At 38.4% G+C, this 144,179-nt stretch overlaps 2 protein-coding genes across 2 annotated transcripts; one reads left to right on the forward strand and one right to left on the reverse strand.

Annotated features, from left to right (window-relative positions):
* Nucleotides 1-12,098: 12,098 nt before the first annotated feature.
* Itgb8 (integrin subunit beta 8) lies at nt 12,099-95,396 on the reverse strand. Its single transcript, NM_001401817.1, is given in 14 exon segments — nt 12,099-17,238; nt 17,327-17,490; nt 20,610-20,716; nt 21,909-22,134; nt 24,508-24,910; nt 27,096-27,230; nt 33,174-33,263; nt 37,012-37,107; nt 43,728-43,886; nt 44,407-44,572; nt 45,964-46,210; nt 55,500-55,674; nt 61,662-61,747; nt 94,252-95,396. Coding segments are annotated over 14 exon segments (2,304 nt in total). The 5' UTR covers nt 94,379-95,396; the 3' UTR covers nt 12,099-17,115.
* LOC148005531 (uncharacterized) lies at nt 94,538-98,564 on the forward strand. The gene is made up of 3 exons (XM_087555026.1): nt 94,538-94,660; nt 94,944-95,486; nt 98,400-98,564. Exons 1-3 carry the CDS (start codon nt 94,538-94,540, stop codon nt 98,505-98,507), a joined length of 774 nt encoding a protein of 257 aa, XP_087411152.1. The 3' UTR covers nt 98,508-98,564.
* Nucleotides 98,565-144,179: the final 45,615 nt, after the last annotated feature.

Consider the following 144,179-nt stretch of genomic DNA (forward strand, 5'->3'; position numbering starts at 1 on the left):
TCAGAGTTCTACATAACTTTCTAGATTGAATTCATGTCATTAGAGGACAAAGCAGTAACAACTTTGAGCTTGCTAACAGTCTCTTCCTAGCTTACCCAAGGGCAAATGCATAGCATTAGAGTTATTTTAAATACTTAAAGCATCAGAATTGTCTTAAAACATTAAAATGTGTAGTATAATGAAAAAGAGTATAGGAAATCATCAATTGAGAAGTAACCACTATTTGAAGAATCAGTTTGTAAATCAAGGCAGACATTTTTGTATGGGGCCTAATCTCATTAAATGGACATGTGCAAAAACATAAATTCTCATGATGTAGGAAAAATTTATTAAATTTTTGTCAACTTTTTCAGGGTTTTTTTGGGGGGAGGGGTCAGGTAATAGAGGGTTGTGAGTCATAATCCAAATTATTCCTGAGAATATTCTGGTTGCTGCTTCAAATTATATAGCAAGCTGTACAATGAGCATAGACATGTAATCAGACTTGGGATGACCACACTCAACTTTGTCCCATTTTGTTTTCCTGGGAGGAAACAGGATGCAGGCATAATAGCCTTGTATGTTATTAAGAAGTAGTCTATGGCCAAGACTTTTGGCATGAATCAGACATAGGACTTCTCTGTATCCTAAATATCAGAAATCCATTGACCCATTTCAAGTTTGAGGTTGGTGGGGATATCTCCTACTTTACCCACAGAAAGCACAGAAGTGGATTTCTAAAAATAAATAATAATGCATCTATCTTCTTTTTTCTTTATTGTTCCTCTTTCTTCTCCTTATCCTTCCTCTCTCTCTCTCTCTCTCTCTCTCTCTCTCTCTCTCTCTCTCTCTCTGTCTCTCTTACTGACCTAAGGGAGGGAGCTAAACTCTTAATGCCTTTTATTCTGGAAATTGGCACGCGACAGGTAAAAATCTTCTCAGCCTGGCATGCTGATAACTATGAGCAAAGCCCCTAGGTCACAGTGATAGGTAGATGCCAATGCCTATGTCTTGTGTCTTTATCTGTCCTACCAGTGATTCATTCAGAAACACACATTTTTGTGACAACTTTCTGGTATTCCAAACTTTTCCTGAGGCATTAAATACTAATATCCATCAAGAATACTTAATGGATATTTTTCTTGAAAGAGAAACTTAGAGAAATACTTGTTCCTTGGAAACTCATAGTTTAAACAAAACAAATTAATGAATACTATATTATTGAAAATAGCACGGGAATCCCGGCCCGCAGCAGCTCTCTGCTCCCAGACCCTGTGAGAGAGAGAGACCCAACCGCCTGGTCAGGTGGGCACTCCTGAGGCTGCAGAGCGGAAGAGACCACCAACACTGCTCACCCCTGCCCACATCCCTGGCCCAAGAGGAAACTGTATAAGGCCTCTGGGCTCCCGTGGGGGAGGGCCCAGGAGCGGCAGGACCCCTGCCTGAGACACCGCTGGAACCTGAAGGAAACAGACCAGATAAACAGTTCTCTGCACCCAAATCCCGTGGGAGGGAGAGCTAAACCTTCAGAGAGGCAGACAAGCCTGGGAAACCAGAAGAAACTGCTCTCTGCACACACATCTCGGACGCCAGAGGAAAAAGCCAAAGACCATCTGGAACCCTGGTGCACTGAAGCTCCCGGAAGGGGCAGCACAGGTCTTCCTGGTTGCTGCCGCTGCAGAGAGCCCGTAGCACCCCACGAGCGAACTTGAGCCTCGGGACCACAGGTAAGACCAACTTTTCTGCTGCAAGAAAGCTGCCTGGTGAACTCAAGACACAGGCCCACAGGAACAGCTGAAGACCTGTAGAGAGGAAAAACTACACGCCCGAAAACAGAACACTCTGTCCCCATAACTGACTGAAAGAGAGGAAAACAGGTCTACAGCACTCCTGACACACAGGCTTATAGGACAGTCTAGCCACTGTCAGAAATAGCAGAACAAAGTAACACTAGAGATAATCTGATGGCGAGAGGCAAGCGCAGGAACCCAAGCAACAGAAACCAAGACTACTTGGCATCATCGGAGCACAATTCTCCCACCAAAACAAACATGGAATATCCAAACACACCAGAAAAGCAAGATCTAGTTTCAAAATCATATTTGATCATGATGCTGGAGGACTTCAAGAAAGACGTGAAGAACTCCCTTAGGGAAACCAGGAAAACATTAATAAACAAGTAGAAGCCTACAGAGAGGAATCGCAAAAATCCCTGAAAGAATTCCAGGAAAACACAATCAAACAGTTGAAGGAATTAAAAATGGAAATAGAAGCAATCAAGAAAGAACACATGGAAACAACCCTGGATATAGAAAACCAAAAGAAGAGACAAGGAGCTGTAGATACAAGCTTCACCAACAGAATACAAGAGATGGAAGAGAGAATCTCAGGAGCAGAAGATTCCATAGAAATCATTGACTCAACTGTCAAAGATAATGTAAAGCGGAAAAAGCTACTGGTCCAAAACATACAGGAAATCCAGGACTCAATGAGAAGATCAAACTTAAGGATAATAGGTATAGAAGAGAGTGAAGACTCCCAGCTCAAAGGAACAGTAAATATCTTCAACAAAATCATAGAAGAAAACTTCCCTAATCTAAAAAAAGAGATACCCATAGGCATACAAGAAGCCTACAGAACTCCAAATAGATTGGACCAGAAAAGAAACACCTCCCGTCACATAATTGTCAAAACACCAAACGCACAAAATAAAGAAAGAATATTAAAAGCAGTAAGGGAAAAAGGTCAAGTAACATATAAAGGGAGACCTATCAGAATCACACCAGACTTCTCGCCAGAAACTATGAAGGCCAGAAGATCCTGGACTGATGTCATACAGACCCTAAGAGAACACAAATGCCAGCCCAGGTTACTGTATCCAGCAAAACTCTCAATTAACATAGATGGAGAAACCAAGATATTCCATGACAAAACCAAATTTACACAATATCTTTCTACAAATCCATCACTACAAAGGATAATAAATGGTAAAGCCCAACATAAGGAGGCAAGCTATAACCTAGAAGAAGCAAGAAACTAATCGTCTTGGCAACAAAACAAAGAGAATGAAAGCACACAAACATAACCTCACATCCAAATATGAATATAACGGGAAGCAATAATCACTATTCCTTAATATCTCTCAACATCAATGGCCTCAACTCCCCAATAAAAAGACATAGATTAACAAACTGGATACGCAACAAGGACCCTGCATTCTGCTGCCTACAGGAAACACACCTCAGAGACAAAGACAGACATTATCTCAGAGTGAAAGGCTGGAAAACAATTTTCCAAGCAAATGGTCAGAAGAAGCAAGCTGGAGTAGCCATTCTAATATCAAATAAAATCAATTTTCAATTAAAAGTCATCAAAAAAGATAAGGAAGGACACTTCATATTCATCAAAGGAAAAATCCACCAAGATGAACTCTCAATCCTAAATATCTATGCCCCAAATACAAGGGCACCTACATATGTAAAAGAAACCTTACTAAAGCTCAAAACACACATTGCACCTCACACAATAATAGTGGGAGATTTCGACACCCCACTCTCATCAATGGACAGATCATGGAAACAGAAATTGAACAGAGATGTAGACAGACTAAGAGAAGTCATGAGCCAAATGGACTTAACGGATATTTATAGAACATTCTATCCTAAAGCAAAAGGATATACCTTCTTCTCAGCTCCTCATGGTACTTTCTCCAAAATTGACCATATAATTGGTCAAAAAACGGGCCTCAACAGGTACAGAAAGATAGAAATAATCCCATGTGTGCTATCGGACCACCACGGCCTAAAACTGGTCTTCGATAACAATCAAGGAAGAATGCCCACATATACTTGGAAATTGAACAATGCTCTACTCAATGATAACCTGGTCAAGGAAGAAATAAATAAAGAAATTAAAAACTTTTTAGAATTTAATGAAAATGAAGGTACAACATACCCAAACTTATGGGACACAATGAAAGCTGTGCTAAGAGGAAAACTCATAGCGCTGAGTGCCTGCAGAAAGAAACAGGAAAGAGCATATGTCAGCAGCTTGACAGCACACCTGAAAGCTCTAGAACAAAAAGAAGCAAATACACCCAGGAGGAGTAGAAGGCAGGAAATAATCAAACTCAGAGCTGAAATCAACCAAGTAGAAACAAAAAGGACCATAGAAAGAATCAACAGAACCAAAAGTTGGTTCTTTGAGAAAATCAACAAGATAGATAAACCCTTAGCCAGACTAACGAGAGGACACAGAGAGTGTGTCCAAATTAACAAAATCAGAAATGAAAAGGGAGACATAACAACAGCTTCAGAGGAAATTCAAAAAATCATCAGATCTTACTATAAAAACCTATATTCAACAAAACTTGAAAATCTTCAGGAAATGGACAATTTCCTAGACAGATACCAGGTACCGAAGTTAAATCAGGAACAGATAAACCAGTTAAACAACCCCATAACTCCTAAGGAAATAGAAGCAGTCATTAAAGGTCTCCCAACCAAAAAGAGCCCAGGTCCAGACGGGTTTAGTGCAGAATTCTACCAAACCTTCAGAGAAGACCTCATACCAATATTATCCAAACTATTCCACAAAATTGAAACAGATGGATCACTACCGAATACCTTCTACGAAGCCACAATTACTCTTATACCTAAACCACACAAAGACCCAACAAAGAAAGAGAACTTCAGACCAATTTCCCTTATGAATATCGACGCAAAAATACTCAATAAAATTCTGGCAAACCGAATTCAAGAGCACATCAAAACAATCATCCACCATGATCAAGTAGGCTTCATCCCAGGCATGCAGGGATGGTTTAATATACGGAAAACCATCAACGTGATCTATTATATAAACAAACTGAAAGAACAGAACCACATGATCATTTCATTAGATGCTGAGAAAGCATTTGACAAAATTCAACACCCCTTCATGATAAAAGTCCTGGAAAGAATAGGAATTCAAGGCCCATACCTAAACATAGTAAAAGCCATATACAGCAAACCAGTTGCTAACATTAAACTAAATGGAGAGAAACTTGAAGCAATCCCACTAAAATCAGGGACTAGACAAGGCTGCCCACTCTCTCCCTACTTATTCAATATAGTTCTTGAAGTTCTAGCCAGAGCAATCAGACAACAAAAGGAGATCAAGGAGATACAGATCGGAAAAGAAGAGGTCAAAATATCACTATTTGCAGATGATATGATAGTATATTTAAGTGATCCCAAAAGTTCCACCAGAGAACTACTAAAGCTGATAAACAACTTCAGCAAAGTGGCTGGGTATAAAATTAACTCAAATAAATCAGTTGCCTTCCTCTATACAAAAGAGAAACAAGCCGAGAAAGAAATTAGGGAAACGACACCCTTCATAATAGACCCAAATAATATAAAGTACCTCAGTGTGACTTTAACCAAGCAAGTAAAAGATCTATACAATAAGAACTTCAAGACACTGAGGAAAGAAATTGAAGAAGACCTCAGAAGATGGAAAGATCTCCCATGCTCATGGATTGGCAGGATTAATATAGTAAAAATGGCCATTTTACCAAAAGCAATCTACAGATTCAATGCAATCCCCATCAAAATACCAATCCATTTCTTCAAAGAGTTAGACAGAACAATTTGCAAATTCATCTGGAATAACAAAAAACCCAGGATAGCTAAAGCTATCCTCAACAATAAAAGGACTTCAGGGGGAATCACTATCCCTGAACTCAAGCAGTATTACAGAGCAATAGTGATAAAAACTGCATGGTATTGGTACAGAGACAGACAGATAGACCAATGGAATAGAATTGAAGACCCAGAAATGAACCCACACACCTATGGTCACTTGATTTTTGACAAAGGAGCCAAAACCATCAAATGGAAAAAAGATAGCATTTTCAGCAGATGGTGCTGGTTCAACTGGAGGGCAACATGTAGAAGAATGCAGATCGATCCATGCTTATCACCCTGTACAAAGCTTAAGTCCAAGTGGATCAAGGACCTCCACATCAAACCAGACACACTCAAACTAATAGAAGAAAAACTAGGGAAGCATCTGGAACACATGGGCACTGGAAAAAATTTCCTGAACAAAACACCAATGGCTTATGCTCTAAGATCAAGAATCGACAAATGGGATCTCATAAAACTGCAAAGCTTCTGTAAGGCAAAGGACACTGTGGTTAGGATAAAACGGCAACCAACAGAATGGGAAAAGATCTTTACCAATCCTGCAACAGATAGAGGCCTTATATCCAAAATATAGAAAGAACTCAAGAAGTTAGACCGCAGGGAAACAAATAACCCTATTAAAAAATGGGGTTCAGAGCTAAACAAAGAATTCACAGCTGAGGAATGCCGAATGGCTAAGAAACACCTAAAGAAATGTTCAACATCTTTAATCATAAGGGAAATGCAAATCAAAACAACCCTGAGATTTCACCTCACACCAGTGAGAATGGCTAAGATCAAAAACTCGGGCAACAGCGTGTGCTGGCGAGGATGTGGAGAAAGAGGAACACTCCTCCATTGTTGGTGGGATTGCAGACTGGTACAACCATTCTGGAAATCAGTCTGGAGGTTCCTCAGAAAATTGGACATTGAACTGCCTGAGGATCCAGCTATACCTCTCTTGGGCATATACCCAAAAGATGCCTCAACATATAAAAGAGACACGTGCTCCACTATGTTCATCGCAGCCTTATTTATAATAGCCAGAAGCTGGAAAGAACCCAGATGCCCTTCAACAGAGGAATGGATACAGAAAATGTGGTACATCTACACAATGGAATATTACTCAGCTATCAAAAACAACGAGTTTATGAAATTCGTAGGCAAATGGTTGGAACTGGAAAATATCATCCTGGGTGAGCTAACCCAATCACAGAAAGACATACATGGTATGCACTCATTGATAAGTGGCTATTAGCCCAAATGCTTGAATTACCCTAGATGCCTAGAACAAACGAAACTTAAGACGGATGATCAAAATGTGAATGCTTCACTCCTTCTTTAAATGAGGAAAAAGAATACCCTTGGCAGGGAAGGGAGAGGCAAAGATTAAAACAGAGACTGAAGGAACACCCATTCAGAGCCTGCCCCACATGTGGCCCATACATATACAGCCACCCAATTTGACAAGATGGATGAAGCAAAGAAGTGCAGACCGACAGGAGCCGGATGTAGATCGCTCCTGAGAGACACAGCCAGAATACAGCAAATACAGAGGTGAATGCCAGCAGCAAACCACTGAACTGAGAATAGGTCCCCCGGTGAAGGAATCAGAGAAAGAACTGGAAGAGCTTGAAGGGGCTCGAGACCCCATATGTACAACAATGCCAAGCAACCAGAGCTTCCAGGGACTAAGCCACTACCCAAAGACTATACATGGACTGACCCTGGACTCTGACCCCATAGGTAGCAATGAATATCCTAGTAAGAGCACCAGTGGAAGGGGAAGCCCTGGGTCCTGCTAAGACTGAACCCCCAGTGAACTAGACTGGTGGAGGGAGGGCGGCAATGGGGGGAGGGTTGGGAGGGGAACACCCATAAGGAAGGGTAAGGGGGAGGGGGATGTTTGCCCGGAAACCGGGAAAGGGAATAACACTTGAAATGTATATAAGAAATACTCAAGTTAATAAAAAAAAAAAGAAAATAGCACGGGAAATCTTTATTTTACCACTTGTGTTAACCTAATTAGTTGAACCTAATAATCATTAAAAGGGGCAGAGTATCTATGATAGTTTGAATGAAAATGCCCCTATACACTCATAGGAAATAGCATTATTTAAAAGGATTAGAACCAATGGCCTTATTGGAGTAGCTATGGCCTTATTGGGAGAAGTAAACCACAGGACGGGATGGGGAGGGGGTGAGGTTTCAAGGGCCCACACTATGCCCAGTGCTTCTCTCTTTATGTTACCTGCAGGTCCAGATATAGAGCTCTCAGCTCCTTCTCCAGAACCATATCTGCCTGTGAACCAATTCCTGTCCTGACAATAATGAACTAATCCTCTGAACCTGTAAACCAGTCCCAACTAAATGTTTTTCTTTATAAGTGTTGCCAGGGTCATGGTGTCTCTTCACAGCAATAGAAGCCCTAAGGCAGTGTGAAATATAAAACAATCCGCACTATTAATTGATAGTGTATAAAATAACACTCCCAGGCTGCTGTTCACTCCCCTGAAATAATCTCTGGGATCAAGATATTTTGTAACTCCTTTTCTAGTAGCTCCACCTAGATTCCTACCTTGACAGAGAGTCCTCTCCAGGCTAGCTAATTGTTAAACACTCGTAAGATAAGTCAGTTTTTTTCTCTAAAATACTGCATATCTTTAATTATGCTTGGACCCATTTCATTTAATGATGCTAGAGAAATGGATACACAAAACACCATGACCAGAAAAGCCTAGCAAGGTAGGTGCCTAGATTTTTATCCTAGAGCTGGAGAAAAACGGAAAATTAAGTTGGGCAGACTTATTTTTTCCATTTATATTTCCAATCAGTCCACTCCTGCCCTTTTTCTTCCTCTAGTACACATGAGCAGATGTTGGTAGCATAATTCTGCTCTCACTAAAATCAGGAAAAATTGTCCATTCCTTATGGTTTTCTAGTGCCCATTCCCAGTCTTTTTGGGTGTGATTCTGATAAGTTGATGGTCCTTGAAACTGTGCAGAGAGCTCTTGAATGCACATTGTTGGACCCATTTTTAGAGTTTCTAATTTAGAAAAGTTGGGTGAGTGTGGTGGTTTAAGAAATATATGCTCATATATTTGAATGTTTGGTCATTAGGTATTGACTTTCTTTGACAGGGATTAGGAAGTCTGGCCTTGTTGGAGTAGGTATGGCTTTGTTTATGTCAATGGGTGTAGGCCATGTCTCTGTCTGTCTATCCATTTCTGTCCCTCTCTCTTCTTGCTGTCTGCCAATCCACATATAGAACACTCTGCCACCATGTCTTCCTGTTTGCCACCATGCTTGCTGACACAAGGGTAGTGGATTAAACCACTGAAACTAATCCCCGACTAAATGTTTTCCTTTATAAGAGTTGCCATGATTGCTGGGTAGTGGCAGCCCATGTCTTTAATCCCAGTACTCAGGAAACAGAGACAGGTGGATCTCTTGAGTTTGAGGCCAACCTAGTCTACAGAGTGAGTTCCAGGAAAGCCAGGGCTACACAAAGAAACCCTGTCTTAAAGCACAACAAAACAAAAATTTGTCATGGTCATGGTATCTAATAGAATACTGACCAAGAGAGCTAGATACTACAAGTTTGCATTGTCAACAGGTGATTTTTCCTTGATACTGCTGCTGGCCTAGGGTTTCCTCTGTGAACAACAGGGGCTCACAGATTACAATGTACTTAATATGGAAAAAATGGAAAACATATCAGCAAATTAAGTTTTTCTCAAGTAGGTTATTCTTATTATTTTAGGACTGATTACAGTGAGTTGGATCATACAAATGTAGCACATAGTATGAAAAGCCCAGTAAAGAGTTCTCCCATTCCCAGTCAGATTTGAGGGCTTGTCTGAATAAGACCTGAAGAGGTCTGAACAGCTCTGGCCCCAGTACAGCAACTTCACAGTGCTGTAGGGGACCCGGTGTAATACGCAGGTGCATTTGTTTTTCTCATGCAGTGCAAGGTGGCTTATAAATATGACCACAATATTTGAAACGCATACTGCTGCTCTTTCTATTAGATTTATTTTTTATGAATCGTTGAACATGTGATCATTGACGTGGTTTAAAAATTTCCTGCTTTAGTTTGGTCTGGCCAAATATTTTGATAATGTGAGAATTTAGTCTACAAGTCAAGGATTGGCAAGAATAATATGGTTTGTGAGACCAGTCTGGGAGTTTGATCCAGTTTGGACAGGTGCCAGGAGCGACTATTGGAGCTGGCATTAGAGTTCTCTTGGAGAAACTCCATTATCGCCTAGACCAACTCAGTTCCCAAGCTTCCTTGACATTCTCTTTGGTAGCCAATAGTCCTTCTCTTTGTGCTTTTGTCTGGACCTTTACTTTCTCTTGGAAAAACTCTGTGCTCTTTATATGGACTCTAGTTTGTCACAGTTTTAAATGGCAACCCCCATATCAAAATTCACCCGAACCTTCCCAGCGCAAATGTTTCTCTCTACTCTGGCTTCTTTCATTCTTGTTAAAAATGGACAAGTCTTTCCCACTAGAAGCAACTGATTTTCTTTTGCTGAATACGGAGGTTAATGATGCTTGATATTTGATATCTTACCCTGTTTATTCTTTTCTCGATGAACATGATCAGAGCACAGTTTACCTCTTATGCAGAGTTTTAGGCTAGGAGTGACCCAGCTCAGTCAATAAAGTGTTTGTCCTGCAAACAAGAGGATCTGAGTTCAACTTCTAGAGACCACATTAAGAAAAATCTAGTGTGGTTGCATGCACTCATCAGTGCCAGGAAATGGAGACAGGCATATACTTGAGGCTTGATAGTTTTGTCTAGTCAGAGTTCCAGGCCAGTGGAAGACCCTGTCTCAAAAGAAAGATTGATGGCACCAGAGGAATGACACCTGAGATACCTGGTATTGCCCTCTGGTTTTCGTGCATATGTGTATACGTGCTTTTTGGTATAAAATCTTCAGCATGACTACTTAGTCAGCAAAATTTGGCCTGTCCTTGACATCAAGTTCTTCATAACCTGGGAATGCTAGGTCATTGATTTTTATTATCCTAGTATGACTCTGTCTGCCTTGAGGTCATGCTTGGCCATTTTCTACGTCTCCCTTGATTCTTCCCTTCTTCATGTGCACTCACTTTCCCTGTGAGGCCAGAGCATTCCATGTGGGTCTTCTGTTCTCTCTTATTTGTGGCATCTTAGTATATATGGCATTTCCATTGTCCTTTACTTCCATGTAGCCTTTGTTCACACACAGCTTTTCTGCTTTAGTCACTGCCTGTCTTCTGGAGAATAGGGACAAAGGACCCTCTGACAGCCGAACTGCTTTATTATCCTCCAAATACATGTGGTCAGTCACTTGTGAAATGAAAAGTTGACCTGAGTGTGGTGGACACTGGCTTGGGCATTTATTGGCTTGATACATTTTTTTTATAAGTTCCTGAGTCTCCGAGGAACTCATTTTTCTTCTTTGAACAATTAGAGAAAATAATATTTATGTCAGTTAATCTTCTCAGTGAGACAATTGTATAATGAATCAATTAGTGGAATGCAGGTTATCTCCTATCATGCCAAATGCTATAACTACACAGTTGACCTGGATCAGTGAGGTGAGCACTCTAAGGTAAACAGGAAGCTATCTACCAGTCTCAGGACATGGTTTCTATGCCATTGCAGTTTTCCTAGGCAATGAAAAGGGCGAAAGAGAAAGTGAAACTAGATTTGCACACATCACTTCCTCCTTCCTTTCCACAGCACCTACTTTTCGCTGCAAAGGAAATTTCAGTGTACTCTATTGAACTCAGAAGGAAGAGTATGTGACTAAAACTGAGTGGGAAGAATTCTTACCCTCAAAGATTACGTGTAGTCCAAACACAACTGCAATGAATTCTCGAAAAATGAAGGCTTGAAGGATTGGCTTTCTAGTAGCTTCTCTCTGAACTTTACATACCCTCTCCAAATTGTTAGGAGCTTCTTAAGGATAAGCTCTGTCTTACTTAGTATTCGATAGACGCATCATTGTTCTGTTTTATTTGTTCCCTTGGATTAAAGGAAAGAAAGCTACAACACTTTTTAACAAATTTCGATTGCTCAATAATGACATTCTAAAATGAGTAATTGGGTATTAGTAGTGTGTGTTTGTGTCTAATGTGCTCTATATGTGACAGTAGAAATGTCTTGAAGGTAGAGGATGCCAGTTTTAAAACTGACTAAATTTTTAATACTTTGTCATTAAAATATTCTTTCTGTTTCCATTATTAGGCAGCACCTAAAAGGGCAAGGGCAGTTTAGGATGTCACAACTCTTCCTGGGTGGTCTTCATAGCCTAAAGACAGTACCTTTTAAAAATTATACAGTGTTCTTTTTTAGTGACAGCATGTGATTACTGCCACATTCTTTCTCCTGTCAGTACTGATTCCCAAGGCTTGGAAGATCACGAAGCACATGAAAAATGAAGAACAATTTTGTATATTCTTTATGTTTTTATTAGATCTTTAAAGTTTTGTTTTAAAACATAGAATTTTATATCAATTAACGCCTACATTTAAACAGACTGGTATATCAATTAAATGCCTTGTCACAACTGTGATAAGTTCTGTTAGAAAAATAAACATCTCACAACAATCTACAGTGTCAGCTTTTAATAAATACATAAACGTTAGTAGTCAACCAGTTACGCAAAGAGATTCATAGTATAGTACGTGAAATTGTCATATTTACCAATCTTCCTTATTTAAGGCAATTTCACCTTTCATATAATCAAAGCCAGAAACAACACAAAATGTGTTCATGAAGAATTTGTTTCTCTTTGAGCTATTTTATATTCAAATATCTTGATTTAAAAATACATTCTATATTAAATGTTTTTACAAAGGCAGTATTTGTTAAGTCAAAGACTGTTATTGATTTTAAAACATGTCTAATTGCTTTTGTAAAATTTACAGACCTTCATAAAGAAGCTAGTACATGTAAAATAGCTTTAAACATATGTTAACTATACACAAAATGAATTTCTATATTAATATGTGCAAATTTGTAGTTTCTTATAATTTAGAATGAAAATAATTTTACTCAATATTTCAATAAAAATCTACGTACCATACTTGTCATTGTGCAGACATGTTTTCAGAATCACATTTGTATGTGTAAAGTCAGTAAAGTCAGAAATCACTTGATTTCTATCCTTGATAATTGCAGTGTTTTTTTTTCTTCTTTTATGCCAATGAGTTACACAGTTGTACTGAAATTGGTTGTGAAGAATAGACACCCGGTTGAAAAAGGTAGCTTACAAAGATACATTTTATGCAGGAAGGTATTTCAGGTAGACAGAGTAGTGTTATTACTCTCACATAGTCCATCCAAAGCTGCCCAGAGAGTTGAACAATTGTTTCACATAAAATGCTATATTTTAACTGCAGGGTTTTTTTTTTTTTTGACAGTCATCACATGTGCTGGAGAGGAAAAGTTACTTGAGCCAAAGAAAGCATCAAACGCACATAAAGGATAAGGAGAAATGAGAAAGTTGCGAGATCTCAGGGGAAATATTTTCAAGATGGCTACTGACACCAATCTTAGGAAGTGCTGTGAAAACTAACTATGGTGTTTTCATGTAATCTTTTTTCCAGTTAACTTACTTAGAAGTGAGATGATAGTTTCAAACAATCCCTTCAAAAGGGATGGGAATGCTAAAGATCGTTAAGCGAAGGCTCAAGAAACTGCACACTTCCTCAGTAAACTTAGTTTGCCTAAATCACTGCTCTTAACAGAAGGTATAAATGGAAGCCTAAAAGAGCTTTTGTAACTGAAAGATTCAAAGGATCTGAGCCAATAGCCAGTTAGGTCTGCACTGAGTTATAGTACATGGTTCAGCTGTGTTAAAAACTGGCTTCACAAGCCATCACAAACGAATTTATAAACGTTTATATGAAAAGGACTGCATCCATGAATATTAATTAGTTTAGTGTTTATCTCAACACAACTTTAAGCGCTACACTGTAGATGACAATGTCAGGAGATGTCACAATTTTGGGGATGCTAAATTGAAAAAAAAGATATCTTCTAGAATCAGCAAGACACACAGTAGGTATGTCTAATCAATTATGCACAACTAATTTACCATGCAGGGATTATGGAAGATGAAAAGGAAAGGATTTGAAGAAATATTAGTCCTATTCCTTTGAAAATGTTTGCATTACACAAAATGATGTTTTTACAGTCATAAGGATAGCTGTAAACTAAGTATCAAGAGCAAACAAAGAGAGCACAGAATGCATACCATTGAACTGCCAAGTGAGTTGCTATCTTTACGAAAACATAAATCACAACATTGTAAAAATTTAAAATTCTTTGTTTTCAGAGGGGCTGTATTTGTCCAAATGAGTGCTGACAGTAAGAAGAGATCTTTGGAAATGAAGAACTTAGTTACATTGTTAAGCTGTTATTTTTCAAAATTAGGCTTATTGGCTTGACGCTTATGGACAATTTCTAAAGAAATGTGGATGGGATAAATGGGAGCCAGGAAGGAAGGATGAGCCATTGGGTATAAGCTAGTCTACCAAGTACCAGAAGAAATATAATTCTACTGAGAAAAACATTCATAATCTATCAAGAATCAATGATTTCAGTGTATCATAGGTATCTGCTGATATGTAAAAGTATATCCTTAATGGGGATTTAGTAAATATTAAAAGATATTTGAATTTTATTCTTTGGTGGTTTTGCATTTGAAGTATATACAGTATTAATTTGTGATTTTGAAAAATTTGCCCCCAGAGATTTTTTTGTTATTTTTATAAACTAAGTTAAATTGAACATGTGGAACATAATTAGATTTTTTTTAACAAACTTTTAAGTCTCAGAGAATATATGGTTTAATAAATAGTAGAAAATGCCTAAAAATTGGAACAAATGTTTATAAATACATGTGTACTGCAGTATAAAAATGTCTCAGAAGAAATAACTTGTATACAGTTGCTTATGTAGTGGAAATATGGGACAGTTTTGAATAATTACACACCAGGGCACAAAATGCTGACAGGCCAAAAAAAAATAAAATCACTCAAGTTATTCATTTTGCTAACAATTTAAAATTCAATTAATTGCATTTACTATCAACAACTCATAGCATTTGAAAATAGTCTAAAAGTACATAAATTATTAATCTAAGAATACCCTGTTTCCCCATACCTATTAATTAATTCTACCTAGTCAAATATTAATTCTCTTCTCACAAACTATTAAAAAGAACAATTATTCAAGTAATATATAAGCCCTACAATCTTTAAGAATTAGCTTTTTAGGTTGAAAAAAAGAAGAGAAAGAAAGGCTACAAGACATTCCACATGCAAGTACATATTATCACCCATCACTGAATTCCTGGCAAGGAAATTTGTCTTTCCTGTGGCAACAGCCTTGGTCAATCTTAAAATTAGTGCAAACTAGTGAGGGCCTAAAAATGTACAAATCCTTGCTTTTCAAGAATTCTCTTTAATTATGCTCATTTCATGTGGATATTAATCTATTATTCATAAACATTGCTCACTTTTGAGTTGTTAGCATTTAATTAATGGATATCTTCCTTGGTGGGGAGACCACCAAGAATCCATTAATTTATATATTTATAAAAGGATCCTGTTCTGAGCAGCAAAGTAGAATTTTCACATCAGCTGTAGTGAGCGTGGTTTCTTTAGACACAGTCACAGTATTTTGACTATGCCCGGTTCTCATTGAGGAAGAAGAAACACTCAGTTAAGAGCATCACTACTGCTCTGCTAAGGGACACATCATGTTTTCTGGATAGAGAATAATGGACAGGCTTTCCAGGCCCCAGAGTGATACCTAATGGAGGCTTGTCTTCAACATGCTAATATCTAGAACTTTCAAGTGCTGGAGAGCAGTAAACTGAGGAGAGACACTCTTTAGATTCCTCTGTTGTCACAGGTGAGACACTTGCTACACAAAGGACAGTTGGAATTTAGAATTCAAGTACCGAGCCTCTGGATCAAGGCTTTAAGCTGAGCCATGCCCAGCTCTAGGAGGCTTGTTCTTGTAGCCACTGTGGAGGGAAGGACTGTATCAAAGCCTTATCAGAGGGTGGGTAATGTGAAAAACTAGAAGCTGCTTACGCACAGTACCCTTTTCTACTTTGCTCTGAAATATTCTCGTGAAAAATTCAGTAAATCGTATTTTAATTTTTGCCATGGATATTTTGCAGATTCAAGAGGTAGAGTATTATTGTGCAATGCTGGCCTGTAATTAGAAGGCAGCTCTTCTCGAATACTGTCATTTCTCTGCTTCTGTGTTTTTGTAAAAGCATTTTAATTTTCTGAGCCTCCATTCCCTGGCTATCAAAAAGGGAGGATTAGCTTGTTTCCAAGACATTACCCTCACGTCTCCAATTCTATACCTTTCTGAATTCTCATGAGCAGGGTTGGGATGATTCAAGGAGTGCCCTTAGGGTGCACAGGAGGGCAAGAATAATACAACTTTTTCATTTGAAAACTGTTGACATCAACTTGGAGTAAAAATCAAGAAAACATACTCAGAAAAGAGGGTACTCAGCTTGAAGCAGCTTTGTAGACACCTGTGGACTTCAGGCTACAGGCCAGATCAATGACAGAGTGAAACAATCCATCCAGTTTGACAGGTAAGAAAATATAAACTATTTTCAGACAAAGAAGCTATGGACTTAGATGACACCTTACAGTGACCCTTATTAACATTCAGCTTTAAAAACCAAACAGTATTCTAGTAAAGTGACATTGTCATATAGGTTTCTACGGCAGTAGTAACTTAGCACTTATTTAATCCAGTCATTTGTGACATTATAAACTTATTCCAAAGGAAAAAACAGAATTTAAATGCAAAAAAGGGAAAAGATGTTTGAGTCAAAATCCATTTTTTAAAAGAGAAGAAAGCAGACTCCTACATGCACAAAACTGCACAGCTTCAAAAGCAACACCATTTAAAGTTTATCTGTTCACCTCCAACTGAAATGAAACCCTAACCCTTGCTCAGCTGCGTGTGCACATCTAGACAATACCAATTGTTGGGTGTGGTTGACTGTTTCCACTACTCCTGGATGCTTTTCATCAGCTGGTTGCACACAAGGATCACTGCTCTGCGGTGGTGACACCGTGCAACCCGCTCCATAGCCTTGTGTCTGTCTGAGCAGCGCAGGGCTGACAGGTACCTGTAAAGTGTAATCAGTGCTTTCCAGACAATCTACATTCTACGCTGATCTAAATAAGTTATATATTACAGTAAAGTGCTACAACGCTAGTCTCCAACAGTAGTAAGACACATAGTTCACTGAAAATGTCAGCAGCTGAGTGAGTCACATAGTTGTGAAGACACCTGCCAGTCTCCATGGCACACTCTTCAATAATTTGTCTCCTCCTGTGACTTTTTATATCATATTTGCTAGAATACATTGTATAAAAACATCCAGCTTCCAACAGTTTTTGCTCGTTTGCTAATCGTTCTTTAGAAGTTGCACCTGAAAGCCTCCTGGGCGTTTAGTTTGCTGATATCCATTTTTATTTCCTCAGGCTTTTCTCGTCGGTAGGTTACAGCTCTCGTGCAAACACTTTGCAGAATCAGTTTATCCTTGATGGAGAAGAAATATTGGGATTAGTGAAGGAGCTGAGCATTAGAACTGAACAATAACGTATGGCTATCCTCTGAGTTCACCAACCTTTTTGGAAGCAGACACTCTGTAATCTGATGAGGACTTTATTTTATTACTATTCCACTGTAGTATCACTTGTCTAATGATAAGAACTTTAAGCAACCCAATCAAGAATGTCACTATGAATATGATGAAAAATATTCGCAGATAGCTTGGGCCAGATAAACACTCTGCAAGAAAGGAAACAAGTTGATCGATTAAAAAAAAAGTTTTAAAAAGTTAATCAAAGTTTTCTATCAAATAAATGTAGTTTATATTCCTATAATAAAAACAGGTTTATTTATGTCTCTATTTTCAAAAGAAGAGGCTGTTATTACTGATTATTCAAAACAGTGAACTCTTTTTTGGAGAATATTCACAATTAAAATATTTCAACTTTTTGTAGTTTTCTATGTCAAAATCTCTTACCTATATGTAAGTTTGTTTAGAACACTGACAGAGGGAGGTATAGTGGCATGTACAGTTCAGTGCTATGTGGAAAACATGATTTAAAAAGGGTGTTGAGCAGCCTGAAGCATTTAGCATGTGTTTTTCCTTTTATGCTTTCTCCTCCTTTATTGCTCAGCAGTAATGGAAAATAAAGTAAACATCTGCAGAAACTAACTCAGTACTACTCTAATAGGGAAATAAATATTTCCTCCAAACCCTGGTGCAAGATTTCATTATTATTACACATCATGACTCCGAGAAGTAGGAGTGTTGCATCTTGGACAATACCCAAATCTCACATCTCACTTTTTACTAATTAACTTTACTAATCTAGTCTGTTTGCCTCCACAAATTCATTATGTGTTCCTCCACGAACGAATAATCACTGGATGAAGAAAGAAAAGCTGTGTTAGGAGAGGGAGCATGCTAGACCTTTGTTTTAGTACCAGATCTCTGGCAAACTCTCATTGGAAAAATCTGTAAGCTCTGTGCTTGTTTGAGGTCTACTCTAGCCTCTGAGGAACACGATTACACAATAGTGGGTATTCCACAGAGCTCACAAGCGCCCCAGATTCATAAAACACTTCCTGGACTGAAGCATGTGTTTCTCCACCCATTTTGCACGCTTCAGGGACCTGGTCTGAATGCTACAGTTGCCTTTGAAAGAGCATCTAGAGAGAGGATGTGCCAAGGCCATGAGCATAGTAGCAGCCAGGCATGGCTGATTCTGGCTTGAATGATCAATGCTAACCCAGCATGCCTATTAAATGAGGCACGATTTCAGCAATGGGGGAAAGGGATCTTCTCCAACTAGGTGGACTTAAGAGAGACCATTGTTGTGATTGGTGACAAAAGACTTTGAGAAGGTCAAAGATAGACCCATTTCAACTCATTGAAATGGAAACAGCAGATGCCAGTATAGTACAATGCTTCCTTGTTAAAGATATTATGGGGACAGAATACAAAATGTGTGTCCAAAGGTGGTGCTACTTGATCTTTTGCAGCTGCTTGCCATCAGGTTAGTGACCCTCATAGCTTATGTACTGACAGATTGTGATGTCCCTTGGCTGACTTAGTCTACTCCAATCAGCTAAGCCAATCCTTAGCGGGGCACGCGGCTTGATCCCTCTTCTGGCTTTTTGCCTGATGGGAGCTTAGCCAGAGAGACTAAAAGAAGACCCTGTAAGAGTGGTCGAGTGGACAAATAATTAAGGTGTCTGACAAATGCTCTTTTCCTCTCCTTGCATAATAGTTGTCAAGGGGAGCGAAGTCCTGTAGTTTCCAACACATTTCAGAAATATTATTAATGTGTTAGCCTGGGGGCCCTTTGAGGGTTCAAGTCTGTATTCATTTTTCCTCAATGTTGTTATGATTGTCCAACATTTGCCTCTGGTCATGCTTTTCTTAGCTGAGGTCAGGCTAGGCCTTTTTCTAGGCAGCTTTAAGGGAACACTGTTTGCAACAACACTTAAATCAGAGTACTGTTTACTTAACATAATTAATGATATGTAGGGGACATCTTTATTAGAAAGGCACTTGGCTTTCTGGAGAGATTGCTGCAGCCTGAGCTGGCGGCACATGAGACTCTTTTCTGAGCCAAATTCACTGTGGGCTAAGGAAATGAAGTGTGGGAAACAAAGATGTGCAGGACATTTCTACCCTGCTATTTCTCTGGGGCTGGGTTTTCTATTTCTTGAAATAGTAGAATCAATAGGAATATCTCCAAAGATCTGACTGCAAGCATAGCTTGTATTTCACAGGTGGTTTTTACAGCTTAGACCTGTGTAAAGTGTGTTTTGAGGTCTTTTGGGAGGAAGGGGCATGCTCTAGTAAACTTTTGTTTAAAAGTTTTTGATCATAGCTCTCACATCTTTCCCATTTATACATCATCTTTGACTTGAGGTACTATTCTATGTTCATAGGCACATTTAGTGTCACAAAACCTTTCAAGACACCTTTTGTCCTCTATTTTGTAATAAGGTATGGGCTCACAGAAATTTTACAGAAGGGCTTATGTTTCTTAATTTACTATATTTTAGACCAGGTCTTTAGCTTAAAAGTAACAATTCTTTCCATTGTGTCAAATTCAGGATTATTTACCTCGAAGTTATATTTTTTTCCTTTACATTTTTCTGTTTTTTTCCCCTCTTTTAATAGGCAGGATTTCACACGGCTTAGGATGGCTTTGAACTCCCTATGTATCTGAGCTTGACATTGAACTTCTGATCTCTAGGCACCACCTCCCAAGTTCTCTTATGTCACATGATGCCTAGTTTCATGTGGTGCTGGGAATTGAACACGGGCTTTAGCTATGCCAGGCAAGTGTTCTACCAACAGAGCTACACCCGAGATCACAACCTTACGTATACTACAGCATCAAGTAATCACTAAAAATCTTAGGGTTTCATCTGAAATAGGAAAATAAAGTTTTGGTAGATATGAGCAGTGTTAGCAGCAGGAGAAACAAATTTAGGTTGTATAGGAAATCCATAGCTCCTGACCTCTCGGAGAAATTATTCTACACAGGGAACTTTTATTTTTGGCTCTTGGAAGTCCTTCTTGATAATCCATTTGGTGGAGGCAGTTCGCACATAGAGCTGTGAGGGTTAGCACGGAGGTATGACCACTTAAGTATTTCGTCTTTGGGAGATTAAAAAACAGATTACCAATTCAATTCAGTACAGTAAATACATATTAGCACAGGGTATGTTTTTTAATATACATCTGAGACATAGTGACAGAGTTGTTTTTAAAAGGAATCTAATAATTTACAACAGAATCACTATGAAGTCACTATTCCTTCCTTCAGAAATAAGGTACATGGCAGATCCTTCAGCCCCAGGAGTCTCCTCAGACTTACCTGATGTTTGGGCCACAGGATGTTGTTCCATGACAGCACAGGAGGCTTTACACTGATCAAGAACAGCTTGAGACAGATTGTGAGGGTGAAGGCACTGTAGACAATTCCTGTTCGAGGAACATGAAAGAATTACTGCTTTAAAAAGTCAAGAGACCGAATATTAAAAATAAAATAACAAAACAACTAATGGAAAAATTTTGACTAGGTCCATTAGAAACTAACCCCATCAGTACAGCCTGGTGGCCCAACCCCAGTAATCCCAGATACATAAAGTGTGAGGCAGGAGGATGATATGGTCTAGAAATGTCTGGGCTACATAATAAATTCAAGGCTGGCCTGAGTAAAACACTCTCCTAAAAGTAAAATTAATAAATAATAATAATAATAATAATAATAAGTTAAAGAGGTAGAATATGTTGCTTTGTAGCCCAATATGTGTTACTCTGGGCTCAATCCTCAGGAGCAAATAAATAAATAAACCCAACCATTATATTAAATGCTATATTTCTAAATGATTTAAATAACTTACTATGTATATATCTAACATTATTACTTGCATTACTGATCTGAGCATGTTTTAAAAATTTAAGCAAGCAAGCTGGAGGCACACTGACATTTACACAGGTGCTCTGTGAGCAAGTCTCAGATTGCTACTGAAAAATACCTTTACACAAAACAATAATGCTAGTACCATCAGGTAACACATGGCTTTCCATTTATAGATCCCTTGAGTGTTTATATCACTGTAATTCTTTCTGTTAAGTATTAACATAATTAATCCAGTTATAGTGAGTCATTGACTGCCAGGCACCAGGTACAAAATTTTATTTTATTTACCTTTGCAACATCACTTAATTCTCTCACAAACTTTTATAAGGTATTGCTAGTCTTATTTTTAACCAGAAGCACAGAGAGTTTTAACAAATTATTGTATATCACATAACTAAATATTAGTAAGTATGTTAGCTGGCAACCTCTGTTTTCAGGAAATTATTTTTTCAAAAAAACCAACCAAGGTAGTCACTTTATATGGATTTGTTCTGATTATTCCAAAGTAATTTACTAGCTGAAAATGGGGATTTCAGTATCGTAATTCTTAGTTTCCCACTTAGAATTTTTTTTAAAATTTTTAAATCATCATCATCACCATCAACACTACCACCACCACCATCATCAAACTTCGTCATTTTTGTATGACAGTAACTAAGAATTCAGCAACTAAGATTATAGAAGGCAGAACAAAGAGCAAAACGAGCTGTCAGCCAGGATTGCTTCGCTCATTTGGAGACAGAATCATACCAGTTTTCACTGCAGGAGAGATGGCAGGTTGGGCAGTGCTCACAGAGGCGGCCGATGCTTCTAGGATCCGTGCACTCACACCTGCCACAAACGCAGGTGCCTCTCCCGCTGCAAACTTGGCCCTTGGAGTTGACACAGTGCTGTGCTGAGGCTGATGGACACTGACACCGATCCCCTTCCCAGCCGTTAAAGCACTGGCATCTGCCACCTTCGCACTCCCCATGTCCTGGAACAGAGAAACACCGGAATCAGGGTCACCAGACCTATGAAGTTGGTAAGGTCTCTCCCATTTGCATGAAACATGCATCAAACGTCTAGTGAGTGAAAACAGCATCAGTTTCTGCTTGTTTTGAGAAAGCAATGCCAAAATTAAGAAGTGTTTTGATCACTCTTCTATTGTAGGTAGATTTCTCCAACTAATATGTTATGCTAACATGCACGAAGAAAGCCCCTACTTTAGTGGCTGCCCAACTGCTTAAATGCCATTATGCTTTCAAGTTTTAAGTTAGAAACAGATAAATATAATGAAGCCATAAGGGCTGACTTGAAATCAGCAAAGTAAGAGCCTTTGGTCAATGGTTGCCACAGTCTTGCCTCTTTACTGTTGCTAGGGGCCCAAGAAAACTTTGCATGGTGATAGGGCAACCATTCTAGCACTTCTCTGTATTTTGGTTAAAGATAGGCCTTGTGAGAAGCAGAAACAATCCCCCTTATCCTTAGAACATCATCTATGCAGGAGGTTAGCAGGGCAGGCTTCATCTGTTCTCTGTAGGTCGAACAGAGGAAAAGACAAAGGCACGTGTGCATGTGTGCGGAGCATTTATGCAGACTAACTTGAGAAAAATCTTGGCTAACACACCATTAAATAAATGGATTTTAGACTATAAGAAGTGTCCAAAATTTAATATGGCCATGTGATGTAGAAGTCTTCAAAAGGAGGTACACTGTATGTTTCATATATTTTCAAGCTTATTTGACTACAGACTGAACACCCTTTCTTTTCTTCCTTTACTCTTTTTCACTCTCTTTATCTTCTGGTATCTTTCCCTCTCCCACCCCTACTCCCTCTCCCACTCTCCCTCTTCCTTCTCTTATTGCTATACCTAACAGGTTAATTGTCCCATAGAGCTTACTGCTGGATCAGCTCAATTTGCTAAGTGTAAAACTAATGAGGTCCAGGCAAACAAATGTCGAACACATTCCATTTCCTGATGCAGCTAGCATGCTGAATCCTAGCCAGCTGACCTGTGAACATGAGTTTTCATTACCAAGGGAAAGTAGTAGGGGAAAAAATGCATGTCAGCCTTGTAGCTTGGACTCACACAAGCAATTCAAAGTACATTCTCAGTTGCCTCTGTGTGCCTGTGAAGTGTGTGGTCACAATCATGTAGACAGGGTCAATGCATTGAGATTATGCAGCAGAACTTCAGATTCTCAGTGTATGTGTCAGACAGTTCTACTGACTGATGCCAGAAACGTCACTTTCTTCTTCCTTGTAAAATATTTATTTCCCCTATAAAATATAATAGACAACTGTGGGTTTATTCCTTCCTATTCACAATGCTAGTTATAACTGAATAAATGTCTAGAATAAAGAGCATTGTGTGTGTAAGAGAATTAAAAGATGACTTGTAATAATGCTTTTCTGTAACTTAAAACAAGCTTTCTACCTACTAATGAATAAAGAGTTAAGTTTTATAGGTTTTGATTTCCATATAGTTGTAACAATGAAATATTTTTATTTCCCAATAATTTAACACATATTTCCTTACTAACATGCACATACAAAAAAGAGAGATCTTTATGATAAATAAACTTACCCTTTTGTGGAGAAGCAATCAAGGAATTCAAATGACAGGTAGTTTAATTTATTTTAAAGTTTCACTTTGTTTTAATTTTCAAGTGCTACATAGTTTTTTCTGGACTGTAGCCAGTAGGTGGCAGTGAATTGAATTAGTCAAAAGTAATCTTGATATTTTTATCTTATCCTATTTCACTGCAAAATCTGGTCTGTGCATGGCCAGAAGGACAAAACTTCTGGATTATTTAACAATCCAGTTCTCTCTGAAGAATGCAGTCCTTTGTCCATTCTGTGACTGGTGGTTTTCCAAAAATAAATTGGTGAGGTTCGAATGACTTCGAACTTACAATTCTATCTACAATGGTGCTTTAAGAATTTCCCAGTGTGAGGAATTACATTTTTATAGCTCACTTCCCCTCATCCTGACAGAAATAAAGCCCTCCGCAATCAGGAGGCAGACCACTTGCTGGAATGAATCAGACCCTTATAGAATACCCGCCCTTCTTCTAGAAAACCTCGTCGTCGGCCATCACAAGAAACTTCCTTTTCTTGTGTAAATCTTTCCAAGATCAAGTGATACATGAGATTCATTCTAGGTTTTGATTTTTTAAAAATAGTAACTGTATTCAAGCTAAAAATATAGACATGATCTTGCCATGACCTAATTTCACAGACTATGAAACTTTGAACTTTGATTTTGGGTTAAGTGGCAGTATGTCATCATCTCAGATTTAAAGATAACACTAAACTATATGCCAATATCATGATGAATTCCAACTGCCTTGTATATCAACTCACCAGAACACACATCTCCATGGAGATAGGGACAAGAGAAGTCATCCTTCTCACAGTATTGGCCATACACTCTTCCAAGCTTGGTTTTGTGACATAAACATTTCCCACAGATACAAACACCTCGGCCACTGCAGACAGGTTGGTCCTCCTGTGGCTTGCAAGCTTCGGAAGGAAACTGGTCTTCATCAAAATGACATTTGCCGTCATCACACTGTGGACACTTGGGATCTGGAGCAGCTTCCGCACACTGTCCTTTGAGTCCTCTGTGGTCCTCACACTGGCAACTGCAGCTTCTGTGTATGTGGACTTTAGTGGTTTCATTGAAACCAATAGGTTTGATTATTGCATAGTTTTTTCCTCCTATGATATCACATGTTTTCATCACAACTGTCACATTGAAAAGAACCTAAATTTTAAAGGAGAGTGGAAATATAGTTATATCCTTTGATGCTGCAAACAGTTTATCAAGTAATAATATTTAAATGAGCAGTGAACATCTTAGAGATACTAACAATATTTTATAAATCGCATGTGCCACGCCTTCTCTTCCATGTGTAAGTACATAACTCCCATTTAATTCCATTTTTGCCTAACTGATTAATTAGAATTAAAGGGAATAACAATTACCAATGGCCTCTCAATCACTACGTGTCTATCCGTCCTCAAGTGTCTGACATCTTAGATAACTGATTTCATGGATAACTGCTGAAGCAATGTTCTATTTTCCGAACTGGGCACATGAGGTTAGTGAACAATTGGCATTAGGAACCAATAACCCTAAGTAACAGACGTCTTATCTCCTGGATCAGAACCCTGAGATATTCACATGGGCAATTTTATTTATTTGTATTTTACTTTCTAGAGGCCCAAGTTAAAGGCCCAGAGATGATCTTTAGCCCACGCAGTTTATCAGTGGAGGAAAACACAAAACCATCTCTCATGTTACTGGAGAAAGAGGCTCAGAACTTATACTTAAGCTACAAGACCTCACCAAAGACACTATGTTGCTCCAATGGGATCATCACAGAACTAAAGAATGGATTAACAAGGAATGGCTTTTCCCTTCTAGAACTACAGCTTATTTGCCTGACAATTTTCCCTTGTTCTTTATTTCCTAGTTTATCTATAATATGGTTTATTTAGTATCTATATTTTCTGACTTCATTCAGGTGCTTTGGCAAATAAGAAAGCTTACACACACAAGCAGTTATATATGTGTATACATTTTGAACTGAAGTTCACTACAATAATTAAATTCCAACATTAAAACAATGGATGCTGGACTTTTAAATCGGAAATTATGTAGCATGGAATAAAAGTTCTATATTTAGGAATCCATGTACAAGACATTTTATTTATATTTATTACATTAAATCAGTGTGGTTGGTGTCAGTTTGTGCTCAAGTTGGTTTTGCCCTTAAGACTTTTAAGGATCCACAGATGTGTAGGATAAGTGGTCACTGCTATTAAAACAAGTATAAGAAAACTTAGGGCTTCTATAATTGAAGGCTGGTCGATTCCTCTTGGGAATTAAGTTCTTTATAGCTGAAAGGAAAAAAATAATGAAGGTAAATCATTGTAATATATTTGAAAGTCTTTAAAGACTTACTGTGTTTTTTAAAAGTTAGCTTAGTGGTATCTTGCTACAAAAACTTTTCTGTAGCAGAAATTAAATGTGTATTATATAAACTAGTATATGATCTTTTTTGAACGATATCCAAGGAATAATTATAGAGGAAACTACTGAATTAGAAGCTTGGGATAATTAATTAAAGATACACAGCTTGTGGGCACAATCACACTACCCACAGCTTCTAACGTTCCCATGAGGAAAAAAAAATTTAACTGAAGAGGAAAAAGTGTTCTCTTTGAATAAATCTTAGAACTTTAGCATGTTCTATCCCTTTGAAAACTCCTTCCCAACACAGGATAGAAGTAATAAAATTAGAGAATCTTAGAATAAGAAAGAGGAAAGAATCAAAATTTTCTCACCAGGTCATTCAGGTACAGATGAAGGATACCCCACCCCCACCCTCTGCTGAGAGCATGATGTAGTCTGCTGTGACAGTTCTTGGAGACCATTTTTTTTCTGGTTTCAGAGTTCTCTTGGTATCCCAACTCTTTCTAGTTATTACAAAGATGGTGTCATCCCTCTGATTTGACTGCTTTTAACACATTTCTTTATCTCCTTTTCCAGGTCATCACAAATGGAAGATTTTAGATTTCTTAGCTTTAATATACTGCCCGAATTCTTGAAGAGATTTGAAACTATAAAGGCTTTGTTACTATTACAACTACAGATATTGCTTGCCTGGAAGGATGTGATTTATTACACCAAAACTTTCAGAAAATGTATTACTACTAAGTATTTCATAAGCACAAAGCACAATACATTTATTTTAACTTGAAAAATTGAGAGACGTCAAGTAAGTATTGAGGTAACCTTGAGAAGAGACAGGAAGGCTCCTTTAAAGTTGAAACAAGAGTCTTATAGCTACTAGCCATGTTTCTAAAGTAGTTTGAATAATTTTTTTTCATGAGAAAGCACACCAAAAATTTGTCTTAAACAAGAAAAACATACTGCCACATACTTCGTCATTGCTTGTCACGTTTCCACACCCACTTGTGCCTGGCTTTCTGGCCCCATCCGGACAGATGGCAGTGATGTTGAAATGGACACCGTGTACCTGGCTTTCCAGCTGCACTTTTACTTCTGAGATGAGTTTCTGCAGAGACATGGATTTTTAATTACACTGCAGTAGTTTCTAGCATAAGCAACAAAGCAGACTCCTATTCATTTGCCGTCCTAGGTTTAATATTTAACTTTAATCAAATTCTACCTCTGGAAAAATGAAAAAAAATGGTGGATCCTCACAATCACCCAGTCATATTTAAAACACAAGAAGTACTAAATGGTCAGCTGTGTTTAAATAGTTTGATTTTGCACATTTTAATTACACATTGTAATCTCTAGAGAAATACATCTCTTATCCAGTGTGGCAAGGATAATCTTTCAAAGTCATACTGATGATATTTAATGATTTTAAAATAATAACAAGTGAATTCTGACAATTTACAGCAGGAAACATGGTACTGGCAAAAATGACACAAATTTCAAATGCTTTTGACTATCATGAAAATTTAGTGTTTTATGATACAAAGTTGAAGCAGTTTTGTGGGGGTTGGCATTTCTAAACTGTGGCTATGCACAGGAATCACTGATGAAATACTGTAATACAGGGCTCCCTAAGAAGGGCTTAGGGTTTTTTCTTTTATCAAGTCTTCATACTTGCTGTATCTATGTTTGTTCCTAGCCTTAATTCTAAAGCAGGCTTCATATAGGGTACAGAACCATGCATGTATTTACACAGTCATTCATAGGCTCAGTCAGTAAACATCCACTGCATGATATCTAGTATTGGGCACACACTAAGGCCTCCACAACAATCTAACAGTTCTAAAGCATCAAGCTACTTTAAATATATCTTTTAGATATGTGTGCATTTGGTCACATTAATTTGAGCTTGGCACATGCAAAAAAAAATCCCGAATTTAAACTTGTAAAGAAAAATAACAGAGATGTGAAATTCACAGCCATGAATGGAAAATGGATTGTACCCTGTTGGGGTTAAAGACTTAGAAAGGCTTCTAACGTTTTAGTTAAAGTAATTTTACTCCTCCAACAATATCTTTAATTAGGAGATAGGTATTCACTGATGAATAATTGATTATGAAATTCTGATAGCATGTTCTCAAAAGAAGATGCTTTCCTCAAGTTCATGAATATTATTTCAGTAGGTGAGAACACACACACACACACACACACACACACACACACACACACACACCTCTCCCCAAGAGTTCATATAGTGAAATAACAAGTGATTCTGACAAACTAGGAGAAACTTACAATGGTGTAAAATAATTTGGCTAGGCATTGGTTTCATTGGTCAGTACACATCTCCCCAGAGCAGCACATTAGCCATGTTTGCTGTTACTCTAAGATCTCAAACCACTTGGGCCAATATCTTTGAAGTACTGTGTGAAGAAAAATTTGAATAATATTTTCTATCCTATCCTTCTGCTGAACTGTTAAACTTCATCTTTCCAACCTGAGGGGTGCTAGAACAGATGCTATTTCATGTCTAAGAATTGTTGGAAAGGCCCCATTTTTTCTGAGTATATAATACTTCAACAAATTATGAATTGTTTCTGTTGGGATTTTGAAATAAAATACAATTCTAAAAGAATTTTGAAGACATAGACACATATAAATAATAGTTATAGAATCTCAAGAAGATTAGCTTAGCCAAAATATGTTTTTGTTGAGCTCACTCTCATCCTTCCACTGCAAGGTTACATGAAACCACAGTAAGCTAATATAGTCACAAATCTGCAAAAGGCAAAGTACACAAGATCAAATAGTGCTGTTTACTTTTACTGTTTGAGACAAAATTTCACTCCTAGCTTACTGTCTCACTTTTCATAAGTCTGACACAAAGGTTTAAAAGAAGCTAGATGTGATGGTACGCACTTATAGTTCTAGGACTCAGGAGGAGGCTGAGGCAGCAGGATCAAGATTCCAAGGCTAAACTGGACTTATGAAACAAACCAAAAAACCCCACAACAGAATAGAAGCCAATTTTTACACTTCAGGTTAATAAAATGGATATACGGTAGTAATTAAAAGGACTAATTGCATAAACTCCCTTTTCCTCTGGATGACTCTTAAGACCAAACTGTGGATAGCCTGAAGTATGGGTAATTTTGCTTTTTTTAGTACAAAATTCCATGGATCTAACATTTAAAAATGTATATGAATGTTTTGCCTGCATGTATGTGTGTGTGTGTGTGTGTGATGTTGATATAGGCTAGAAAGGGGCAATGATGGATCTCTTGGAACTAACTATATGTTAGACATGGTTCTGCGCTACCATGTGGGCTGTGACCGGTACCTCCATCCTTTGAAGAACAGCAAGTACTCTTAGTTACTGAGCTATCTCTCCAGCCCTAGGACCTAACATTATTTTTATGGTAGCAAAATATTTAATTTACTATTCCAGCTTGATTCTTGAGAACATTTGTCTGGAAAATTTTTTTCCAGCCTTTTACTTTGAGATAGTGTCTGTCTTTGTCACTGAGGTGTGTTTTCTGTATGCAGCAAAAAGCTGGGTCCTGTTTACTTATCCAGCTTGATAGTCTATGTCTTTTTATTGGGGAATTGAGTCCGTTGATGCTGAGAGATATTAAGGACCAGTGATTGTTGCTTCCTGTTATTCTTGTTGTTAGAGGTGGAATTATGCTTATGTGGTTCTTTTTTTTTTTGGGTTTGTTGTGAGAAGATTAGTTTCTTGCTTTTTTCTTGCATGTACTTTCCCATCTTGTGTGGGTCAAGGACCTCCACATAAAACCAGATGTGATGAATCTAAAAGAAGATCAAGTGGGAAAGAATCTCAAACACATTGGCACAGGGGAAAATTTCCTGAGCAGAACACCAATCTTTTATGCTCTAAGATCAATAATTGACAAGTGGAATCTCATAAAATTAAAAAGCTTCTGTAAGGTGAAGGACACTGTCAATAGGACAAAAATGGCAATCCACAGATTGGGTAAAGATCTTTATCTGCTTTACATCCAATAGAGAGCTAATATTCAAAATACACAAAGAACTCAAGAATTTAGACTCCAAAGAACCAAATAACCCTACTAAAAATAGGGTACAGAGATAAACAGAATTCTCAGCTGAGGAATCTCAAATGGCTGAGAAGCACTTAAAGAAATGTTCAACAACCTCAGTCATCAAGGAAATGCAAATCAAAACAACCCTGTCAGTATGGCTAAGATCAAAAATCTTAGTTACAGCAGATGCTGGTGAGGATGTGGAGAAAGAGGAACACTCCTCCATTGTTGGTGGGATTGTAAGCTGATACAACCACTCTGGAAATCAGTCTGGTTGTTTCTCAGAAAATTGGAAATAATTCTACCTGAGGACCCAAATATACCATTCCTGGGCATATGCCCAAAAGATGCTTCAACATATATCAAGGACACATGTTCCATGTTCATAGCAGCCTTATTTATAATAGCCAGAACCTGGAAAGAACACAGATGTCCCTCAACAGAGGAATGTATATAGCAAATACACATTTACCCTATGGAGTACTACTCAAGCTATTAGAAACAATGATTTCATGAAATTCACAGGCAGGTGGATGGAAGTAGAAAATATCATCCTGACTGAGATAACTCAGACACGAAAGAACACACATGGTATGTACTCACTGATAAGTGGATATTAGCCAAAAAGAAGCTCAAAATACCCATGATACAACTCATAGACTATATGAAACACAAGAAAGAAGATCACACTGAAATGTGGATGCTACAGACCTACTCAGTAAGCAGAAGAGAATCATCTCTGGGAAGTAAAGGGATAAAGGGATGTGGGAGGGAGAGTGGAGGGGGAGGGAAAAGGGGGACCAGTTTGGATATGGGAGGAGATGGGGGAGAAGTACAGAGGTTCAGCAATTTGAAAGTAGGCATATAGCAGTAGGAGAGAGAGAACTGGGGGTAGCCACTAGACAGTCTCAGATGCCAGGGACTGAAGAGGTTCCCAGGACCCAACAAGGAGGACATTAGCCGAAATATCAAAAAACAAAGGGGAGATAGAACCTGTAGGGACCATATCCAGTGGATAGGCATGGCCCCCAGTTGAGGGATGGGGCCACCCACCCACCTCAAAAATATTAATTCAGAATTCTTCCTGTCAAAAGAAAATGCAGGGTCATAGAGTGGCACAGAAACTGAAGGAAAGGCCATCTAGATACTGCCCCACTTAGGGATTCATTCCATATGCTGACACCAAATCCAGATACTATTGCTGATGCTAAGTGCTTCCTGACAGGAACCTGGTATAGCTGTCCCCTGAGAGGCTCTGCAAGAGCCAGACCAATGCAGATTCTGAAGTGCACAGCCAAACATTGGACTGAGCGCAGGGTCCCCAATGGAGGAGTTAGAGAAAGAAATGAAGGAGCTGAAGGGGTTTGCAACCCCAAAGGAAGAACAACGATATCAACAACCAGATGTGCCAGAGCTCCCAGGCACTAAACCACCAACCAGAGTACACAGTGGGTACCCATGGCTCCATCTGAATGTATAGCATAGGATTGACTTATCTGGCATCACTGGGAGGGGAGCCCCTTGGTCCCGTGGAGGCTTGATGACCCAGGAGAGGGGAACACTAGCCCTGAGGTAGGAGTAGCTGGATGGTGGCAGAACCACCCTCATAGAGTCAGGGGGAGTGAGAAGGGGATGGGGGCTTGTGGAGGCGAAACTGGGAACAGGAATAGCATTTGAAATGTAGATAAATAAAATAACCAATAAAAAAATAAGAAAGTTTTAAGATATTTGTGTTCATTTAATTCTCTGTAGTTTTCAAACATTAAAGTCCTCTACAGAAATAAATCTAGCAAGATTGATTTTCTTTATTTAAAATTTTTAAAGATTTTTTCTTTAAAGAAGAATACATTTAACTAATTTTTTCATTTTCTGCCCTATGTCTGCTTCCCGCCTTCTTCTTTGAACCTGAGTTCTAAGCAGGTGCTGCCTGAAGACAGTTAACAAAGCTGCCTGGGGGATTCACAGCTCTGTGGCTCAGGCAACATTAATTCTAAATGTCAGGCTAGCGGGCAGGCAGAAAATCTGGAGAAGCCATGCCTTATAACTGGCCAATAAGCCCATGGAAGAATAAAGCATAGTTTTTGACACCTGTTTAAAAGAAAAAAAAAATCAAAGAACAAAAGATAAACAGGCCGTACAGCTGGAAGCAGCTGAGGCATGGAGTAGCACCTGGAATTTCATCCTGCTGCCTCTGTTTATTAGCTGTGCGGACTGTCATTAATTCACCTACTTTTCTGTTCCTAAATACACAATGGGAGTACTAATTGCCTGCCCAATGGAGCAGGTGTGCGGATTAAGTGAAGTCATGTATGGAAAGCGACTGCCATGAAAAGAAAAGTCAGCATTAGCAAGTTTTAATAAAGCCTTTGAATGGAGACACGATCCAGTTTGAGAGACCAGATGTCCCCTTAAAACATCTTGCATCTATTCTTTACAGGACTGATGACAACATACAACCAACCATCCAAGAAAACATCTGGGAAAGTGAAACTTTGGCCTGTTTTGATAGAAATGATAATTGACTGGAACACTACAAGGACTGGTCATGGATACCCTCACAAAGCCCTCTTAGTAATCTCTGTATCCCAGAGAGTCCATTTACCCCTGCAGGTTGTTCTTTAAATAACAGCACAGTACAGTGGTTTTTGTTTTGTTTTTGCTAAATTTCTGATGTAGGAAACTGTCCAAAATTTTGTGACAAGCTGGCAACTCACTGAACGATCAATCTGAAAGGAAATTTAGACGGCTGGATCAATCTTAGTTCACCTGTATGAGGGACAAGTGAGACACAAAGAACAGACCTGACTCTTTCAAGCATCAGGCATTCTTGCTAGTTTGTAGCCCATCCAATGGTAACCCAGCTCCAAATTTCCAGTCTTAACATTCTTTCTGTCACTCCTTGCAAGATGTAGCAGTGCTGCTTCGTACCTTGTCACAAAATGGTAGTAAAAGTTGACTTTTAGAAGATTTTGTAGGTTGTACATACATACCTTGTAGGCTTCTACTACTAAATTGTTGAGATTTGCAGCTTTGGATTCTATTTCACCAGCAATGGCACCAGGCAAAAGGGGCAGAAGGTCCTGTAAAACATGTAGGTCATGGGTACATAATATGATGGTAGCATGCAAACAGTGAGCAATTAAGACATTAAGCGTTTTATAGCCATCGGGAGGGCAAGCCATTATGTGAATGAAAAGAATGTGGCAAAAAACACAAGCAAGCTAAGAGGAGAAGTGTTCTTATGGTCTTGTGTGTCAGTATGTATGTCCTGAATTACATGACCTCAAATCTAATTAGAGTTAGCTAAGCATTCTGAGGGCAAATACGTCGATGAAGTTCTATATTTTTTTTCTGTATTTAGAGATCCAAAATCAACCCTTGCAAATTATTCAGACTGTGTCTACAATGTCTAAATACTTTAATATTATTTAAGCAGCATTCCCAGTTTTTTAGTTTCTAAACTTTGTTCCCATGTAACACAGGTAAGTGCTTAATATAAATCCTGTTCTGTGGAATGACATGTTGGGACATCCTGGACCAGATGGAAGGTCACGTTAAGAGGTGATGAGGAAGATTCTAGGTATCTTTGAGAGAATGTGAGAATGAGCAATGGTTTCAAGGTCTACCTCAGAGGAAGTCTGTCTCATTAGAGTGAGGAATGATGGGAACAGGATTAAGATGAGAACACAGTATGAAAGCATCAAGGTTCATGCTATAAGTAATTTTCTTACTCATTGAGCATCACCAAGTTCTGTGTGCCAGCCAGACTTAGATTTAGTGGTTTTAAAATCCATGTGTCACACTCTGACTGAACACTTGAGATGTTGAATTACTAGGCCACATAGTTTCATTCCTCTAGGAGCAATTTCACAAAGCACAATACATACGACACAATGGAGGTATGCCCAGGCACTACGAGGAGAAACAACAGCAAGCATTTCAGTCTTGGTCATGAGGAAGAATGGCTTCTAGGATTGGGGTGGATAGAGACCAAGAACCAGGACACCAAAAATAGTTACAGCCTGATGAGTGTGTATGTGCACAGAACAATTAATTAGATGCACACCTAAAAGGAAAAGTGCAAGGCAGGAAACAGTTGGGAATGAGGCCAGTGAGATGGACAGAGGCCATATGGTCTCCTATGCCATATAGGAGACTTAAATGTTGAAAAACATAATATTTTACTTTAGGAAGCATTGTGGATATCTTTGTGATTTCAGTGGATTTTCTATGTAGCCAGGTAGAGAATGAACCTGGGAGATAGCATGGAATGCTGGTTTATAAACTAGATAAACATGGTTTATAAAAAACCAACCAAATGAAACGATCCCTCTAAGAGTAGGTCACAGCAGGGGCACCTGGAACTCTAGCAGAATCCAGGCATGGAGAGCCCAGTGATTCATTTTTTTGCTCACAAGTCAGTTAATAATTATAATTCTGTGTGTTATCAGTCAATGGCAGATTTACAAAAGGAGGGAGAAATTCTGGTGCCAATAACACATGAAGAAACATTAAGCAAAAGAGAAGCAGGAGGCAAAAGACACAAAAAACTGCATAGAATTTGAAGGTCAGTTCTTAGTCTAGAGGTTAAGAGCCCAGATTTTGAGTTATTAGAAAACTAGGCAAGCTTTTAACCTCTCTAAATGTTTGCTCATCTTAAAAGAAGCATGTTCACAATTCTTCCCTTGTTATATGGAGCCAAAATTACTAGAAGAATAGATGTTTTTAAGCTCAGAATCTGAAAATAGGTACGCACCAAACAGCAGCTGCTTGTGCCATTTTTCTAGTGGCTTTTAACCATTCAGTTTGGGCCAGAACTAAGTCATATGAATATCAATTTCCTATTATGTTAAAAGATGATTGATTCCGTGGTATGTGTGCACATTTGTGGAAGCAGAGAATTACATTTTTTCATCATAGATTTTAAGGAAGTAGTGATACACTTAAAGATGCATTTTCAGTTGATAGAAATGTCATTAGGTATGAAGTAAACTAGTGAAGGAAACATCAGCTTTGTAGAAGGTAGAAATGAGTTTCAGCACTTGTTGAAATCAAAAGAAAATGTGGCTGCTCAAAGGGTTAAATACATAAATAAATGAATAAATGAAGGTGAAGCAGACAGGCCACTGTGAGAGGTTCAGAGCTGAGAGTAGAAGGAGAAGCAAAATTGTAAAGGAGACAAAGGTTGAGTGAAGAGAGGACAACTAAGGTCTCATGGTCTCATGGAAACAAGAAAGGGAAGAGACACTCAAAGACTGAAAGGACAGGAACGCCCCATGCACAGCACACTTCTCTGTTGTGAGCTACATGGCATTTCCAGATTGCTATTGCTCAACAATGTCTGCTTTGCTTGTGAGCCTCACATATACCAAAGTTTCTGACAACGTCAGAAACTACTTTCATGTACAAGCCATTGACTGACTCAGTTACTTCCATGGCTTCTGCTGGTCCTTTGCTTCGTAATCTAGACCAAAGCTACGCGTGTTGGTGCCATTGAAAAACCAACGTATCTACAATACAATTCCTAAACTCAAGGCTCAGGGAAAATCATGGATGAAGGGACAGAATGATGTAGAATCTCTTGTGTACCACATGGTTGTCTTATTTGTTAATAAAAAAGCAAAACAAACAAACAAACAAAAAACACTATGGTCTATAGGAAAAGAATAAAAGGTGGGACATCTGGCAGGTGGAAAGGATTCTGGAATAGAGGCAGGCAGGGATTGGCCTGGGAACATGGAGGAGATCAGAATGTGGGAGCTGAACAGCTACAGAACAGCCACATGGCAGAACTTAGATTAGAATAAAAGGGATATTAAATTATGTGCTAATCTAGGAACAGCCAAAGCTTATAACCTAGGTATTTGTAAAAATATCTGAGTATCAGAGTCATTATTCTGGGAGCCTGGGGCCAGGAGGAAAAAGTGTGTTTTTACAGAAATATTATAAGAAGAAAGAACCAGATAGTGTGCTGAGGTAGTGTCTTCTAGTTATGAAAGTGAAGCTGTACCCATGAAATCTCAACAATATGGCTGACTAATGATGGTACCAATTGACATACCAACATGGATAGATAGGGGACCCAGTGTTAGAGAAAAAAGCTTCAGGCAAGTCAAAGGCTATGAAGAAGGAGAATCACTTTTCTCTAGGGAAGAGTCCCTGACAGGTGTTAGTAAATTATCCAATCCCAAGTCATCCCTGAACACATGAACATAAGAGCAACACTAAAACAGCAGGACATATTATATATATATTATGCATATATTATGCATATATGTGCATGTGTTTAACAATAATAAGGAAGAGGTTATGGATTTGAGAGGGAGTTGGGGGCATGTGGGAGTTGAGGAGAGGAAGGGAGTAGGAATGATGTAATTACAGTGCTCATGTATGAAATTCCTCAAAAAAATTAAACAAATTAAAAAAAGGACAGATGCTATTTTCCAGTCTTAGCCTATTTTAACGACATGGCCATGGACCTTGGTACTAGCAGGAAAGACACAGAGTTGGAGTATAAAAACCTCCATCTGATAGCAGTCTCCCATTATTGTTGCATTCAGTAGCAGCTTGGGTGTCAAGCTGTGCCTGTATGTATTGAGTATAGTCCTCATACAGTTTTCAGTGCCCACATGTAATAGTTCTAGGTGTCATGGACAGAATACACACCTAAGTGCTAACATAAGATGCTATCAAGTTCACCTTAATTGAGACATCATTAAATTTACGTGGTGTATCACAATTCCGGAGTCTAGATCTCCACTTCTGAAAACTCCCCTCACTTTAACCAATCCAAGCATTTTAACTTTGATATTGCAGATGTGAACATACCTTGTACCAATGAAACTGCTTTCCTTGAACTGCAAAAATGACATTTATGTTGTTGTCTATTAACTTTTCGGAAAGTTGACCTAATGATGGATGTTCCTGTAATGCACAATGAAGGAAAGAAGGGAGTAAAGTTCAGCAGCTCAGTCTCATCCATCTCCAGACTTTTAGTATGGAAAAAAATTCCATGTGATTTAGAATAACAACACATTCACTTGTTTGTGACAGTCAAGGAACATTTAAACTCTCTTCAAATGCAAGACCGATATGAATGAAGTCAGGATATCTTGCAAGCAGAACTCCATAAAAGTCTACAACTTAGAAAAGTAAAGTGGGTCAAATTCACACACTAAAGGGAGGATCAGAGCTCTGTTAACATTGGATGGAAACAGATGTAACTGGAAGATAATGTAATACTCAACAGAAGAGACAGGCCATTGACAGTGCATTCTGAGGTGAAACTGGGCAAGATCTGAGGTGTAATTATATGTATGTATATGTATGTGTATGTGTATGTGTGTGTATATGTATATGCATATGTATATATACACACATATGTAGATATATACACACCCATTGTGTAAGTAAACACACATCTGTGAACACATTTGTGTGTGTGTGTGTGTGTGTGTGTTTGTGCACATATGCATCTGCTTTGACTCCTGACATAACATAAACTCTCTTTACAAGTAGGAAACCATGTGGTTTTTGTTTGGATAACAGAAACTTTCGGTTCTATCCTGCAACATGTGCAGAGATCTATTTTTACAGTCACTGGTTAATTGGAAAGATGACAATGTTACATTAAATTAGAAAGATATATTTAGTAGATACTCTCACATCACTTAGGATTTCTATTTTAACATATTCCACAGAGTACATATTAATGACATATTTATTATTATGCTTGGTTTTAGGTGTACTATGAACACACTTCACCTGGGTAAATAAAGCATGAAAAACTAAGTGTAGCTTTTCTTGTTTGTTGGTTTTGTTTTGTTTGTGTGTATGTTTTTGTGGTGGTGGTGGTGGTTATTAGAAAGCTAGGGATGAGTTAGAAAAGGAAATACACTCTAGTTCAAGGAGAAGAATGCTGTTCATGGTAGAGTTCTTGCCTAGTGTGCAAACAATCCTGGCTTCAAGTCTCAGCAACGCCCTCCCATTTCACCCTCCTGATCGACAACTCCAGAACTTGCTATTTACAGTTATATAGTTAGGCATAACACTATTATTGTTTCTTTTCAAATGTTCTTCTAAGAGTTAAAATTTCTCACACAATAGATTCATAATTAGACATCCCCCAGAGAAATGCCAGACTCCACTTCTGTGGCCTCTAGATATGCATTTGTGGCTACTTGTAGGAGCCGAGGGTTGTGTTACGAGCCTACCTAGTTTCAAGTAGGTCAAGGTCAAGTTTTCTATAGTTTCTGTACCAGGTTACACCTGCCAATGCTAATTTCTTTATCTGGAAACTATGAGCACCTAGTAATAAAAGTAAATTATTAGTCTTATGTATAGCCAATGTTCTGTGGCCCACATTTTAAATTTATACATATGGACAAAGATACAGCCTTTAAAAAATACTACTAGGGTAGCAAGTATGTTTGGTGTTAGAACATTTGCTTAGCACATATGAGACCCTGGGCTCAGCCTGAAGGAGACATCAGAGCAAATACTCTGTATTTATTTTCATTAGTTGCATTTAGATGTGATATGAAACCAATTCATGAAGAGGCCCAAAAAGTGTTAGTACATGGGCTTGCATAAGAAAAATTCTGCCTAAAGCAATTCTTAGGAATGTAACTTTAAAGTAATAGAAAAAAATACCACCTAAATATAAATTGCCCAGCCAAATTCCTATTCCTGTTCCTAATAAAGTACATGGCCTTAAAATAGATTTGTGCCAGTTTGCGTAATACCAGTTAAGCTACAGGGAATAAGTAAAAAGCAAGACCAATCTAGATACATTGGGAATATTATTTTAATAGTAATAGTTACTTTTAAAATATTTTTGCTTTGACAAAAAATAATGACAGTTTGCCAAGCACCTACTCTTCTTACTTTTAAAAACATTTCATTTAAAATAAGAAAAAAACTCATATGTTTTTAACTAGCTTATGCTTCATTCACATAAAGTCAATATTTGAATATGTGAGGAGCTTTAGGAGCCTTTTAAATTCCTTTCCCCTTCCATAAACAGGAAGTCACGTTAACTAAAATTATATAAAGTGTGAGTCTAGAATATTCATTCTAATTAGTTAGAAGCTCACTGAAAAGGTTCACCAGACTTTTAAGCTTTAAAAAAACATTGTTTTATTGCCTCTGAAGAGAAATCTGTTTTAAAAGAAAAATCCCAAGTACCTCAAGGCAGATATTTTAGATTATAAATGTCTAACACATGTTTAAATAAACCACTGTTGACAAGTGGCTATGGATTAATGGCCATTTCTGAAGCCTCCTCACCTCTCCTCAATGAAGTGTTTTATTTTTTAAGCATTTTATCTTATAGATCTTTTCTTTCTGCTAGTAGAACATACTCCCTCTCAACTGCCCTGTCCTGGTGATGTCATGACTCCTCGAATCTAGCACATACTACCCTCCCCCACCCGCCTTCCAACCCATTACATATTGCTTATCTAAACTCTGAAAATAATTAATGGAGATAAAGTGCATTTCAGAGGCAAAGGGAGAAGGGATGAAACATGCCAGGAGTATTGCTAAGTCATTAAGCTTGTGGGAAGGGACTTATAAATGTCAGAAGGGAAAAGAGGTCAACGGGGAACACTTTCAGTCAAATAGATTACTGCAGTCAAATAGATTACTGTGCTGGAAATACAGTTGAATTATAATAATGTGCATAGCCAAGGGGGCAAAGAAAGTACTAAAGATTTTCTTCATTCTAAGTAAAATGAATGCAAGAAGTAAGGTGAGTTAAGAGTTTGTAAACTCATTATAGCTTAAAAACTCTAATGAGATATTGAAAGCTTCACTTTTTTAGTGAGTTTTTATTTTAGAGCGAGGTAGGCAAACTGGAAACAGTGTGATAATGAAGGCATCTGGAGATGAAAACTTGGAACATATGTTGTCCATTTACTTCTGTCTCAGAAGCCTGGGTTTTCAGCACATGGCAGATCCTGGTAACCTCAAAGGGCAGGCTGGGCAAAAGTGGGGCTACCAACATTTGGGGATGAACAAATGTCTTTGTTTTGAGTGTGTCTGTAGAGAGGGTCCTATGCAAAACAGTTTGTACAGAGTGTCCCATGCAATAGAGAATATGAACCACAATGTCTGACTACCCAAAGAGCAGTATCCCTTCCTCTGTACTATGATAACTAAAATGTCTTTGGCATGAAAACGTCCTCTTAAAAGTTAAGTCTCCCAAAGAAAATCAAGAACAGGTGATCTGGACAGAGCAATGATGCTGGAGTTACATCTCCCAGCTCTGCAACGGCCAGTTCTGCCCTTTATTTGGATCTTAAATGTCTTTCAACAGCCCACATGGTGCAAGACACCGTGAAGCTAGTGGGTAACAGTGGAACCTTTGACTGATAGAATTTTTGAGGCCAACGGGCATGCCCTGTAGGGTCTCTTTCCATCTAGTGCTGCCTGGCTGTAAGGTAAGCAGTTTTGCTACCATAGTCATGTGATCGGGACAAATTTTCATGGACAACAATTTGCCAAACTGAGGATCAAAATAAACCCTGTCTCTTTACAAGACAAGCATCTCACGTATTATAGGGAAGGGATGGTGACTGGCAAACTATGTGACCAGGATACAGGATTAAAATATCTAAGGTCCTGTCTCTGTGTGAGTAAGACATATAGAAATACTAGTTTACACTTCTCAGAATTATGGTGGAATTAAGAATGGAAATAGGTATTTTCTGCTTAAATGTTTTAACCCAAACATTTAATTTTAGCAAGGTAGTTTATCCTATATCTTGTAAATGAAATTTAAACATCTTTTTAGACACTAGTTGAATCCCTTTCCAGAGGTTCTAAAGAAGCAGAGCCAGGTTCCTGTGGTCCTGGATTAGGTGATTTCTGCATGTAACATTTGCTTTCAATTAAGAGTAAGTTCAGTTAGGTATTGTTTGCAGAGATCATTTCCTGGCTACTTTTCTGAGAACATGTAAAGCATTCAAATGGGGTTTCATAAAATAACTGAAAAATGTTCTCAGCATGTTTTAAGTTTTAAAGCACATAGTACAGTCATCTGCTAATAAGTGTTTTGCTGGTTTTAGAACCCCACAAGATAAAAACAACATTTGCTAAAAACTGCATAAAAACTGCAGAAGATTTCAAGCTTTCTAGAAATACTGGAGCACCAAAGAATGTCTTTTTATTAATGCATCCAAGACACATGCCGAGACGTGAAAGTATACTTAACACTTTTTGATGTTGAGGAGCCCATTTCTTAATCAACAGCAGCAAAAATAATTAACTAAATTTCTTTACTAAACAAATTTCTTTATTAAAGGACTGCGAGTCTTTGCTTAAATGGAAATTGTATGATGCCATATTAGTTATAAATGCATTCGTGACCTTGAATGTTAAGGAAAAATCCATTTTTAGTAAAAAAAAAGAGCGCTGAAATAAATATAACTTTATAAAAGTTTGTTAACTCATGTAGCTAAGCTATGAATTAAAATAACCAACTGTGTTCTTAACTTTGCTTCATTCATTGGCAGTAAATAAAAGGGTAATAATGGTAACTGTTTAGAGTTGTAATCATAAATTTCACGCTGCGTGCAAAGTGTTTGCAAAGGTGCTTTCAGTCAGTGTGTAGTTATTGTGATTAGCATGGGTTACATTGGTCTTCCTGAAACGGTTATAACCCAAAAGTATAACTTTGGACCTGTGATTTAGAAACACAACAGGCATTTAATCCCTTATCTCCCTTGATATAAGACAGTCTAAAGTCTTTGGGCCAAAAGTCTAGTATAATTACTGGCAATGATTTTTGGAGATGAGGCTAAAAATCAGAGTATTTGATTTCTTCCTTAACTGATACAAAATTTAGAATTCTTTCATAGTACTTGATAGTCAGAATGGGTAGACATATGCCTAGAGTTGGGATCAAGGTAGCCTGAGACACACAGGTTTCATAGTCATTCATTGTACATTTTAAACATGGGCATAAAAACAAGGAGTCACTCCAATGCACCAGCTCTTTTTGCTTTTGTTCTTTTTGTTTTTTGTCAGTGTGGCTAGCAATGAGAAATTTCAACAGGAGGATTCTTTAGAATACAAATCTGGGATAACCCTAAATGAAGGCATTTTTTGAATTATTATCAAGTACACCCAATAAATTACAAGAGTGACAAATGCTAGAGTCATTCCTCTAAATATACAGACGTGTCTTCACAAGGTTATAAAATATAACCTAGGTCTAATATAATGACAGCACCTTATTTTTGCCCAAAGTTCCTTCCTGGACGAGCCACAACATCAACTTAAGTATACCGATGAAGGCATGATGTCAGTAACTTTGCAAGACTTTGGTAGAATAACAGGACTTGGGTATCATGCCATTGTCATGTATCCTTTAAAAAGCTTTCCTGTTTCAGAACAGAGCAGCTCCTCCTTCTTTTTCCTCTTCCATTGCTAAGAAACACATTGGATCTCTAACCTAGATTAAATGATGCCAACTAGAAAGGAAGCTAGATAAGAAATGAATAACAGAAGAGAAATATAGCTACATAGGAGAGAATTGGCAAATTCAAAGATACCCCTAGAGTTATTCTGAAGCCTGGATTTTCTAAAGATTGAATTTATTATATTTTATTTTATTGTTTGAAACAGAATCTACTCCATCCAGGTTGGTCATGAACTTGCTATATGTCTGAAGATGGTATTTAATTTCTGATCTTCTTGCCTCTACCTTCTGAATGCTAGAATTAGAGGCATGAACTCTCATGCCTAGTTTATGTGGTACTAGGCAATGGAGCTCGTGAATTGAGAAATTTGTCAGTTTTCTTCAAACGTCTGCAAGTAAAGTGCTGTCAACATCATACACAAATGATATCTTGTTGCCCTTTTTAATTTTATATCTGCAGTTAGCTAATGCTAGGGGAAATGTGGTGGTAAATGTGGCATTTAAATACATGATTCAAATCTTATACTAAGATTTGGGAAGTAATTCAGACAACTTGCATCCCTCAAGCAGCCCTACACAAAAAAATGTGTGGCAGAGGGAAAATGAGCCATGTGGGTGCACAAAGCCTGCCCTGTTTTATGCTTCTCATGATCTTTATTTAGTTTATTTAGTATTATATTCTGAAGATTATTCAGGCCATTTCCATTTCTCTCATTACTTATTATTCTATTTATAGATACCAAACTCATAGAAGTAGCTTATTTCCACAAAGCAAAGCCTTGTTTTTCTTTCTTTATAAGACCTCTGAATCACATGAAAATAAGCCCTTATTATCACTTTATTTGAAAAAAAATAAAAACTCAAAACCAAAAAAACCTCTACAGTTCTTAGTAGCTTGTCAGAGTCAGATACTAGACAGTATCAGTGACGTTCAGACATCAACTTTCTCAACCAGTAATTGTAGAGTATTCTGCTCCATAGGTGTTGGTTCCTGGTCCATCTTGGTTTTGCAACTTGCTTTTAGGTAATTTCCTGGGACAAGAGTGGCTGAATTGACAATTTTAACTTTAATTTTAGCCTAAGAGGTCATTATAGCTAGGAAAGGCTGTTGCTACATTACCATGGTTGTTGATTTGACGTAGACATTGTTTTTCAGATGGCAGTTTCCGTCATTTGGCACCACTATGCCTGCCAATTTGCTGTCAAGAGCGAGATGTGATGTCTGGTCTGTCATCACCAGCAGCAATCTTTTAGCTTCTTTTCGCCATCCAATATGACTCTTAAAATAAACATGTAATTAGACCTTGTACAATGACATGGATCTCACTGCGGTCTTTACCTCAAGTAAACGATATGTTTGAATTGACAAACATTGTCGGGCTTGAATGATGTACTGTCTCTAAAATAGCATGCCTAAGTATTTGTTTACCCTTCTCTCCTTCACTATCATCTGGCCACTCTAGTTCCTGACTATAGGGGCACATGGTCCACTGAAGGAAGAATAAAACCAAATGACATGACAGGAGTGGGACACAAGACTTTCTGACTCTGTCTTAAGGTGTGTACAAGAAAAAAGCATTCTCTTTGTTAAATCTCATCTTCTCTCTATAGTTGTTTCCCAACCTGGTTCCATTATCCCAGCATATAGCAAAATGAATCTCAATAGTGATAAGAAGTTAAATTTTTTTAAATGTATTTCTTCACACTGTTTCCACTCCACAAATCAACTAGAACATAAAACTCTTGCCCTCTCATCTACATCTGAGCACTTATGCACCCAGTATGCAAAACTAACTTACCTCACAGACGGCAGCCTGAAGCATGGCATCAAAACCTCCTTCAGGAGTGTCTATGTTTCCAGAGATCTTTTGTCTGTGGACTGCTTTTTCAAACTCAGTGATGTTTTCTGTCAGAGACAGCACATGAATGTATCCATGGGGAGGCATACAGTCTAAATTGTAGTCACTGTGTGGGAAAAGGAAGTTCAAAATCTAGTTTTCTGTGCTTCCTTAAAATTTTCAAAGCACTATTAACAGTCAGATTAGGTAGTTGCTGTAAGAAGAAATGGGTGGGGAAATTTTTATAACAGAAAGTCTGTAAGACTGGAGAATTTAATGTTGGTGAACACTTAATGTTTGTGAGTAGAATATAGAACTATAAGGTTTGATGTTCAAAACTCAAGATTCTATGTATTTCATGAACACAGGACAATGAAGTATTTTAATATGCTAATGACAGCTGAATTTTTAAGAGGAACCTAAGAATTTGTACTAATTTTCTATCACAGTTGGTCTTAGAGCTGATGAGAAATACATCCAGGGAGATAATTGGGGAATTCAGCTTAAATAGCATATTGCATTTTTATTTCTAAAAAGATATCATACTAATTTTGAAAATGAAGCTTGCTGTGGAACTATTAGTGAGCAGTAAAACTTATGAGAATGACTTTGGTAACACTCTGGCAACTCAGAAAGAGACTCATTCCTCAGGTAGGCTCTCCTTCAGGGAGATTGTTCAAGCTCCGCATAATGTTACCGAAGCCCTAGGGAGGCGGAGGTGTCAGGATTGAGAATTCTGGGTCAGTCTAAGCTACAAAGTAACACCTGATCACAGAAAACCTTATGAATGAATGAATAAAGAAATGGAGAAGGCTTCTCAATGTCCTGTAAAAGATAAGTCAATACCATTTTGTCTAATTGATAGCTATTTCTTCAAGTTTGAATGTGTAGAGTGAAAAGATTGGAGCAGTTTATAGAAATAGAAAATTCCTTTAAGAAAATGATTTATGGGACAAGAGGTTTACAGAGTCATTTCTCTGAAATTTTAACAAGTGATGTACTATGTATAAACTTGCATGCCTGGAGTTAGTTTTCTTTGCTTGGGGAAGCAGGTACTATTTAGAATCAAATTCATATTTTTTGATCTATAATCTTTGAGACAGTTGGTTACATCATTAACAATGCAAGTATACACTATCACAATATAGTAAGATGTCAGTGTAATATTGTGATGATAAATAGTATAAAATGTGCCAAACCTAAAAGCAACAAATTTGGAGCAACCACAAAGGAGGAATATACAATATCCAGAGGTATTTATATGTATGTCAGCCTCATTGGTGTAAATTCATACAAAATTACTAGTAAAAGGTAAGGTTTTCTCCTATGGCAAAAAGCAAATAAACAATATTTGAGGAAATATAACTTAAATGTTTCCAGAGAAGAAGAAAGATCCTCTTCAAATACTTTTAACTTTTATTTAAGAAGACAATATTTTGAAACACGGTAAGTCTTCATATTAGAACAAACAACGTAAGAAAGATTCTTTTACTATTATTCACAAGAAACATTAGATACCTGCACTGATTGTGGATCCTTTCCGGGTGGATACTAATGTATGGTGAGACAGTTTTATCCACATATGAGCCAAAACCAAGACGGAAGTCATGGGAAAAAAGGGCCATTTTTTTAGATAAATCGTTTCCAACGGAATTCAATTTTTCTATATTATTGTGCATTGATGCTGACACATCAACCAGATAATAAAGATCCACAGGGTACTTCTTCAGGGGACGGATTTTTAGCATAAAATTAGCTTCAGCTCCTAATTCAAAGAAAGAAAAACATCATGCAGTCTTCATTCACACATCTCAGATGTCAGTAAGACAGTGACATTTTCATTTGTATTTGGTGTGTGTGTAAGCACACTTGTCACAACATATATGCTGAGGTTAGACAACAATTTGCAGGAGTCAGAATCAGTTCTGTGCTTCTGTCCTGTGGATCCCAGGGATTGAACTAGAGTGGTCAAGTGTAACAAGTACCTGTAGTCACTGAGTCATCTTAGTGGTTTGCAGTGATATTTTATTATGTAGCACAATTATCATAAATTTACACACTATCAAGATTCTTTTCCTATTGTGCGACTGCCACTGTGTATCACTGTGTACATGACTCAATACTGGATAGAGGCAACTTAGGTTAGATTGTTTTCTCTCACAGATTAGAGAATACAGCCAGTTATCTTGGTGGAGATGGCACGGTAGTTGGAGCAGCAGGAGCTCAATGACCCACTATTTTCTTATCTTTATAGATTAGGGATCAGAGTGTTACAGAGGTAGCAGAGTTGGGTATGGCTTCCGAAAGTCTCTCCCAATGACCCACTATACCAGCCATATCCTTTCTAAACAGTGTCAGAAGCTGAGGACACAGTGTTCAAACAAAGGGCCATGAGGGATGTTTCAGATCTAAACTACAGCAGTGCATTTCTGACAATTCAGAATTGCTGTCAGAGCTGGGAAAGCACAGTGCAAAATAATAAGCAGCATTCTGTCTGAAAAAAGGTTTAGGTGGCTGTGCTCAGGGAATGATCTGAGGCAAATCAGAAAGACGCCTTAAGAAAGATGATCTTTTACTCTATGTAGATGTTAATTCATGCTTCTGCAATAGGGGACCTTTGTCAATGAGATGTGAACCCTTTGGTATTTGGCAGGACACGAAGCTCTTTGAGATAATGAGTGACACATTATGAATCAGCTGACGAGCTTCTTCCAGTAGATTATTAATTCAACATGCAGAGAGGCTTCAGTAAATGTGTGCTGAAGAAAGATCACAGAGGCCTTGAGCAAAATAACTGAACTGGAAGAGATAGTCACCCCAAAGACAGGTAGAGTTGCCCAAGGGCACCTGTCTGTTGTGCAGGTTATTTAGTTCTTGGCCACGTTATGATTTGACATAGGACATGGGTTATTCAGAGATTCTAGGTCTGTATTTAAGATATGCTAGGAACAGTCATCTACTTAAATTGTGTGAATTTCATCTTTTAAAACAATTAAGTTAAATAATCTTAAATCACTTCTGCTTGTTCACAGAGAACATTTTGACTGGGAAATATTTATAAAACCAAATTATAATCTGTAGTCCACATAGTCAGTGGGATGATATACTTAAAAGATTTCCCTAATCAATGAATTGTTCTTGTATTTTCCTTTAAATTCTTTTACGATTCCAATGTTATTTAGTCTGAACTATCTAGCTTATCAAAATAACAAGGCTTTATTGGTAGATAAAAACAAATGTAGAAAAAGAGGGATGTTCACTTGTTTTCAGTTTGCTGCCTGAGTAGCAAACCCTATGCATGTAGTGCTCTGAGCTCTGCATCCCAGAAGTTTGGAAGGAAAAGTGAGGCAGGCATAATCCTGCCTCATCCATTCTCTCAGTCCACTTTAGGAGCTGGGCTGTCTTTAGAGAGCATTTACTCTATTCACCCTTTGGTTCCACCCTAACAAGTACCAGTAGAAACACTCTGTACTTAAAGTGGGAAATTGAATACAGGAGAATATCAGAAATTAGTATACAGGGCCAGATTAAAAATAGAAACAGACATGGACCACAATTGGAGAGCATAGCTCATGCAGAAGGGCTTGAACTTAACACAGAGCTCAGCATTTAAGAAATAGAAAAATTGTGTGATTGGTTTTTTGACGGTTGATTTGGGCATATTGCTAAAGGCCTCAGGCATCAGCAATATAGCGTTTTTATATTGGTGGATCATTGTAGTTTATGGTGGTTCTGTCTCACAATGAATGACTCTCTGTTTTTAGAGATGATACTACATGTGTCAGTTTTTCAGCAGACTGTGCAGGGAGCTCAGGAAAAGTGTGCTGGTGACCTCAGTGGAAGGCAGTTTGTGCAACAGCTGCAAAGGTTTCCTTGGGGGCCTAAGCTATTGAAGGCACTCCAGGCAAATGCCAGCTACACAGGAGTCCCGTGCTGACAAGATTTGTTCACAGCCTAGCAAAATCTCCTTTCACTGGCTCAGCAAAGAAGAGGTGATGAGAAAGCCTTGGAGATCACTGTGACAGGATCCTGGATTATCTAGATGCTGGCCTCAGCATAGGTACCTGGATCAGTCCTCAACATGGGCTAAGACCCCAATAAGACAAGTTGTCATTTAAAAGTAAAACTCTCTGTACTTTGGTCTTTCAGTCATTGCCCAGGGGAACACTAGTTCCTATACTTACATTTCCAGATCCTTGAACTGCAAGTGAAGTTTTGCCAGCTCAGGGTAGATAGCCCTGTACAGGTTAACCTCAAATCTCACTTTGCTTGTTATGGTGGAATCAAATTTGTATTCCCATGCCTTCCTTGCCTGCAAACTTCAGGCATTATCCATAATGTGCTCTTGTGATGCCTTTGGATTATGCAATTATGTACGAGGAGAAAAATGGCTATGGGTTTTGTATTATAGAGAAATGTGTATAGATCTATTACTTAAGACCTGTGGCTGTCACCCTCGCAGGGTTGTTAATGCAAGTAGCAATGTCGGGGGAACTGTGGAGATGAGTTATGCAGACATAGATGTAGTGCATTCAAATACTCAACAAACGTAGACATTAGCTGATTAAACAATTCTTTAATTGAAAGTTGACCAAGTTACTCTTAAGTCCATTATTTACACTCAACCTAAATGGGATTGCATGGAAACTTCAGGGCATCTAAATTATATAATCCCAAAATGTCCTATTTAATTAAAAATTGGCCACCTAGCTTGGTGTGCTAGGGCTTGTCTTGTTTCCCAGGGTCGCTAGCAAAGGAACTATGAGAGTAACAGCAGAACTGTGCTGGTGGACCATGGAACTCTGGGCTGAAGTGGCAACACTTCATGCTCATCAAACACTTCTTGGTGCTATGCAGTGGCTTAAAACAAAAAGAGTAACAATGGTGGGGAAGGAACAGAAGTGAGAGCTCATCACTCTTGATTTTTCCTTCTACAAGAATAGCCTCCTGGACCAAAGACATAGCTCAGTGGTTAAGAGAATTAGCTGTTCTTCTACAGGACTCAGATTTGACTTCCAGAACCCACATGGTGCTCACAATCATCTATAATTCCAATCCCAAGGGATCCAATGACTTCTTCTTATCACTGAGGGCATTGTGCACAAGTGGTACCCAACCATATATACAGACAAACACACATAAACATACAAATAACTAAATTAAAGAATAACCTATTATTCATTTCTTATTAATGATATATGATTTGCAAGGCAATTTTATCTAAAGAATTATATTACTTTTTCATGACTATGGTGATTAGAAAGAAACTGGGCCCCATGGGCTTAAATCTTTGAATACTTGATGCCTGGTCATTGGAACTGACTAAGAGATGTATTCTTGCTGGAGGAGATTTGTCACTATGGGTGAGCTTTGAGGTTTCACAAGACTCTTGCCATTCCCAGTACGTTTCTCACTACCTTCTACATGTGGATCCAGGTGGAAGCTCCAGGCTGCTCTTGTTACCCTATCTTTGCTGCATCGTTATGGAATTTAACCCTCTGGACCCATAATTCCAATTAACGCTTTATTTAAAGTTGCCTTGGTCATGATGCGTCATCACATCAAGAGAAAAGGAACTAAGACAATGATTCATGTACAATCATGAATACTATTAATACTTTAAAACAAACTGGACTCTTTCAACTATCAAATATTGTCAAACAGTTATATTCAATCATATTTGATTTCTAAGTAAGGAGACAGTGACCTGAAGTTTACTTTCTAAATATTTACAGAGGCAAGATGTGATGGATAACTATTTAGATAGAAGTTTACTCGAGAGTTTTAGTCAATGTATCCTTAGCTCATGTGTCATAGTCACTCACATCACTTTACTCTGAGTGTGGTGGATAAAGGGCAATATTGATTATGTTGCTGACATCTTTTTCTTTTTCTTACCAATCTCACGAAGAGGAAATTTTGGACAATGAGAATTGAGTTCTGACAATGCTTTAGTTTTTCTTCAAGTCCTTTGCTGCCATAGAACACATGCTTCCTTTTCTTCATCAGCTTCTCTACATGGAGTACAAGTGAGTGTGAATACTATAGTGTGTGTGTGTGTGTGTGTGTGTGTTGTGATTTAAATCACATTTTCTAACTAACTTTAGATCCCATTGCCCACATTAAACCGTCAAACCACTAAACATAGTTGATAGTCAAGGCCAACTATGTGGAAAATGGTTATAATTGACTATAATCTAGGGCTGACCATAACATTTCCTCTTTGGTATTTACTTGCCTTTATGAATCTTTTCCCTGCCTTCCCATCTTGTCTCCTCTTCTTAATAGCTTTTCTTTTTATTGTGTTTCAGACAGGACCTCATTATATATCTCAGATTGGCCCCAAACTCAACTTCCTCTGACTCTCTCTTCCCTGTCTTAGCTTTGGCCTACATTTTCCCTTCTTTCTTCACTTCACTGCCCTCCTTGGTCTTGAGCTTTCTACTATTTTTTTTCTTAAACACAAAGTTGTTTGTTCCTTCTTACTTAAGGTGCTCAAGTAGCTAATATCACAGATCAAAGCACCTCCATCTTCCTCTTAAGTCTAACAAAACAAAACTGCTTTTAAGTCCCCAGAAATGCTCTGCAAACACATGCTTCCCTGCCTGCTTCATGCTCATTTTGACTGTGGTAAGCTAACCTCCCTTTTCTTCATGTAATTACTGCTTTAAGACACTGTTCAGTAAGCTACTTCTCCTTGGACCAGACTGAGCTTCCTTCTCTATTTCCCTGGCAATTGGATCATACTCTCATTTTAATGTTTTCCATATAATTATGAGGTCCCAGACATAGCATCTTTATCATCATCATCTTTCAATTTCTAAAAGCTAGTATAAGATAGCTTTACACACTATTATTAGCTCTGTATTTGGCACACAGTAAAAAACGTATATATTACTGTTTACTGCCATTATTTCTACTGGATTCTTTTAATCTCTGAAGCCTTTATAGCTGCCTATAATCTGAGAAGACCTAAAACAATATAGATCCAAAAGGTGGAAAGCTGTAATTATTGATGTATATAAATTACATGAACACATAAGCAGAAACATGCAATTTATATATACTAGAGTGCAAATATTTTCTGAAGAACAGGGCATTTGAAGGATATAGTCACATTCATTAGAGATAAATAATATATAAACCAGGATAACCTGCTGGGAATTAGCATCTAATTTTAAAAACAGGGTGATTGGCATATTAGTGTGGACAAGCAAATCATACCATCACACCAAAAATCCAAAGATAAAAATGGTTAGAAATAGTAAGCTTATAAAGATGTTCAAGCACACTAGTACTGGCATGGGGAGGGCAAGAACAGATAGCTCATGGACTATTACACTAAGAACGTTGAATACTGGGCCAGTAAAATGGCTTAATCTTTAAAGGTATCTGCTGCTCATGACACAAGTTTTATCCCTGGGACTCACATTATGGAAAGAAAGAACAGACTTATAAATTGTCTCTTGATCTCCCCTATGAGCTGTAGCATGCATGCCTGTACACACGCATGCACACAAAACACACACACACACACACACACACACATATGCAACACACATTAAATAAATGTAATACAATTTTTAATTGACAATTGAAGATATTAAATAAGAAAGGAAGCTTGGCTCACATAAACAACTCATAAGTGATTCATTTTACCTTATGAATTTTATGTGAATAAATATACATTACAAATCTAAACAAATTTTCTCACCTTAACACAGTGTAACAGTTTGAAACTTGAGTGTTTGCAAGAGCCCAGAGTGTTAAATGTCTGATCCATCCTCCAGTGCTGTTGGAGGTTATAGAGCATTTAGAAGTGAAGCGAAGCTGAATGAAATTAGTCATTGGAGACAAGCCTTTGGAAGTATATTTTGACCCCTGTCTCTTTGTCTTTGCCCTTGTCTCATCTCCCTGACATAATAAAAAGTCTCATAGGCACCAAAACAGTGAAGTCAAATGATCATGGGTGGAAATGCAGATATCATAAGACAAAACAAATCTGTAAGTTATTTCTCTGGAATATTTTGCCACAGTGACATAAAGCTAATTCACCTAGCAAATCTACTTTTAGCAACATATTCTAAGGAAATAAGTGGTTTGTTAGACAGACTGTATTTGATCTTGATTGGGATAATCTCACCATTACGGAATATCTTTAATGTAACTGTGCTTATGGAGACTTGTAATTGCCACAGTAACATCTTCTTGTTCAAGAATGTGTATTCTTTTGTTTGTAAGGACACAGTGAATCTTAGAAAATGCAGTCTAATTTGATTTGCTACAGTGAGGGCAGACTGACTCACAACAACTAAGTATCTTGTAGGCCTACTGCAAATCTGTGTAAGAGTTTACATAACATAGGTATAACATGTTCCTTGAAAGTATGACTGAATACAAAGCACTTCTTACCATGTAACTGTTTAGACCTCAAGTACCCGTAGACTATTTCTCATTTAAATTAGAAATTAAATTAAATTTTATTTTTATTTCTTAATTAGATTTGCTAATAATTTATTATTCCTATTGAGCTTATATATCTATTTACATTTTATTTTAATGCTATATTTAACTTATTTTAAATTTAAATTACTTTTTTTAATTGCTCCTTTTGCTGTCCTTGATCAGTTCATTTTTATTCATTTCTTTTTCAAAATAAAAGCAAACATTTCTATTTTTTAGAACAATTCATGTTATATCTTATCTATTTGAATGTATTTTGTCACTGTTACTCTTAGTTTATAATCAGAACTTTGATTTTATCTTTTGAGTCAATTTTAATGCACTGTGTTTAAAGATATAGATTGTGAAATGATTTTTAGTTTCTGTAACAGGGTTCTATGTGATTAATTTCTTAATATGCTTTATGGACTTTAATATTTTATATATCAATGATATAAGCTGAATAGTACTTGGAGACATGCCTTGGGAAGTTATTAGGTTTAGATGAGATTATGAGGGTGGTACGTTATAATGAGATTAATAATCTTCTGAGATACTGGAGACCTTATTTCTACATTATCCCCCTTCCTATGACTTTCCCTGTCAACTCTGCCATGTGAGGAGTCAGTAGGAACTCCTGTAAGGGTGGAGAAGAACCCTCACTGAGTCTCTCTATACCTTGTTTTTGAACTTCCCTGGCTTTAGACGTTTTAGCCTTTCTGGAACTGTGGGAAAAGGTAATTCTATCATTTGTGTCACCAAATGTAAGGTGTTGTGTGGTGGTAGCTAAACATACTAAAACATCAAATTTTTAAGCTAAGTTGTTCTGTAATTTCCTCCCTTATTTCCTCTGAAGATGGTGAAGGAAATGATTTTAAGCTCTCCTCTAATGAACAACTTGTTAAGTCAAGTGAAAGGAGGTGACACAGAGATCTGTGGGATTTGAAGAAAGTCTTTGGGGTAAAGACCATGGTAACATCATGCCTTCAAATGTAGTTGTGCTCAGGGAGTAACCCTGGACACACTTGAGCTAGAAAGCAAAATTATAATGGAATGTCATGTGTGTTACCATTCAGAGTTAACACAGAAAGAACAAACAAGCAAGCAAACAAAAAAGCCCACCCCATGAAGACTTTACAGGCAAAGGTGGAAAATTCTATCCAGATATAGAGACTGGTAAGAAACCAAGACTTTTAGAAATAATCTAGGAGAGATTAGAAAATCTGAGATCAGAAGCCTGTTGTAAAAACATGTAGAGAGAAACCTCATTAGAGGTGGCTGGACAATTATAACTTCAGAAGGCTGTGTGTGCAGGCAAAGGCATGTGTAATTACCCGAAATGTTAAGGGCATATTTATGGGTGAACATTGAGGGATTTTTGTTTTGTTGTTGTTGTTTGTTTGTTTGTTTTTATGTCAAAAATAAGTGGGAGGAAGAACCATAGCTTAACCAACTGAATTAGAATTCTTGTACTGGCTATGCATCCTTTTCTTGCTGGTGCTCAAAAACCCAGTTTCAGGTGGAAGCTGAGAACATGTTCAGGGAAAGAAACAGAGTTTAGCTGGTAACTATAGAGTCTGGAAAAATAGTTTGGAATTTAGAGTGGATGAGAAGTATTGCAAGAATTATTATCATTACTGCTATACCAAAGCCAAAATCTTTTTATTAAATTTAAATTTATTTAAAACAAAAAAGATAGGACCATCCACAGTGACCTAATAAAGAGTTGAAAACAATATTACTTTAAACCAGTCTTCTAGCTCTGTGGTTTATCTCTGTGTTCCTTGACATCTTGTATACAGTTCATATATTGGATGGAACTCATGTACCTGGGTCAATGGATGTTTTCCAGATCTACCACATATGTCAGACTGAGTGGCATACTGTGACAGAAGGGGAGATATCAGAGAAATGCATGAGGAAAAGTACATACTAACTTCAAACACCATCACAGAGCTGTCTAAGATAATTATAATAATAATAAAAGATAGTTTTGTTTAAAAGTTCATGGAGAAGGCCCTAAGTAGCTTAATTTGTTTTTCTCATTGACTAATGAATCAGTACATCATATAAGTATTTGATGAAGAATTTACTCTATTCTAGCACTCTGAGGAATGGAGAAAGAGTACAAAAAATATATCCCCTTTCTGGTCTTTGCATGTTTGACAGGCTTGGAACTACCAGGCTTGACAATGGCCATGCAATTTTCAAACATACATGGCTAAAGGAGAGAATCAACTCCTGCAACTTAGTCTCTGACCTCTAGGTCCACTGTGGCATACATGTGCCTCTTTACCCTCTACCAACTCAATAACTAAACGTAAGAAAAAGTTCCCTTTGTTCATTGGATCCAGAGAATAATTACATCACAGTGTGACTGGACCAGTTCAGAACACAGAGTTACAATAGGTCGTGATAAGGTTTGTAGTGTGTCCCAGGCAAAACAGGTTAGCTACAAACATGATAGGGACTGGAATCATAGTTCCTTGATCTGAGCTCAGTAGTTTTCTACTAAGCTGCTGTTGGTTGCATCATATTAACTGAGAGCAAATTACTAGGAGCTGTCATTGCAAATCAGGGATCATCACAGATTTCTTTGAGAATTGCCAAACCTGGATGCAGTTGGATTGAGACATCTCCCGGAGTCACTTGTGTATTGATTTCATTCTCACTTGATGTTACTACATGCACAGACAGGTATTCTATTGAGTCAACTGGACAGCCTTTGCTTATCAAATTGGAAACAGTATCACAACGTTCACTTCTTGATCCACCTGAAACAAAATCCTGTTTAAAAAAAAAAAAGAAAATCACTGATGTTTTTAGCAAATCACCTCTGTGACAACTTCAGAAACCCTACAATGTAAATATTACAAGGGAGAGGCATTTCCCATGTAGAACAAATTAGGCCATCTCATAAATTAGCTGTATGCTTCTAATAAAACTATGGGCAACTTTGTCAGGAATAAAAGTTTCACTTCTACAATTCATTAAAAATAAGAAAACAAGTTAATAAGAGGAGAGTTTAATCAAGCACTTTAATTGTTGTTGACTGAACCCTGTAAAATTACACCAGCTTCATTCTTTTTAAACATCTGACTTTGGAAAGACAGACTTAAGAAAAGAATTAGTCAAAGTAGACAATTTATTGTTTCCACATGTGTGCCTTATGTTTCAAGGAACCCAGCTGGCATGGCTAGTGTATACTGTTGTGCTTGGGAGATGAGAGCAACTCCTTCAAAATCACATGACTAACTGTGCTGACAACTCATCTAAGAAGGAATTGGAATTCTAGGTTCTTAAACTATCAATTTTTGCAGTTTCTTATATACAAAGCAGCCTGTAAATAGCTAAGATAAACCAAGGAAGATGCTTGTGAAGACATAGTACTAGATGATTCCAATTCAGGCTTTTCTGATTTTGCATCTAAACCTAAACTTTTCGTGATCATTCAGCATAAAATGGTGGCTAGCTTGGGATTAATGAAATATGAATCAAAGTTCATTTGTTCTGGCTGATATTTAAAAAAATACTTTCACTTTTCACATGACCACTCAGGTTTTGTACTGAAAAGTATGGAAATATTTTACTATGGATAATATTGATCTAAATTATTTATTTGAGATAGTTACATGTGAGCTGAATATTTGTCCAGTAATCTTCCTGGCAGAGCTATTTTGGTCCGGCATTTAAGTATTTCACCTTTCAGTAATATGATTTGGGGAATTTGATCTCTAGTTAATCATTCAGCAAAAGACTGTTGAACAGGCACTTAGTACGAGATGATTTTTCTAAGTGTTAAGGATATACAGCAAGGCAGCTAGAGTCTTCACTACTGAAGTCAACAGATCATGAATAAATTCAGTCACTAAGCAGGAAAATATAATTATTATATTTTATATGGGAATAAAGCTCAGGGGCAAGAGAATGTCATAGGGTTTATGGAGAAAGGGAAGTATAAACTTTAAATGACAGGTGAAAGGTGATGTCATTAATTATGAAGAGTGATATCCTCAGGACCAGGGAATGACTAGATAGCATCATGGTAGGCAATATAAAACATTTTTAAAATGTTCTTTTCTCAATTTAGAGCTTGGCTTAGTAAATTAAAGTAAGTGGGACAAATGCAATCATTTGTTTTCATGGTTTGTATCAAAATGCCCCATTTTTAGAAGATGGTAGAAGAATGTGCTGAAGAGACTATGTATGGCTGTAAGTGCTAATGGTTTACTGTTTGGTCTTCGCAATATTGACTGATAATTAGTGATTGGCTTTCACTGGTGATCTAAACACACTGAAAATGGAAAAGGCAATCTGCCCTACTTTCTAATCAAACTTTCCAAGTGTTTGCTAAATGGTATTGTGGAAACAGACACATTTAAATTTGTCTTACAGTTAACCTTCACCTAGATTTTAATTAGAAGCTTAAAACAGCCATAGCCTTATATCTAAATGTATTATATCAACTAGTAAAACCTACAACTACCAGTCAGATACAGTTTATCTGAGTTCCTCAGAGAAATAGGCAGTAACTGGTACAGCATGTGTCACAGTTCCTCTAGTGTGCTTCAGGTTAGGTGGAGGTCTCTATTTCTCTAGGCATGTGGACACTGAGCATATACAAGGCTCAGTAGTTGTTGCATTTTCAACACACATGCCGAGTCACCAAGGGCAACAATCATTTTCCAGATAGAAAGTCCCCAAGATCTCATATTATGCAAAGGAAATAAAATATAAACAGCTCTACTCTTCCTTTTCATCGTGCTAGAGTGTCTGATCTCCAGTGTTCAGAATAGAGAAGATGAAGAGGTGGCTAATTTCCTGTAACTATACATCAAGTTATATGCCATGTGACCTTTAAATGTCAAATAGTTTTGCTAAAATAGCAAAATCTTCTCAATTGTTTTGCAATGTTTGAATCAGAATGGTGGTTTTAGCCCACTGTAAGCACTAAGTCAGAAGAGCATTGCCAACCAACCAATTATGTTTGAAAAGGAAAGAAAAGGCTCTTGCCATTGCGGCTTACTTTCCATTTGAAAGAAAAGCAATTTGAAACCACACCCTTTTAATTTCTTGGCAGTTTACGCCATTTTAATTTCTTCTAACCCTTATGTTTTACTTTTTCTTCAAGAAAAATACTAGGGAACTCAGACTCCAAGTTTCTGTAGCTGGGATGTGAAGAGAATGAGAGGCCCAGGCTAAAGTCCCAGCAGCTTTTCAGCTTTTCAACAGTTGCCTCTTCTGTACATTAGCATATTACTCTGGGTATATAAACAAAATGCATTTCCCCACTACTGAGTGTTTTGCAGCCAGAAATCTGCTTGGAAATAGAAGGGTCTTATCCCTCCCTTTAGACAGCAAATACTCTTCACTTCCTATTTCGTGAAGACTGTGGTTTCAAGTCAGGTACATTCTCACATTGTGACTGTATGGGTCAAGATGGAGAGAGAATTGGCCAAAACAATGTGTTTCCTCTTATAGATGTTAATGAGAAACACAAATGTTAACCAGATTATATTAACCAGGTACTTTCTACCTCAAATGTTTTCTAATGGTTTTCTGGAGAATGGAAGGAAGGGAAAATAGAGATTACGAATTAACAGATTAAAATGGCATATCAGAATGCAAGCAAATTGAGTATATACTGTCTATGTTCTTTCTCTTTTCCCACGTGGAGAGGTTTAATGAGAAAAGAGGAGAGGAGAGGAGAGGAGAGGAGAGGAGAGGAGAGGAGAGGAGAGGAGAGGAGAGGAGAGGAGAGGAGAGGCCAGCCATGAGCATGTGGAGGGAAAGGGGATGGGGTGGGGGGATGGGGAGAGAAGGGACAGTGACAGAGAGCACAAGAGAGAGCAAGAGGGGTGTAAGAGCTACTATCTACATTCATAATGACTTTTGGAGACAGAATTTTTATTAAGTTTTGACAATTTCATAATGTATATATTCCTCCAGTTATCTCCCTCCACCAAAATAATGCCTCTTCCCCCCCCCCCAAATCAAGTCTATTTATTTTGTTTTGTGACCCAGGGCTGTCTTTGTGTTCATGGGTTTGGAATTATCTACTTTAGCCTGGTTGGGTTCACCATTAAGTCCACAACTAATGATAATGTCTACACTTCTCCAGGACCTCTTGGTTGCTAAATTTTGGCAGGGAGAGTAGAGCCCATCCATAACCAGTTCACAAGACCAGTCTTATGCAGGTCCAGTGCAGGTAACTACAACTGCTTTGCATTTCAGAGTGCAATGCTGAGTAGTTCTTAGTAGACAGAATTTCTTGCCCTCTCCCCTTACCTTTCAGCACCTACATCTTTTCCACCACTCCTTCTTGGGTATTTCATGAGCCTCATAGGATGTGGTATTTTGGTTAAGGCACTTTTCATTCATTATTATCATGATCAGGCATTACCTCCTTTTTCTTTCCCTCCATCTTTTCTGGCTAAGAAATCAGGGCCACGAGTGGTATCTGTGTCTGTATGATGGTTGATTTTACTTCTCAGAAGTGGATTGCTTGTGCATGCAGGTATGTGGGGAGGCCAGAAGTTGATGTTTAAATGTCTTCTTCCATTACCTCTCCACCTTAGTTTTTTGAAGTATGGTCTTTCACTGAATCTGGACTTCGCCATTTCAACTAGACTGTCTTGCCAGCGAGACCCAGGAATATGTCTGTTTACACCTCCCAGTGCTGGAGTTATAGATGTGTGCTACTACTCTGGCTTTCATGCAGGGGATAGGGGTCCTAAATGAGATCTTTCTGCTTATACAGCTAGCAATTTCCCTCACTGAGCCATCTCTCCAGCTCCTGGTTGAATTATTGGCACAGTCAGCTCAGCTCCCTAAACATAAGTAAAGTATATAGAGTAACAAGTCCTATATCTCAAGCAATGTCCTATGTCCTATGCCGCATGTTACTTCATAGCAGATTGGTTAAAGTGTGAGGTAGGCACAATCAGAATTTCCATTTTAGAGATAGAGAAAAATGTGATTTAAAGGGATGAAGCAACATAGTTTACATAGTCTTTTACATAGTTTACAGTTAAAAGCCATTTAAACTAGGGTTTAAATTGAACTTGGTATCTCTTTAGAGTCTGATCTTTCTAAACATGAATCACATTATACTGTAGTGTATAGACAAGAATAACCTTGCAAATGTTCAATGTTTTCATCGCGGTCTCTGTTTGCAGGTCCAACAGTTAACACAGGTTCCCTCTGTTCCTTAGCACACCCCCTGCACTGGCCTTCTTCCCTCTGAATTCCCATCCCTTGGCACACCTCCAAGGTTCTGCTTCGTGGGCAGACAGATGGGTATTTTCAGAGCTGCCATTTTTCTCCCCTTTTGTACCAATCACAGCTGTGAGGAGGAGTGGTCTCTCTGGAACCCAGTGTCACACTTGGCTGACAACTGTGCTTTGAAGCATATTTCCGAAAGCTCACCCCAACAGCTCACACTAAAGCACTCAGCAGCTGAAGTTGGCTTGGCACAAAGAGCAAGGCTCTCCTTAAAGTGATGAGTGGAGTATTGGCTTAGGGACAGGAAAACCAGGCCACATCCCTGACACAGAGACCCCTACAAGGCATAGAGATAAATGAGGAAAGAACGGGATACTCGGAGAATGGCATGACTGCTGACTAGTCCTTACATCATAGAACTGATGATCTTGGGCTAAGAAACTCTGGAATCTTCCTTTTAATGACATTGTCTGACTTGATGGGTGGTGACAAAGTACTTCCTTGTTAGTTAATGATGTCTGATGTATAGCTATTGTATGTGAATCCCTTATACCGTAGCCCCTGACTTGTTCACAGGTAAGCATCCCTGTTACTTCTCAGTAGTCTTTGTCTTCCTGATGCATTCACAAGGGAGAATGGGAAGGGAGGGTGACAAGGTGATGGGTGTTTGTTGTTGAGATAAATTAGAGGAAGTAAAACTAGAGATTCATATCCATGTCAGGCAGAAGTCTCTGAAAGCCCATTGGTTGCAATCAATCCCCAGGAGTTGCATAAGTAACTACAAAACTACACAGACAATCTCAAAAGAAACTCCAATGTAGCAGAAAGGCACCTCTGGCTTAAAAACTCAAAAATCTTGTAAAAACAACTTTAGACTAGGAAAAAAAAGATGACATAATTTTTACTAAGAATTTTGTTGAAATTTGTTTTTTTCACACAGAATGCAAAATATTATATTAACTTTTTAGCAATAACAATGATTTATTCTCCACTCTACAGGATTTAAAATATACACAGTACTTCATGAACAGGTTTAAGTGTAAAAATTAAGGCACCACATTTTCTATAAGAAACAAAAAATTGCTATACAATTTTAGAAAATCACTGAACTCTTAATATTTCATATAAAGGCAAACAACATGGACTGATGATAATCCTGTTTCTCTTTTATAAGCAAGTATTAAAAGAGCAATCAAACGTAGGAACATAATTTTGTGCTGCAAGTTACAGCAAGGATCTTATATCAAAGTCTACTGAACTATCAACATTATTGCATATGTTTGCCAAGTTTTTCTATAGAACAGATGGAAAGCACAAATGGTTTACACTCATGTCAAAATTACCACACTTTTTTTCTAACAAAAATATGACAATTGATTTCATATTCAGCCAGATAAACTGCTTTCGCACAGAAACCAAATCAAGTTTTCCTGATGCTCAGCAGTACCTTTCTTATTCCTGGATATTGGAGCAATGAAATCAGGCTAGAGAGGAAGTTAAGGATAGAAAAACTCAAAAGTAGCAGCAACAACAAACAAACAAAGACACACCTCTTGAACACACCATCCACATTCCGGACCCAGCTGGAGGCACCTGGCGCAGGAGACCACATTTGCAGAGTCACATCTATTATGTTCTGAAATTCAAGTTAAGATGAACCATTAGGCTTTTTTTTGTTTTTTAAAGATGGAAAGTGAACACAATTCAAATTGCAGTAGAAAAGTGAAATAGGGTCACCTTTTGTTAGGAATAGAGAGTATCGAATGATATATAGTTTCTTTGGGTACCATTAACCAGCTCATTGCCATTAACAGGCATCTGGATAGCTAGCATTTAATTTTCTAAGACTGAGAGAAAGGAGGCGGATGGAAATGTGACCTTTGTTGTATCTGGGGATTTAGTTTTACTGCAGGTTGTGCTGCACTGCAAGGGGACCCTTGAAAGTTTCAGTTCATTGAAGTCATAGTTCATAATCTCTGAACCACGCAGGTGCTTTTCCTTCTGACGGTTTTCATGTTCAAATGAGCAGCATCTCAACAGGTGAAGCACGCTGAGTCACGGTGAGGGAAATTTCTGAGAAGTAATCTTGATGGACATTTAAAGTAGTTCCAGTAGAAGTAGATTGCGTTAATATCATTTTGTGTAATACAGATCTAGACGCTGAGGCATGATTCAGTACTTTAGACACAGAGTGGTTCAATTGAGTAAGCCCTTTTTAGCTAATTCAATGTTTTTTTCAGACTGGATCACATTAAGGTCATTGACTCCTATGCTGGGCTATATGTGAATAGATAGATGTGTCTGGAAATTGCCTTTATTCCTCCATGTATGCAGTTCTTTATTATAACAAGGTTCATTTTGGTAAATGTAGACACTAATACAGAATGAGCACGCATCCGTTTTTCTTATGTTTAATGGTCCTATAGTTTATCCTTTAACCTGAGATGGCCTATAGGCACTGAAAACCATTTACCTCCACTTCACTCATAGGCACACAGTGAATGAGGTGGCCATCAAGGCTAAAGTCACTTACAGTTCAGGTGGGAGAGAATACACAGGCTATGTAACAAACACAGGAGATTTCACTAAATTGCTGTATTGGAATGTGATAAAGATAGAGCAATGGAAAGAGGTGAGATGGGGGCTCTTAAAGTATTGCTCTTTCTTGTGTCACCCAATATTCTCTTTGCTATCTTGGTTCACATATTTTAATCTGTACTTCTCCACTTAAAAGTGTGTTCAGCATTAAAGTATATAGTCTTATGAACATAATTACACACTGCACATGGTTGTAAGAATTTACAGGGATAGGGTCCATCAAGTTCACATTACAATTTTTCTTCTCTCTTTCAACTTTCCTAAACGTTTTGGGATCCAGGGTGAAACAGCTCTGACTTGCATGTGTCATAGCACAGGTGTTGAAGTGGGCAGAGTGGGGGCGGCAACTACAGTAGAGAGGCACTAACTATAGCAGAGTGTCAGGCTATGTGCACCCTCCACTGACTTCCCTAGTCAGACTTTGCATTCAACCTAGCATACTCTTCCCTAACACCTCCTGTCTTCTCTCTTCTCTCTTCTCTCTTCTCTTTTCTCTCTTCTTCTCTCTCTCTCTCTCTCTCTCTCTCTCTCTCTCTCTCTCTCTCTCTCTCTCCCTACCCCCTCTCTATATATTTTCATATATATTTTTTTCCAAGAGTTTTTCACTGATCTTCCTAGATCTAGTCTAGAATTCCAAGAACTAAAAATAACTTCTGTTTTGGGCTCCCTTCACTACCAGCTTAGCCATCTAAATATGGAGACTCCCTAGTCCAAATCATCCATCTGGCCTAGTCTGAAAAAAAAAAAAACCCTGCTTAAATAATTCTTAAAATATTCAGAAGACAGAGTGACCTTTCAGTTTTATTTCCAGAAAGAAAACCAAAATGGGTCTAGAAATCAGGCACACTGGCAATCTCTTGTGGTTCATTCTGCATCTCCAATCTAGTGGCTAAGGTGGCGCCTTTAGAGTGTGACTGTGTCTGAGGTTCCTCCATTGTGAGACTGCAGACCTTTTAAAAGAGACTTCCCTTTGGCTGCCCCTTTTGCCTTCCTGTTCTCTGTCACATGAAGGCAAAGGACCCTCAACGGGCATGGAATGTCTGCTCTTTTATGGTGGGTTTCCTAGCCTTTGGAGCTGTAAGAAACAAATTTCTTATAAATTACTGAATATCAGATTTACTGTTACAGCAACAAGAAATAAATAAGCTACAGAGGGGATTTGACCTTTACTAGTGCTGACTTTGACCTTACTGGAACATGAAGCGACATGTATTTCAGTCTAGACTTGAATGGGCCACTGACTCAACAGGTAGAACTTTATGCTGCCAGTTAGGATTGCAGAATCCTGGAAGAACAGATGCAGAGCCTAGGGCTTTGGTTAATGTTTGTCTAATTCTGTTCTAAGTTCCTCCAGGTTTGAGCTTCTGTTAGGCTCCTACTTCTTCCACAGCACACAGGAAACACAGCAAATTTACAAGCAAAAATTTCTTTCCCTTTCTATCTTGCATAGAACTCTGTAATAGACCAAGCTGGCCTTGATGTAGCAGCCATCTTCCTGCCTATGTGTCAGACTACCCAAATGAGTGGTCATGAAGAGCTGCAGAGGTTTTCTCTGTATTTTCTTATTTTAAAATTTTCCAGGGTCAACTGCTCTTCTCCAACTTAGATACCTGAAAGATGATAGTCAAAATGGATAAGGGACCTTGGTCCTGTCAATGCATCACAGATCCCAGGACTGACATTGCTCAGAGACTACATAACTACAAAGACTGAGCCCAGACATGGATCTGAAGAAGGCAGGTCTGGTGGTTCTGCATACCTGGGGAAAGGTGGGAAACTGAACTCCATGGGAACAGTGTCAAATGTTATTTTTGTATGGCATCATGGTTATACTTGCCAGATATGCTTTGACAGAATTTTGTGAGATTGCTCTTTAATTTAAAAATATGCAAGTTAGAAAATGTCTAACATTTAAATAATATTAATTATGGCATATCTTGTCACTCAGTGGACTGTTAGCAATTCTCTCTCTCTCACACACACACAGAAGAGAGAGAGGGAGGGAGGGGGAGAGAGAGAGAGAGAGAGAGAGAGAGAGAGAGAGAGAGAGAGAGAGAGAGAGAGAGAGTTCAATGCACAAGTGTTTTTGAGGACTCTGGCATTTGTCATCAGCCTCTGGTTATGTTTGGTTCTTTGGCTCTCATTCCTAATACAAGAACGAAGTGGTTTCCTAGCAGCCCAGGGCCCTGCCCTGACACCTCATTATAGTATGGGCTTGAGGAGTTCTTTCCTCATCTATGATTACAGTGTCTGCTTGTTTACACTTTCATCCAGTGCTGTTGCTTTCTACACACTATTCTTTATATTCTAGTCTTACATTCTTAGCAAAGATAGCTTTGATCATAACAAGTACTCTTACCTGCAATGGTGACAACATTTAAAGCCACATGACTCCAAATACATCTTTTGTGCCTTTTTAGTTCCCTGAAATCTCTGTCATCTTTTTGTGACACAAATCAGTGAAGGAGTTAATGACATTGTCTTTTTAAATAATTTTATCCCTTGACCTACGAGCAAATATTCACATTGTTATGAGACTGGAAGGAGCATATATGTTGGGGCAGCATTGCTAAATGGTTACTGGGGAAAAACACCAGACTTACGCAGAACTGCCACCTACTAACATGTGCCATAAAATCTCTGTAACTTCATTTTTCTCCCTCTGATGAGTGCCTAACTCATAGTCACCTGTTTCTGCAATGATGCTCCAAAGTAAAGTAGGCAAGCGTAATAAGTACACAGTACAGGACCTGTTAAATATTATAATTGACATCACTAATTATATGTATTCACGTACATATAACTTTTATACATAGGTGTGTTTTTTGTGTTTAGTTCTAGGTCTCCCTAAGGGATGATGGTATGTGTTTATATCTGTAGTAAATATACTTTACTGTCCATTCTTAACATACATGTAAGTCTCTTGAGCCATAAGCCAAAATTTAAACTGTATCTAATATAGAAATATACATGAGCAAAAAGTTAATACACTCAGCTTAGGTGTTTAAAATGACTATTAAAAACAAGGGATTAAAGAAACATGTGCCGATCTATTCCTGTAAGTCAAAGCTGGGCCCTACAAAGGTCCAAATTGCAGAAGCTCTTAGAGAACACATTAATTTTATTCATGTTTTCACTGTGATACATATGAAATGATGTCTATGGATGTTTATATACGGAACAATAAGCACCCATCATCTGTAGAGGGCAGAAAGATCAGGTACTTCACTTTCATGATGCTCAGCTCAGTCTTCTTTGCTTAGATGTCATCCCTTACTCATTACTTTGAGGCTATCTAGTCAGTAGAAGTGAAGAAACTCAAAGAGATGACAAGAACCCCAAACAAAACCCAAAAGCATACACTAGCACAACTCCCAAACCAACTAAAAAACAAACAATATAATAGATGCTTTGGTGTTCAGACTGAGAACTTTCCTCAAATCAAACGATCAGGTCAAATGAAGGCTAGAAATAGATTTTCAGTATTATTTTCTTGCTGTAAAGACTGTACAATGAATTTTTTATGGATTTAAATGATATCTGCTGTTACTTTTTGGCCCATAGAACAAGTAGGCATTGAAGACTTTGACATTTATAAGTGCTTATTCCAGATTCTTCTATTATTACTAGACAAATGTGATTTGTCCAGGCACTGTCCCTTTCCTTTTTCAATTTATTATGCAAGTCAAAGTATTCTTGGATAATTGTATAAAGCTACTTTCTTAAATGGAAAGTCAACACTGTACTTTGACAACAGTCAAATCAGACATACGGAGTCTGCATAATTTTTAAGGGTAACTCCAGGGTCTTCTCAATACTCATATCATCCTATGAATGTGTGCCATGGTCTTGTTACAGTTACTGTAGAATCTCAAGATTCTAAACCTGGTTACTGAAGCTTTTTAAAACAAATATTCAATGTATGCTGCTATTTTATGTATAAACAGCAACAAAGAAAAACACTGGTGCTTCAATCATTAGAGTCATCTAGTTACTCCAAGGTTTGAGGTATTGTTTCTTAAATGTCCCTATAAAACTCAAGGCTGGGGAGAGAGTAACTTCGCTGAAAACTGGGCATTGGAAACAAAAGTCAAAGAGTAGTAGGGATCAGAAAAGCAACAGGACAGAGAAGACATGGGGAGGCAGGAACACCTCATGAAAGAGGATTTGAGAAGGGAAGCTCTGAAGGCAAAGATGAGCAAGTTAGTTCCTGAGACCATACCTCAAAACAAAGGCCATGAGAAAATGGCACAGGTCTTCCAATTTTTTCTCTTCTTATGGGTTCATTCTTAGACTTGATAGGTACAACATTCTAACAGAGTAAGCTACAATTTTCATCTACTGTTTTATTTATTGTATAGACTATAGGAAACAATTCTACCCTTGGAACCAACAAGGAAGCAGATAAAAGAATAAAAATAAATTTACATCAAAGCTTTAGCTATTAATTTAATACATATGGATAAAATACATCTTTGTTATACCTATGTATAAGTAGTTAAAAATTTGCTCTTACATGTGTAGTTTACTCAAGTTATAGAGTCTTTAACATAATATAGTAAGTAGTGTCAGCAGTAGACTCCTCCTCTTTTTTATCCTTTACCATATTGTTTAATCTGTTTCAAACTTGTAACTAAGCATTCAACTCAAAGCAATGGAGATCAGTATGTCTATGAGAAAGACAACCTTGTAGGTTCCGCTGCTTCTTTTGCTGGAGTGTGCATGTGCTGATGTTTGTGTATGCGTGTGTGCACGTGCATGTATGCACGTGTAGAAAACTACACACCATTGTGTATTTATTGAGAGTGGAAATCACACTCTTTTCATGTTTGCCCTCTTGGTTAGTTTTTTCAGATTGGGAATTCTGAAGCGGGTTTAGAAGGAGAGAAGGTGATACGATAATGCTTAATTCTTAGTTGTAGTTGAAGAGAGACTGTAGAAATGAGGTCACTGTGAGAAGATATACAGAAATTCTTAGCATTGGTTTACTGAGAAATATGGTCGAAGAGGGCACAGAAGTAGATCCCAGAGCACAAATAGTATCACAGTCTTGCCCCACCTTAAAGCAAGGCCTAACTTTAAGCTCAAAGGTTGTAGGCTGGCCAGTGTAGGGCAGAGTTGTGTTGTAATGGCTTGACCTTAACATTGAAATGTGGCTCCATGGAAGGAGAGCAATTCTTCTGGGAAAGGGAACAATTCAATCAACAGAATTCAAAAGCAGGAGGCAAAGGGAGTGACAGTCTTATGAAAGAAGTTTAGGTGGACTGCCACCAACATCTGCAATCGTCTACCCCAATTAGTGATAAACTATTGGCCTGCCTGTTCCTTTTAAATTACCATACCCAGGATTTTTAAACCAACATTGACAGGAACTGGAATGTCACAATTCCCAGCTTCTCTTGCAATAATGATGGTTGTATGAATCACTCTAATGACAGAGATATCACAATGTTGCTTAATGGATGTTCTGTAAAAGGTTCTCAAAAAGGAGTTTACTTTGCCTCCGAATTCTTATTGCCTAGTGTGTGTAAATATCTCCAATGTCCATCATCATCTTCAGACCAGAGAGAACTTGCCTCAGAAAAGTTAATGCTAAAGATTCAGAGAAGACCCATGCCTTTCTGAGTCTGTCTGACTGTAACACTAAAGAGCTGCATCTGAGGGTGAGAATACATATATCCTGCCTGACCCCACGCGCTGCTTTTAGAAACTCTCACACTAAAATATTAACACAGATATTAACTAACAAATCTTTATCTGAGAGTTTTAAAAATCAATAAGTAAGAGAGACAAAAAAGTTCAAGAATATTGTTTTAAAAGAAGTATATGACACCTTCTCTCACAAGCATGAGACCTACCATGCTGAAAAGACACCTCCCCACACACACTGTTTGCTTGCTTTCCCTTGGAGAAAATGACTAGACTCTTTAAAGATATTTTCATTTAAAGATTAATTTAACTAATTTATTGTTATTTTTGTCATTAGTTCATGTGTATGTGTGTGTATGGTATGTGTATATAACTGTACCTGTCATCATGAGTATAACTTTGCAGGGTTTATTCTCTCCTTCCACCTTTACATAGGTTCCAAAGGTCCAACTCAGGCTGGAGCAAGTGTTCTTACCCTCTGAGCTCTCTTGCATGCCTATAATGTATTTTCTTTATATCCATAGTACCTGGGTCATTCTCAGTAAATGTGTAATGAATAAACAGAATTCTATGTGGAGCTTGATTTCCTGGGGTTTATAATAGCTCTTGAATGCTTACATTTTTAAAATAGCCTTCATTTACCAAACATTTATTTTAAAAGGCAACATAACTATGTTTGTTTCGAGATCCACATCTGCATGAAGCACATGACTCTCCAAATTCATGAAAACAAATATACCCCAGTGACATTATTTATTTTGAAAATATAACTTTTATTTTGAAAGTCTTTTGAAAATACAATTTAGTTTGAAAATTAAATTTGTTTTAAAAGAATTCTGACAATATGATGAATGATACGGAATTAAATAGCACTTTTTAATCTTATTCTCATCAGATGCAAAACCACTATATCCATTTTTATTCTTTGGTTGCTCAGATCAAAGGCAAAGTTCCATTCAGAAAATGTTCCTTTTTTACATTGGAATAAGCCCAATATGGAACTTCCTTATGAAAGTTAGAAAGAATTGCTCCTTTAAACCGGAGGGTCCTTAGTATATGTTACCTTGTGTTTCAAGGACAAGACTCAACCTTCCCATTATCTAGCCAGTAAATAGTTCATGCAATTATATTAGGAAAGCAAAATGAGAAAAGGCCATTTTAACTTTGGGCAAGTTCTGGAATGTTGTAATAACACTGCATATTCTAGTCATCAGTCCTAGTTATTGGTCTAATCATTTGGATTATATTGGGACAATCCAAAATTAGTCTGTTGCACTGGACTATGACGGCATAAATTTGAATGCCAGTTTAAAAGAACAACTAGTATATAGCTACAAGAACCTTCATTTGTGTTGAAACTCATGGTCCCTAGAGGCCTGATCAGAGAGGATCAGAGCAGAAGTTTTCATTATAATGTATTTTTATACATAATAATCAATTTGAAAGGCTCTGACTAGTGGGCTCATTGGGTGCTTTACATCATTTATGATTTATCTTCAGGAAACTTTTACATTTAACAGGGCACTGGTATAATTAATTACAATTACAGTTATCTCAATAATATAAACTGGAATTCCCCCAGGGAGGCCAAAGGCCAAGATTAGCCTAAATCACAGGTTCTCAACCTGTGTGTGTGTCACGACCACTGAAAAACACAGATTTCTGATGGTCTTAGGACCTGAGACACCATTCAGTAAGAAAATTACAGCTGTGAAGTAGCAATGAAAATAATTTCATGCCTGGAGGTTGCCACATGAGGAACTTTATTAAAGGGCCATAGCGTTAGGAAGATTGAGAACTACTGGCCCCAAATGCTTCAATGGAGAGCAATGAGAAATAAGAACAAAGCAATTACATAGTGGGTTGAAGACATGGGAGCCTCTGCTCCCCCAGCAGTAAATGATGGAGGACTCTGTCCTCACAGGCTGACTTGGAGCAGGGAATGAAGGCTAGGTAAGTGCAGAAACTGAATGGAAAGTAGGTTATGTTTAGATTACATTCCATGTATACCCTGATATATACCATTTGATGTCTAATGCAGATGAACACACAACAAGAATATTTTCTTGCCTGATGATTGATGTTTCTATTTATCCCCAGACCATGATATTTTTGGGTGGGACAAGTTGTCATAAAGCATACAATTTGGTTTTGCAGCAGGCCGTTCATCTGACAAGTCAGTTTGTCTTCAGACACCCACCTGGTAGGAAAGTGAGACAAACTTAGGAAGGTGGGGTCAAGACCACTCATCTCCCAGCACAGCTTTCTACTGAAGCCTCAGACTTCAGAAATCATCAACAGCTTAGGACTCAAAGAAGGTTCCAGAGGCCACTCTGAGGTAAATTCTGGTTAAGGCTGCATTTGTCTAACTTGGAAAGGCAATATTAGTCATGTGCTTTGTGTCTTGTTTTAACTGGAACTTTTCCATACATTCCAACTATCCTGTTTATGAGGCACACTCCCTTTCTATAAAAGCCAAATCTTCACCAGCTTTCCACCCTACATGTTTTGAACTTAACATAGTGGATCGAGTGGGTGCCAGGGGGTGCTTCCTATTTTCCTTTCCAATTCTTGGTAGGTAGGATTTTCTGTTCTCCCACTTAAAAAAAAAAAAAACCAAAAAAACGGCAACAACAGTAAACCCAAAACACACTGATTCTCATGCCAGAAAAAATGCCTTAGTTAAAGAGGCAAAAGGAAAATGCCCTCTGGTAAGAGAAATGCTTTGTCTACATCGAATCTTCCAAACCAAGAGTCATATTGCAGGTGTGTACTTGATTAAAACCGCAAGGCAACACCTACATGGGAAGGAATTCAGATTGCTTTTCTGGAAACTTTGTATGTCTATGTGTGTGTGTGACTCCTACCTGCATGATTTGTAAAAGATCTCTTGTTCATCACAGGAAACTCCTCACTCAAGCATCTCTGCATCCCATCTTGCCACTGGTGCAATTAGATTATAGACAGACATTATCAACCTGGCTTTATGTGAATTTTTAGGATCTGAGCTCAGGTCCTCATGCTTATGCCCAACAAACCATGTCCCACTACTCAGTCCAGGAATTCAGTTTTAAATAAAATAAACAAGAAAATGAATAGAAACCTACATGGATGAAGTCTGGTTAGAAAATGGTTTTCTTCCCACTTCATTTCAAAGGTCGGGATCCTGCCACTTGAAAAGTCAAATCTATATTCACCTTCAAATACAATTATGGAAAATTAAATACTCACAGTAGACCATCGGACTGAGCCCAGGGACCCCAATGGAAGAGCTAGGGGAAGGAGTGAAGGAGCTGAAGGGGATTGCAACCCCCCAGGAAGAACAATATCAAGAAATGCAGAGACAAAGAGTGGAGCAGAGACTTAAGGAAAGGCCATCCAGAGACTGCCCCACATAGGGATCCATCCCATTTATAGACACCAAACCCAGACACTACTGCTGATGCCAAGAAGCACTTGCTGAGAGGAGCCTGGTATAGCTGTCCCCTGAGAGGCTCTGCCAGAGCCTGACATATACAGATGAGGATGCTTGCAGCTAACCATCAGACTGAGCATGGGGACCCCAATGAAGAAGCTAGGAGAAGGGCTGAAGGGGCTGAAGGGGTTTGCAACTTTATAGGAAGAACAACAATACCAACCAACCAGACCCCCCAGATCTCCCAAGGACTAAACCACCAACCAAAGCGTACATAGGGGATACCCATGGCCCCAGCTGCATATGTAGCAAAGGATGGCCTTATCTGGCATCAATGGGAGGGGAGGCCCTTGGTCCTGTGGAAGCTTGATGCCCCAGTGTAGGGAAATGCTAGGTGAGGAGGGGGTGGGTGGGGGAGCACCCTCATAGAAGCAGGGAAGAGGGGTGATAGGAGAGGAGGTTGCGGAAGGGAAACCAGGAAGTGGCATAACATTTGAAATGTAAACAAAATAACCAATAAAAATAAATATAAAATTTAAAAAACAGTAAAAGTTCATCCTGCAATTTCCCATGTTGGATTCTATACTGAGTCTCATTGATAGTATAAAAATCCTTTGAGGGTGGCACTGTTTCTTTCTTTCTCTCTCTCTCTCTCTCTCTCTCTCTCTCTCTCTCTCTCTCTCTCTTGGATGGTGAGCTAAAATCTAGAGAAGCTAATTCTCAACTCCAAGTCATTCAGCTAGTGTCTTGACTACATAGCATTTCCCGATAAAGACTGCCTCCCCCACCTCCACCCCCATGCAGTTGAGAACAACAGAAAGACAATTCCCTTGACGCTCCTGGGTATTAGAGTTTTTGTTAGTCTTTAAATGATATCTCAGTAACCCCAGACACCCTAAGACAGCTTAAGTACAAACCCTCGGTCATCAGGTTTCCTATCATCCACTCTAAAGTCAGCTCATTCTGCCATTCTAAAAGTGAGGATGCTAAATTCCCCAGAAGGTGTTTAGTATTCTCAACGCCAAAGAACCCCCTACATGCTTCAGCCCTTTACAAGATTCATTTTCTTTCTATGTTTAGAATAGCTATGAGTTTTAGCTTGAAAGTCCTGCATGAGCCTCTTGCTGAGGCATGAATCAGGTCTGCTGGCCAGTACTCAGTGGAGGGAGGCAGGATCCTCTTTTCAACTGTTTCCTTGACCTCTTGCCAGGAGGTGCTCTGAGTTGCTTACTAATTAGGCAAAAGCATAAAGTACTGTTCACAGTGGCCTTTCACTTGCTAACTTCTAGTTCTGCTCTGGCAGCCAAATCTGGACCAGGGAAGAGGGCAGGTTGGTCCTCAGTCACCAATGCTCTCCTGACCTTGGCTCTGTTACTGAATTCAGCTGAGGTTCTGTTTGCTGGTGGATTAGGGGTGCTGCTCCCCAAATCACAGGCCTTGCTTGTCCTCTGAGTTGTAAAAAGCAACAACAATAACAACAAAAAACCCCCAAGAAACCTTTTTAAAGAAGAATATGAATTAATGGGACTTGAGTGGTGAAGGTCATACATTTAGCCTGTACAATTCTTTTAGTATATGGGGCTGTTTTAAGATACAGTTTATAACATGCCAGGTGTATTTTAATGATCAACAAAATCCCCATGCTTCAGTTACAACACCTGCCCATAATGTTGAATGAGTATTCATTGTTTCCTGTTTAAATATTACTGAATGCCATCATCAGCCCATACAGAAAGTGGGAGAGGTCTGCAGGTGGACACAGCACTGCCTCCACGGGTCTGTCAGAATTTGTACACTCACTCTAAATGTTATATCAATAAAATTTACAATTGATATTGTAAATTATAATATTATTTGTTAAAAGAGTAACCAGTGCAAAATAAAAAATATCTTTTTCTCCAGACAATATACAGAAAACATTAAATTGCATGATATGTCTTTTAAAAGGTGAACTAATGACACTTTATATATGTTTTTGGCTTCAGCTCCTTAGTGGCCGATTAGGCTGATTAAGCCTACACAGTTTTGGTTGCATAGCTTCTTCAACTCAGATTAAGAGGTAAGTAATTCTAATGTCTTTCATATCACTTGAGACCAGTTGGTGAAAAAAATATATGTATACATCCTAAAATAGTCCTAATACTGTGACGAGACACCATGATCAAGGAAATTTTTATAGCATGTAATTGGGAGCTAACAGTTTTAGAGGGCTAGTCTGTGGTCATTCTGGTATAAGCTTTTGAAACCTCAAAGCCAATCCCTAGTGATATACTTCCTTTGAGAAGGCCATACCAACTCTAACAAGGCCACCTAATCCTTCCCAAATAGTTCCAATAACTGGGTATCAACCATTCAAACATATGACACATTAGGGACCATTCTCATTCAAATTCAATCTGTAATTGAGAGTAGACAAAACAAAGTGCTAACACATGGTAGTGATATCAGTCAAGGATTTTCTTAATAATTAATACTATTACTATTCCCAATATGCTAGTTCAATGTGAACTCCATATTAATAATGTGTTTTATATCCTATTCTATATATTAAATTATTTCCTATACTCAACACCAAGGATAGTTCTAGATTCACTTATGCCTTGTCTAAAATTTATTTTATAAATGTAAATGTAATATAAAAGAAAATCCTGAGTTACAATTAGATGAATGTAACTGAAGTATACCTATACAATGAACATGTAGATAAATACTTTCCTGTAACATCTTGGTTGCCTTAAACTTTTAATATGAGTATTTGTCTCATTTCAATGAGCATAATGTGAAATATATATGCCCATCACAATAGAGTGGATATATTCAGCAAAGTTAATATTGATGCTAAATCATGAGTTGTTGTCCTTTGAAATTCTTTCTCTGTATTCCTCAACATGTCGTCAAATAGTTAAGCTACTTTCTCTTCATTATAATTAACCTTTACCCAGAGTTCATCATTCCCTGATGCTTCCCAACAGGTTTTGATATTCTTCTTGTTCTCCCTGGATTCTCACAGGATTCTGTCCTAACCCAACCTCCTAGCACTTCTCATCAATCTTTCCTAATGGACCGTTCTGGTATCCTAGACCTCACCAGGCTCCATTGTCATCATGACATGCATACTAGACTATGCCAAGCCCCACTGGCATATTACAGAAATCGTTTCTAAATTTGATAATATGTTCATACTCTTACTGGAGTAGCCCATACCTCACTCTGCTACTATAGGCAAAACCATTAGGACTTCCTGAAAATTCTGACTGTGATATAATGGGAACTCTCAGGTTATAATGGCACTGCCTTGTGAATACTCGATGGGTGTTAGACTCAAAAAAATGGGACAGAAGGCTGCCCACTAAGTCAAGGATGTTCTGCTCACTAAGTCAAGGATATTAACTGTGGAACTAACACTGAACATAATAAGCCAACACACATGTGTGATGAACCCTGAGTAACAGCTTGACTCTTTTTAGAGCTGTTTCATGGCTCCTGGTGTTGGTAATGAGTCTGTTAGACAATTTCCCTGCCACACAGTTCTGTCTCCTCATTTTGTTCATAACTGGTTGGTTTCTATTGGAGCTTTTTTTTCACTTACCATTTGTAATTCTTGCTTCTTAGACCCATATTTTTCTAAGTCTTCTATCTAAGATGTGATGTTCCATGTCAGAGAACATCTCAGCAGCTTGCCTTCTCTACCCTTAATGGTTCATCCAAAGGCAAATGGCCATTTCCTAATTACATTTATCAACTTCGACTGTGAGCCAATCAGTGATGACTGCCTGTCCTTTGGCAATGACTGGCATTCTACTCCCGTGGCCCTTCTGACAATTTCTCCTCTTTATGCCTGTCTACTTTCATATCTCTTGCTAGATTCCACACCTTGAGCTTTCATGAGCTAATAAAACTTTCAGATTCCCCTCCTCAAACATGAACAAAATGTTTATCTTAATTTTCAATTTCTTACGAGTTTCTGTTTTGGGTTTCCAACAACCTGCTGGGCATCCATTTAGATCTCTGATGCATCCTTAAAGTCAATGTTTTCCTCTTCTTCACCCAAATGGGTTTCTGTTAATTACCTTATTCTCCCCTTTATTCCAGTTTAAATCTTTGTGATCAACACAATTCCCATCAACCAGTCCCTAGCATCCTTAACATTGAGCAGCCTTCACATTGCCTCTGGTCTCATCCTGCTTTAGGCTCTTTGTCATTGACTCTGTCACGACAAGCTTCTTATAGTCTCCTTCAACCAGTGTTTGGCACTAAAAATTGTTAAACAAGGTTTAGGAACTTGGTTGATAAAGTATTTACCACACAAACAAATGTAAAGACCCCCTAAGCACCCACATAAAAAGCTAGGCATGGTGATGTGTGTAAGTTTGCTTCTACATGCTGCTCCTTTTTAAATTTCTGAGTTACAGAATCCTACTGTATGGATTCTCTATGGTTTATCTACTCTTGACTAATAGTATCTGAGATATATCTGTATGGGTGACTATGAAGTGATACCCACATTCATAGACAGCTCTTTGTACAGAGCTGTGTTTCTAAGTCTCCTGTTTAAGTGCTTAGGAGTAGGGCCATTGGGCAGATGGTAAGTGTAAGTATCATTATGTGAGACACAACCAAACTGTATTGCAAATGGCTTTGCCATTTTCTGTATCAGCTGCAAAATATGGTTGTCCCAGGTGCTTGACATCCTTAAGGCTTTGAAAAGTCAGGGTTTTAAGAGCCATCATACAGCTTTGAGGGTAGCTCAGTCAGTAAAACACTTGTCAAGCAAAAATGAAAATCGGAGTCCTTTGGGTCCCTAGCACCCTTGCAAAAAGTCAGGCATGTTACAGTGCATCTGCGATCCAAGTTGTATAGAAACAGAATCAAGAGTTTCCCCTGGGGCTTTCTGGCCAGCAAGTCTAGTCAGACCAGTATGCTTCTGATTTAGTGAGAAGCCCTGCCTCAAAAAGTAAACTGGGAACTAACTGAGAAAAATACTCAGTGCTGACCTCTGACTTCCACAAACATGCACACATATAAACATGTGCATATGTAAAATCATCAGACACATTTTCCGGCTTCACTTCCTGATACAGTGTGATCACGTTACTATTCCCATGAGCAAAACCCTTCAAAAATCAAAATCAACAAACCCCAAATCCTGTATACTTTCTCCTCTCCTGAGATGTAGTAACATGTTATTAAGTGTATGTAACTGAGTGACTTGTTGGTAGAAAAACATATTGCATACTGTTTTGAAGGAGGTTGGGACATCCAAGTGCTAACAGGGTTAGTGGCCCCTTTCTGATAGCTACCTCACAGGTTCCTTTGTTGAAGACATAATGCCCTTATGACCTAGTTAGTCATCTTCCCAAGTCTCCACCTTTGAACACTGTCACATCCAGAATCAGACTTCCATATTTGTGTTTTGGAAGCACCTACATATTGAGACTATTAAACAAAGTCTTCTAAAAAAAAAAAAGAACTATTGCTAACTCTAAAGCATCTTCTCTCACTTCTGCCCTGATGTCTGAGGTCAGCTCAATATTCCTTCTGCTGTATTGTTCCAGCCTGTGCAAACCAGCCAGTCCTTCAGCTTCCAGTTTAGACACATTTATCTCATGTCTTGCCAATAGACCTTTCTTCTTTGCTTCAGGCATAGTTAATCCCTTTACTACTGACTCCTTCTATAACTTGTATTATAATTCTCACACTCTGCAGAGCTATTCATCAGCATGTTATCTGTTACTTGTGTTTTTTATTCAAATATTTTCATATTATGCCGGGGTCTATAACTTAGATATTACACAAGTGAATACATTTATCAAGGAGCAAAATCCTTGAGGAAGGACTATTAGTCCAGTTGGGAAAATGTCCTTTGGTACCTTCGCTGGGAAAGCATTGCTCGTTTGTACCTCAAACAATGAGTTTTGTTACCAGGAGTCAAGAGTAGGCCAGGCACACAAGGAAATCCCATCTACCACTTTGGAGGAGATGAGCTAGAGTAAGCCTCTCATACCTGAGCAAGAACAGACTTCCTCAGGCCTCTTTGCTCCCTTCTGTAGACTTCAAAAGCAAGCTTTGAACAACTGCCCCCTTTCCCCAGAGCCCCCATGGGATGAAGTACAGAACAATGTTCTTTGAGCTACTTGAGACTAATGCTTTCCCTTGATCATACCAATCACTATAAGATGCTCTCCCTCACTCTAATCACCATAAGACTCTGTGGGACCTCTGTCCACCTTTTATCTCCTTTATACTACTGGTAAATCCCATTCAATTCTTGGCGTACTACAGAGAAGTTGTCTGTATCTCAGTTTCTTCCCAAAGCACTCTTTATCTTCCGGTCCCTGCAGTACAGTAGCTCTCATGAGAACTGTGCTTCCACTGTTGACCTATGAGCAGTCATGACTGTTCTTTCCCTAGCCCTCATTACTGGGCCTGAAGATGGACAGGTGCCTTCCTCATTGCCATTTGTAGAGTTCTCCCCGAGTGCATTGACCCTTCCTAACCAAAGGCCTTTCCGTCGTGAGTTGTCAGGCATTTAGTGCTATTTACTGACTCCACTCCCCAAGTATATTCTCATCTCTAGAAAGTTGTGATTACGGCCAGTGGACCAGGCTCTCCAACATTGCTTTTGTTTAATATTCACAGACCATCTCTGCAATGCCTGTATATTCAGGCCCCTTGTTCTTTTCTTCTCCTATTTCTGTCACTGTCCTAATTTTGCCACTCATGGTGGCTCATAGCTTCAGAGCTCATCATTAATGGACAGTGCAACCCCACTGGAATCTTGATGCACACATGTTTCTCTGAGCACAGTCTTCTTCCTTTTAGCTCTTAGTGCAAGTTTTTGATGGTGACAAAAAGCCACTACCTGTTCTTGAACCCTATTACTGAGAGTCTCTCACTTTGCTTGCTATACCCTCTGTTCCCTGTCCTTCAGCATTTCATCTACAAGCTGACTTTCTCACTGCCTCCAGATTCTTGTTCAAATGTCACCTTTCTTAACAACCACGGGCCCTGATAGTGCTCTCAAAATGGTAATTTCCAACTATCTCCCCTGTCTACTTTTTTTACAATTGCATATGTTTTTTAATGCTAGATAATTACTTAAAATTACTTACATGTTTATTATAAGGAATGGATGAGTGCGGTCACGAGTGAATGTGTATGGCCACAGTTGTGCCAAGGATCAATGCCTCAGTCCTATGATGGTGGGAAAGCCTTCCCTGGATGATGCTCAGAGGGTGTGAATGTTAACAGAATGTGCAGAAAACCACCAGAGCTTAATTCCCCTTTAATGTTTATGGCCCGAAGTCTGTTCCCTACAGAGACTTCAACCTACCAAGATTAGCTACGCCTGGCTCCTTGTCCAGCTCTATGCAATAATCCCACCACCCCTTAAACTGTATTTAATTAATGCATGGAGCTTCTGCTGCCATGGTTTTTCCACTGGATAGTCCAGCTCACTTGATCTCAGATTTTTGGTGTCTGTGTGTCTGTCCTTTCTTCCCTCATTTCTTCATCACCCCAGATAGGTGAATCCTTGCAGAACACAGCAACTTACTGTTTATTCTTTTCTCCCCTGCAAGATAATAACTCATAAGGTAAAGGATGGGGTGTGTTTGTGTGTGTGTGTGTGTGTGTGTGTGTGTGTGTGTGAGAGAGAGAGAGAGAGAGAGAGAGAGAGAGAGACAGACAGAGAGAGAGAGAGAGAGAGAGAGAGAGAGAGAGAGAGAGAGAGAGTTTTGTGTGCATGTGTGTCCATGTGTGCAGGCAAAAGATTGATGCTGGGTATCTTCCTTTGTCACTGTTCACCTTGATTTTGAGATAGTTTTTCAAAGCTTAGACCTTACCATTTCAGCAATTCAGTGACAAGACTTTCCCCAGAATCTGCCCATCTTTGTCCCCTCACCACCGAGGCTATAGGTTCATGCCACCATGCTTGGCTTTTATACTGATGCTAGGGAATAGAACTCAGGTCCTGATACTTGTACTTTACCCACTGAGCCACTGAAGGACTTTCCAACCCTCCAGTCCTCCTCCTCCCCTGTTTTCTTGTCATATGAATGTAAACTCTGATGGGACAAATACTTTTGTTCATTCTCTTCTCTACCATCTCCTCAGCATTTAGAGAAAGACCAGGCATGCTCTAAACAGTACATATTTGTGGAGTAAGAGAATGAATGGGCATCTTTTTCATTGATCAAAATGCCCTGTGTGTATTCACTCTCACCCTCCATCACTTCTGACTTGTGTTTATTTCTGTGTCATTCACGTTGCTTTCACCACCTGTGTCCCCTTTTTTCAATCAGCTCAGGAACTCAGCATGCCCCATCATGGAGGAGCTTAGTCTGGACACATCTCATCTGCTATGCCTCTTCGTACTACTTCCCAGTCTACATACACTAATACTTTCCTCTATGAGCCATCCCTGAATTTGAGCTCTTTGATATCCTAAGTCTGCTCATTAGTTAATCCTCATGTTTCTCATTTTACACACATATTTTACAGTTTAAACACAGTGAAACCAGACTATGCTCTTGGGGTACAGCATGCAGTGCATTGGACGGCACTTTTTGATGATTCACTTCAAGACAGTGGGGACATAGTGTGCCCATGTGTACTGAGAAATAAACATCCTTAAAATCTATTATCTAGGGATCTACCCTCCAACACTCTACTGAGGAAACAAAAAGCTAAAGGTAAACTTTAATATTTATAAAGACCTTGAGGTTCTGTCTTCCATTACAACACATTTGCCCTGTATCCTTTCCAAAGCTGTGAGGGACTGAGAACCAAAGGACTCTTCTGCAGCTCCATAGCACTGCCATGCACACTCCCTCAGGTCCTCAAGAGCAGTTCAGTTATTCTGTTTTCAGGCGATTTCTATGGTATCCAGACCTATGTCCCATGGACCTCCTAGTTAAATGATGTTTTCTGACCAGCTCTAACTAACTTTTGTGAATTTGATCAAATGATAACTGTAAGGTTTCCTTCTATTAACAAATAACTTTTAGATAAGGTCATTGCCAACAGAAAAAAGCATACACATGCATCTTAAATAGTTTAAAAAGGAGTCAGGATATGAATGATAATGGAACTTCATTAAAACAACTCCTACATGTAGCCCAGGGAATCCAAGTTTAACTATGTTTCACCCCACGAGAACTCTGCTAGTATTAGTAAAGACTGGTTGCTTAGGATGAAGGAGTGGGCAAGGATTTGGTCCAAAGAAGAACATCCTGTCTCTTGGGGAGGTAGTAGATTCTATTTCTTCAGGATTTTGGAGTAGTAATGATTTTGATGGCATTTCTTTGTCTGTGAATTTTCTAGTATTACCTGTTACTGTACAGAGATTTTTAAGGTTACAGTACTTGCTGTGTGAAGTTTATGGCATCACAGTCAAACCTGACAAAAAACAGGACCTTTACAAGTATGTCACAAAAAGGATCAGGCAGGGTGCAGTGGTATCAGATGACAGGGACTTGTCACCTCAAATGGAGACAAAAAGGGACAAAGCAAACTTCCTTGAGGAAGTTCTGGGGCCTTTTTATTGCATGATTGCACCTCTATTTTGTCTGGTTCCCTGCCTTGTGCTGCCTGTTAAATATCACACCCTATTGTCAGGACTGAACTAGGATTCCTGACAACCACAAAATAGCTGCAGCCTGTTCAGAGACATGAAATGATTCCCATTATCCAGAACCCTATTCAATCTGATTGCTGAGTCCCCTAGAATTTATTTACCCAGCATCCTCTCAAACTTAGGTCTTTTCTGTTTTCAAATACCTACTGGCCTTTTTGAGGATTCAAACTTAATGCTTCTTCTCAAGACTCCAAGCTTCCTATAATACTACAACAAGATCAAATTTAAGTGGACAGTATAAGAGTTACTTATTCACTATGAAAGAAGTTATAGACTGTTTCCCCACCTACTCCGACTCATAGGTCCATGTAGGCATAGCTGTTTTAATTTACTTTTTGGGTCTTAAACACTGCTATATTCCAAAATAAATGTCAAACAAACTCAGAGATTATAGAATCCTGTATTCCCATACTCAGAATGAGAATGGTTACAGCCATTTAGTCCTTGCCTTATGGAGACAATCAAAGGTACCCTGAACTTTATGACATTTTACTTTGGTATGAAAACAATTCAGATTAGAAATAGATAAAGACCTCTTATGATATGAGTTTGCATATGATTTGTAAACTCCCTTAGTTTCTGGGATTTCCTGCCAGTCTCCCAGTTTGATGCTACATCATCTGTGAAAGTCACTGGATCACAAGGGAAGTATCCGGGAACCCGGATTTCTATGACCAGCTCATTTGCACCATTTTGAATCACTTAATGAACAGTATTGTCAAAGTTCTACAAAGGTGAGTATGCACTATTGAAGATAAAGTTATCATGACCCAGACTCTTTTTAGGACAGCCATGTTTGAAGAGTGATATTTGGCTAGAGAAAGGCCTCTCAAAATTGAAATACTTCTGTATTTTTGTGACTTTCTTTCAGGGCCTTTAGTTCCATGGTTACTAATAAATATCTTTAATTAAGACTTTTACGAATATTGAGGATTTAGTAAGCTCTCTGAGATTATGGCAGGTTTATACAGTTTGGTATAATTTTAACATAACAGAAATACCTAGTAACCACAAAAGATCAAGAACACGTGTGTTCTACACATGGGAACTGTGTTGAAAAAAAAAGTTAAGCCCCAGAATCATAATTTGTAGGGAAGAAAGAAAACAGTTTGTGGTCTCTAGGCAATAGTTAAGATATTTATCTGTGAGGAAAAGTAGAATGTTCAGTAACAGTTCTGATCAGACATATCCACCCTGCTCAGAAGTTCATTAGGAAGCAGCACTAGTCTATTTATTCTTCAAGGCCAATTCATCTCTGGGACGCAGAATTTCTCTCCAGAGCCCTGATGTCTGCTTTCCCCATAATATTCAGACATCACCCACTGTCCCTATCAAGTCTATTACAAATAATTCAGCCTCAGAGAGCAGTGGGCTCTGGTATTAGTGCTGTGCTGACCTCCAGGCAGAACAGGAAGGACTTGGACTTATTTATTGCCATGATGGGAACTTAGCTAGGAAATGCTAGTACTCAACTTCCAAATGCTCTGCTCTGCCTTCAGAAAAACACGTGCAACCTTCAGGAGCTCCTTCCTCTTCTCCCATGCCTTTGCAGTCCCAGCAGATGGCACTGAGCCCTGTGTGGTCTTAATTCTTCACAAAGAATTTATGCAGCATCCCATGAACTAATCCTAACATTTTTATCACAAACTTAGAGAGGTCTGGTGTTGTGAGTATATATACTAGACCTTTCCCTCTAGACTGTCACTTGAGCTGACTGGAATTGCAATGCTCATTGAAAGAAACCTTTTTACCTTTTTGTTGGTTGGTTCGTTTGGTTTTTGCTTTGGCTTTTTTTTTTTTTTTCTTTTTAAGACTGGGTCTCACTGTTTAGCCTTGGCTGGCCTGGAGCTTGCTATGTATATCTAACTAGACTTGAACTCATAGAGGATATACCTGTCTCTAGTTCCTGATTAAGATCAGCACCAACACACCTGACAAGTGACCTTTTAAAACCAGACTCAGAATTCCTGGAACTGACTTCTATCACGAGTGGAGCTGCTTTGCTGTTTTCAAGGTCAACCATCCAGACGAGGTTTTCTTCCAGTGTACAATATTTGTAGAGGGTTGTCTTTTGCAAATTATAATCTACTTGTTTTAAACTCATTACACAAATTCAAACCAAATATATAAAAACACAACAGAGGAAGACCTTGGGAAGTATGCCTTGCTTTAAAAGAGATTAGCTCCACCTTTTCTCTGCCAACAATAAAATTTCCTACAATGACTTCTTTGTTTGCAACTAGAACAACCAGTTCTACAGCAATCCCTGCCCTTCTTTACTGCTTTCTTGTATTCCTTGTTCCCCAGAAGTCAATGAATACCGTACATGATCAGGCAAAGCCAGCCTGGCTTCTTAGCTTTTCTCCAGTAGGAACTTAGGAAAGGCACCCCCAGTTTGGCACTCCACAAGGTACATTCTGTCAACTTTCTCCTTTTAAAGAAACTGGAGTTTTTGTTTTAATGACTTTCCTTTTAAGATCTCTAAATATTCAAAAGTCCCTCTGTACGATAGAGGTAATTACTCATTCTATGAGAAGCCTCCCTCCCTACTCAATACCTGCCAGAGTTACTAAAGAGTGCTACTGTCTATATTGACTTTGCTCAGCTCAGGCAAAGTGCTTCTACCTGGAAAGGTTCTTGTCATTCAATTCCAAGGCCTTGGATCTGTGCCTGTAAACACAGATCAGGATACTTCATTTTGCATCAGTATATCTTGAACTCTTAGTGTAAATCCAAAGTATTTAAAACAATTCAAAATGTGAAATAGCCCAGTGTCCATCTTCTCTGTCTAGCAGGATACATGTGGAACTGTGTCTAATGTCCCATCTTTTTCTTCTGTCTTTACTACTATTCTTTCTCTCCAAACTCCCAGGCTTATGGCCAGCCAAAATGTTTGGCTTAATCCAGCCTTTCCCAGCTATTTCTGTTTCATACTTCAATATTAGGCATAGGATGTATTCAGTAACACTCCAGACCAATCACACTCACCAATACTTACTTAGAATAACAGCAGACTTTTTCTTTGTCAAATGTATTAATTTTTTCAGGCAAAATGAAATAGTGAAATACCTTGTAGAAAGAGGTAACACATTTCTAAACCACTTACCATAATGATAGGTAGCTCATGAGGAAGGTCAGAATAAAAGGCTACTCCTTGAAAGCTTATATCCATGTTTAAAAAGTGAACTTAAAAAAAACATTTGAAATGAAACATCTTTTAAGGTTACCTTGAGAACATATTGCAGTAGGCAAGTCTGACGATCTGAGTTCAATACTTATGGCCCACATAGTGGAACAGAAGAATGGGTTCCCTCATGAGTACCTCCATACCCATGCTATGGCAAGGGTACCCACAAACATATGCACATATACACCCACGATAAATAAGTAAAATAACTTCTTTAAATTTAATAAAAAATTAAAAAGAATATACATGATAAAACCATTGTAATTCATTTTGTAATTTTATGTCAATAATTTGTATTTTATAATTTAGCTATATTTGTTCGGCATCATAGTTTCCCGGCAAGAGCTGACTCTTGCTAGTCTGTTGAAAGGTGGGATTACTTTAACTGATGTACAAAATCTCTTTGGATGCCATTTTTATTTTCATTACAGTTTTCTTTGGCTGGAAATTATGCTGATTTACTGAAAGTCAAAATAAGGTTACATCAACCCTGATTAGTAAAGTGAAAAGTAGTTCCTTTACTCCTTGAAAACAGTGTGGTGCTATCTCTTTCACATCCATTCTCTTATTGATAGTAACTATATGTGCTGAATAATTTGACAAAATTTAGCTTATTCATGTGAGTAAAGCAATCATTCTTGTGGTGTTTTAAACTAATTCCAGGAAGTTAAAGGTAAAAATAATTTATGAATATTTTGTACTGACTCTCAGCTCTCACAGGTACACTATTTGCAAGAGGGTAAAACTCATTTCACATCTTGGAATTTACTAAAAGCCTTCTGCACTTTACTCTGCTACTATCCATGTCTGCTCCACTCTCCAATAATATTTAAACTATTAGGCAAGTCTGCTGTAACTTTTCAAGCAAGGCCAAGGCCAGAGTACAAACAACACCAGGCATAACAAAGCCAAGTATTTAGTACATGCAAACTAGAATAAGAAATCATTAAATCATTAAAGGAGTTCACTGTGGTTTAGATATAAAATGTTCCTTTAAGACTCACATGCTACACGCTTGGCACTTAAGGCAACAGTTCAGAGGTGAGAGTGATTAGATCATGAGCATGCTAATCTTATCAATGGATTAATCCATTGAAGAATTCTTATCTGAACAGATCATTTGGAGACAGAGCCTATTTGAGGAAGTAGGTCACTTGTCCTTGAAGAAAGGCAGATTTTGTTTTTGTCCATGCTCCCCAACCCCCAGTCTCTTCTTTCTCCCTCTCTCACTCTGAGTTATGGTTACCATGAAGTGAGCAATCTCTGCCAAAGATTCCCACTACCCTAGTAGCCTGCCCATGGTGTCTAAAGAGATAAGAGTGGGAACATCCAGAGCCTAAAAGCAAATCAAACTTTCCTCCTTACAGTTTATTTGTCAGGTGTTTTGTTAATTAAATTCTAGCAAAAGAATTTAGACTTTTGGTTGGGAACTTGGCAGTGTACGAAGCTCTCAAACTTACAGTCCAGGGTCAGTTTTTTCCCTCCTGGCTCTAGAATCATTCTGCAATGCAAAGAGGCAGTCCTTTACCTGCACGGAAACTGCAGCCTGAGTGTCTAAGCTCTGTCTTGTTTCTCTGACATCCAGCCATATTTGGCTGTTTGTCTTGGGTTTGGCACAGAAAGAAAGCCCAAAAAGCAGCTTGGGGCTATTAGGTCAAAAACTTTAGAAACAATCTAGAAGTGACTGGCAGACAACCCTCTATGGACCATTCATGCTTGATTGAGGCGAGAAGAGGCAACAAGGAGGTCTCACAAGGTCAGGGGAGGAACTCCACTTCCCTGTAGATGGCAGTCTATGATGGTGATTCAGAGTGCTGAGTCAAACCCAGCTCTAAATTCTGTCTTATTACTTATTAGCTAAGTAAGAGAACTGTAACAATAAGGAAATAGTAGATTTTCACATCACATGCTTAGGAAGCCTGTAGAAATCCTTCACAAAGCTTAACCATTCTTACTCTATTAACTCTAAAGCTCAGTGTAACACTTGTCATGACATTAGAGGCTTAAGAAGAGCTATGGAGCCAGAGGTAGCTCTCTCCCGAGAGACACAGCCAGAATACAGCAAACACAGAGGCGAATGCCAGCAGCAAACCACTGAATTGAGAATAGGACCCCCGTTGAAGGAATCAGAGAAAGAACTGGAAGAGCTTGAAGGGGCTCGAGACCCCATATGTACAACAATGCCAAGCAACCAGAGCTTCCAGGGACTAAGCCACTACCTAAAGACTATATACATGGACTGACCCTGGACTCTGACCTCATAGGTAGCAATGAATATCCTAGTAAGAGCACCAGTGGAAGGGGAAGCCCTGGGTCCTGCTAAGACTGAACCCCCAGTGAACTAGATTGTTGGGGGGAGGGCGGCAAGGGGGGAGGATGGGGAGGGGAACACCCATAAAGAAGGGGAGGGGGGAGGGGGATGTTTGCCCGGAAACCAGGAAAGGGAATAACACTCGAAATGTATATAAGAAATACTCAAGTTAATAAAAAAAAGAAATATACCAATTAATTAATCTTAAAAAAAAAGAAGAAGAAGAGCTATGCAATGGTAATGTGGATGAGAGTACTTCTTCTATCGCTTTTTTGTGTGCTGGAAATGAAGTGGTTTTTAAAGCCAGCCCCAAGGGGACATGGGCAAGGTTACTTTTCATACTTATCTTATTAACCATGAAAAGAAGTATGTGTAAACTAATTAAGGAAGAACAGACTTGTGGAGTTAAGATTTAAAGACTCAAGAGTCTTAGCTTTTGATGTTGGTAAAGATCTGCTGCAACGGTCCAGAGACTGCTTCGTGGGGTAGACTTGGAAAGGCAAAACAAGCAACTCCATTTTTAGAAGAAATTCTTATTCTTTGGTTCACATAAGGGTTGGAGTTAAGTGGGAGATCAGGCACTAATGTGTAAGGCACTATCTTACCTCAAAACTGCTCACTATTCTTCCGTTATTCAAGGTGATTCATTCCAAATGATTTATTGGACCTACTGTGCCAGGCTCTGGAGACAGAACCAGCAGGCACTGTCTATTCTGTTAAAGCAATTAGTGGGGGTGGAGATAGAAGACATAAACAAGGCAGAGAGCATTGGACTTTTGGTCTTCTGGAGGGGATCTGTATGCCATCCAGCTGAGGAACCTGAAGAGAGTGAGGAGCCAAGGTAGAAGTCCCTTTGGTGACAGCCCATCCAGGTTTTCTCTACCCACTGGGAAAGGCAGAGTCACTTTTAAAAGATCATTACAAAAATCTCAGTTTTGAGAAACATGTTACGAATCCTCATTGTAATTTAATTACCTCATTTAGTATCAATCTCCATTTCACTTTTGTCTTACCTGATATCAACCTCTTATCTATTGCCCTGTTACATTCTCATTCAAAACATTTTTTTCCACAAAGAAATATGTGAAAATTTTACTATATTTAGCAGCAACAGAAAAGGAAAATTTTATTATAGTCATCAACTTAAAAATCCCAACATCTATCTACTGTCACATTTTCCCTGAGAAACTAAACTGAAGAATGTCTTAAGCTAAGGAAAAAACAAAAGCCAAAAAACTAAACACCAAAGAAAAGGCAGTGTGTGTGTGTGTGTGTGTGTGTGTGTGTGTGTGTGTGTGTGTGTGTCTGGACTGTAGGTTTGAGAGCTTCATACACTGCCAAGTTTCCAACCAGAAAATCATTAACAGCCAATGGAACACCAGAGTTAGAAAGTATGCATGGATGAGCCAAAAGTGATATGAACATATGAAATGATGTAGAACTTCAGCCACTCTGTAACATACTGGCAGTTAGAAGCATGACTAGTCCTGAGTTGGTTAATAATCTGACCACATCATAGATTTCTTCTTATAAGTACTTTTTGTTTGCTTTGGGATTTTTTTTTGAGACATGTTTTCTCAGTGTAATATCCCTAGCTATCGTGGGCTCAATCTGTAGACAACATTGGCCTTGAACTCACAGAGCTTTGCCTCCCCAGTGCTAGAATTAAAGGCATGCACTACTGCACTTCACCTGGCCTTTCTATAAGTACTTTTGCTTAGAGGCTCATTCTTTTCCTTCTTGCTGACACGTTGGAAAACCAAGGGACCCTAGGGAAGCCGATTTTACCACAGGTGTGTTACCCACTAAGCACCTGTTTTGTCTCTCCCTACATGAAAAATCTTTCCACAGTGAAGTATACATGAGACAAGCTGGGAATACCTGGGAGCTTCCCCAGGAGGCATGTTTTGAAGATACCCATGATTCTAAAATCAAAATCCTATCTTTGTGATTACTTTGCATAGGCAACAGAGTCCTATATTACTCATGCTATAGTGGTACCCCAAACTCCCAGGTGGGGCATATGTGACAGAGACATAGTTATATAATACCCAGAATTTTCCTTAAAAAATTGTAATGTGTTATCAAAGGAATTCAAATCTTGGCTCTCCTTTATACTGGCTATGAGTTGTACACACTGTTCATCTCTTGTACATCAATTCCCTTTTTTAAAAGCAGGAGTTATAAGTCTACTTTTCTCACAGTGTTGTTGTTAAGATTTAATGAATACATTGAATGGTTTATAAAAAAGCATGGCAGAGAATTTGAGCTCAAATTGCAAATATAACTTTAAGGATACCATTTTAAAAGATTTTAATTGAGTATTCTTTAATTCCATACTTAATGTTCAGCTTCATATAGTCAAATAAATTATTATAAAATGTAGGGTTTTCCTCTATGGTTTATTTTATGATACAGCTAATATGTAATTCAGAGAATGTATTTCTTATAAAATTGGAGAACCTTCACGAGACCTCATAGTCTTCTGTGGACAACACTTGAAAACCATCAACTTTCACTGCAACAGAAGCTAGAGTTTTGAGAACAAGGAAAATTGAACAAATATAGGAACATTAGGGGAAAGTTGTTTAGTTATTCAGTGGATGCACAAAAGATGATATCCTCATTCCAGTCTGGCAAAGTAAGATTCAAGAATATGATAAGAGTTTTATATCAGTTATTAGAGAGTTATCATGACAAGAACAAGCTAAACTCTGCAATGACTTGAGATGCCATGTAACAGACTCCATCTTCAGGGAAGGTGGGTGGTCATCTCTTGGCAAACCCAGACAAAGCCTCCCAATGACAAATAGTTTAATGAGTTGCAAGAAAACTACAGAGGGACAGAGTTTTTTTGTTAAAGTTTGAAAATCTTAGATTAAATCAGAACTTCCTACTTCTGTAGTCCATAAAAGGACCCAAGGGAGACTGTCGGTGAGCAAGGTGAGGAATTTAAAATGGGCTATTTATCCCTGTCTATACCAGATTCAATCATTAGAAGTTCAAATATCTGTAAATGTAAAGAAGGAAGACAAGATTATCTCACATGCTGTGTTTTCTGCAAGAAGCTTTTATTTAACATAGTAATATGTAAAAATTGGGAAGATAATATAGCTTCTTACATGATGATATGTCTAAAGTCTCATAAATATCCAATTGGAGTAGAAATTATCGCTCTTATCTTGATTGCTTATCCTAATCTTATTTGAAGCTTTCCCTTTCTTTTATGAACTGTATCCATTGACTCTTCTTGGCTTATTTTGATGCCAACTAATTTGTATTAGTATAATAAAGACATAATTAGCTTGGCAGGCATTTATATTTACAAGTAAATAATATTTACAAGTAAATATCTTTCAAGTGTAAGCATACATTGAAGTGAGATCAGCTGGCAAATGTATTCTAAGAAATTTTGCTTTCTGGTCAGTTGTCTTCACTTTTAAATCTGAACTACTAAGAATCTGACTCATCACTGACTGAATTGATAGAATGTGAAAGGGGCAGGTTTGGTGGAGAAAATAAAGCATTTGCTTTTGAATATATAGGGATCAATTTTGTCTTTAGACACACAATAGAGAATAAACAATTTGCTTTCTCCTCTGGAGATCCATTAAGAGGTCAAGATTGGAGATAGACATCTGCATGGTGTCATCGTAGAAACACAGCTTAAAACACCAAGGCTAGATCAATTCTCTTGGGTCTCTGTATTTATAAGGAAGAGAAATGAGGGCAGAATTACAGAGCCACTGCTATTATTGGAGTTCATAGAATAAAGAAGAATCAAAATCAGTGATGGAGAAAGAAGTCGAGCCAGGAGATGATAGGTCTTACAAGCTAACTGTTGGGTGAACAGTATCAACTTCCTAATTGATTATAGGTCTAATAGGGTGATAACTAAGGATTAGATAACAGATTTGATAATCAAACAGTCACCAGATCTGAGTTGAGCAGAGCCTTCATGTGATAAGATGAACTTTCCACAAGGGCTCAGTATGGTGAAATGAAATAAACATGAAACTCTTTCAAAGCACTTACAGTAGAAGGGCATTTTGAAACCATATCAGCTACTTGTTTTCACATGGAAGGCAAGCCTGGATGACTTTTAAACAGACCCCAAAGTGTCTTTGTTTCCTAGAGACAGAATTACTATGTACATATTGTATAAAAGTGACATAGAAGACTAGCTAAAGAATTTTGGAGGCCAGTGAGATGGCTCAGTGGTTAACATGCTTTCATGGCTAGTGTTTAGATCTCTGAAAGCCCACATACACATGTCCAGTTGGCATGTTAACTGCTTATAATTCTAGTCTTGGGAGCTAGGGACAGAATCCTCAGAAACAAGACTAGCCACATCAGTGAATTCTGGGCTTGGCTGAGAGACTCTGCTTCAGTGAATAAGGTGAAAGAACAATGTAGGATGGTTTTTACATCAATCTCTGGCTTCCAAATGCATATTCATTCACATGCATTCATATCCACATATGTGTACCCCCCACATGCAAAATCACCACTGTGCATTCTTGCACAGGACTTTGAGCCTATATGTGCGTGCGCGCATGCTCCCGCTCACACACACACACACTAAAACTGGGGATATTCAGAGAAAACTTGTTATGATGAAATCTATTTCAGGGAAAGTCATGTTGCTGTCACAAAGCAAAGCTCATTCTCCAGGTTGATTGTAATGGAAAAAATATGATGATAGCTAAAGAAACAGGAAATGAAATCTCATTGCAATAATAATAATAATAATAATAATAATAATAATAATAATAATTTCATTTGTTAAAGAAGTTGTGAGTTTTGAGATGTATCATTTTTCTATTGCTATGAAATTGTTTAACAAATTAGTTTTAATCTTTTAGAATTAGTAAATATAGAAATAAAACATTGCTATAATAACTCTTTACTATTAACTATTTAATGGACAACCATCAGTCACCAGTTTTTAATGTTGGCATTGATGACTTTGTCTTCAGTTCCCATTAGTTTTTGCGAGGGGAAATTAAAAGAAACTAGAGTAATGTTTGTGTCATCAGAAATCTTTGCATCTATGTAGCAGAGGATGGCCTTGCTGGGCACCAATGGGAGGAGAAACCTTTGGTCCTGCCAAGGCTGGACTGCCCTCCCCCCAGTGCAGGGGAATGTCAGGAGCGAAGGGAAGAGGGAGTGGTTGGGGAGGAAGAACATCCTTATAGAAGAAGGGGAGGGGGTGGGATGGGGGGTTATGGCTGGGAAACCGGGAAAGGGAATAACATTTGAAATGTAAATAAAAACTAACCAATAAAAAAAGAAGGAAATCTGCATCTCATTCATAACATATTTTATCCACTGTATTCAGCTACCCTCAGCTACCTCAAACTACTGTAAGTCTAATGTGCATTTGTATCAATTGTTCTTTAAAAACTAAAGCCAAAGTGATGTGTAGCTATGGTCTTCTTACTATGGCTTCACTGCCCACAGCATTTTCTTGGTGTAAACTACTGGGCATGGGAACAAGATTTCCTTTGTAACTGATACCTAAATTTCTATTCTGCTTTAAGCATTTAATTTGCACAGTAAGACCTGTAATTTAAGACTTGTAGCTGTATCACAAAGTACAGCTGTTTATACTGATCTCTAATTTGCTGAGTAGTACTGGCTATAATTTAAATTTTTTTTCATGTTTTAAACTACCATGCAAGTCAGTATACATCAGAAGCCTTTGTATATTGACAGAGACCAGGAAAAGGATGCCTTGTTTTGATTTCAGATAAGCATTCACTTTTTGGGTCAGCAGGTGCAAGGCAGACCATTCATAATACTTGCTTCAAATCAATAATAGTCACTGGATGGAAATATCTTCCTGGTACACAGGAACCTGACTTATCTTCACAAGTGCAGCGAACGTTTGAAAACGTCAGTTATTAGCAAAGATTAAAGGTGAGTGAGACTGTCTTCAGAACAAAATATACTCTGTTGACATAAGTTTTGGTCAGTTTTCTGGTGTGAATGCTTACTAAAACTAGGAGAGCACTTCACTGACATAGAATGGAATTATTCTCAGTGGAAAATCTGCTGTGGCAAACACACATCCCATTAAAAAGATTCTTGATAATAAGTGTGACTTTTCCTTTGCATTAAATTTCACTTATTTTGAAATCTCAAAGTCTCAAAATAACTACAAGATGAAAGCTGACTCTAGACAACTAGACTAGTTTGTCTTGTTTCATATAAATAGGAAAATCTCTCCCCAAACTACTGTTAGGCAGCTATATATGCAATAATTGAAAGAAGTTACCTGGACTTTTACATATAAGCATTTGCTTTAGTTAACTTCAAGAAGAAAGCCAGCATACCAATTCAAAGTGCAGGACTAAATCTAAGTTTTACAACAGAAGTGAGGCTATTAATTAAAACTCCTTTCAGGTTGAGAGACTAGAGTGAGCCTCTAATAAATCTTAAGGGTTTAGTAACCCAAAGAGAAAAGTGGGGGGGGGGATTAAGTATGGCATTGGTAACTCCGTTTGCAAAAATAAATATTTGGCCTCTGTGGTAAATTTGATGCTTAGATCGGTAATTGTTATTATTCCTTGTTATGTTTCATGAATTGCCAAAAATACAATGCTATCATGTTAAAGTCCCAAGCTCCTTCTCATGCACTCTCCGACTAGAAATGACTGAGGTAAGGTAGGCATCTTTATCTGTTTCACAGATGAAGACATTGAAAGTTTGGAGAGAGGTGACCTCTTGGTAACAGAGACCTATCTTAGGGAACAGATCAATGGTCACAATAATTTAACAATGAAAGTGTTCTCCCCAACCCCACCCTAGTCCAGTGGCTTAAACCATGAATGGATATTCCTCAAGGGCATTTAATTCATTCAGGCTGAATGTTATGACAGAAGAAACTTGTACGTTGTTCTTTCATAGACCAATAAATGGAAGACTCTGTCCTATAATAAACCATCTTAGCCACAGCCTCTTAATGGATGATGCCCCTCCCCTAAGGTGAAAAGATTACAGACTATATAGTGATATCCCCAGGAAATACTAGAACCTCCAAATTGTGTTCTATTAAGTACAACAGACTGTTTCCCAAACTTCAACTCAAATAAACTTTTCCCAGCACCGTGGACTATTGCTGTCACTTAGGGTTGAAAATGCCCGATAAAGCTTTTTTTTTTTTTTTTTTTTTTTTTTTTTTTTTTGGAGAGCTTTATTACACACCTGCCCTCCTGAAATCTCAGGACTGACCAGGACTGACATCTACCACTTACCTGTCTGGGATGCCCAGGCCATAAGCTCTTAATACCAGCCCAAGACTTTGGGAAAAGGGAAGAAAACAAAGCAAAATAACTTACCACTTTGGCCCAATCCGAGAACAAGTGAAAATACCCAGGCCGCCCCAAGAACCAACGCTGGACCTCGCTGGCAGTTGTGCAGGCAGAGCAGTGCAGCAGTCAGAAAAGCCAGGGCCGACCCACACATACTGCAAAGCAGCCTGCCCCGTGCACGCTGCCTAGTTGCTTTCCTGATGCGCTCTCGCGCCTTGGGAGCGCACCTTGAGGCTCGTGGGCCGAGAATCCCTAGGAACTTTTCAACAGGCCGGGTTGATCGACCCAGTCGCTCTGAGTAGGCGATACAGGTATGCGGGCCAGGGCAGCTCTCTGCATCTCAGGGCCCCTGAGGCCCTCCCAGCTTTGCACAGCCGGGGCTTGCAGTCTCAACCAAAAGCACCTCCTAAGACAGCCGATGGCCCGCGGGGGCGAAGCAAGTACGGGCTGCACAGTCCGCTCCCAGACAAAGAAAAGAGCTTTTGTTTCTCCCCAGCCGATGGGGCTCTGCTGCATAAATCAGCTTAGCGAAGAGCCAAACACAATCAAACCCAAACAAAGCCTGAGGCTGGGGGGAAAACCACCCTAATGTAATTCACAGGGTGATGCTGCATTAGTGGGAGGGGATCGCTAGAAGGCCAAGGGGGTGGGGGAGTTGCTGGCGAGTCAGTCGGTGCTAGCTTCTTCCACAGGTGGGCAGGGAGGCCAACTCCACTTAGTCTCAGCTAGCCGAGGTCGAGGCGGCAACGTCCCGATTGGCGGGAGAGGAGACACGGGTGCCAGCAGCTTGGGGGAGCGGCTCCGCGAACCCCCTAGAAGCTCCCGTCTGCACCCGCAGGCAAAGAACAGGGCATCCCAGTTGCCTACTGAGCTGGAAGGGGACGTTCCACGCACCTCGCTGGGAGGGAGTTGCGTACCCTTGTTCTTTCTCGGACTCTGTCGGCTCAGGCGTCTGGCCACCCAGAACCCTGGCAGCTGATGCGTTCTGGGCTGTACCCGGAGAGGATGAGAGGGAAGCGAGGCAGCGATGGGCAGGGATGGGGTGCTCTAGTTCTGTGGCCCCCCGTGAGGGCTCCCAGCTTTCGGGTGTCTGGGCGCGCTCCGAGCTGAGAGTTGCTAGGAAACCTCCCCACGCTACAGTGCTCCTTGCTTGGGTCGCCAGCAAGCGCAGTGGCGGCCCAGGGCAGCAGCAGCAGCAGCAACAGCAGCAGCAGCAGAAGCAGCAAACAGCTCCAGCTCGGAGTAGCGTGGGCGGGACATTGGTGAGGCATGAAGTCACTGCGGCCCACACTCGCTCTTTGTTTTGCTCACTCCAGCTCTTTTTCTCCCCCCTCGAATCTGATAGTTGCCATTCCCATCGTTCTCAAGAATTCCTTGTGCGTAGTGGCGCAACAGGAATCGCATGCTGAGTTCTCTTTTCCCTCACCCCCACCCCCCACCCTATGAGCTCCAACGTTCGCATAACGGTATAGGTGGAAAACTTCGCTCAGATAGAGTGGCAGCTTGAACCCCAACATTTCATCCTCATGCTGCGTTCTTCTTTGTTCAGGAATCCTCATTGGCCCGCAGCTGCTGCATACAAAGTGGATTTTGGGGGCCTCTCCCCTCCCCCAACACTGCTCTTGGAGTATGCACTGCCCTCTTTCCTAGCAGCCTTAAGACCTTGCCCCTGTGTCGGAACCCAATTCTGTCTGGGGTCTCCCCAGCCCTTGGAGATTTTGACAAGATGCATTCTACTGTCAGATATATTTCGTTGTTCCTTTTGTAGACCCTCAGCCCTGAAAGAGACAGCCTATCTTTTTCCCAGGGTCTGTTTGTGGTTCTTTGGGCTTTTGTTGGTTACAATGGATCTTTTGACCTTAAATGCCACCTTCTCGGTAAATGGAAACAAGAAGTTACAGATGGCAGCAGAAGAGTGAATGAGTACAAGCTTGTAATTCAGTTTTGCAGTTTTGCGTGAGGCTAAAGTGTTGCTAAACTGGACAGCCAAGGAAGTAGTGCTACCTCTCCAGGTCTTTTCACTGCCCTTGATACCGTAAGGAGAAGGAAGGAACACAGTTCTCTAGGTTTGGGAAAGAACTCTTTCCAACTTGATACCAGGAGGCTTCAAATAGTTTCCCCTGGAGCAGAAGTACTTTCCGTGTCTTGATGTTTGACTTTTTATTAGTGGCTTACACAGGCATCAGACCAGTCCAGCCAGGTCAAGGTGAACTATAGGGGATTTTTTTTTCCTTTTTACTTAATTGTTTCCGGCTTCTTATCTGGAGTAAAGAAAACAAGTAGGAGGTCCCACCAACTCCCTTCTTTAAAATATTCTTTCTGTTTTCTAATTGTTGACAGTAAATGGAAAGTACCTGGTTAGTAAACCACAACATCAAAAACTCCCCTTTCTTCAGGTGTGGACTGTACATTGGGCTAACAAAGCCAGGAACCTAGTTAGAAAAGTGCCCTAGATCTGTTAAAGAGGACCATTTGCTAAGCTAATTTCTAAGGTCCAAACTTCAATGACTGATGTCAGCCAACACAGTTCTAAGCCACTCTTCTCTTAGCAAATAAAACACACTTTACTTTATTTTCAAATTTTCATTCTTTGGTTTTTTAAATTTTTCTGAACATCTTCATTAAAACGTCTATGAAGGGCCGGTAAAGTAGCTGAGATAGGATGGAATACAAACCTAGCATAGTCAAGGTATGTTTAGAGACTGTTCAGCTGGGAAGTATGTTTATTTTCTTGAAACAAACCTAGGCAATGCAGCAACCCTTGAGATAGTGCAACACTCCAACAAAGATAACAAATTAATTTCAGTAGTTTCTAGTCTGTGCTTTGAAGTTACCGTTATACTAACATTTCAGTCACCTGTTTTTAACATCTGGATCAGAACTGACAGTTACAATATTAAATGAGACTGAGACAGAAGCTCATACAATAAGAATGAATATAATATTGTGAAACTGCTGAAGTATATAACGTTATATTGTTAGGAGTTGAGATGCTTCACATATGAATTCAAAACTATTGTATGGAAAGATAAATCAATGAAACAAATCTGTTTGGGAAAGGTTGAAAGTCATTCAAAAGATAGCCATTTTTGGCCATTAAATACATGAAAATAAATGCCAGGTTTCGGGGTAGATTGTGCAGTTGGTAAATGTCACAGAAGCATGAGGTCCTGAATTTGGATTCCCACAACCTACATGAAAAGCTTGGCCCCTTCCCCCAGCTCCAGAGGGACCAGACAGATCCAGAGCTTATGGCTGAATCCATGAGGTCCAGGTTTAATGAGAGACCTTGTCTTAAAAAACAAAAGATGGAGAGAAATTGAGAAAAGCATCCACTAAGAGAAATCGAGAAAAGTGTTCATACTCAGCCTCTACCCACCGTCCACAGGCCTGCACTCACATGTCCATATATATGCCATAATACATGTAAATTGTCACACTGACAAGTTGTCTCAGTTTGGTTTCCTGTTGCTATGGTATAAATATTCTCACAAGATCAACCTAAGAAAATGTTTGCTAGTCTCTCAATTGAAGGTGACAGTTCATTATTTCTAGCAAAATCAAGTTGACAGAAACTTCAAACAGCAAATCATTCAGGACTGGCAGTACCCAGGGTCCTTCCCCTTTTCATTATCTCCAGGCCAGAACATGAAAAGGTGCGGCCTACATTCAGTGGAAGTCTTCCCACATCAATAAACCTAATTAAGAAAAACTCTCACCAGCAAAGCCAATGAAGACAATTCCTTATTGTGACTTCCTTCTCAGGTGAATCTAGATGGTGTCAAGTTGACAAAGTGAACAACTGTCACACAAGTACATATGGGACACAAGCACCACTATGCAGACACCGAAAACTCCCCGATGACAATTTTTATAAAGTTATTGAACAGCATTGCTTGCTACCACTCTCCTGTTGGAAAGAGAGTATAACTCTGGTTATCAAAATTAAAATAAAATAATTTGCTAGACTGTAAGCCTACAGATATAAGGAAGTTATCTGAAGAGTTTTGGCAATGAAATATTATTACTCCTGAAATTCTTGAAATTCTGCAGTTCATCCTTGGGTTTTCTTATGATAAATGTTAACAAGTAACCTAGAGACAAAAGATATACTTGTATTCAATAAATGTCACTAGCCACTCAACTTAGGCTTTCTCTTGTAAAAAAAGGAGAAGAAGAAGAAGAAGAAGAAGAAGAAGAAGAAGAAGAAGAAGAAGAAGAAGAAGAAGAAGAAGAAGAAGAAGAAGAAGAAGAAGAAGAAGAAAATGGGCATGATACTGTAAATACAGTATTATCTCCCTTGTTACCTGAAGTTTAATAAAGAAAAATGTTCAAAATGATGACTAATTCCTGTTTTCGACCATGTTGCTCAGTCTTGCTTTGAAATCTCTGACAGCTAATTTTTCGTCATTTGTGGTAATGAGAGCAAATGAAATTCACAGTCTAAAATAACATTCTAGCTCTTCGTTCCAGCCTTTGAATCATTAGACTCTTTGAGTTGTTAATAAGTCATAAAATTAGATGACTTAAGCTTCTACCCTACTTCTTTAACCTTAATTTCTTGGCAACGCAGTTTATGGTGAATAAGCTGTGTGGGTAGTAGGAATGACAGACACATCTGAGAGACTTTTATTGAGTATGTAAATGTGAAACTGATTTTTTCCCAATGACTTACTTCATACTTGCATTCACAGCTATATTGACATGTCAATATTATGTCTTTTGAAGTTGAGGTTAGAACTACTGGACAGCTTTTCAGGGACTCATCACAAGCCTGTAAGCTGCTCTCAACCTACAGTTCAGAAGAGATGAAAGTGATCCAAAAGTTGGAATGTATCATGAAAATGATCATGTCTAGATGCTTCTTCTGAGGAAGCACCTGGGGCATTGAAAGATACTCCTCTTCAGACTATTTATTATTTTGTGGACTGAAGGGTATCTACAACACAATCATCATAAAGTATTCACAAACTTTGATTCTTTCTCTGTTCTAGAAGATTTTGAATAAAAGAAAATATTGGAATAATGGATGTCACTACAATTTCAAATTGCTATATATGTTTCTGGAGACCCCCAGTCTCCAAATGTTCTTCCCAAACAGCAAAGAACAGTCTCTCAGACCTTTCAGAAACAGTAGATGGACATATATCATATCACAGTTTGAACAACACTGAGTACATTTCCTCTAAATTCCCCCATGAAAATAAATTGTAGTAGATCCACTCATTTCAGGAGTTGTCTCCCTTGTTTCTCCACTGTTCCCTGGTGTTTCCTTGTCTCAAGGGAGAACTAAAATAACATCAGTGATGAACCTAATTGGGACTCTGAATATGAAATTTTGAATTCTATTCTTACCTATCTATAAAGTAACCACAACAAAAAAAATACAAGAACTTTGGAGTATAAAATGTCTAATTTGAATCTGCTACTTAGTAGCTGTTGAATCATGGGCAAATTACTTACTTCCCCATGCCTCAATTTATTCATTTTTTTGCAAGGATGACATTATAGTAACTACCAGAATTGGTAAGTGAAAATGATACATCATGACATTTCTATGATGGCTAAAATCCCTAGCATAGTACCAAATTCTGGTGAGGATGTAAAGCAGCAGAAGCAACTACTACTACTCATTGCTTTCGAGACTCCAAAGTACCATGACTACTACTTATAGACAGGCTGGCATTATAAACCAAGTGAACCAGTAACTGTACTTGACATTATTTTTTCAAAGGAGTTGAAAGCTATGTCTACACAGACCTAGCACATGGATTTTTACACCACCTTTAATCATAATTTCCTAAACTTGGAAGCAATCAAGATGTCTTTCAAAGGCTGTGAAATGTTGTCTTCTAGACACAACACAACCTGTGTAGTAATGACCTCGTAGCATATGTTGGTGCTTTCAATGACTCTACACAAGATTGCACTATCAGCAGTCAATCATACATTGTGGAGGGTCTCATAGGTACTACCTGTCTCTGCTGGATGATTGGCTACAGCTAGATACTTGGGGGACAGTCATTGTCTTTAGTTATGAACCATTGAAGAGATCACAGAACTTTACTAGACAGTTCCAAACCCATGGTCACACAGATGATCCTAGTTAAATGTAGAGGTCTCAGACAAATGAAAGAAATGAAAAAGAATAGATGGAAACAAACAAAACATAACTTGTATGGAAGATAGCAAGATAGATGCAAGGGTCAGAGGTTTATAGCAATCAGCTCTTTATATATATATATATATATATATATATATATATATATATATACACATATATATATATTTGTCAAGGAATAAATTCAATAAACTTTAACATGGTTTTTAATCATTTGATAAATAAATAAAACATAATACATCCTGACAGTTGAATATTTATCAACACTAAAACCAAGTACATTATTAAACTACAAAAGATATGAAGAAACTTAAGTGAATATTGGTACATGAAAGAATGCCATGTAGACTTAGACTTCTTAAAACCTACTTTAATAAGGGTTCTTAAATGCTTCAACATCCTTTATACCCTGCCAAAGGTAGGGGAGGAAGATTGATAACAGTAAAAGGGGAATGTGAACCTGTATAGAAGTAGTTCTTTGAGGTGATTCCAATCTCCATTGCTAGATGTCCATCTGCCAGTGAAATACTGAACACAAATCAGCAGCAGTGGCTTGATCCAGAAGAAACCATGAGGCTCCAACAATCAGCACAAGTTCATCAAAGTGGCAAGAAGCAACCAGAACACTACTAGGAATTCTTCGGTGTGTTTCTCTCCACAAAGTCACAACAAGCAAAGATCAGTGAAGAAAGTCAGGTGAGCCAATGGCAGAGAGTGGTCAGCGAAGACAAGCATCAGTGAAGCCCAAGGAAGATCAGCAAGGTGAACCAATGCCAGAGCATCATCCACTGTCTGTTGGGTTAGACTTACACTCTTTCCAAATATCACATGTCCTCTTAAGTGTCGGCTCCTGCAAAATATCACATGCCCTTTTACCAGATAGCTTACAGCAAAACACCACATATCTGTTCTTAGGAAAACCTAACCTCTCACATGTCTGTCTCAGCAAACATCATTTTATAAGACAGCTTTCAGAAAAAAAAAATCACATGGCACAACTGAGTCTCCAGCAAAAACAGAAATTACTAGTACAAGCCAATTTGTAAAAGCTCTGTACTATATGATTCTAAGTACATGGCATTCTGAAAAAGGAGAATCTATGGAGACAGTATAAAGAATGGTGGTTGGCAGAGGTTATTTGGGCTAGAAAGATGAACAGCAAGAGTAGAGGTGTTTTACTGCAGTGACTGTGTCTTGTACAAGGGTGAACAAAATGTCATGCTCCATTAGTGCCAACCCACAAGATGTAGAACAGCAAGAGTAAACCCCATTATAAGCTGTGAACTGCAGGTGAAATATGGTATTACTCTATCAAAACCATCACTGTGGTATGAGGTTGGTCATAGGGTAAGCTGTTCAAATGCTGAAGCACAAATACATAGAAGTTATTTGTGTGTGCTTCTTATCTGTGGTGTGAACCTAAAGCCATTGTAATAAATAGTCCATAAACACACATCCACCCCATATGTATTTCTACACATACCATACATGAAACTACCCAGTAAAATGATTGTTAAAATTAAAAGGGAGACCATGAACAAAACACACCAGAATTCATTAGGTATTATCCATTTAGTTTTTTTTAATTGGTAGTTAGAATTATTTTAATTTTATAACATGTAAATGTGTAAAAATTATCACCAGACTTGCATATTGTGAAGAAAGAAAAACAAAATAAATACTGTTGTTTTGCCAAATGTTTAGCTTTTCTCTTCTAGTATCCATTTGCTTATTTATGCAAAATAACAGATGCAGTGAGTTATAGAAATTTGTAACATAGCCTCTTTAATGACAATCGAATTTTATGCCTTCTTAGTCAGAAAAGTTATTCTTAAATCTCCAGTCTGATATCATCACTATATAGTTTGATATACAGCTATAGGATGGACATATCCACTTATGTGTTCATGAAGGGACACATGTTTATAACATTACCTTTTAATTCAAGTTTAAGATGCTTAAACTTTTATGTACTTAGGAAACTAAATGAATGTTTAATAAGCATTATGTACTATTATTTCAAATATGTAGTAATTTTAAAGGCCTAAAGCTGGGTCTTTCCAACAGAGATATCTGCAGATATTATAAAGACAACATTTCACATTGACATAGTTTATCTGTTGAGCCACTGTGGTATTTGGAGGGAGTCATGCATCATTTCACAGTTACAAACCTTTTAAAGCTCAATAAGTCAATGAGCCCAAGGCCAAAAGCTTCTTTTTCAGCATTTTCTCATGATCACATGGCCTCTAGAGAGTGAAGTCATCACAAAATTTAAATTATTCTAATTGAATTCACATGGAATGTTTAGACTTGGCATTCAGCCAACATCAGCCCCTTCTCTAATTTCAATATTACTTCATGTTTCACCTTGAAGAATGTGACCCTTTAACATACTAAGGAAATTCTTTGTGAATTAAGCATCGGATATTGAATTCAAGCATTCATTTAGTAAACATACAACTATTTATTGAACATTTACTATGTGTAAAGCGATAGGCCCTATGAAAAATACAAACATTAGTGAAAGTGAATCTTTCTTTTCAGATCTATTTAAATCAGATTTCTGGAAAAAGATGACTCAATTACTAAATTGCTAAATAGGGTAGCTGAGGAAACAATCCTAATATCAGTGATCAATTTAATACAACATAAAATATTATTCATAAACTGAGAAGATAAGTGATTTAATAAATGATAGCTATTTGGAAAAGATATTAAATCTAGATGCTTTTAACAGAATGTAGTAGATTAGGTGCTATAGTATAAAACTTTGTGGCAATATACACATATACATATACATATCATATATGTATATATATATGACATTGGTAACGGTTGAATATTACAAATACTAATAAACAATAACAATTGTAAAAATAATTTAGTCAATATTATAAGAATAAGTAGCAGATGTAATGAGTTTTTAAATTTTTACATGTTTACAAATATTGCAGAAAAAAGGTAAAATTACAAACTTTAGGGCATGTAAATAGATTATAAAACAGTGTAGAGCAGATGAATTTGTAAAAAATGAGGAAATATAAATGCTTAATGGTACATGGGAGTAGTTCACTGTTACTGGTTATAAAAATGTAGTTTAAGATGTAAGATGTTCTCGTGTGTGGTGGCTCACGTCTTTAGTCCCAGCACTCAGGAGTCAGAGGCAGGTGTGTGAGTTTGAGGCTAGCCTGGTCTACAGAAGAAGTTTTAAGACAGCCAAAGCTACATAGAGAAACCCTCTCTCAAAAAGCAAACAAACAAAAACAGATGAGATGACATTTTTATGCAACAAAAACCCATAACTTCACATTATAGAGGATTGAAATAAATTAAAAAATGCTCACAGCAGAATTTTAAATTGTGTCTTTTTAATAGTCACTTAGTAACAGCTAATAAAATCCCTAAAATAATTGAAACACTAACTCCACTCTATGGAGGGAACTTGTAAAGATCCCGAAAATGTAGGGCATTTATTTATAAATATGTGTGTATCAGTATGGCATTTAATTATATAACACAAGGCTGAAGCAATATTTTTGGTTCTTAGAACCCTGTATATGCTAAAGCAGCAGAAGAGATGAGAAGGTTTTCAGGTACTTCTGTATTTTATTTTTCCATTTTATAGGTGGATGTTGGGTAACTTGTCCTCTAGTCATTTGTCAGCTGGAGTCTTGTGAGGATTTTTTTTGCTGCCAACAACTGGATTATTACAAAAAGACCTTTCTAAACTAATGTAGTCACAATCGCCTTTTCCCTTTACTTAAAATAATTAACTCACAATCCAGTAATCAAGGCAAAAAATTGGTAGACATTCTATTGTCCAATCCACCAGCCACTTCTTGGGATTTGGGGAAAACGCCCTTCTAAACACTGATGCTTGTTTGGTTTTTACACCAGTCTGTCACTCCCTGAGTTCACCATAAGTTTCTCGCTTCTCCACCTTCACTCATGGTTTTCTGGAAAATGATTTTCTCTATAGCCAGTACCAAACTTCCCACTTCCAGTGTGAGTACTCGTAAGTACTCTAACTAAGCTTGTGCATTTTCTGTTTTCCAAATGTCTGAGTTGTTAGAAGTAGGGAAACTTAATTAACCTAATATTGAGCCTCTTACACCAACTACAGCTCCAGCATGGCATATCGTGGTTTATGAGTGGTGTGTAATAATTTTTGATTAATTGAGCATTAGAGAAAAATCCTAGTTTGATCTCCTTTTGAAAAAAAAAAACTTTGTGACTGTGGCATACATTGGATTATAGAATGTTTGGTTTTTGTTTGTTTGTTTGGTTGGTTTAATCCTTTTATAAATAAAGTGTGATATAGCACTTGTTGGAAACCCTATGGATGTTCCATGGAGGGTGAAAAATCATTAAAAACAGATCCTTATGCATAAACTTCCCTGCTTTGAAGTGACAAGGTATTCATAGTGAATGGGGCTGCATTGTTTCAGAGATCGGGGCCAGTTGAAGACATGGCCATGGACTTTAGGAGAAAGAGCAGTAGTAACTGAAGCCTTTCAGTCCACCTATATAACTCTCAGTACTAATACTTGTACTTAGGTCTCCTCAGTGGGTAATCACAGCTGGATCACCTAGGGCAAGCCTACCTTGAATTTTCATTCTCCTGTGTAAAGAGCTATCAGATGGATGCTTTGTTTTCTTCATTGACTTCTCTTGATTGATCATTTCTTTGGCCAATTTGTTGTCTTTGAATATTCATATTTCATCAATAACGTAATGAGCAGATTACACTCTTTTCTTACACAGTTTGCCACCATATTTTTAGGAAGTCTCTTCAGGCCAGACTTTTGTTAGTCTTCTCTGGAAGCCATCTCTTCTTCATAGCACTTTAGAGTCTTCCTTCTGAAACACTGAAACACGAACCACTCACCTTCCTTTAAAGTTTATTTCATGTCAGATTGCTGTCTCTCTCCCAGGCCACGAAAGGGACATTTAGTACCAGCATTGAAACCTTGGACATTCTTAGCCCAAATCATATTCCCAGTGCCCTTTTCTGTGAAATTCCCCTACTCTTTTCCAACTTCATTTACCCAGCACTCTACAGACCAGGATCCTGGGTCTCTGCTACTTTCACTTGCCCTTTTGTAAGCTTCATGCTTAGCCAGACATGTTTTCACTTGAGGGTCAAAAACTCCCTCTCTGTCTGTCTCTCTGTCTCTGTCTTTCTGTCTGCCTCTATCTCTGTCTCTCCCTCTCTGTCTGTCTCTGTCTCTGTCTCTCTGTCTCTCCCTCTCTGTCTGTCTCTGTCTCTGTCTCTGTCTCTCCCTCTCCGTCTCTGTCTCTGTCTCTCTCTCTCTCTCTCTCTCTCTCTCTCTCACTCTGTGTGTGACAGAGAAATACTTTATAATTGTGCTACATCCCCACCATGCCCACTATTATTTGTACTGTGATTTCTACCAAGTCTGAGCTCCTGTTGTTATATCTGGCATATCTTTCACTTTTAAGTCATTGAGTTGTTTTGATTAAAAATAAAATGTGGCTGGGCATTTGAGATACAGAGGCAGGTGGATCGCTGAGTTCATGGCCAGCCTGTTCTACAAAGTAAGTTCTAGGACAGCCAGAGCTATACAGATATAGAAAGCTTAAGAGGACAGTCACATATTTATGACCTTTGCTTTACCTATAAAGGTGCTGGATAATTTTATGGGGAGCAAGCCAATAAGCAGCACCACTACATGCCCTCTGCATCAGCTCCTGCCTTCTGGTTCTTTCCCTGTTTGAGTTCCTGTCTTGACTTCCTTCAGTGGTGGACTATGGATGTGGAAGTATAACCTAAATAAATCCTTTCCTCCCCAAGTTGCTTTTGATCATGATCCTTAATCATTGCAATACTAACCCAAATTAGGACAACTATGAAGTGGCTTTTAGACTGGATTCACCATTTTTGTTGTAATTATGAGTATCTTTCTCTGCTACATAAATGTCTATACAAATAATATATTGTTGCTCTGTATATTTAAATATGTTCTTTAATTCCACCAGATTCATTAGCAAAATCCCTATTAACTGGATAATTGGAGGGAAGTTTGCTAATAAAATGACAATTTACATGCATGGGACAAAGTGTCCATGGGCACACAGAATTTGGAATTAGAAGCAGTGTTGAGAGGAGGGTCACTATACTTAGGCTTTAAGGGACAAAAGAAGGATGCCTTACTAAATAAACCCCAGGAGGACTGAGTGTGGAAAGGCTCAGGACATGCTCTTCCCCATTGGTTCAGAAGAGAGCCAGTCCTAGGTCACCTGCATGTAAGAGACAGGAGAATAATGATTCATACTTTATTCTTTTTCACTTCTTAAATCTTCTATAAAGATATCTCGCTGTGATGCTCATCCCAAGTACAGTGGTAGTAGAGCTACAGACAGAGCATGAGGGAGGCCGATGGGGTTGGGGACAGCAAGGCAAACAGAAGACACCTACACGCCCTCTAATAAATTCTGGCTTTAGAGCTTTTGACTATTGATAACATATTTGTATGGATCTTTATTAAACTCCTTTTTACAAAAAGATTTATTTATTTATTTATTTATTTATTTATTTATTTATTTATTTTATATAAGTACATGGTATCTGTCTTCAGACACACCAGAAGAGGGCATTGGATCCCATTACAGATGGTTGTGAGCCACCATGCAGCTGCTGGGAGTTGAACTCAGGACCTCTGGAAGAGCAGTTAGTGCTCTTAACCTACTGCTGAGTCATCTCTCCAGTCCTTATACAAACTCTTAAACATTTAAGAAATTTTTCTCTAGGAAAAAACTGCAAAGCTGATGTCATTAGATCAAAGATAAAAGACTTTCTCAAGACTCCAAACAATTACTGTCAAATAGCTTTGCTTTTCTAGCAGACTGTAGAAGCTTATTCTCCAATTAGAAGGGCATAAGTGCACTTCTTTCATGAAACCCTAAACCCCAGAGGTTTAGGGAAAACTTTCTGACAACCGGCAAGAAGAGAAGCATGCCTCTGAGTGTTGGGAGAAGATTTGATAGCCCAAAGACAAAGGAAAATAGAACAGACTAGATGATCAGGGATGGGAGAATTAAAGGAATTGATGGGACACTGTGTAGCAAGGATCTTGATCTTGAATAATGATTATGCCCTTTGAAATAGCATTTAAAGTCAAGTCTCAAGAAAGAGAAAACAACTTGTATTTTTAGGACTGTAGGGAATTTGTAAGGAAAAGCACAAGGGATGTGTTTCATGGAGGTAATCGCAGGGAACCTTTAGTACACATAGCCTGAAGAACTAGATAAAGAAATACTTCAAGAAATATATCCATACACATTGTGTGTGTGTGTGTGTGTGTGTGTGTGTGTGTGTGTGTGTGTGTGTGGCATTAAAAAGCACGCCGACAAGTACCATGACCCTATTTTCTTCCCACCCTTCAAATGCTTGCCAATGTCCTCATCTGAGTCACATGCAACAAAAGTCAAAAACAAGTGGGCCCCTTTAATATCATTTACACTGGCCACAGATAAAATTGAGAAGGGAACTGGAAAGTGGAAAATACCCCACTTTTACTTTATAGGAGTCCAAATGACCAGAAGATTGGCTTTATGATAGAACATTGCTTCCTGAGTCTTGATAGATTTCACTTACCGGATTATCAATCTTTCTGAAAGAAAACTGGCATTTTTAGTTGTGAATAAATGTCACTCAATACTGTTTGATCGGGTTCTTTTCTAGCAAAATATGCCTGGTATACATTATTGATTATCAAACTAGGTCTGCAGTTCTTTTCTTTTTGTCCCATTGACTTTATAACCTACAAGTAAATAATATATGGTTTTCCATGTGGATATAAAGAGACAGCTGAAGAAGTGATGTGTGCACAGCTAGACAGCTTCAGGCTTTAATATTTATGCAATTTTCAGTAACACATTATGCCAAATCCCTTCCGAAAACCATTAAAAATATTCTTTAGAAAATCAAAAAAAGCTAAAAATTAGTAAGGATTTCAAGTCAGTTGAAATACACATTCTTTGCTATCAAAAATATGTCTGTAGAGAAGAGAGAGCAACGATGACTGAAGTTATAACTGAAGCATGTTCCATGTTTAGGAGGATGAAAGATCAGTTTTCTCCACAAAGTGATATAGATGATTAGTTGTGGAGTACTCAAGATATGGAAGATCATTCAGAATAGAAATTTTCATGTGAAGATCTCCAGAAGGCAACAGGAAATGCATGTCTGAACTTTGAAAAAGAAAAGTAAAGTTTCACTATAGACTTTGAAGTGAAGATGTCCTTAGTTATCAAGTATGTCTTCTGTGCTAGGGGTTACCCAGGTCTGTCCATTCTGTGGTTAGTCCAGAGGAAACTGTGTACTCATAACTATTATTGTTGTCATTTAAGGCGAGAAAACTAAGTCACAAGTGATAACTGGCCCCAAACCACTATTGCAGATGGTGAAATTAAGTTCAAGGTAGTTGATTAAACTTAATATCCTATGTCCTTAATCATAACTGATTTTCAACAATTAGTACTAATAGCTACTCTAGAAATGCAGTGAACATAAGTGTGATGTAAAAGATTCTTTCTGGTTTTGGCTTTAATGGCAGGAAAAAAACAGAGAAGTTACAACTTGATAATTACTGAGCAATTGGTGGTTTTCTTTGATGAATTAATTTTGAAAAGGAAAACAGTTTGATTCTTCTTCTTATCATAAGTATAATGCAATGGTATGCTTAGAAAAGCTCATTGTGATGAAATCACACATTTTGCTGTGGTAATTATGATAATCATAGGCTATTTCAAATTTTCCTGTTGTTCTACTCATTAGTCCTTAGAGTTTCATCTGCTTGGCATGTGAGGCAAATAGTAACACACCTGCAATGGGAAGGTGCTAAGGTATGCTCTGTTCACAAAAGGGTGGCCTAAACCCCAGAGTAACATTCCATCAGCCACCTTTGTGTAAATCCTTAAACTGATTTGATTTACCTTGACACTCTAGCAGTAGATCTCTCAGACAGTGATGCTTTTATATACTTCACAGGTAATTAATGGGCAGTGTAGTAAGAAAATCTGTTATTATTTATTGATGAGAGGTACACAGCATACTGAACATGTGCTGGAATCAGTTGTTCAGCCTCTGCTGAATAGTACTGTCTTCTGGCTTAACAAGAATCAATCACCTTGAGTTTGCTCCCCTTCCAGATACATGCAGAGGGATAAAAGATGAGGATGTCTTCTCCCTGCCAGTGCAGAGCAGTCTAAGTACAAATCATGGAAGCCAAAGGCTCTCGGTGGGAGAATAGAAGAAGCCAGAATCACTCAGTGGCTGATTCTTCTAGACTTCTCTGATGGTTTTCTCTAGTTTAGGAGTCATTCTCCAGGTAAAAAGGCCAATCCTTTCAGGAATGGTTGGCTACTATTAAAGCTGAGTAAGAGATGTTAATAACCAGTACTTTAAAAGCAAAAATCTCTAGAACTAAGGACTGAGGGGTCAGGTTTGGAAAAAAGGCTTTCTAACCTGTGGTCATGTTTGAGCACCATATGTTTGCACACCATCTCAGTCTATTCCTCTACTACAACAAAATGACAGACTGAGTAATTTAGAAAGGAAACCAGAAATGAACTGTGTACAGTTCTGAAGTCAGAGAAGTATTGAATTAAGATACCAGCATATTCTGTATCTCATGTGGAATACTTTCTCAAAGATAGCACCTTCTAGTGGAAATGTCACAACATGGTGTGGTGTTGCTTTTAAAATAGCAAACCTCACTTATAGGAGTCATGGGAACTTAATATCTCCCATATACCACACCTCTAGATAGTATCACTTTGGAATTAAATGTCAATACATGCACTTTAGAGAATCATAAACATTCATACTATGGTGTTAAATGGATTAAAAATGGATATTTGGTATTCTAAACATGTCTCCATATCCAAGACAAACAATTTCTTTAGTTCTTAGTGGAAGAACACCAGACCTAGGTGATAGTGCAGAAAGTCTTGGGCAAGATCTTAATAGCTTAGAGCCTTGGACCAGATCCAGGTCAGAGATCCTCCTTGACTGTGCCATTCTTTCTGTTCTCTGACTCTTTGTTGTTGAGTAGAGACTGTGCATTATAGAGTGTTTAGTGCCATTTGTAGCTCTTCAGTGCCAGATATGTCCGCCTTGAATGTCCCCAGCTATTGACAATGCCTTGTGGGGGGGCATTAGTCACTCCTGGTTGAAAATGGTAAGCAGGATTTGGCAAGTTGGTTTAGTCTGGCAATGCAATGGAATAGACAGAATAAGAAATTGTTAATGCAAGCTGGAGTATATGAAAGTTTACCTGGGTCACACATATCCTCTGAAGAAGCTGCATACATATTTAGAGTGTGTGTATTTGCTTTTTTAGTTGCCTTGTTTGTTCATTTATTGATGCCACTGTACAACATTAGGAGAGTGACAACATTTATTCTATTTACAATCCTAAATTTGGTCTAGGATAGGTGAGATAATTCATCACCATTCTACTAGTGTGACCTAATGCTGAACTCTTGAGTCATCTAAAGCCCCTCACACTCACATGTCTGGTTGCTAAAGTGATGGCTGTTGTTAGGGATTAAAATAGAGAGGTTTTTTGTTTTTTTTTTTTTTTTAGTTTTTTGTTGTTGTTGCTGCTATTGTTGTTGTTGTTTTAAAAGGACCACAAATGGCTTTTCTATAGGGTTGCTTAGCTTTCTCACAATGTGGTGACTATATTCCTAAGGCAAGGATCAAGAGAGAATTAGGTAGAAACTGAATTGAATAATTGGTCTTAGGAGTCACATACTATTCACTTGTACTATAGTCTGAAGTCTGCCCAGATCCAGAGGTAACATAAATAACATTATTCAATGGCATGATGGCAATGCCACTTTTGAGAATACCTGGGACTATAGATATCATATTGGTGCAGCCACTTGTAGACAATAAAACCTACTACCAGTGGAGAAGCCAATAAGAGGATTCTTAAGGCTGTATCTACCACAGTACTGCTAAGGGGTCTTCTGAAGGACATATATGTCAATCAGCTGGGGAATATGCACATTGAATGCTTATTTATGGATCTTTCCCTAAAAAATTTCCACTTGGCATGTCAGCCATGGGCATCTGGGATCTGATGTTTCAATAGAATCCCAAGAAGTCTTTTATGCTGTCAAGAATGTTCTCTGTTTATACTGATGCTTTCATCGGTTATACATTTCCATTACACATTTGCTCATTTTCTTTCATGAGACAAGGCATTGACACAAAGATGGCTCTGAGGAATGCAGCTGTTTTGAAGAACCATTTTAAAAACCTGTCTTTGGGTTTGAAATCAGCACATGATACTTGTCAAAAGACACTTTGAAGGTAATGTTGCCGGTGGGAGTTTTGTGCACATTTCATTTATTGAGTTTCTACACATTATCAGAATAAAACAAAAAGAAGGAAAAAACCATCATAAGCCTAGCCAAGCAAGACAGTTAGGATTACTTTTATAGTTTACTTTTATGGGTAAATCTTGCATGCTTTAATGTTACATTTAAAAGTATACTTTAGGCATTAAGCCCCTTCAAAATTCCAATTCAATTTTTCATAGACTTAAAGCAATTTGCAAGTTCATTTGGAATAGCAAAAACTTTTTTCAATAATAAAAGAACATCTGGGGGAATTACCATCCCTAACTTCAAGCTGTATGACAAAGCAATAGTAATAAAATCTGAATGGTATTGGTACAAAGACAGGCAGGTAGATCAGTGGAATAGAATTGAAGACCCAGAAATGAACCCACACACCTATGGTCACTTGATCTTTGAAAAAGGAGCTAAAACCATCCACTGGAAAAAAAGACAGCATTTTCAACAAACAGTGCTGGTTCAACTGGAGGTCAACATGTAGAAGAATGCAAATCGATACATTTTTATCTCCTTGTACAAAGCTCAAGTTCAAGTGTATCAAGGGCCTCTGCATAAAAACAGATACACTCAAACTAATAGAAGAGAAAGTGAGGAAGTGCCTTGAACACATGGGCACAGGGGAAAAGATCAAGAATTGACAAATGGGACTTCATAAAGTTGCAAAGCTTCTGTAAGGCAAAGGACACTGTAAATAGGGCAAAACTGCAATCAACAGATTGTGAAAAGATCTTTACCAATCCTCCATCTGATAGAAGGCTAATATCCAATATATACAAATACAAAGAACTCAAGAAGTTAGACTCCAGAGAATCAAATAACCCTATTAAAAATGGGGTATAGACATAAACAAAGTATTTTCAACTGAGGAACATCGAATGGCCATGAAACACCTAAAGAAATGTTTAGCATCCTTAGTCATCAGGGAAATGCAAATCAAAGCAACCCTGAGATTCCACTACGCATCAGTCAGAATGGCTAAGATAAAAAGCTAAAGTGACAGCAGAAGCTGGTGAGAATGTGGAGAAAGAGGAACACTCCTCCATTGTTGGTGTAATTGCAAGCTGGTACAACCACTCTGGCAATCAGTCTGGAGGTTCCTCAGAAAATTGGACTTACTCTTACCTGAGGACCCAGCTATACCTCTCCTAAGCATATACCCAAAAGATGCTCCAACATATAACAAGGACACGTGCCCCACTATGTTAATAGTAGCCTTATTTTTTATAGCCAGAAACTGGAAAGAACCCAGATGTCCTTCAACAGAAGAATGGATACAGAAAGTGTGGTACATCTACACAGTGGAGTATTACTCAGTTATTAAAACAATGATTACATGAAATTCTTAGGCAAATGGATGGAACTAAAAAATATCATCCTGAGTGAGGTAACCCAATCACAAAAGAACACACATGGTATGTATTCACTGATAAGTGGATATTAGCCCAAAAGCTCAGAATACCCAAGATACAATTTACAGACAACATGAAGCTCAAGAAGAAAGACAAAAGTGTGGATACTTCAGTACTTCTTAGAAGGGGGAACAAAATACTCACAAGAGGAAATATGGAGACAAAGTGTGGAGCAGAGACACACTTTGGACAGGACATCCAGAGACTGCTACACAAAACCCAGTCACTATTGGGGATGCCAAGAGGTGCATGCTGAAGGGAGCCTGATATAGGTGTCTCCTGAGAGGCTCTGCCAGATCCTGACAAATACAGAGGCAGATGCTGGCAGCCAGCCATTGGACTGAGAATGAGGTCCCTAATGGAGAATTTAGAGAAAGGACTGAGGTAACTGAGGGTGTTTGCAACTCCATAGGAAGAACAACAATATCAACCAACCAGAAACCTCAGAGTTCCCAGGGATTAAACCACCAACCACAGAGTACACATGGAAGGACTCATGGCTCCACCCACATATATGGAGTGGAGCAGAGGATGGGCTTTGTGGGGCATCAATGGGAGGAGAGGCCCTTGATCCTTTGAAGGCTTGATGCCCCAGTGTAGGGGAATGCCAGGGCAGGGAGGCAGGAAGGAGTGGGTGGGCGGGAGGGAGGCACCCTCATGTAGGCAAGGGGTGGGAAGGTGGGAGAGCACCCTCATGGATAAGATGGGGTGTTTCCAGAGGGTAAACCAAGAAAAGGGATAACATTTGAAATGTAAATGAAGAAAATATCCAATAAAAGAAAAGAAAAAAAGAAAAACTAAGAAACAGAAAAACAAACACATAGGATGATGTATTTCAAGTTGTCTCAGAAGGAAGTTGTGTTTGTAGAAACTTAAAATGATAATGTGTGTTCTAACGTGAATTCCATTCTAGGGAGCATTATGAATGCGGGATATAAATTCAAACACGGGAACATTTTCCTGGGATGAATATTGCTTAATACACAACCTCGTTGACCTGAAATACATTTGAGAAATGAACATTTAAAAAGGCATCAGGATTGCCCCAGGGAGGGGAGATGTCCAGGGTGGGGCACTGTCTCAGAGGGAAAAGGGAGGGAAATAGGGGGAAGAACCCTGCAAGGGGGCAACATTTAAAATGTAAATAAATAAAATAAGTAATTAAAAAAGGAAAAAGTGAATGGAGTGGGTGGGTAGCAGGAAGAAGGCATGGATTCACTAGTCTAAAATCTCAAATGGAATACTTTGGACTCACTGTTTATGCTATTGAGAAACATCGCCACTCTTCTCCTTGGGTTTGAGAGTAACTCACTAATTTCTAAAAGTCCCAGTAAAGCTTTTCTAGTAAACAGTGTTGCTGTTAGGTGCACATCTGCAAGGCTGAAGGCCAGTTTAATAGCCAGCGGGTTTTAGGTAACGTAGTCATTTGAACTTTTCCTTTTAAATATTTTTATTGGACAAATTATTTTAAAGGCAACTTCTATGGACTGTGTTCAAAGCCATCAGAAAAGTGGAAGCTGCTCAAAGCACACATGCACATGTACACACATTACTGAAAACAACTGAAAAGGACACGGATGATAGCCAAATTTTAAATAGAATTTTCTGCTTTTTTGAAGTTTGTGTATGGAGATGAGATGGAATTTATGTTAAGGAAAAAAGGATAGACTCTAAATAGGATTAAACTGCAATCGAATTTTAAAATAAGATAAAATAAAAATCATCAGGACACTCAAGCTAGAAAACAAAGCTCATATCCTTTACTCAGAGACTCTTACTATTGGCTTGCACAAAGAAACATAGCATCAAAGTCCCAACTTACAGGGCAGGGAGCACAGGGTGTTCAGGAAGGAACTGATGGCTGCTATCAAATATAAACACAAATATGGCAAAAAAATGAGAATATGATAATTTGATTATTTCAAAATAGAATCATCTTCAGTTTCTCACAGCCATAGAAAGAAACCTATTTTGTATCTCACCATTTTGCTATCTTACCAGATTATAGAAATAAATCCGAGTTCTTAACAAGTTTAGCTTATTTTACATGTATTATGTTTGTATCAAAGAATTGTTGATTGTTTTTAAGAAACCATTTCTTTATTATGGTTAAAATAATCTTTGATGCTTTTAGTAAACTTCTACAATTTATAAAATTGTCTTTGTAGACTGTCTCATTTGCAGAAGATTTGCAGAAGGTAAATGTTTCTTGTACAAATTTGTCATCCAATTAAGATACCATCTCAGAGATATTTAAATTAAAAAGCAGGTGTGACATAAATGTAATGTGAAAAGCAAAATCTGATGTTGGGAATGAGATCATACTTTTAAAGTTACATCAACAAAGTTCCCAAGCTGGGGATGAGCAAAAGGATCATGTGCTCTATCACAAACCCTAGTCCATCTCCAATGTGTTTACTTGTCTTGGCTAAGACTGCCTTTACCATAGTAATACCACAGTCAACATTGATCTCCCCCCTGCTTCTCAAATGATATTTGTGGTGGTTTGAATACAGATGGTCTCATAGACTCATATGTTTGAATGATTAGTCACCAGTAAGCAGAAATTATTTGAAAGGATTACAAGGATTAAAAGGTGTATGACTTGTTGGAGAAAGTGTGTCATGGGCTGGTGAGCTTTGAGGTTTCGAAAGCCCATGCTAGGCCCAATTTATTCTTTCTGTCTCTGTCTCTGTTTGTGTTTGTGTCTGTGTTTGTGTTTGTGTTTCTCTCTCTCTCTCTCTCTCTCTCTCTCTCTCTCTCTCTCTCTCTCTCTCTCTCTCTCCACCCCCTCCCTACCTTACTCATTCCCTCCCTTCCCACAGGATGTAGAGCCATGTCTGCTTGCTTGCTGCCATGCTCCTCACTATGATGATAATGAACTAATCTGAAACTGTAAGTCCACATAGAATGATTTCTTTTGTAAGGATTGCCAGCAACAGAGCAGTGACTAACACAGTCCATCCTCCTATTCTCTTACAGAAGAAGATAGCTTCTCTGCAAAGCCATCTTTCAAGTTATTTCTTCTTTAACTGGCCACGGTGACTTTCCATTATCTTTCTGATAAAAACCCATGTCCTTAATATCGCTTTCAGGGCCCTGCCTGATTCAGTTCTTTCTACTTCCCCAATTCCATCCACTACACTCCTTTTTGCTCTCTCTGCCTTCTTTCTTAGAAACTTTGGACTTTGTGCACAGGATCCCCTCTGCTTCTTTCTACTCTACTTTCTTCTACTTTCTAAGAGATTTCCCTTAGTCTTTATGTTCCAAGCAGACTATTACCTTCTTAGAAAGATCTCTGTTGATTTTCCTAGTGTAGATAAATCTGTCTTTCCCCAACATTATATTTTAACATGGTACTTGTTAGTTCTTCTGAGCCACATGATGGTCCTTTTTATTTATTTGCTTTCTATTTCCTTCACAAGTATTCTCTGAATACAAAGATTTATTTTCTTTTTTAAACGATGACAATGGTAGATGCTTGGTACAGGTAGATTCCTATTCATGGCATTCTAGAGATAAAGCATGAGCTTAAGAATTATAATGGCAAGTTTACTTCTGAACAGAACATGTCTACATGACATGTAGTGTCTACGTGATTTACAGATGATCTGTTCATGTGGATTTCGAAATGGTAAGTTTCTCTAATTTTCATTATAGTATCCCAGATGTCCCCAACTCTAGCCTCCAATTATGACTTTTTCAGAGTGTTTGTAGGGCAGATATGCTTAACTTAACCAAGTTATTTTTAGGACTTGAATAAAGGAAATGAAAACAGAATCTGTAACAGTAAATAGTATTTTGATATCTCATTTACTCTCAGGCATTATTAAAAGATGGTACCTGTTACTACTCTTCTGTATGAAACAGGCAAGGTTTGGGTACATTTCATCCAGTGGTAATATGCTAAGAGCTTAAGTGACTTTGTCTTAGGAGTTGGAAATGAAAATATTTTCTTTGTGTTCAGGCATCTTCTAGAGCTACTCAGAACTATCCAGTTAATAGTGATTTTAATATGAAAGATGAAGAGTTGGTTTCTATATAAATGGCTCATGCAGCCTTCTTGAATCTAAAGACTCTGACTTAAATGGCTTTCTTTTTCCAAGGTGGGTTTATGAGATGGGATGATGCATAATGAAAACTCACTAAATGCTTCTCATAAAAATGGAAAACTCTCAAACCACACTGAGAGCTAGTTTAAATAGACTTGTAATAGTGAATGAACTGAAAGTAGACACAGTTGCCTACGTTCTTCAACTCATATAACCAAATAATGTACTAAAATACATCTCTTTAACCTATATTTGTGTGGAGACCAATAATGATATCTTCAACAATTTCTTTTGTTTTAATTGGAATTATATTTAGTTACATTTCAAATATTATCCCCTTTCCCTGTTCCCCTCTACAACCCACCTATACCATCCTCCCTCCCCCTGCTTTTATGAGGGTGCTTCCTCCCCTACCCCCCAACTTCCACCTCACCACCTTGGCATTCCCCTACACTAGGGCATCAAGTCTTCACAGGCCTTTCTTCCCATTGATTCCAGACAAGGCCATTCTCTGCTATATATGCAGCTGGAGTCATGGGTTCCTCTATGTATACCCCTTGGTTAGTGGTTTAGTCCCTGGGAGCACTGGGATTTCTGGTTGGTTGCTATTGTTATTCTTCCTATGTGGTTGCAAACTCCTTCAGTTCCTTCAGTCCTTCCCCTAACTCCTCCACTGCAGTTCCTGTATCAGTCCTATGGTTGGCTGTAAGCATCTGCCTCTGTATTTGTCAGACTCTGGCAGAGTCTCTCAGGAGACAGCTATATCAGGCTCCTGTCATCAAGCACTTCTTGGCATCACAATAGGGTCTGGGTTTGGTGTCTGTGTATGGGATGGATCCCTAGGTGGGGCAGTCTCTGGATGACCTTTCCTTCAGTCTCTGCTTCACACTTTGTCCCCATAGTTCTTTTAGGCAGGAGCCATTCTGGGTTAAAAATTTGGAGATGAGTGGGTGGCCTTGTCTGCCAATCAGGGACTTTGCCTAACCTCTTGATATGGTCTCTACAGGTTCTCCCTCCCCTTTGTTGGGCATTTCAGCTAATGTCATCCCTGTTGGGTCCTGGGAACCTTTTGCTTTTCTGGAATCTGGGACTTTCTGGTGGCTACCCTCAGTTCCCTATCCTCCATTGCTACACACCTCTGTTCAATGTCCTGACCCTTTGTGTATCATTCCTGTCTTCTCCCATACCTGATCCTGCTTCCCCTTTTCCCCTTTCCCATCTCTTTCCTCCCAAGTCCCTCCCACCCTCTACCTCCTGTCAGTATTTTGTCCCCCCTTCTAAGAAGGACTGAAGCAATCACACTTGGAGAAATGCACAGTAGGTCTCATGTGAAAATCATGAAAAAAAGAAGAAACCTTTAGGTGGCGATGAAGAGCTATTGTTATGAATCCCCTTGTTTGTTTTTATGGGAATTTATGGACTGATTGAACGCGTCCATGTTAAAAAAGGGCCCATTGAAGCTTGAGTCATTAAGTGCAAAGCACAGATATAATTAGGCAACAGTAAGGAGTTTGGGAGAAAGAAAGGAACTAGCAGGAATGGAGACATGGGAACAAGAAAGGGAGAAGGGTGTGAATATGCTCAAATTAGATGATAAACATATATAGGATGTCTTTATGCATATAATATTCTTATTAAGCATAATTAGGAGTACACACGTGATTTTTTAATATGTCAATAAACAAAACCTTTACATTCCTAGAGAAAAAAAGGAAAAGGTAAATATTTAAAAATAGGAATCCTGAGTTTTGTCTAGTCTATTATACAGAGGTTTCAGGTTTCTGTGTTTTTACAGGGTTTTCATTTCTATGGTCTTGATTTCTAGTGTTGTTCTGAGGTCATGTCAGTGAATAAGAAGTTCTCTTGCTATGTGTCTGTGAAGGAGGAGCAGCTGAATCTTGGGAGCTTCTCTGTGGCCATCTTTCGGATCTGTATTTTCTTTCTTAACTTTGAAATAATTATACTTAATTTCAATTTAAACCTCTACTTTCAGATTTCTACTTACTATTAAAGAAACAATCGCCAATTAATTTTTGAGTATTTCATAAACAGTCTGTTTTGATCATATCTACCACCATTCTGTCCCTCCAATTCCTCACCATACTCCTGTCATTTTTTCCCAATTCTATGTATTCTTTCATTTATTATTATTAATATTAATATTATTATTATTTTATTACTATTATATAAGTACACTGTAGCTGTTTTAGACACACCAGAAGAGGGCATCAGATCTCATTACAGATGGTTGTGACTTACCATATGGTTGCTGGGATTTGAACTCAGGACCTCTGGAAGAGCAGTCAGTGCTTTTAACAACTGAGCCATCACTCTAGCCCCATGTATTCTTTTTAAACCCACTAAGTCTACTTAGTATGGCTATGTAGGTATAGAGCCATCTGCTGAAGCATGGGTGGCCTCTCATGGGCTGCATTCCTGAAGAAAGCTAATTCTTCCACCCCCAGGAATCTTCAGAAGCCAAATTCATCAGCTAGTGCTGGGACTTCCTGACCAACAGGAAGTGCTTTGCTTAAAAATCACTTCTGGGTGCCCATTTTTGCAGATGTCCTCTATTTTTGGTGTTACAACTAGTGCCCCAGACTAAATATTTACCTTTTTAATAGAGAACTTGAGTCTTGACTAGTATTTGGATTTAAACTCAACATTCTGTTTCTAAGACATTGGTTGGAGTTATGCTTCCAGCCCAATAGGCCTACTACTTTTTCCTACTTCAGGATTCTGAACTTAATAGTTCCTGGAATTTATAGTGTCTTATCTCCTCCACTAGATTATAAACCCATAAAATTATTCCTGTCTCAGAAACACAGTTTCTGCCTTGTCATACTGTGATCTAAAATGCTGGTGATTCACCCCATTTCAGACCCTTGATTCTCACCCAACACCCATAGGACCACACATATCTTAAAGAACACTTGGTGTTGTGAAAGACAACCTCAGTATGGTAAGAACACTCATAAGGTAAAGGAAATCTGGAATACATCTCTTTAGCCGATGCAAAAGATCATGACAGCCAATTCTGTGGTTTGTCATTTTATTTTAATAAGAGTCAAACCTTTATGTTTTCTCTGATGAGGACGCAGTATATCTTCCTTTAAGTAATTCCTGCTGAGATGCCGTAATATGGTTAGCATTAGAACACTGTTAGGAACCTGATTCTTTCTATAGGACTTTCTGTAACATCTGTAGTCTGCGTTGGCCTTGTTTCCATGGCAATATATTTGTTCCCATGGAGAAACAGGAATGAGTGTCTAACTGCAATTGAACTTGAAGACATAAACTTCAATTGATGAGAAGTTTGCTCAAAGGCTATTTAAGGAGGAAAAGGCCAGAAAACAGAAAACAGAAAATATATCTAGGTTTCACGTTTTAGCTACAAACAATGAAGCTGTGTCTGCTTTCCTTTGACTGGTTAAGCAACAAAACGTCTCCTGTCATTAGGGACTTCTTCCTAAAAGCAATCTTTAAAACTTACTCTAATATTTAGATAAAGTCCCTTTAAAGTGGTTTGTTTTATCTGACCATTTGGTCTTTTTATAGTAACTTGTATTGCCATGCTTTGAGGGCTGGGTATGCTTCACGAGATTGTCTGTAGTTAAGTAAACTTCGTCTGAAAACATACACACAACAGCAACAAAGCACCCTCACCAAAAATTACAAACTAGAGTAGCAAGACCATCACCAACATAGAGATGACCTTATTTATTTTCACAGCCTAAGACAGGTTCCTTTTCTTTTCTTTTCTTTTCTTTTCTTTTCTTTTCTTTTTGTCTTTGTTGTCTTGGATTTTTCCTAGTTTACCAATATGGTCAGTTTATGGGAATTCCAGCAGCTTGCAAACTGCAGAGGGAGGGAAATAAAGCCTTTCTCCTTTACTGGAGAGGAAACAGGTAGCCTTAGCTGGGGCTGGCACCATTATGCCAGATCCCTAACAATACCACAGCAGGATTTTGGTCGCCAGTAAAGCATTTCCCATCCATCTGCTAACTCCACTGACAACGTCTAAACTTCACTCACAAAAGAAAGCAAACAGCCCTGGGCTTTTGTGGCTCTGCTCTGTCCTCTCTCTTGTTTGCTTAGGTTCTCTCACCTACCCCTTTACATTTTAGACACTTTTTATCTGAGAAGTTTTTGTTGCTCTCTAGCATTTTGTGGTTCTTGGGTTCCTTTCCCTTAAATCCAGGCATCGTCTTGTGCATCCTGCCCTTCTGCTTCTGCTTTATATTTTTCCACCCTTCCTATGCTTTATTCCTGAGTGTTATTCTCTTCCCTTTTCAATATTCATCTCTTAACCTATTTAACCTATTAGCTTTACCTTCAGTTTCCTTCCCTGGTGTACTGGTGTAATTTTCATTCTCTTCTCGTCGTATTTTTTTTTTTAGCAGTTTGTGCCTTTTGTACTCTCTGTCTTTGTTTCTCTATTCTCTCTGTTTCTGTCGCTGTCTCTCTTCTGTTGCTGTGCCCTCAGATGACTTCTTTCTCTCATGTTTAGCGCTATTTTATCTTGGTTCCTTTAATTCTAGTCCCACTGGTCTTGTGCAAAAGATTATAATTGGAACAATTTTAAGAATTTCTTAACTGAAAATATAAGGAAAGATTTGCTTTGGAAAATAGGATCAGGCTTGATGAGGGCTCAGCAGGTGAGACGCTTGCCACCAAACCCAATGACCTCTATTCAGTCCCCAGAATTCACATGATGGTAGAAAGGAACTGATTTCCACAAACACGTTCTTTTCTGACTTCCACGTGTAAGCTGTGACAAGTATGCATTCGTGCACACCCCCACACTTGTGCACATCCATACAGAAACACACATAGGCAAATGCTAACAAAAGAAAGAAAACGACAAGTTAATCAGAAGCCTGCTGCCTCCCCCAACCCCACAACCCTTGCCAGGCCTTCTAAGTCCTCTGTTGTTTCAGAGGGAGGAAAGTCAATGAGACTTGCTATCTCCACTTTTTATCTAAGTCAGTCATTATTTACTTCAACTAAGCAATTAAGCTGTAAAAAAACCAAAACTGTCATCAAGTCTGTCCTGCTCTGAAAAGTAGTTGCTACCACTCTAGATAAAGTAACTTTTTTATATTATGTGGCTGACTAGGAGTCAGGTGAAAAAAGTTTGGCCTAGAATCAACTGTAGGTTTTGAAGCAGAATTTACACAGATATATGACTCAAAAAATCTTTTGTTTTTGCTCTTCTCCCTTTTTTTTTTTTTTTTTTTTTTTTTTTTTTGGAGCTGGGGACCGAACCCAGGGCCTTGCGGTTGCTAGGCAAGTGCTCTACCACTGAGCTAAATCCCCAACCCCAGCTCTTCTCCCTTTTTGTATGTGTTGTGGGGACAGGAAGGTCCTCGTCCTTGTACACTGATTGGTCCCTTTGAGAACTGGTGCCCACAGAGCAGTGGGGCATCCACGACAGGCTTTCTCTGTCATCCCTCAGCAAATGGTTAACATGCTTTGGATTTTACTATCTTGCTTTATTCCTTCTGAGTTTTAAGAGTTGTTTGATATCTTCTGTAGTTTTTTTTTTAACCTAATTTTTGTAAGTGTGCAATAGTGATTGAATGAAAGGAGAGGGATCCACTCAGATTTAGATGCTTGGACTAAAGATATTTATAACCTATTACCTGATTTCTTCATAATTATATATTTATCTTCCTTTAGTACAGTGGTACTAAAGAGTCATTATGCTTTTTTGCTATACTTGAAATTAAATTTCTTTTTTAAAGATTATATATACTATGCACCTAAAAGGCACACTAATCTATTATTTTAGAATCTCTGATTAGCAAGCTTTGAGTCTTCTCACAATGAATAATAGTAACCCATGATTTTATATTTCCCAAGCCTTGGGAAATCAGTTCTCTATAGTTTAGATACATCTCCCTCTGTTTATCTCAGTCTGTTGCTTTTGCATTTTTTAAAAATGTCTTATTTAAATCCTGTAATTTTGGAAGAAATGAGTTGCAGACAAAGTTACTATTGTATTTTAGGATGCAAAAAGTCAGACATATTTTCTTTGTTTGCTGATACAATGGTATGGCCAACACACACACACACACACACACACACACACAAACACACACACACACACTTGTTCCTTCAGTATGCTGCAGTGTTAGGAATCATGATTCACTTGCTTATGCAGACTGGTATACACAGGTTCACTTTGTAATTCCCATCAAGACTCTGCCATGAATTTACTCATCTGAAAGAAAAGAAATTCTATTAAGTCTAGTTTAAGTCTCAATCTTATAGACCACCTGGCTTTCTCCTTTCATGCTACAGAGGAGAAAGCTGACAGAGAATGGCACAATCCTAACACACTATCACCACATGAACTATAGGAACTATTATCAATTATCAATAACGATCTTAATTCCTTCTGGGAGTATCATTTTGTGTGAATTCATGGCAACCAAAAAAATTACAGTTCTTTTATTAGAATCCCTTATAAACTTCAGTGGTTTTAGCAGAACCTTACTCCTAGATGATTCTGGATTGCAAGTGGTAAGAAGACTGGAATGAGTTCTGTCTAATTTTCTGTAGGCAGCTTTCTATGTCATTCAGTGGTCGACAGAATGTTCAGGAGAGGGGGGGTTTACCACCTCTCTTGACAGACAGTAGGAAACATTCTGAGGAAGATTGGTATTATGAAATGATGATAGTTTCTTAGAAGTTGATATTTTTACTTTCCTCCCAAGCATGTATTAGGAAATAGTTTGATCATTACCATAGAGCCCATGTTTATTAATAGCTACCGCCACTTTTCCTTCCCTACTGTTTCATTGCTCAACATTACTGTGTGGCTTTCATTATTGTATTTTAATTGGTTTCTATTCCCTAGCTGCGTGGGGAAAGATCTTCGTCTGTGTACCACATTTATGCTTGTCTTTCATCTGCTTTCTCTGTCCCATGGTGCATCTCCAGGTGCTGATACTAGAGTGTCCCGGAATCAAGCTAGAAACAAATATCACAGAAGCTCACCAGAAGGAAACACCCGATTGAGTGAATGTGTTTTAAAACGCTCACACCAAAAGTGTTGTGTCATGAACCTAAGGAAACTGAGGCATTGCAGGAAGTAGGAACAGGGAGTAGGTTTTATAATCCACCTGTTTTTATTAAAGTCAGGCCCCACACTCTTCCATGGAACCTGAACAACAAACAGGGATTTGTTTTCAAAGGTCAGAAGAAAATGTAATTTTCTTTTGAAAGGGCTTGATTTTTTTTCTTGCAGTCCCTGGAAGGTAGGAGTCTTCTACACCACCCTAGATACTGTTAGTTCCCGTTTGTTGGGCTCACAAAGTCCAAGGTCATAGCGTCCTGGGGAAGACAGCTCAGACAAGTCCAACTACAAGGACACCAAGGACAGAAACTTGGTTAGGTTAAACAAATTCTTGGTCGGGGTCCCTGAAGGTTTCCCATCCAAAAATTCCTTAATTTTTTAGATGACTTTTTATATTAATTAATTTATTTATTCATTTTACATCCTGACTGGGGGCCCCCCTCCTGGTATGCCTCTCCCACAGCTCCTCCCCCATCCCTTTCTCTGAGAGGGTGGAGATCTCCTCTAGGTAGCTACCCTGTCCCTGGCACATGAAGTCTTTGCAGGGTTAGGTACATCCTCTCCCACTGAGGTCGCACAAGGCCGCCGAGTTAGGGGAAAGGATTCCACAGGGACAACCCTTGCTCCAGTTGAAGGATCCACATGAAAACCGAACTGCATCTGTCACACATGTGACCATGTTCAGCCCGTGTATACTCTTAGTTTGGTGGCTCAGTCTCTGAGAGTCCCAAAGTGTCCGGGTTAGTTGGCTCTGCTGGCCTTTCTGTGGAGTTCCTATCCCATTCAGAGCCTTCAATCCTTCCGCCGACTCTTCCAAGAGTCCATGAGCTCCATCCAGTGTTTGACTGCGGGTATTTGCATATTTCATTCGGCTTCTGATGAAAACATAAGAGCTGTCTCAGCAGACATCATGGGGAAACACATATGGTCAACTTTAAAATTCTTTGCCTGGAATGTAATTGGTATGACATGTGGGGAAGCAGAAAATTAAAAGGTAGTTGGAAGATTATATGTGACTATTGAGTTTAGATTTTATCACACAGAATTCTCAAAGTGTGGGACTCATCCGTAGATGACATTTTGGTGTTACAAGGATAGGACATTGGAATTCACCACAATTAAGAAGTCAGCTATCTCGATTTAATTAAGGAGAAAGTTTTAGGTTGATATATAACTTATGTCATAAGTAATATCTACTAACTGGCCTTTATTTAAACAAGAGTAGATTTATGCAAAAAATTAATAACATTGCTTTATTTTCACCATTTTAAACACTCAGCTCTCATTATAATAACAATCACTTTCAATTTCAATAAGTAATATAATGTTTTCTTCCACAACACATTTGCGTAGGTCAGACTTGCTGAGTCTTTTAAAAGACAAACCTGAGGACTGGTGGCAGTAGAGAAGAATAAAGACGATTCCTCCATTGTTTCTGAGTTCCTCAGAGGGGTGTGGTAATGTCATTACCTAGGATAGGAATTACAAAATAGAACAAAGGAAAGAAAAGTCAAAGCCAAGAATAAGAAATGCCTTGCCTATTATTACTGGATATCCAACAAAGTTTATTTAAATCAGGATCCACACTTCACATTTTCTTCTAGGTGACCAAAATAACATAGCATAAAAACAGTCTTTTCACTGGTAAATCCTACTCCCTCATTAAATTGCTTCATCTCAAACATACTCATGGTGCCTTTTGTTCTGTCAGACATTAACCCTAGTTCTAGCTTGATCTAGGTTGTTTTTACCCTTAAACTTGAGGGTTTTCCTGTGTGTTTATTTCACCGCTTTCACTTTTGTGCACTTCTGAAATACTGCATTTAGCTAATGGTTCCTGTGTCACAAATTCTAATTTTCCCACAGTAAACAGCAAGCGGTCCTTGTACCTAGTCTGGCCTTCAAAAGAAGTCATTTTCCCTACCCCCTTCTTAATGAAGATCACTAAGAAAGTGTTATTGCATTGTTTATGTTAAATGTTTCCCAGTAGTTTATGTGGCAAAGACTTTAAGAGTAGGTCCTAGTAGAAAGTTTTCTGATGATAAGGAGTTGTGCTCTTGAAGGGCATTGTAGAATCTTAGCCTCTTTCTTGCTTTCTCTTTCTTACTGGCTCATAATGTAAGTGATCTCACCAGCGTGTGCTCCTGCTTTGGAGTTCTGGTTTACTCTGACCCCAAACAATGGGGCAGCCTAATTATGGTTGGACCCTCTAAAATAATGAGCCAACATAAATCAGTTTGTCTTAGTTTGTTGTTGTAACAGCAGAAAACTGACAAGCACAGTGTCTCTGTACTACACAGTAAATGAACCAAACTCAAGAAAACTAAAAGATCTCTCCTTTGGATATCAACCAGTGATACCCTACTACACACCCCTCTTTCCAAAAGTTTAAGGTAAATCCCCCTTTTCCTCACTTGGAAGAAGACTTCCAACTTTTATATCTTCCTATTGAAATAGAATATTTTTTCTTTCATTTTCAATTTGAATTTCTTTTGAAGCATATACCTGAAGCAGTTTCTTTTTTAGAGGTACTATGTTTTTTTCATATTTAAAAATAATTGGTATATATAGGCACCATCTGCATGAACATGTTTTATTCCTTCAGAGTGTCCATAGTAAACAATGCCTGCCTTTTAGTAAGTTCACTGGCTGCCTCATAGTGAGTCAGAATAATTCATTTAAAGTACAAAATTAGTAAATAATAATGTTAAGTAATTCTACTTTAAAGTCTAAATTCTTTACAATTTTTATTTTCAATCATTTTGGAAATTTTGTTGCATTTTCAACAAATTTAAGAATTAAATGTCTGCCCTGGCTTGATGCTTCATACCTGTTACCCCAGCACTTGAAAGACTAAATCAAAAGAATCAGGAGTTCAGTGCCAGCCTCAGACACATATCAAAGTTAGAGTCATACAAGGACCTTGTTTCAAAAGTCTAAAATTGAAACAAAACAAAAAGGATTAAGAAATCAGATTCATACTTCTTATATTATATATAAATAAATATTTTTGTAATGACATTTAAGACATTGATTTAACACTTCCATTTTGAAAAAGGATATTCATTTCCCCCATCTTGGGCATGACCATTACTGGTAAATTAAGGTCAGAAACATTTGTTAGAGCACAAGATCTACATTCAGCTTTAAATTTATTCTAACTTAATAGTAAAACAGTGGTGCGATTAAGACAAGTCAGTGAGGGTAAGGATGCAGCTTTCAGGTAGAACACTGACTATGAGCTCTGAGACCTTGGTTGGATTCAATCATTAGCACAGAAAAAGTATTAGTGCAGGAGTTGATGATGTAGTTGACAGAGATTTAAATGTGCTTGCTATTAGCTCTAATAGCTCTCATTTGTGAATTTATAACAAGATTAGAGCTTCACTAAGGCACTCCTCCTCTGTTTAATTTTTAGTTCATTTGCACATATTAGAGAATTTATAGCCAGGTTATGGGGGGTACATACTTTTAATCCTATTATTCAAGAGGAAGAGGCAGAGGCAGAGGCAGAGGCAGAGGCAGAGGCAGAGGCAGAGGCAGAGGCAGAGGCAGAGGCAGAGGCAGAGGCAGAGGCAGAGGCAGAGGCAGAGGCAGAGGCAGAGGCAGAGGCAGAGGCAGAGGCAGAAGCAGGTAGATCTCTTGAGTTCGAGGTCAGGCTCTTCTACAGAGAAAGTTCTAGTATAGCTAGGGCTACACAGAGAAACTTTGTCTTTAACCACCCCCCTCCCCCAAGATTGATGTCAGTGGCTTGTGTTACCACAAGGGCCATGCAGATGTCTATAGACTGTGCCATAGCCTGATTTCCATGTTGATATCCATAGGCCATGCTATTGCTGGGGGCCTTATTGATCTGAGTGTCCTGTATTGCTACCTGGGGCCATGGTGATATTTAGGTCCATGCTGCACCATAACTATATCTGGAGTCATACAGTGATACTGTAGCTGGGATCTGTGTTGATGTCAGTGGCCTGTGCTACCATCAAAGGCTCTTCAGATGCCTATGGTCTTGCTGCAGCCTGATGTCATGTTGATGTTACTGGGTTGTGCTGCTGCTGAGGATCTTTTGATGTAAATGGCCTAGGCTATCACCTGAGGCCATGTTGATGTTCTTGGGCTGTCATGAGTGCTGTGACAGTATCCATTACCTTGCAGCAATAGACAATTATGTTGATATCCATGGTCTGTATTGCCACTATGCTGAAGGCAGGAGCATGTGCTGACACCAGAGACCATATGGATGACTGTGGACTTCACTGCTGCTAAAAACCATGTGTAAGTCTGTGATCTGTACTTCTATTGACTATAGAGAAAGGGCAAGGAAGCTACTTTTGCCATGGTATTCATGACTACAGACTTACACAGGAGAACAAGGGATATAGAATGCTTCTATGACAACCCCCTACCCCCAAATAACAAGCTAAATAGAAAGTAATCAAAGAAAACTCTTAAAACATATAATAAGGATTCTGAAATGCAGTTCTCCTCAATTGATGTCTTCTGGTAGGGGTAAGGGTAGGGAAGGTCTTGGTTTTCTTTAAGGAATTGGCTACTAGGAGTTTGACTATTCTCCAGTAACATAAGGCAACGTAACTTGGCCTTTTTTCTTTTTGTGGGGGATCCTAAGGGTTGGGGTCAGACCTAGGAGGACTGAGAAATGAAGGTGTTCCATTTTGTGATGTAAAGTTCCCAAATACACAATAAAAATATTATGAAAAAATCAATGTTGAAGAGTGGTAAGGTTGTAATATAAGGGATTATAAAGACAACCTATATATATGATATATATCCTGAATCTTAATGCTGCATTTTGGAAATACAAAGTAGGTAAGAAAGCTACTTACTTTCTTGATAGCTACTATTCCTTCCATCTTTACGATTCGTATTTGAAAAAGAAAAATTAAGATACTACTTTGTGTATCAGGTATGAAGACTGAATTTTAAAACAGAAGATGTGATACTATTTGTAAAATGTCATCAATACCACCTAGAATACACTTATTTTTCTCATATCCCTCAACTCATCTCCTAATTATTTTTCCTTAGAGTAAAGCAAGTATATTTTCCATAGTTTTGATTTTTGAATGTCTCTAAACCACTCACAGATTAAAGGCTTAGTCTCCAGCATGGTGCCAGGTGGATGTGTGGAAGCCTTTGAGAAGTGAGGCCTTAGAGGAGGTCACTGGAAGCATGTCTGTGAAACTGACTGTGGGTCCTTAATTTCTTCTTTGATCTCTGGCTAGTGATGTGATGGTTTTACTTCACTACACCTTTCTGACATGGCATAGTGTCTTGCCCCATGATGAGATAAAAAAAAAACTCTTTATTCTGAACCAGAATAAACATTTTCTTTTTTATAAATTAATTGCTTCAGGTTTTCCATTATAGTGATGAAAAACTGACTAGCATGAGGCTTTACTCTGCATTTTATCAATTCCTGATAGGTCCTGTGGCAATGCAATATTCTGAAGACATTTCTTATATTCTAAGAGACTGGAACTTATGCTGAACCCCACAACCACAGTATCTATCTCTATTTCCTATATCTATAGCTATAATCGATCTATCATCTATCTATTTATCTATCTATCATCGTAATCTATCTACCCAACTATATCTTGCTGTCACTTAAGATTTAAGACTGTTAGTCAAATGTCTGTTTGCTTAACCTGCCTTTAAGAGGAAAATGTAATAATTAATATTAGCCTGTCTTGGATTTCCCATGTAATCAACTTTTAGCTGTAATCTCAAATTATGTACTGTTCTATGCTCCTGACCCAGGAGTACGTGTGTATCATTTGTTGAAAGCATCAAATACAGAAGCTAAAAGAATTTCCTGAAGTCTATCATAAAGTTTCCCTTGTAAAACTCTTTTAAAGAATTCTGTAAAGTATTGCATTCCACGTGATGCTTTCTGTGATGTTTAATAAACAGAGGGAAGCTCTTTGTTAGGGACAGATACCACACACACACACACACACACACACACACACACACACACAGAGAGAGAGAGAGAGAGAGAGAGAGAGAGAGCGAGAGAGAGAGAGAGAGAGAGAGAGCGGGGGAGAGGCCATATAATGCATAGCAATACACAGAGATATGGAAGACAGAGGGAGAATGATAGTTATTTCAAATCTGGAGTTTCTTTTAATTAAATGACTCAAGGGGAAATACCTTTTTTTCTTTCCTTAATGTGACACCAATGTGTTATTGGTAGCTCAGAGTAAATCACTAATGTGTTTAATCCATACAGATCATGTGTTCAAATTAAATAAGAGTGATAAATGTTAGTGATCGGTGGCAACAGATAATTTCAAATGCCATATGGATCATGACACGGGGAATAACAGAATACATTGAGCCAAGCTGGCTTCTTTTTATCTATGTATATTGTGTACATGATAAGAGGAAACGACTTTACTTGCTTAATGGAGAACAGATGTCACAGGTGAGGTAAGGGCTTGCAGGTGTGGAGTTGCCTCACTGTGCTTGCATTGTTGAAGCTATATACAGGGAAGAAGATAGAGGAAAGGATGACCATGGAAACAAAGCAGAAGCGGTAGAAATTAGAAGGAAACTGTTCTATAAATGACGTCAATGTCCACCAATGTTATTACTTCATTATTAGATTTAATTATCAGTGAGTTGTGAGTTGACTTTTTTAATACTAGAAAAAGAATGAAATTTTTGTGTCCAGATTTGGGTTGTGATAATAGATTACACAGATATCAGAAAGGAACCCAACAAAATAAATCCAAGGCATTTATAGTAAGGGAGAGATTTGGGGCATCAGACTCTATCTGACATTTGAGTGGGACACAGATAGATCTCTGAGGTTACACGCAAGGTGACATCACATTTGTATTACATATGACTACATGGCATTTCAGCAATATCCATCAAAGAGTGATGGCATATGTTTAGTTCACAAATTTTACATAGTGAACATTTTTCTATACATTAAATAAAGTAAAATCACTTATTCAAGCTCTGGTTCTGGGTTATGATGTAAATAAAGTTGTATTCTTTCATGAAGAGGCAGAGCAGTAATGAAGAGCCTACATTCATCTAAGTTAGTGACATTTTTAACATTATTTATTTTTTGATGCAATCATGAGAAATCACCTTTATGTACTAACATCACTGAACTTAGAAAACCATTTCTCTTTGTGTGTCTCTGTGTCTACACACACACACACACACACACACACACACACACATACACATACACACACACACAAACACACACACACACACACACACACACACACACACACACACACACACCCTCAAATATCCAGGTGACTATAAAACCTGTCCAATGGAAAATTATGGAGGTACAGTAACAAAACAGTTACAGAGGTGTCTTTTGAATGAAAGCAAGAAAATGATGAATTTAAATACCATGGCTGATGCTGTCGATCATTGACTTGTTTACACGAATCACTAATGTTTTAAAATTAGAACATCCTATGAACTATTTTTAAAGGAATGTGCCTTTTCACATAATATTTAAATACTCAAAGAACACAAGTGTTTGACCCTTTCTCTGACTAAACAGTTTCACATAACAAAGAGACGAGTCTTAATTTTAAGCATCTTTAATCTTTGTCATGACTACTGACCTAGCTCAGGCTGTGACTTCAGGACCTATGCCCTCTTTCCTCCAATCTATCCTCTACAACTCTGTGAATGATACTTGTTAAACTGTGCACCTCATAGCACTTGGGATTAAACACTACATCTTTTCAGTTCACAGCTCCTTATCTAGGGGTTTTCTAGGTTTATCTATGCATTGCAGTTTATTACATCTGTGTCATAGGTTACACTTCAACTTGTTCAACTGCCAATACTATCATAGATTATTGTTTCTCTTTAAACTAGATTAAATAAAGAAGTTTGTGTTAGAAGCAAAATTTTGGGTCTTGCTTACCAATAAAAGCAATAATATTAAATTTGATCTTCAGTTTAAAAGTAGATACCATACTATTTAATTTTATATTGGGTGATGTCAGCATCTCACATTTTTAAAGCGCTGTGACTATTGATGAGGGAAAGGTGAAAGGAATAAAAGATAAAGCTATTAAGATGGAGGATTTATTATATAATCTGGAGAGCTGTATCACATTCTGGGTCAGAAATAATGTTTGCATGTGCAGGTATAGAAATAGACAGAGAGCTTTTGCTAACCCTAACCCTAACCCCAAGTTTAGGACATATCACTTGTTTTCTTGATTATGTGCTTTAATGTACTAAATTATACAAAAAAGCATATTTATATTGATAAATCTTTAGAATGCTGAAATAGAGGTATTCGAGGGGCAAAGAAAAATCCCATTTAGATTTTAGAAAAGCATCATGGTATTAAGACAGACTGAATGTCCAGTGTGCAGGATTAATGGGTGAAGTAGTAGCAATCATTAAGCTAATTTAAAGGAAAGTCTAGACTATTAAACACAAAGCTCTAAGAAATACTAATATTTAAGGGCTGTTGTATTACTTTTTTGTTGCTGTGATAAAACATCACCACTAAAAACAACTTATGGAATAGTTTATTTGAGCATATGGTTCCAGAGAGATGTTAGGGGAGGCATGATGGGAGGTGGCAGAGGCAGAAAAGTGAGAGGTCACACCTTGATATACTCAGAGGAAGCATAGAGAGGCTATTAGAAGTGGGGCAAGATGATAAACTCTCATGCACACACTTAGTGAGGTACTTTTTCCAGGCAGACTCCATATCCTTCTAAAAGTTCTATAACTTCCCTAAATGGTGCCACCAACTGGGGATCAAGTTTCCATATACTTGAGCCTATGGAGGTTATTTCTCATTCAAACCTCAACAGATATATAGAAAGCCAAATAAGGGGGAAATTCTAGAAGCAAGAGAGAAAGCAGAAGAGAGGGGTAGTCAAGAAAATTCAGCAAAGCAATGAAAGGATGAAATGGTTAAGGTGTTACCCAGGGATTGGGAAGAAAACATGGACCTGAATTAGAAATGTCAGTAGTTGGGCAAAGGCTGCTGTGAAGCAGGTTAAAGGCAGCATCTAGAGCAGGCAAGATCTGCTCTTTTATGCTGTGAAAATAAAGTGGACTGATGCAAGGGAAAATGAAGAGGATTTGTTTTATGTTCTTCTTTCCTTTAGTGGGAAAAATGTCTTAGAACAGTGTATGTAGGCACAATTTAGGATTTACAATTTACTTAATTCTAGAAGTTGACTCGATCCATTGTACAACTTTGCAAGTACAGCATGGATGTTCATGGCAATAAAGATATTTGGGAAAGTGGAATAGAGCTAAGTAACTCCGGTGCAGTGTATGAAGGATGATGTGTATCTAGTGTGAAGGTTGGACTCAGATAATATTATTATTAAATATTGATGATTGTCTGAAACTCAGAAGATAAGAGCCATAGATTTTGAGTAAAGAAACAAAGATAGCTTAAAGATAGAGGTTATAAAACAAAATGCTTGTTCAGTGAACAGGAAAGGATGGAGGAAAGCCTTGAAGATGGCAACCATGCCTCAGAGGATATGAAGGTGCATTGGAAGACATCGTTTCTTTATTTAATAAAAAATTGGGACAAATTGACCACCCATTAAGGTAACTACATTTTAAAAAAGGACATGCAAAATGAGCCTTCTGAGAATAAAAGTTCTGAAGGACATAAGGGGTTTAGGTTTTCAGAATGAGTGATTTCAGATGGCCATGGAAAATTCTAGAATAAGCGCAGAAATGGAAGTCCTTGGAACGAAACAAACAGAGGGAAGGTGAGTAACTAAGAAAAGAGAGCTCACTATGATGACTAAGCTGAGTAGTTATGGGTTATAAGGACATGATATCTATGCTATTCCATCAAACATATGGATATTTTATTTCAAATAATTTTGGTAGGGGTATGATTATAATTTCCCAGGCATCTGCCTTCTTGAGTATCTACCTCTTTATTTGATGAATCTAACCTGTCAAGGAGCCATAATGAACATTACAGTTCACTTTGCTTCTTTACTTCTAAGCTGGGACAACACGGATCAGTTTTTATGGGAATGACAGTTGTTAGCGAGTGTCAGTCAGTATGTCAGTCATGACTAAATGACCACTTATCCCTCAGTGATGTTTATGGGAATCCTTGAGATGCTCAAAAGAAGCCTGTGCTTGCTCAATGGATTGTTGGGCAATGATTGTTTCAATCTCTTTCCTCATAGGAGTTAGCTGAAATTCCCCAGGAACCTCCAAACACAGTTTAAGCCCCTTTCAGTTCTAGAGAGAGAAATGGGGATTTTTCAGGGGAAAGGAGAATCCCCAACATTGCCATTTAGGAAACTACAAAATCCATCAAGTTTAGACATCATGTATTTCATACCTCACTCTAGACCATGTACCTTGTTACCACAGAGACTACATTCTGGGATTGATTTCTTATTAAAGTTTTTTGTATTATTATCTTTCTTATCTAATATTATAGTTCCTCTAAGAAGCTATGAGGACAGGTAACGGTTTCTTTTTCAAATGTGACACACAAAGTATTTGCTCTTTTATTTTTAGTTTTTACTTTTATATAAAGATCAAAACTGTGACTGTGTGAAAAGGTACATTAAATAGTAAAGGCAATATTGCTAGCAAATGAAAGTCATTCCTGATATAGGCATTTATGGAATCCATAAAAGAAGTACATATCCTCAGTGTTTGAGATAAAAGTATCTAGTAAAAGAATCTATAAAAGGGTCTGCCAGGTAGTTCTTCAGGTAAAGGAGCTTGGTGCCAAGTCTTATTGCTTGAGTTTAATTTCCAGGACTTCCTTGTTAAAAGAAGAGAATTGAGTCTCACAAGATATGCTCTAACCTCCATGTGTCTATGTGTGTACATGCACACATGTGCATATATACAAAGCAAATTATAATGAAAATTAAAACAATCTATTTGAAAGAATGTACAAAACAATTTGGTGGAATTTCCTATACTATATTCATCAGTTGTATTAGAATATATCCAGAATAATTGAAAAACACCTAAAACTGTTCTGGACAAGCAATACAATGTTTTTTTTATTTTTTTCATGCCAATTTAGGAAGTATTTTCTGAAAATTATATATACATACACATATATAACACACACGCACATACACACACAATATATATATTAAAGCACTGAGTCTTTGTATTCATTGCAGTAAATGAAGTTGGTCAGTTTTGATACCAACTTGACATGAGCTAGAGTCAAATGGGAAGAATGACTCAACTGAAAATGGCTCCATACAAGTGGCCTGTAGGGAAGCATGGTCAATGATTGATGTAGAAATTCCCACATCAGCCTGCTTTGGTTAGTGCCACCCTTGGACAGGACGTTCTGGACTGTTTAAGAAAGCAAGCTAGCAGCATGCCTTAATGATCTTCACTTCAGTTCCTTTCTCCATGTTCCTGCCTTTGCTTTCTGCCAGTCTGACTTCCATCAGTGATGCAGTATGACCTGAGTGTTGAAAGATGAATAAATTCCTTTCTCCCCAGGTTGCTTTTGGTTATGTTTTTTCCAGAGTAATAGAAACCTTAAGATAATTATCATGAGATCTGCACTGAATTTACAAAAAATGTGAGAGCTTGGAAACACACTAAACAGTAATTTGAAGTCGAACAAAGAAATAAAGATCACAGTAATAATAAATTCCTGGGAAATTGCAAAGAGTATAGCTATTGTAACTGTGTTTTGTATCTCCACAGTTTGTTTTCTATATAACTGGATGATTAACACATTAAAGTTATTGGATTATAGCTAGGAAGATGGCTTTAACAGTAAAGGCATTTGCTGCAAGGGCTAAGGATCTGGATTCAGTGTATGGGACCAGAGTGGAAAGACAGTTGTGACTTCTGCAGAATGTTCTCTGACCTCCATATGTGTGACATGACACACATGTACTCACATACACACACATGCACACATAATAAATCAATAAATGTAATAAACATTATTCAGTTACATTTTGAACATATAATGTACAATTAAATGACTTTATGACATTTTATGATATCAAAAACTGAAAATAGGTAGTTACAGGGCTTTAAGTAAATAGACTCTACTTTTATCATTAGAAGTAAACTATTACAAATTCAAGTTAGAATATTGTACTTTAGGATGTTAACCATGATTTTCAAGTAATTCTCAAGAGAATAAGTATAGAATACAAATTAAGAACCATTAGGATGTAACTAAAACTTTTTCATTTTAGAAAATCATTGAAACACAGTAAAAAACAACACAGAGAACAAGGGACACAAAGTAATAAAGCCTATAGAAAGTAAGAAACAAAATGACAGAAGTCCTCCATGGGTGTGGTCACTTTGTATGTAAATGGACTTCTAACTCTCCAGTCAAAGGCAGGAAAAGAGATCTTTCTAAAAATACCCTTCTTTGTCTGTATAATGTTACAAGTACGGATGTTTTCAGGACTGACTAGTTGATATTTGACCAATTGGTCAATTGATATGGTCTTCTCCAGGGAATTCTCAGAATTCCTCACAAACAGAAAGAGAGCAAGGAGGGATACTAGAGAGTATTTGGAGGAAGGAGATGGAAGAAAGGGAGAAGTTGTATACTTCTGCACCTCAAAAAACAAAAGTAATATAAAATTGAAGGAAAAGAGAATAAGAAAGACAGATTGGAGAGAGGGAGAGAGAGAGGCAGAGGGGAGGAGAGGAGAGGGAGGGAAAAAGGCAGAGAGAGAGAGAGAGAGAGAGAGAGAGAGAGAGAGAGAGAGAGAGAGAGAGAGAGAGAGAGAACATGGTGTGGTGGCACATACCTGCTTGTAATCTCCTTTGTTGGGAAATAGAAATGTGTGTGTAAAGACTGTTCACTCCAAGTTCAAGGCCAGCCTGACTACTTTATGTTATTTTAAAAAGATACAAAGACACCATTGAACAGAACAGAATGAAGAACATAATCTATATATAATAAAAAGAGATCATGGGTTCCTTTACATGCAGCTAAATATAAACTTTAAATAGAAAAATAATAAGTGTTGCGAGTTATGAAGAAATTGGAACCCTTGTACATTGTTGACTGGGAGGTACAGTGTTATGGTTGCTGTGGGAAACATTGTGTGGTTCCTCAGAAAATAGAAAATAGAATTGTCACATAATGTAGCAATTTCATTTGTGAGTATGTATCAATAATATTGAAGAAATATCTGATTGGTGCACTAATAATTCATTGCAGCATTATTCCCAATAGCTAATATTCAGGTGAGATCTAGGAAGGATTTAGGGTCATCCTTCTGTTGAGGTAAAACAGATGGATGGTTGTTGATTTATCTCTCTGGCAGAAAACATGGGAGAAAAATAACGAGATGTATATCATAAAAAAATTTTTGTTCAACTGTGGGCATGGGAAACACTTGTAGGACCACTGGGCCAGTGGTTAGACCTACAGTGTTTGTGAGTAAATGGATAGATGATACCTAAAGCAATAAGTTTGGATTAGGGCAACCAGAGAGAACTGGTAGAAACCAAAATAGGATCTAATACACCTATGAAAGAGAAGCTAGTGTTAAGAGAAAACTACCGGTTGGAGAGATGGATCAAATTAAGAACACTGACGGTTCTTCCAGAAGTCTTGAGTTCAATTCCCAGCAACCACATAGTGGCTCACAACCATCTGTAATGGATCCAATGCCCTCTTCTGGTGTGTCTGAAGACAGTGACAGTGTATTCATATAAATAAAATAAATCAAGAGAGAGAGAGAGAGAGAGAGAGAGAGAGAGAGAGAGAGAGAGAGAGAGAGAGAGAAACTACCAGGCAGTGGTAAACAAGTCTCCAGAAAAGGAGATGGTGATAAGAAAATAAGTGAACACAGACAGGTAGACAGAGAGGTGATCATCATGAAGAGATTCTAGCTTGTGTGTGTGTGTGTGTGTGTGTGTGTGTGTGTGTGTGTATGTATGTGTGTGTACTTTGTTTTTAAAGTAAGTTTCAATATCCTACTTTGTTCTTGAAAAGAAAAACATGAAGGAACTTCTTTCATGTTACAAAAATGTTGTAAGACAGACATGTATTTTTAGTAAGATATATCTATTTCCACACTGATGACTGTCTTAGGTTTTCTATTGTCCATGACAACGGCAACTTTTAGAAAACATTAATTGGGGCTGTCTTACAGTTTCAGAAGTTTAGACCAATGTCATTAAGCTATTCAGGCAGACATGGTACTGGAGAAGGAGCTGAGAGCCATAGGAAAAGACAATGAGCCACTGAACCTGGGCTTGAGCTTCTGAGTGTTTTTTTATTAGATATTTTTATTTATTTACATTTCGAATATTATTCCCTTTTCCGGTTTTATATCCAGAAACCCACTATCCCATCCCCCCTCACTCTGCTTCTATGAGGTTGCTCCCCCACCTACCCACCCACTCCCATTTCACTGCCCGGGCATTCCCCTACACGAGGACATTGAGCCTTCACAGGACCAAGGGTCTCTTCTCCCATTTATGCCAGATAAGGCCATTCTCTGCTACATATGTGCCAGGAGCCATGGGTCCTTCCATGTGTACTCTTTGGTTGGTGGTTTAGACCCTGGGAGCTCTGGGGGTGGGGTGGGGGGCAGGTTGGTTGATATTGTTCTTCCTATAAGGTTGCAAACCCCTTCAGCTCCTTCAGTCCTTTCCCTAACTTCTCCATTGTTCAGTGCTCAGTCCAATGGTTGGCTGTGAACATCAGCCTCTGCATTTGTTAGGCTCTATCAGATCTTCTCAGGAGACAGCTATATCAGGCTCCTGTCATCAAGCATGTCCTGAAATCAGCAATAGTGTCCTGGTTTGCTGTCTGCCTGTGGGATGGATCCCCAGGTGGGGCAGTTTCTGAATTGCCATTTTTTTCAGTCTCTGTTTCACACTTTGTCCTTGTACTTCCTTTAGACAGGAGCCATTCTGGGTTAAAAATTTGGAGATAAGTGACAGGGCCCATCCCTTCACAGGGGAAGTTTCCTAATCTCTGGATATGGTCTTTAAAGGTTCTTTCTACCTTTTGTTTGGCATTTGAGCTAATGTCATCCCCACTGGGTCCTGGGAGCCTCTTGCTTTTCTGGCATCTGAGACTTTCTGGTGTCTATTCCCAGTTCCCCATCCCCCATTGCTGCACACTTCTGTTCAATTTTCTGACCCTCTGTATATCATCCTGTTTCCTCCCATACCTGATCCTGCCCACCTTTTTCTTCTCCCATTCTCCCATCCCTCTCTTCCTCTCAAGTCCTTCCTTCTGTATTTTGTTCCCCCTTCTAAGAAGAACTGAAGCATCCACACTTTGGTCTTTCTTCTTCTTGAGCTTCATATGGTCTGTGAGTTGTATCATTGGTGGAAGAATTCAAGTTGATCCATTCTTATCGCCTTGTACAAAGCTCAAGTACAAGTGAATCAAGGACCTTCATGCAAAACCAGATACACTCAAACTAATAGAAGAGAAAGTGAGAAAGAGTCTCTAACACATGGGACATGGGAAAATTTCCTGCACAGAACACCAGTGGCTTATGTATGCTATAAGATCAACAATAGACAAATGAGACCTCAATAAATTGCAAAGCTTCTATAAGGCAATGGACAATGTCAATAGGACAAAATGGCAACCACCAGATTGGGAAAAGGTCTTTAGCAATCCTATATTCAATAGAGGGCTAATATCCAATATATACAAATACAATGAACTCAAGAAGGTAGACTCCAGAGAATCAAAAACTCCTATTAAAATGGGGTACAGAGTTTAAGAAAGAATCCTCAACTGAGGAATATCGAATGGCCATGAAGCACCTAAAGAAATGTTCAACATCCTTAGTCATTAGGGAAATGCAAATCAAAGCAACCCTGAGATTCCACCTTACACCAGTCAGAATGGCTGAGATCAAAAACTCAGGTGACAGCAGATATTGGCAAGGCTGTGGAGAAAGAACAGCCTCCATTGTTGTTGGCATTGAAAGCTGGTCAACCACTCTGGGAAAACAGTCTGGCGATTCCTAAGAAAACTGGACATAGTACTGTTGCAGTAAAATTAATAAGGAACGTTTTCTATCAGTTCCCACAAGCTGGATCCACTTACTCCAGCTGCTACTCTACCACTCGGTCTCGTAGGCAGTAGTTACCATGCCTGACATACACACACATATATCTTGTTCTTCAGTCCCTGTGCGTTCTCACTCAGCACAAGCAACAGAACCAGAACCGTACTCTCTAACTGCCTCTCAACCATTTCTTTCACACACTGTCCTCTAAGCCCAGTAAAATCAAAGTTCCAGAAACTTGTAATTTAGCAATAAGATTTACATGTTTAATTCTCAATCCACAATACATCCACACAATAAATTCACCTAGACAAGATAAAATTGACCCAGTTCATCTGGATCTGGATCATCCTGCTCTATCGTCTCCATCTTGACCTCCTCCCTTCTTTCCTACTCCTCCCCTCTCTTTCCTAGACTTTCCTCTGCTTAGCCTTCCTTCTCATCCAATGATAGCCTTCGCCTTATCTTGGACTTACCTTGCTGCATAATGACCTTATCCTACATAGTACTACCTAGCTGTACCATTCTTGGGCATATACTTAAAAGATGTTCCAACATATAACAAGGACACATGCGCCATTATGTTCATAGCAGCCTTATTTATATAATAGCCAGAAGCTCGAAAGAACCCAGATTTAACAGAGGAATGGGTACAGAAAATGTGGTACATTTACACAATGGAGTATTACTCAGCTATCAAAATGACTTAATGAAATTCACAGGCAAGTGGATGGAGATAGAAATTATCATCCTGAGTGAGGTAACTCAATTACAAAAAACAAAACAAAACAAAACAAAACAAAAAAACAAAAAAAAAACACACATGGTATCTACTCAATGATAATATTAGGCAAAAAGTTTCTGAGATCTTAAAGCCTACTCTCTAAGTGATGTACTTCTGTAGTGGTTTGGTCTTTTGCTATGTATTATAATGCTAATACTGACCTTCAAGATCTGGTATTCCCAGGGACTAGAGAATCTGCAAATCTCCACACTATGTAACCTTGTTCCTTACTTTAATACTATTGGTTAAATAAAGATGCTGACAACCTGTAGATGGGCAGAAGAGAGATAGGTGAGGTTTCACTTCCCAGGCTTGGAGGCTGAGGAGGAGACCATGAAGAGAGAGAATGTGGAGAGTGAAGAAGACACCATGGGGTAGGTGAGTCATGAAAGCATAGCCACAAGAACTGGCCAATTGAAGTTAAGAGCAGCCTAGGGAGAACAGGACAAGTCATATCAGGGTTATTGGCAGGGATGTAGACGTAATAGTATAGAGGATAGATATCTGCCCAGCTGTAGTGCATTAAAGGTTTATTATAAATACAAAAGGTGTGTTTGTTTTTAATCTGGAAACAAAATTATCAAAGGCAGGATAGACCCCCCCCACCATTGAGATTAAATAATTACCGGAACACACTTCCTCCACAAAGTCACACCTACTACAATAAAACCACACCTCCTAATAGTGACACCCCCTATATGGAACAAGCATTCAAACACAAGAGGATATAGGGTCATTCTTATTCAAATCACCACAATTATATTTATATTAATTTTTTGTTTAGAATCCATGAAAGCTTCCTTAAAGTAGGCTTTAAAGAAGACAACCAGAAGATACCATTTTAAAGTTAATCATTGGCTTGATAATCATGAAATCATAGTGAGCTAGGGAAGATTTTTCAAAGAAGTGGAAACAAAAATGAACTCAGTAGATTGGTGGTGAGTGGAGCCTAGAAAGTAAAGATTGTACATTATATGATTTCCAGGAAACCTATTAGGAGATACAAAATATAAACTAGATGCCAGTTTTTTTTTTCTTTTTAGTAGGAGCTTTGACACACATTATATCTATAATCTCTCTATGTGTGTGTATGTCTATATGAGGGAAATCAGAGCTTGGAGAAATATTGAAAATAAAGACAGCTAAGAAATTGCTCGTTTTACATCTTAATAACCAGTAACAATTGTATTCAAAGCAGATTGGCTTGCCAGGGATTAGAACAAGGTTTTCTCTAAAACAGGCGATGATACTGGAGGTTGGGAGCTGATCCTGAAGCTGCTATGTAGAAGTGGTAATGCACCTTTGCTGTAAAAAAAAAAGTTAATGGGAGGTTTCTATGCTGTTTTTGATTATTCAGTTCCCAGATAAAAGACACACAACTTTTATATTTATAGTAAACCTTTATTAGCACTAAAGCTAAGCAGATGTCTACCCACTATGGTATGTCTACTTCCCTATCAATAACCCTGAGTTATAAGTTGCTAAGGTCCATCTAGGCTGCCCTTATCTCCAAATGGCCAGCTCTCACAGCAATGTTTTTATAACTCACCTACCCCATGGCATCTCTCATTTCTACCTTCTTCCAGCTCCTCCTCAAGGTCTCTCATCCAACCCCAAGCTCAGAAACCCAAACCCCACCTATCTCTCTTTTGCCCTGGTATAGGCTGTAGGCATCTTTGTTTACCAATGAGAGATAACTTGCGGGGGGAGGGGGGAAGATTGCATAGCATTACTTGTGTATGTACAGAATCTCGCATCCCTAGGGGCAATCAGGCCTTGGGGACTAGTATTTAATTTAGCATTACAATACATGGCAAAAGACCAAATCTCAACAATGCTTGCACCTGACAGTCTTTCCCACATGTGAGGCAGAGACCCTTGATGAGGTAAGAGTAGGGTCTTTTCCTGAGGGCAGTGGGACAGTCCTAAGAGAATGTGAGAAGGCTTTTCCCAGGAATGAGATGATGGAAACCATTCTGATTCCATTATACCTGCTTTCAAGAACTTATCTGAAAATACAAACACTCATCTACACTAAGAAACCCATTGATTTTGGAATGTGCAAATATTTGGTAGCAAATACAGTAATACTATGATATAAGCTGTCTTAGTCAGTGTTTCTATTCCTTCACAAATCTCATGACCAAGAAGCAACTTGGGGACAAAAGGGTTTATTCAGCTTACACTTCCACATTGCTATTCATCATCAAAGGAAGCCAGGGCTGGAACTCAAGCAGGTCAGGAAGCAGGAGCTGATGCAGAGGCCATGGAGGGATGTTACTGGCTTGCTTCCCCTGGCTTGCTCAACTTTCTCTCTTATGGAACACAAGACTACCAGCCCAGGGATGGCACCACCCACAATGGGCTGGGTCCTCCCCTCTTAATCACTAATTGAGAAAATGCCTTATAGCTGGGTCTCATGGAGGCATTTCCTCAACTGAGGCTCCTTTCTCTGTGATAACTTCAGCTGGTGTCGAGTTGACACACAAAACCAGCCAGTACATACGTCATACTATTTTTTATCTACATTTCTAGTCCATATACAGGAAAGTCCAATTTTGCTACAAAAGGTCATATTAGGGATAAAAAATGAGAGTGAATGGCATACAGAAAAGCTCTATTTCTACTTAAAGGGATTAAGGGATTTATGAGCAAGTTCCTAGGGTTGGACAAACTGGGGTTGAATCTGGTCATACTGTATTTATTTATCCTCTCCCTTTCATGTGTAAGATTAGAGTAAAAATGAAATCTCCCTACCCAAGAGTTTGTGAAGAATATCCATAATACAGAATATTGATTTTTGGATGTGTGATGTGTTAAAGACTAGGTGAGTTGCTTTTAGCTATATTTTATTGTTCTTGGTGCTCTTCCCAAAAGAAAATAAAGGCGGAAATATTTATCCTCTTACTGTAAGCTCATGGGAATGAATATCCTTTCCCTGTCTACTTCCTAAATGAGAATTTCTGTCAGGGCATAGGACCCCTCTCAACCCCCACCCCAGGCTCACAAAAAAAAGGAAACAAATCATCATCATCATCAAAAACAACAACAACTGTAAGAACAGTCAGCAAATAAAA

This window comes from Rattus norvegicus, chromosome 6 (assembly GCF_021556685.1).
Source record: "Rattus norvegicus strain SHRSP/BbbUtx chromosome 6, alternate assembly SHRSP_T2T, whole genome shotgun sequence".
Lineage (NCBI taxonomy): Eukaryota > Metazoa > Chordata > Mammalia > Rodentia > Muridae > Rattus > Rattus norvegicus.

Excerpts from the sequence above, each read along its gene's own strand:
- LOC148005531 (XM_087555026.1), top strand. The coding sequence starts at position 94,538 with ATGCGGGCCAGGGCAGCTCTCTGCATCTCAGGGCCCCTGAGGCCCTCC. Across the intron at positions 94,661-94,943 it reads CGATGGCCCGCGGGGGCGAA|TCTCAGCTAGCCGAGGTCGA; the intron begins GCAAGTACGGGC and ends AACTCCACTTAG. Across the intron at positions 95,487-98,399 it reads GTAGCGTGGGCGGGACATTG|AAGAAGAAGAAGAAGAAGAA; the intron begins GTGAGGCATGAA and ends AAAAAGGAGAAG.